The sequence below is a fragment of the Nelumbo lutea genome, chromosome 1 (assembly GCF_056320005.1).
Source record: "Nelumbo lutea isolate HS-2025 chromosome 1, American lotus-T2T, whole genome shotgun sequence".
NCBI classification, from domain to species: Eukaryota; Viridiplantae; Streptophyta; class Magnoliopsida; order Proteales; family Nelumbonaceae; genus Nelumbo; species Nelumbo lutea.
Genome location: NC_142684.1, coordinates 1,938,736 through 2,046,275, shown reverse-complemented (window position 1 = coordinate 2,046,275; position 107,540 = coordinate 1,938,736). Strand labels below are relative to the sequence as shown.

The window sequence follows — 107,540 nt, the reverse complement described above, 5'->3', positions numbered from 1 at the left end:
TAATGGATACACAATTAAGGCAGTAGACAGAGGAATTAAAGCCAAGACGATATCTACTTTATATGAGACACACATCTAAGGAAGAAAACCAGCACAGCCTCTTAATATATTTGTCCAAAATTTGACAAGAGAGTCAATCTCTGCTTTTGATTCCTAAAAGTGTAGCTCAACAATGACATCGGATTTTAAGAGATATAATTGTATTAAAGATTGGGGGCCATTACTTGGTCATCATCATCATCATCACCATCCAAGCCTTATTCCAACCATATGGGGTTGGCTACATGAATCCTGTTTTGCCATTTCATTCTGTTTGGTGCCATTACTTGGTGCAATGGTAAAATCTCAGTCTGACATGCTTGAGAATGTGGAGCCACTTTGTGCCAAAATATAAAATAAAAAAAAAGCCAAAGGTTAGGACTGTACCCAGTCTACCCCTTCCAAGACCCCAGAAAGCATGGACCAACATTGATAATGGCCTCTTTTTTTTATAATTTCCTTCAAGATGAGTTGCACTTGGACATTTCAACTGCAAATTAAATCAGGTGGAAATTACATGTGCACCAGGTGGCCTCACGTGGAAGCACCATTCACATGCACCGGTTGGATTTCATGTGTCTGGAAAAGTTCTGCACTCTCAATCTCGCAATTCTGCTAATACCAATTCCTTGGAAGAGCACTAAGTGTCCCTCAGATTAACATGGAGGATATCAATCACCTTATGCCTTCTTGTTTCCCCGAACCTACACCTCAATTACACTTCCACTCACTTCTGAAGTTCTCAAGATGATTCTTGACCTTGGTATGCTTCTACCCAGTTGTCAATATAATTTTGGCATTCACAAAATAAAGTAATTTAGAATCATTCTAATTCACTATGGATTTATGTTTTTACAAACATACATTTTCTTAGATATTTCATGCCCAACCTTTATTGGGGACAATCTGGAGATAATAAAGCTCAACTGTTAATTAATCTTGGGCTATCAAGTTCATATTACTGTTAGGAGCTAGCAAAGGCTGTTGTCCTATAATGGGAAGATTTATTACACTCCATCCTGTGAGCAGGTTGATTAGAAGTTGAATGAATTTTTGGTTTTTCAATTGGCTACTATGAGGGCTTGTGGGGTGGTACTGGTTATCCTTGAGAAAATCTTCATAATCTGGACTGAACTATACATCTAGGCTTTGTTAAATTGTTGCACCAGCCATATATACATTCTTAGTTAAGGCATCTCAACAGGAGTTAAGGTTAAGGCACTCTAATAGGGGTTAAGGGAAGACAATGGCTATTGAATACTTTTCCTAATCAATGAGTTGATGACGTTCCTTGGCATGAAATCACCACCAAGAGTAGGAGATCTAGCTGTTGCTTGCTGGTTGGTACACAACATAGAGCTCTAACTAGTAAAGTTGCATAATATCATTTTACACCCTATCTTCCCTGAGTCTCTTTATTGCTAGTACCATCATCTCTAATCCATAAATACTACCATACATGTTGGAAAATTGAAACCATCCAGAACAATTGGACTTTTCTTAGTCAAATAAAATCTCCCTTATATCGCAATTGTGTATCATCAGCGTTCTGCCTTTTCCTCAGGAGAGTGATTGATCTCCTGATTCTCACATTTAGGATACATTTGCATTATGTACTATGGATGGATGCTGAAAGGAAGTCTGCAGTGAAAGATTCAATTGATGAGTCATAGATGTAGTATGACAGGAAAGCCTTATAAACTCTCCATTATGTAGGCATTGTTTTACCTGTACAAGTGCCAGTGTTGCATGGACTCTACTTAATGAACGGCATGTCCATTTTAGACATGCATCGGAGTTGGGAACTCCATGGATTCTTGAGGGCATGTCCACGTAAGATTTCCTTTTTATCTCCTAACCTATTTGACATAAATAAACAGCTAATGTTCAAAGATGAATGCATTTTACCTATCAAATGTAGCAAAGACAACATTATTTGCAGGTATGTAATTTTTTTATCAGCAACACAGATAAGATTTCATTAAATTAGATAAAAGGGGTATAACAAGAACTTTTGAAGAGATATGACAGACCTAAAGGGACTGAGGCCCCGTTTAGTGCATCTTTCTGTGTGGTCAGTTGGCTATTTACAAGCCTGGCAGACCGCATCTGCATCTTTTCCCATTTGGTTCATAGTAGATCTAGCTGCCAAAAGCTGATGCATCGAAAAGACGCGAGAAGCCCATTTTGGGCGATTTTCAGGAAGCTCCAAATGGAGATTTTCAGTATTTTTCAATTCATCTTCGCATGGGAAGATATGTGGAAAGACAAGCCTGAACCAAACGGTCTTTAGGCTGTCAAGATCTTAATGCAAAAACTCACTGTCTCTTTTGACTGTCAGAGCTACCAGAAGATCTTCCCAAAAAGACTTGCCAAACGACCCCTAATTTATCCCAGAAAATTACAAATGAGCCCAATGCATAGACTGTCTCTAAACCCCTTACTTAGCTAGACCATCTGCCAAATTGTTTGCAGATCTCCTTACCCAATTGACTTGAATTATCATTTCTTTTGAAAGCCATTTGAACGATCTAGAGTCATTCCTTAAATTCCAAGTTATTTCTTCTCCCTTTTTCAGTTAGCTCACAACTGTTCTTGAGTCACCTTCAATTATCGATATTTCAATACCCAATTCCTTTGCTTTCTCCATCCCAAAAACTGATGCCAAGAATCTGATATGAGAAAATCACCTTGCTCAACCAGAATACAATGAGAGTATATTTCCTTTTTCATCCCTTATTACCCCACAAATGCCTAATAGTCTCAGATTTCCCACACAACTGCCATTAGAGTTCAGCTTCTTCCAACCACAACTTGGTCGTGACCATTTTGTAGAGGCTTTTTGTCTTCTAGAGGAAGAAACAACTATTGCACCCTAAAACTTGACAAAATCATCAACCTTGAACCCAAAGAAAAGCCTAGTGTGCCACTCTTGGGGTAATTACCTTTATCACATAGTTTTAGGTTTCCATCAGAGAGAGTGTTAATCGGGATATTTTCTTTGTCTGACAAAGTGGTTGATCTTATCACAATGATTACCCACTTAAGTGATATTTCAAACTACTCTAAAATACCTAGGTATTTGACCCCTCGAGGATCTCATTGTCACTGGTTGGGGTTAAGTGCAACTTTCTAGTTTTGTCCATCTATCTCCAAGGTTCAGGGCATAATTGGAAATGGTCCCTGTTCGGTGTTTCAAGAAACACTCACTAATTGTACCTTGGGTCTAACCCTGGCAGTTGAGACAAACTGCACCAATTTAGCAATATAATAGTGTTAGCCTTGGCAAGATGAACTCCCCAAGTTTATCCAATGGCTAGAAACATTCTAAACTAATATAAGTCTCATAAATGTCCAGTTTAAGGGGAACTTCATAGAAACATACCAAAGCACACATGAAATAATAATGATATGATTTTATTCAATAATAAATGTTAAAATATATCAGTGTGATTGAAGCTGAGGGCATACACTGTTTAACACCAACCCCATAACGAATCTCCACACAAAGTCTGCTATGATGTAATTACTATCAGATGACAACAAATAATACAATAGCTTGCTCAACAAACACCCCTACTTTCAGGTAGTCCAAAGTAAGAATGCTGTCAAGAGAAATTAGCTAAGAAAACACTTTAAGTCTTGGTGGAATTGGATATACTTTTTTCCACTTTGAGCACCACAAGCCATGACCATTTCTAGCCTAGCTTGGAATATGCATATATATTATATATAATATATGAATACATGTATGTGTATTATGTATTATATAAGTAAATGTTTAAATATGATACATTTAATATATGCTATATTAAAATTTTATGCCATATTAAATATAATATACTTAAAATTGTAGCCTGAAAGACCAGCCCAACGGCTCCAACCCGTGAGAGTGGATGAGCAGAAATAGTTAACATGTCTTTGCACTTGGGCAAATTTGTAGGCATCTATTCCACTACCTGTTGTCTTCTTCCACTTCCCTTCCTTGCTCTTCTTTTTTTTTTCCAAGATCTGCAACTCATCATATATGAGAATTAACGCAATTAATGTAGGGGAAATTAATATCAACCTCTAATCTTGAAATTTAGATCAGACAATAACTTCCTCACATAAAACTCTTGTTGTGTTTCTGTTGTGGTTGCAATTTGAGATCATTACAGAGAAAGCTTAATGCATACTTAGTGCTTCCCACAAGGTTTAGTCCCTTTGTTGTGCCAAGACATATTTTCCAAAGCTGATGCGTATCTTCGGTAGAATATATTTTGCAGCGCTACACTTGCTTGGCAGTATCAAGGATAATAATATCTATACTCGACTTCCTGAGCAAACAAATATTTGGTAATCATCCCTTAACCATCATAACTATTTGTTCATTTTGTATTTGGATCATCAAGAAACTATTATCTTTCCCGGAAGCAATACACACTCACAGATTGTGCTCAAAGGATATTAATTATCACTCTTTTGTCTCATTAGTTCATTTGAATGCCTGAATTTTCTGTTGTAGTCAAATTGGACTTTTAATCTCAGTAGTTCTTCCCATGCTACCATACCAACAGTTCAAGAACTTGTAGGAATGAAAACAAGGAACATACATGTTTTTAATAATAAGAAATTGCACTATGTATAAGCTGTGCATGATATTGCGAAGGACTAGATACCATCCTTATTAAAACGGAACCTTCTACATGGACTTCTCACTCAAATCCACAGAAAAAAATCCCACACTTGTATAGTTTTTCTGCTTAATGAAATTGCACTCGTATTACAGCCATTGATAGAGCACAATGATGTAACAAGATGTGTGTGGCCAATCCATAGGTTGAGTTGAACTATACATCACATTTTCTTTTGTCTATGTCTTTAAGAAGTATTTAGTACACATCTGCAGGCATGTGATCAATCCATAGTGGTTTATGCATACAATATAATTAGAATTATGGGGTCTAATAATAAAGAAATCATAACCTAGGATTTATATATTTATTTTGGAATGGTAGAATACTGATGTATTTCATTCTATTGCCAATCGGCATATTTATACAGTAAGCTGTTGCAATAAATAGAAAGAAGAAAAAAATAGAAAGAAAAGAGAATAAAAAGTAGAAAAATAGAAAGAAAAGAAAATAGAAAGTACAAGAATAGAAAGAAAGAAATAGAAAGAAAACTTTCTAAATCAATCCTTCCACAATCCTAGGAATATATACAATTCTATTTTTACACAACTACCAAATATAGATCTGCACTAGTAACCCCACGTTTTCCAACACTCCCCTTCAAGCTGGTGAATAGAAATCCTCCATTCCCAGCTTGGCTATAATTCTTCGAAAGTCTGTACTATTGAGCCCTTTAGTAAGTACATCAGCCAGTTATCCTTTTGTAGACACATAGGGAGTGCAAATCAACTTGTTGTCCAGTTTCTCTTTTATAAAGTGTCGGTCAATTTCGATGTGCTTCATCTTGACATGTTGAACAGGATTGTGAGCAATATTGATGGCTGACTTGTTATCACAATATAGTTTCATAGGCTCTTCTCGTGGAATCTTCAAGTCTTCTAAAATTATCTTCAACTAGAGTAATTCACACACTCCTTGTGCCATAGCCCTGAATTCTGCATCTGCACTTGACCGAGCCACTACATTTTTCTTCTTACTCCTCCAAGTGACTAAGTTTCCTCCCAAGAAGGTACAGTGACCGGAAGTGGACCGTCTATCTACTGGAGATCCTGCATAATCGGCATTTGTATATGCTTCAAGAGCCAGTCCCCCATTTCTTTTGAATAAAATTCCTTTTCCTGGATTGGCTTTCAAATAGTGCAGAATTTGATGAGCAGCCTGCAGATGAACTTCTTTAGGATTATGCATAAACTGCCTTATTACACTTATAGCGTATGCAATATCTGGCTGTGTATGTGCAAGATAAATGAGTTTTCCAACCAGTCTTTGGAACATCTCCTTGTCTACACTTTCATTCTCGCTGGCTTCTCCAAGTTTATGATTGTGATCTATAGGTGTGGAAGCTGGTTTACATGCCATATTTCCTATTTCTCTCAAAAGATCAACCTACTTTTGTTGAGAGATAAATATGCCTTGTTTAGAATGTGCAACTTCAATTCCGAGAAAATACTTTAGTCTCCCCAAGTCTTTTATCTCAAATTCTCTGGAAAGGCAGTTTTTCAATGCTTCCTTCTCCTTTTTATCATTCCCAGTAACGATTATATTGTCCACATAGACTAATAGTGCAGTAACTCCCCCTGAGGCTGTGTGTTTGATAAACAATGTGTGGTCACCTTGACTTTGCTTGTAACCTGTACTAAGCATCACCTTTGTAAACCTTTCAAACCATGCTCTCGGAGATTGTTTGAGGCCGTATAGTGCTTTCTTCAACCTACAAACTTTGTTCCCCTTAATGCCTTCTCCAAAACCCGGTGGAATGTCCATGTATATCTCCTCTTCTAGATCACCATGGAGAAAGGTATTCTTTATATCAAAATGTTGCAAATCCCAATTATAGTTGGCAGCCAAAGACAACAACACCCTTACTATATTCATTTTATCTACTGGGGCAAAAGTTTCCCGATAATCTACCCCAGAAGTCTATGTATATCCCTTGGCTACCAGTTGTGCTTTGTACCTTTCTAATGACCCATCAGATTTGTACTTAATTGTGAACACCCATTTACAACCTACAGTCTTCTTGTTTCTTGGTAGATCCACAACTTCCCATGTGTTGTTCTTTTTTAGTGCCTCCATTTCTACTCTCATGGCTTTTCTCCACTCCTTATTAGAAAGTGCCTCGGCTAGAGTATTAGGAATCGAAATGGTGTTAAGGCTGGCTAGAAAACTTTTATGGGGTTTAGAGAATCTTTGGAATGACACAGATTTGGTTGAAGGGTACAATGGACGTTTGGTACATTCTCTGGTTCCTTTTCTCAGTGCAATAGGTAGGTCATACTCAGACTGTGAAGGTGCAGGTTCAGGTTCTGCATATCCCTCAGTTCCAGGATTAGGAGTTGAATCTTGGACTTGCACAACTTGAGGATCTGGATTTCTTCTCCTAGAGTAAACCTGCATATATCTCACATCATCATGCACATCATTGGTGGTGTTAACAGTGTCTAAATTTGGTTCAATGGTCGGGTTGTTTGACTCTTGTTGAGACTCGGGAATATGGGGCTCAGAGGATTGTGACTCAGAGGGATGTGATTCTTGACGGTTGGATGACTGTGAGGAGGGTAATACATCTAAGGGGAGTAGATCCGAGGCCTTATCTTCCATTAAGAGGGCTCCCCCTGAAGATAAGGTTGAGTGAAAAAGGATTGTCCCTCCTCAAATGTGACATCAATGGAGGTGTAGAATTTTCTGGTGGCTGGATGATAACATTTATAACCTTTCTGAGTTGGGGAATATCCCAAGAAGACCCACCTGATTGCTCGTGGATCCAATTTTCCCTTATTATGGACATGAACAAAGGCAGTGCAGAAAAAAATTCTTGGTGTGAGATTATTTGAGGTTCGAATATTAGGGTAGAATTGAGAAATGACTTGTATTGAGCTTCGGTTGTCAAGAACTTTAGATGGTAGTCTATTTATGGTGTATGTAGCAGTAATGACAGCTTCCTCCCAATATTGTTTTGGCACCCGGTTTTGAAAGAGAAAGGCTCGGGTGGTTTGCAAAAGATGGCCATTTTTCCTCTCAGCTATCCCATTCTGTTGGGGAGTGTTAACGCGGGAGGATTCATGCACACTGCCTTCTTTTTGAAAAATTTGGGACAAATTCTGATTAAAATAATATGTAGCATTATCAGATCGAAACTTTTAATTCTCACACCAAACTGAGTTTGGACCATGTTATGAAAGTTGGGAAGAATGATACCCACGTCAGATTTAGACTTAAGAAGAAAGATCCATGTGACCCTAGTGCAATCGTCAATAAAGGTGACAAACCATCTAGAACCAGTAATGTTGGGAATTTGAGAAGGGCCCCATATATCCGAATGAATCAAATAAAAAGGAGTTGAAGATCTTTTATTGCTGATTGGGAAAGAAACTCTTTTGTGCTTAGCAAGTTCACAAACATCACAATGAAAGGTTTCAACATCAACTCCTTTAAACAAGGAAGGAGCATTGTTTTTAAAATAGGAAATGAAGGATGACCGAAACGGAAGTGATGACGCCAAATTAAATCTTTATTGGAGGTAGATAAGAATGACTCGTGTGTGACATGCATAACAGTGTGAGATGGTTTGTTGGTTGCTTCGAGGTAGTAGAGTCCATCCCCCCGAAACCTGGTCCTGAAATACACAGTAAGAAAGAAAGAACACAACATTGCAGTTCACATCCTGGGTGAGTTTATGTATAGAGATAAGGCTAGTGGATAACTTAGGAACATGAAGCACATTTTTAAGCAATAGGGATGGAGTAATTTGAATATTCCCAATCCCTGCCACTGTGGTGAAAGAACCATCAGCAACAGAAATTTTTCTATTACTAGGACAGGGTCTATAGGTGAGAAAATGTAGTGAAGAGGGTGTCATGTGATCAGTAGCTCCAGAATCAAGAATCCATGGAAAAACACTAGCCGAGGCATGTAATCCTAGAGATAAAGACTCACCTGAGAGAGCAAGAGAGGTAGAACCACTTCCTGGTTTCAAGGATTTCAGGAAGCTCCTTAACCTTTCAATTTCTTCATCATTAAATGGTCCCTGACTTGAGTGTTCTTGCTGCTGGATTGTGGAGACATTATGAGCCTGTTGAACTCCTTTTGAAACTCCTCGATTTCCCCATTCCTTGCTGGATGTGGGAGGTTTCCCATGAAGTTTCCAACACCGATCTTTTGTGTGTGTAGGCTTCTTGCAATAGGTTCACCAGAGGTTATCGTTAGAGTCACCGGTAGTTGTGTCACGAGCCAAGTTGTGATTGTTCTCACCCTTTGAACCACTGTAACTTCCTCCCCTTGCCACCATGGCTGAGCCTTCGGGATCTTTAGGCTCAAGCATGATTCCACGACGGCTTTTCTCAGCTCTGACAAGGGCTACGACTTCGTTCAATGGAGGCACTTCTTCTTTGCCAAGAATTTGTATTCGGACTTGATCAAATTCAGCATTCAGTCCGACCAAAAAATCATACACCCTATCTCTTTCAATAAAATTCTTCAAGATCACAACATCATTAGGGCACTTTGTCTCAAGAACCCGATAATGATCAAGCTCATGCCATAAATTTTGCAGCAGATTTGCATACTCTGTAACACTTCTACTCCCTTGTTTGGCCGCCATTGTCTTCACTTTGACCTCATAGACACGAGCAGCGTCATGGGCTTTGGGATAGGTTTGTCGGACAGCATCCCAAATAACCTTTGCAGAGGGAAGAAACATACAAGTATCACTGATCTCGGTTGTCATTGAACTCCACAACCATGACATAATCATGGAGTCCTCGTCCCAAGCATCAAAATTTGGCTCGCCCAACTTTGGCCCTGTTCCAAGAAGGTGACTAATTTTTCCTTTTCCCTTCAAATAGGTACGCACTAGTTGTGACCACTTCAAGTAGTTCTAGCCATTCAGTCTATATGTTGTCTGAATATTCTACAAATCACCAGTGTGAGGATGAGAATTTGTTGCTCCTTCATCGGTTTGGATGGGAGCACTTGTTGCAATCATGTTGGACATTGTTAATGGAGGAAAAATAAGGCCAGCAGGAAAGGAGAATAAAGGAGGGAAGAACTGACCGGAATAAAGGAGAATAAAGGAACACTTCTGGTTATAGATCAATACTGAAGCCAAAAGAGAAAAACACGAAAAACTGGCAATGAAGGCCGAAAAAAATCTCAAGGTTGACAAACCTAGAGCTCTGATACCATGTTTTGGAATGGTAGAATACTGATGTATTTCATTCTATTGCCAATCGGCATATTTATATAGTAAACTGCTGCAATAAATAGAAAGAAGAAAAAAATAGAAAGAAAAGAAAATAGAAAGTACAAGAATAGAAAGAAAACTTTCTAAATCAATCCTTCCACAATCCTAGGAATATATACAATTCTATTTTTACACAACTACCAAATATAGATCTGCACCAGTAACCCCACGTTTTCCAACAATATTCAACAAGAGAAATAGCTAGAAGATTAAAGACTCGAATAAGAAGATATTATGTTGAAACAATATTTATTGTAAGAAGATACAATGAAAGATGAGCAAAGAGACAAATTGAGAAGCTGCACACCTGCAGATTTTATATATATATATATATATATATTAACAAAAATAAAAAAATTGAATTGATACTTTATTATTATATAGTTTTCATTATATTAACATAAAGAAATGCCAAGGGTAGACTCATACATAACTAAATAATACTTAAATGAGAAAAAGAAAATTAAACATCTGTCTCAAAACATGGAAGTTCAATTTCAGTGGACTAAGAGGTGTGCCAATTCTTTTGCAGACTCTTTGGCCAAGCAAGGGGTGGGAAGAGATAATCCTTTCTGGGCAGTGTTGTGGTATGAAGTAAACTTACAGGGAGGGTTCAGAGATTTTACCCCTCCCTCCTGTTGTATCCTTCTCTTTTAATCTCATTCTTAATAAAAGTTTCTGTTATTTATCAAAAAAAATGATATAGATTTAGGCATTCCCACTATAAGATACCACCAAATCTTAATAGTAATTGTGTAAATCAAACAGGAAACTGTCGTTTCTGATTCATGATAAATCAGCTTGACCTGCTTAATTATGGTTATCATATGATTTAGCTTAACATCTAGAAAACTCAAATTGATATCAAGAAGAGGCATGTCTTAGCTACATTTATCCATCCTCTGAAATTCAAGTGAATGCAAGTGTAACACTTTTTCTCTTTATGCAGAATGTCTCAGAGGAAATAAGCATCACTGAGCCAGGGACACAGCAAGATGAAAGGACGTCCATAGGGTGCTTTGAGAAAGTCCCACACACTGATAACCTTGTCCTCAAATCCCTGGGACCACCACAACATGCAGGCCCTCTGGTTAGTGCACTAGAAACTTCTTCCAAACAAGATGCTGCTAGTTTTCACTTCCCTGGACACAATAGGGGGCGTGCTGCACCCCCTCTGTTAACTCGACTTATTGGTACCAGACCATTCCTGCATGACTTACCTGAGCTTCCAGAGCTTGACAATCTCTTTTCTCCAGAGGGCCCCATTTTATATGCACAGAGGCAAGCAGCCAAACTTTTTGGATCATCTGAAACATGGTTTCTTGTTGGTGGTACCACGTGTGGGATCCAGGCAGCTATCATGGCTACTTGTTCCCCTGGCAATGTCCTCATCCTCCCTCGTAATTCTCATATATCAGCCATATCTGCTATGGTATTATCTGGTGCACTACCAAAATACATCATTCCTGAGTACAATATGGAGTGGGACATCACTGGTGGGGTTACACCTTCACAGGTAGAGAAAGCAATAAAAGAATTGGAGGCGGAAGGTCTGAAAGCCAGTGCAGTTTTTGTTACTTCTCCTACTTACCATGGAATTTGCAGCAATTTGAGTGAAATCACACAGATCTGTCATTCCTGTGGAATCCCCATAATAGTTGATGAGGCACATGGGGCTCACTTTGGATTTCATCCTAAGCTGCCTGGTTCTGCCCTTAAGCAAGGTGTGGACCTTGCAGTGCAATCCACACATAAAGTTCTATGTTCTCTTACGCAGTCATCCATGTTACACATGGCAGGTGATATTGTAGATAGAGAGAGGATACGCAGCTGTCTTCAAACACTTCAAAGCACCAGTCCCAGTTATCTCCTTCTGGCATCATTAGATGCAGCTACAGCTCAATTAGCTGAAAACCCCAAAACTGTTTTTAATGAAGCAGTAGAAATAGCCATTGAAGCAACACAAATTATCAAGAGCATTCCTGGCATTTCAGTCCTTGACTTTTCAAGCTTCTCTAACATTCCTACCATTGATCCCTTGCGGATTACCATTGGTCTGTGGCAGCTTGGCCTATCTGGTTATGAAGCAGACAAGATCTTATGTAGCGACCATGGGATCATTGCTGAGCTTGCTGGGACTCGGTCTTTGACATTTGCTATCAACTTAGGGACCTGCAGACGGGACATTGAGAGGCTTGTATTTGGACTAAAGCAATTATCAACTACTTTCTTCAGGTATGGTGGCAGTGAGAGGAAGTTGCTAAACACTGATTGTGCACCTTTTGCTGATTTTGGCATGAGACTGAGTCCTAGAGAGGCTTTTTTTGCCAGTAAAAGAAGAGTAAGTGTAGCAGAGAGTCTTGGTGAGGTATCTGGGGAAATTATATGCCCATATCCACCGGGGATTCCAGTGGTGATCCCTGGTGAGGTTATTACAGCAAGAGCTTTAGATTATCTCCTGGGGGTTAAAAATAATGGTGCTGTTATTAGTGGAGCATCTGATTCTCAACTGTCTTCCATGCTAGTCTGCAATTTGTAATCGTTGAGCTTAAGAACATTGATACTTGTATGAGCAAGCATGTAAGAATGCTTCATGCCATTACATGGTAATATAATTGCAGGTTGTGGCAGCCTACTCTACCTTCTTTAGCTGCAATATACAACTTAGGTTACTAAAATAATTGTGAGGCGAAAAAATCCTAAACATGCAAATTTGTTATTTTTTTCTATGCCATACAAGTGTACTGTAAACAACGCATCTGGAATATTGTAAGGGACTCGACAGAAAATGGTATTAACAGAGCCACTTAAAATGACAATGTTTCAAATGGGTGCTTTATGGTGCATTTCTAGGGCGTTAAGGTCCAAAATACCGGTATCACATATCGCGATATCATTCGATATGCATGGATGTCCGGATATGGCGGAAAGATATGAATACATTTGGATACACCAGGGAAATTCTCACAACTATACTAATAAAAATTTTAGGTTAAAATAATAATGAATAAGGTATAAATAAATAAATAGATGCTTAATTTAATAGTTTATATGAAAAAATACACTACTACGGGTGCAAATTGGGCAGGTTGGGCCCGGTTTATGATCAATTCAGGGCCAATCTTAAAATTTGGGCTTAAGGCCTGAGCCCGACCGAGCCAGAGGTCAAGCCTGATCCTTCCAACTCCAGCTCAGCCCACATTGTAATTTGATGTATTCAGGTTGTATGTATGAATGTGTCAAGTGGGTTGGGCTCGGGTTGGATTTGGGTTATCTAAGGGCTAGGCTTGAGCTCAACCCGAGGACTGAAAATTTAAACCCAACCAATGTAAAATTTTGGGCTCAGGTTGGGCCTGCCCAAGTTACACCTGTATATATGGATAAAGTTCGATGAACTAGCAATCTGCTTCCTTGACATCCACTGTGTGCGATGGAGGTGGTAGAGAGGAGAGAGAATTGATTTCGAAGGGATTTAACGATGGAGGTGGTTTTGATAGATTGGATATTTAATTTTTTTCTTTATCAATTTCGTGAATAGTAGAGATAGCTTAAAAGATTTACCCATAAATATTAGTCTGACTATAAGAGTGTGGGAATGAAAAAGCCCACTACATAGCACGAAGGGGAGATGGAAACCATTAGAGTGGTCTCGAGAATGTATCAGATAGTGTGCATGAATGATGGACACGACTTCAAGAGCATGACACGATAAAACTAAGGACATAATGGTCTAGAATAAAGGACAATGAAAAGGGGGACAATAACTAACTCTCTCATGGGACACATGTCGGGAAAAGGGGGGGGTGCCCTAGGTGTCACAGTTCCTTTGAGAACACTCCTCGGTTCTGACATAATTGGTAATGAATCTCTTAGGTGAGTATAAGGAGTCTGGATCTCCTGCGCATATCGTTCTGTACATTTGTTTTCAAAATCGGATTGGATCGGGCGGTTGGACTGAAAAAATTGGGAATCGGTCATCTAATTGGTTTTATTTTTCTCAAAACCGTTGATTTTGATCAGCAAACCGTTGAATTGACTGATTAATTATTTGAATGGTTTTGACCATTTTTCAAAATTTTTAATTTTTTTAAATTGTTTTATTTTTTTGTTAGAACGGGTTAATCATTCCGATCGAATGGTTAAACCATTCGAACTGGTAACCGAACCCCTGATTGATTTGGTCACGGATTGGGTTTTAAAAACCATGCTGGTTGGATTGTGCCATGCCAGCATCATGTGAGTTGAAAAACTTATATGTGCGATTAAGTGGAAGTTCAAGAGACTCCATTTTTTACACTCAAAACAAAGCATAGACGGAGAGAAATTCCTCTAAGAAACTCTTCTGCAAAACTCCTATCCGGTGCCTTAATCGTGTCATCTTAGGTTTATACAATATTCAAAAAGGCATCGATATAGGAATGTTTCTGACCTAAGAGATTTTTTGCAAAGCTGAAATAGAAGTTGAGCAGATTAAACACGAGAATGTAACCTTCGGGAATTTTGATCTTGAAACTTTCTGTTTAATCTTGTTTTTCGAAATAGAAAATCAAAAGAAAATTGACTCATTTCTTGTACATAAAGATTGATCTAAGTGAAATTCAAGGGTTTTTTTTACTGCTTTGGTCGTAAAGTAGGAGTCTATAATAGTTCAAAAAATTACAAAATAAGTCTTAAAATATAGATAGAGATCTAGTTTCAACGATTTATTGATTTTGACTAAAGTTATTGATAAAAAATTATTGAACGAGGTATTCAACTCTAGGGATGAATCGAAGAAGAAATATTTATTATTTCTACCTCCTATTTTTTATGAAAAGAATGAATCTTTTTATCAAAAGATCAGAAAAAAAAAAAAAAAAAAGGTCTGAATCTCTTGCTGGAATAATTTGGAAGATGCAAAACCAAAAAGATTGGTATTTGCTAAAAGCAGTCAATCAATATACATTGATACGTAATCTTATTCAAATCCAATATAGAACCTATGTATACATAAGAAATGTATCAAATGAATTTTCACCAACTTCTTGTAACTTAGTTTATTAGCAAACTACTAATTCAAGCCTAAATTCGATGAAAAATCTTTTCAAAGACGTAATTCTGTTCCACCAAAGTTTCAAATGAGGACAAAGATGAAGAAACGAAGGTCTCTTATATATCTATTAAGCTACCCACACATATAAACCATTTAAACTGTGTAACACTGACGTGTCGCATTTTAAGGGGTAGCGGAGGAAGATGTTCAAGAGAATATGTGCAGGAGATCCGAACTCAGGTATAAGGGGTAGCAAATTGGTATGATTCCCAAACTCCCTAGCATAACTCTCGGATGTGATGGCCAAATAGGAACCTTCTAAGGACAAAAGATTCTATAGCCATCCAAGCACAGCAATGAGACTGTGCTATCCTTCTGTCCAGCAAACTTATTCCCTTAGTGCCATAACCTACCCACCCACACTTAGAATCTCTAGATGCTTGTTTGATCATAGAGATGCCACTTAGGAAGATGAGAGTCCCAACAAAAACCAACCTCTCTCCCATCATCAAGGAGACAATAGGAGAATACTCACAAGACACACTCTTATTATGAATATGAAGATGGTGGTGGTAACGTCAAGATCCTTGTTGACAAGGTTTATAGCCTCAAAGATCGAGTTACTTAGTTTCAGCTAGAAGATGTTGTCACGCTCTCCATAAAGTACAAAAGATGGACAAGCTCAAGCAACAACAACAAGAGATGATTCGTCAACTCTACCACCAGCAACGAGGCAAGAACCTTCTGCACCCAATACCTAATCATTGGAGAATGCGACCCAAAATAAAACGTCAACATCATTTCATAACTGGATTCAGTCATTGTAAAGCACATTCAAACAGTCATTATAGCCTTACATTCGGAATATCTCTCCATGAAATAAAGCATACAAGTACAGAGATAGAGATGTTCCGTTGTTCCATCATTTCCCCTGGCATACCTAATGCAACCACCCTCAATTCACACACCTCCTTTGAATTGCATGCCCTCTAGCCTCTACACTAGTCAACCGGGAAGAGTTGTATGTAGACCTGTTCATGGACTGGGCGGCACCCGACAGGCCGGCCCGGCCCCCGGACGGGCTTGAACGTGGTTATAGGCCCGTGGGCTTATATTCGGGCCAAAAACCTGGCCCACAATAAATTCAAGCCGGGCTCAGGTTTTGTCAAAATAGTCCGACCCGACCTAATATTAGACTTAAAGTGAATAATGTGAATATGTCCATTTGAATAAATTTTTTGATTTAAGAATGTAAAACTGTGTTTTAAAATACAAAAGAAAGGGGAAAAAAACTATCTTGTAGGCCCATTGTTTATTTAAATAGGAAAAAAAACTATCTGAATTTTTAATTCTATTTTGAATAGGGAAATTTGTTTTTTTTATTAGGTCGGGTTTCAGGCTTTTTATCAGGGTCAGGCTCGGACCCAAGTTATAGGCCCGTTGGTCGATCCAGGCCAGGCTCAGGCTCGGGCCTATCATATTTCCCTTAATGACAAATGAAAGCCCGGCCCGACCCGGCCCACAAACAGGTCTAGCTGTATGAATACATCCAAACTCTGGTTGAGTTGAGTCAGAGTAAGACATGAGTTGATGCGATGATGTAGCAAGCAACAATCAGGGTGCTAGTTGAAATTTTTAGAGACCCCAACAAATACCACACCATGCATTGGGGGACAATCGAATTCACTGAGGAAAACATACACGCTCGTCGATGACCCAGACCACAACAGATCTTTGCATATAGCTGCACACATGAAAGGATATGAGATGTGATGCACATTCATTGACCCCAAGTAGTTCAGTGATGATTATCTCGATACACACTCTTAAGTTGATGGCATCCCAGAGGAATTGATCATTGGGCTACCAATGGAGGTAATCATTTTCAATGGGAGCATGTCCGCTGCTGGGGGTTCGATTATTCTCACCACCAACATCGGACCATTCATAGAAGAGCAAGAGTAGTAGGTTGACTCAATAACGACATCCTCCTTGGTAGACCTTTCATTCACAGGTTACGGCTCATGCCCTCCACGTACCACCAAAGTTTTCATTTAATAGTGACTCCATATCACCCAAATGAGTTGTTCTTTGACGCTCACAACCAATGCCTCAAAGGGAGGCATCACAGTAGAGTTATATGCATACCCCCCACACACGAGTGCCCGTCGAGAGATTTGAGGTCCATTTCTGTGATGCTATTTACTACATAAAGTTGGAAGGATGCAAATTGACTATGGAGGGGGATAGTTATGTCACCCCTATTCTTGAGGCGTTGGAGAAGAACAAAAGAAACGATGCATTTGAAAGATTAACCCTTTATGGACCACATACTATACACTGGTTGAGGAAGAAGAGGAGGTAGACAAAAACTTCGCACCCAAGAAAGGCAAGCCAAATGGGGAGATAAGTACAACTAGTTGAAGGATTAGTGTTGCTTTTGATCTACTATCATTAATATTGTATGCATGCGAAATATATGTGATATTTCTTCTTTTTGTTTTTGCTTTTTGTTAAATAAGAAAATGTAGTGAATGCAATATTTTCCCTTTGACAAGTCTGATTAAGAAGTCTACTATTTTGAACAATGTTATTTTGGAATGTGAAAATGTAATCACTTGAACAAAGACCTAGAGAAAACAATGTGTACAAGTGACCCCTGACAGGCAACAAATCATAACCACCATCGACCCAATACAGATAGAACAAAAGGTAATGTAAAACATATCTGAACATTGGACCATGTAACATTAGGGGTGAGAGTAATAAATAATGTTTTAGGTGGGCGAACTAATGGAATATGTGGATGGGACATAACCCCCCTCCTAGACATTTACGAGAAACAAGCTCTACTATAGAGGGGTTGTTGGACGAAATCGATCTACGAGGGGTGGAGGCCCTAACATATATGCTAGATTGCAAGGGGAATTTAAAGATGATCTCATTACGTTATTAAAGGGTAGGGTAATGAAACCTTAACAAAAAAAACCCATAGTGTGAGTCGCTAGTGCCATATTAAGAAATTCCTTGTTTCATGTTTTTAAAATTCCAAGATGTCTTCGCTTAGTTGTACAAGTAGATGCCTAGTTTAGATCTGAACCTTGTGAAGTATTCTTTGTACATAGATCCTTTGGTGAAGCCTATCAAGCAACCGCAACAGGCTTTCAAGCCTAACATTTCCATGAAAATCAAGGAGGTAGAGAAGTTTTTGTGGGTAGGCTTCATCAGGCTGATTGTAGTGAACATTGCCCAGATTAAGAAGAAAATGGACAGTTAAGGTTGGGATCTTGAAGACCCTTAAAGATCGTTCTTAGCACTACAATTTGATTAGGATTAGGATTCATATTTAATCTCCCACTATGCAGGTGCTGCATGGATTTTCATGATCTAAATAGTGGCTATTTGAAAGATGAGTCCCCTTTACCAAATATGGAGATTTTCATTGACACTACTTCCAAGAACAAATCGTTCTCTTTCTTGGATGTGTATAGTGGATATAACTAGATCCTCATGGACTCCATCGATGCCCCCACATACAATCTTTATGACACTCATTGGAAATTTTAATTATAAGGTCATGCCTGTCGGCTTCAAGAACGTAGTAGAAATTTATCAGAGGGTGATGACTTGCATATTCCACGATATGATGCACGGACTTGGTTGACATCATAGTAAAATCTAGAAAGAGAATCGGCCATAGTAGTCCCATGCAAGATGTTTGTGAGGTGCAAGCAATACAACCTTAGGCTGAACCCCCTTAAATTAGCCTTTGGGGTAGAATCAGGGAAGTTCATAGGCTATCAAGTTGACAAAGAAGGGATATGTCCAGATGATGCAAAGGTCAAGGTGGTGCCAAAGTTACCTCATCGAAAAATGAATTATAGCTGAATACATTATTGAAAAGGTTTCCTACCTTTGAAGGTTCATCCCGGGGTTATCTCTCACCATAGCTCCATTGTTCAAATTAAACAAAAAGGTTGTCTCGTTCAAATGGACCGTTGAACATGAAAATCCCTTTGAATAGATTAGGTGATCCTTAGCAAGAGCACCTATCACGTTTCCACCACTAGAAGGGAAGGAGTTAAACATTTATATCATAGCCACCATATAATATACCCAACCTAGAGTATGGGTGATTATGGATAGGGCCTGCGCCAACCTTAGTGCCAACGATAAGGGCTTTAACTTTGGCCGGGGTCTAGCCTGACCTATACTCTAGGCCTAGATTTCAAGCCCAGGTCCAACACGGGCCTAATGACTAATAACTTTGGGCCCATTACATTGAATGAAAAAAAAAATTAATTATTTAGATTTTTTTAACTTAAATAACATGTGATTCATGTAAAAAAAAACATAAGTGAAAGTTAAATTGGGCTTGGCTAAGCTTTAGGCTTATGACACAAAAGAAAAAAGGCATGGGCCCCATTTTATTGCTATGCTTAATTTGGCTTGGGTTACTTATCACTCTATAGATGAAGGCAAGGCCTTCATTCATATTCTTAAGTAATGTTGACTTAAAACAACACTCAATAATTAGTGGAATCATTGAGTGTTTTCCAAAGTCCCACATTACTTAGGAAATGAGAATGAAGGCTTTACCTTCATGTATATAAGGCATTTCTTAGGAGGACAATTCTCATATTTGAATTGACTCAAGTGCTAACAAATGTGTTGACACATGTCAATTCATAAATATTTATTTATATGTTAAAGTAAAACCTAAATCTGCAATATAGCAAACCATCCTTCATGTAAAACCTTGTCGCACAAAACAACAATCTCTTCCTTGTGATCTTATCTGCCTGTAGGGCACCTATTATTAGATATGCAATGTAAAAATCCCTCCAGTCAGCTATATCCATTGCCAAACACTCAAATTTATCGACCTCAAATATACACATTCCATAGTCATTTTGTATTTTCATTGCATCTGCTTTTATATATGGCCAGCAATAACCCATGCATTATAATTTCCTATATAGTGTGGTAGTGATGTTCCCACTACATGCCTCATTTTTTTCCTTTAGCACTACTTTTCTCTCCTCAACACCCAAGCAATAAGTGCACATTCCGTTAGCCATTTTATAATTAAGGACCCCATTCACTAATTGATATCGGATGAAGATTTTATTTTCTTGGGGTGAGGAAGTAGGGTTTTGAGTTTTTGGGTGATGGGATATCTTTAATCTCCTTTATAAACCCAGTGTTCTGTCTCTACCCATTAGGATAATCTGTCAATGGATGGTTCCCTTTGCATCTAGATGCAAAGTAGTGTGTTTTCATCATAGGATTGGATTTTGGAACCTAGGGTGGCTAAGGCATTTGTATAAAGATTTTTTATCGGTTGCGATGTTAGTAGATAGTGGTGAAATCTTTGGTTAATTTCTGGATGAGGTTTCTATAAGGTAACAAGGAGATCTCCTTCACTCTTGTCATTCCATCTATCTATCCGATTACCAATTATGAATCACCCACCACTAAGATCTTCTTCGCACCTAGGTCTCTTACTATGGTCAATCCTAAGACAAGAACATCATGTTTTTGCGACATTATGTGAGCAAGGAAACTGGAGTTTAAAATAATAGGTTCTAGTTGCACCAAAGGGTAAAGTTAGGGTAACTTTTGCTCCTACAAAAGAATTTGCACAACTTCCACCAAAAGCTAATTCCCATTCTCCATCTTCCACCACTATGATTAGGGGTAGGTCTCTTGATATCTCTTTCAGAAGTCTCCAAGGGGTCACTTGTTGGCAAAGCTACCAAGAGGTCAGCTATTGCCTGACACTTTATGGATCTAGGTTAGGTATATTCCATGGTGTACTCATAGAGTTGCATCAACCACTTCACCAATCTACCTAATAGATGGTGTTTGCCTACAAAGTATTCGATCACTTGCACATGTTATGATACTTACTTGGGTTTCTAAAAATCTCAACCAATGCCCTTATTGTCGATTGTTGTATCACCGCATCTACTCCCTATTTCAAGAAGAACTTCAACTAGATCTTCACTCTATTGAAATTGCAACACTAGTGTGTTAAGAGACGCATACTAGTAATTGACTACCATGACTATGAAGGGATGAAAAATCCATCGAATGGACGCCCAAATCTTGCAAAATAAAAGGGCGAATTTCAAAAATTTCTCTCTCCCTTTCAACTGAGAATCGCATTTCCTATTTAAAAAAATCATATTTTCAAGGATCAATCTTGAACCATAAACTGAACCAAATCTAAACAAAAAAGAATATGAAAAGATTATACCTGATACAGAGAAAAAAGATCTCCCAACGAAGGTGTTCATGCACAAGGAATGATCCAAATACTGCTCCCACTGAAGATGGCACAGTGCAGGATGGAGCAGAATCAGCAGTATTCTTCTCCAAAAATTCTGTCCTTCGCAAGAAACAACAAGATGGCACGTGATACAGCTTTCTATCAATTCTTTCTCAAAGAACTGATGTCAAAATCGAATCTTGACTTCTCCCACAACTGGAGATCGAACTAGATGTCTGGCGGCTACAGGAAGGAGGCAACAAGAAAGATCTTTGCAGGGATAGCAGAAATCTTTCTTATGTAATTTCAACACTTAAGAGGATCTGATTATTTGATCATTCTAAAGGCTGCCGCCCCCTCATTCTTTCGTAAACCCAAAGGATCAGCTCCTAATCCAATTAGGAGTTGCTTATCCAAATCATATTTGGATCAGACCTCTCTTTAGGTGATAAGGATAAACCCTTATCTTATCTGTAGATTAGATCAGCCTTCTCCTAATCTCATTAAGACGTTTCCAGATCTGAATCATATTCAGATCTAGACTCTCTGAGTGGATATTGTTAAGACCCTATCCTATCTGTTGATGCATCTCAAAAGTCGCCCATATTTAACTTATTAAATAAGTCAAGTTTGAAATGGGCTTTAGGCCCATTAAGCTTATGTGCTCAGTTAACCTTCCTAACTGCTGCCCAATTGGGTTTTCTTGTATGGCGTGGGACCCAAGCATTGATCTACACATCAGTCACATGGGTTCGGCCTAGCCTTTGTTACAAGGCCTGACTGAATACACTATTATGGACAGTGCATCCCCTGAAACCCATCAAATGGGCTCTATGGGCCCAACACTTAACCTAAGTGGTCACTGGCCAAGCCACCTTATAACACCCAGAGACTGTGGGCAAATGCAAAATTAACCCATCAGGTATTATCCTCAATGGTCTTACACTTAACCTCTCAGCCCATAATAATCAAACACTGCCCAACAAGAGAGGACCTCTCCCTTGGCTACAAGGAATAGTGTTGCACTCTCTACTTATATGAATCCTGGGAATTAAAACATTTTGCAAACATTTTAAAAACCATAACATATAATATATATATATATATATATATATACTTTTTATATCTCATATAAAATATACTTTGCAAAACAAATCTCAACGATTGAAGGCAGTCTTGGTTTCCATAAGTGAGAGTGCATCCTCGATCATTACCTTTGTCTAACAAAGGGGCTGATCCTATCACTATGATCACCCACTCAGATGAATTCTCAGACTGTTCCAACATACCCAGGTTTTGACCCCCGCTAAGGATCTCACTGATTGGTACATCAAAGACAGCTTAATCCGACACCTAGTGCAGTATCATAATCAAGTCTAGGGGTCGGGTGTAACTTTTCAATTTTGTCCATTAATCTCCAAGGTTCAGGGCAATACTGGAAATCTGGTTCAGCTCAAAGATTTAATTAATCATACACTGTATGTGCATAGGGTCTCACCCTGGCGGCTGAGACAGGCCACCCCAACAGTGTCAGCCTTATCAGGATAGATCTCCCCTGACCGACCCACTAGCTGTGAACATTTTAAACTAACACGAGTCTCAATAAGTGTCCAGTTTAAGGGTATTACACAGAAACATACCAAGGGAACATGAATCAAATATGCACTTTTATTCATTTACAATAAACTCATAAAGTACATCATTCTGGTTAAAGCTAAGTGCATACAAAACTGTCCAACAACTCCCACTTGCACTTAGGTCCAATCAGGTACAAGTCGGAGTCCCATGCTTTCCACATGTTTCTCAAACACTTTCTGTGATAGTTGCTTCGTCAATGGGTCTACTACATTTTTCGCTGACGCTACCTTCTGAATCAGGACGTCCCCTCTACCAACAATCTCTCGCAGTACGTGGTACTTCCTCTCGATGTGCTTCGACTTCGAGTGGGCTTGTGGCTCCTTAGCCTGAGCAATGGCTCCATTGTTGTCACACAACAACGGGATGGGTGAAGTGCTAGACGGAACTACCCCCAACTTGTGAACGAACTTTTTAATTCACACGGCTTCTTTGGCAGCCTCATTTGCGGCAATGTACTTGGCCTCGGTCGTGGAGTCTGTAGTGGACCCCTGTTTGCTGCTTTTCCAGCAAACAACACACGATCCTATCGTGAAAACATATCCAGATGTAGACTTTCTATCATCTGGATCCGATTAAAAATCGGCATCTGTATACCCTTGGATCTGTAGTGAGCTACCGTCGAATACTAGACAAAAATCTTTTATCCTTCAAATGTATTTAAGTATGTTTTTCACAGTAGTCCAGTGCTCCTGCCCTGGGTTGGCCTGAAATTTGCTTATTACACTCACTGCCTGAGCAATGTCAGGACGAGTGCACATCATGGCATACATGATGCTCCCTACGGCAGAGGCATAGGGAAAGTCTTTCATGCCATCAATCTCCTCAGAAGTCTTGGGAGACATCTTCTTGGAGAGAGTGACTCCATGCCTGAAAAGAACATTTCCTTTCTTGGAGTTTTCCATGCTGTATCTTTTGACTATTTTGTCAATATAAGCAGATTGGGATAATCCTATTATCCGCTTCGATCTATCTCTATAGAGTCGAAGGCCCAATATATAAGACGCTTCTCCAAGGTCTTTCATGGAGAACTGCTGTGAAAGCCATACCTTCACCGTAGTTAACATTTCTACATCATTCCCAATGAGTAGAATGTCATCTACATACAAAACCAAGAAGGTAACCTTATTTCCACTGTACTTCCTGTAGACATAGGGTTCATCTGGATTGTGCTCGAAGTCAAACGATTTGACAGTAGAGTCAAAATGGATGTTCCAATTTCTATAAACTTGTTTAAGTCCATAAATGGATCTATTAAGTTTACATACCATGTTTTCCTGACATGCAACAATGAAGCCTTGCGGCTGCTGCATATCGATATCTTCAGTAAGATCTCCATTCAGGAATGCTGTTTTGACATCCATCTGCCAAATCTCATAATCATGGTATGCTTCTACAGCTAGCAGGATCCTAAGGGATTTAAGCATGGCCATAGGCGAAAATGTTTGCCCATAATCGATACCCTCTTTTTGAGTGTACCCTTTTGCCACCAAACGAGCTTTGAAGGTCTAAACCTTACCATCTAGGCCCTTCTTCCTCTTGTAAATCCATTTGCAACCGATTGCTTTTATCCCAGAGGGCGGATTTACTAGAGTTCAGACTCCATTGGTCTCCATTGAGTCCATCTCTGCTCTCATGGCCTCCACCCACTTCTGGGAATCTATGTCCAACATAGCTTCCGCGTAAGTCACGGGATCCTCCTCACTAGTCAAGGTTTCTACCAGGTAACTATCATTGTCATAACCATAACGGACTGGTGGCCTGGATACCCGAGTGGATCTTCTAGGTTGGTCACTACCTGGAACTTGTAGGACATCTCCCACTGCTCCTAAACTCTCCTCATCAAGAACTATTTCCTGGCGATGGGTGTCTAGGATATAATCGGTTTCCAAGAATTGTGCATTTCGGCTGCAGAACACCTTCTACTCACTTGGGTCATAGAATAGGTAACTCATAGAGCCTTTCGGGTAGCCTATAAATAGGCAACGGTTGGTCTTGGATTCCAATTTGTCTGCACTTGTTCTTTTAACATGTGCTGGACAACCCAAAATCTTCAAGTGTCTGACACTTGGTTTCTTTCTGGTCCAAAGTTCATATGGAGTATTCGGAACCGATTTGGTTGGAACCCGATTCAGCACGTAAATTGCAGTCTCCAATGCGTAACCCCAAAAGGATGTGGGCAACTCTGAGTGTATGAGAAGTGACCAGACCATATCCAATAAGGTCATATTCCTCCTCTCTGAAACACCATTAATTTGTCATATTAGCAGGAGGAGCTAACTGTGATACTATCCCATTGTCCTTTAAGTAGTCCTTGAATTCGTCAGAGAGATATTCGCCACATCGATCTGATCGAAGGGCTTTAATTTCTCTCCCTAACTGTTTCTCGACCTCTTGTCTGAACTCTTTGAACTTTTCAAAGGATTCAGACTTGTGTCTCATTAGGTACACATAACCATACCATGAAAAATCATCAGTGAAGGTGATGAAATGCACGTGTTGATTCCATGTCCTAACACTCAGGGGACCACATACATCAGTATGTATAAGGTCAAGTGTGCCTGTACATCTTTCAGGCTTACCGTTAAATGGCCGTTTCGTCATCTTGCCTTGTAGGCAAGGTTCACAGGTGGGAAGATCTTCTACAGTTAGAAAATCCAAAGGACCATCCTTTTCCAACCTTGTGATTCGGTCAACACCGATGTGGCCAAGTCGGTAATGCCACAGACACATGGGATTAACTGTATCACGGGCTCTCTTCTTGGGGATTTCAGTCAACGTAGTTTCGGTTATGTTAGTTTATAGAGAATGATGTAGAACATAGAAACCATTCTCCAATTCCCCGTATGCGATGAATCTGTTATTTCTTTTAATAGTAATCGTATTATTAAAAAGACAGAATAACCATCTGCACATAGTTTTGAAACAGAAATCAAATTTCTTCTTAAATTTTGTACATAAAGACAATCTTTTAGTATAATAGTTCATTCTCTAAAAAGCAACTCCATGGTTCCTATGGCCGCAGCTGCAACAGTTGCAGTAGTCTCCAAGTAGAGCGTGACTTCTCCTTCACTCAACCTTCTGCTTACCTTGAACCCCTGCAGTGAGTTACACACATGAGTTGAAGCCCTGGAGTCAATACACCAGGACGCAGAAGCCACCAATAGATTGGTTTCTATAACACATGTTTCGAAATTACCTTTCTTGGATTCCAGGTAGGTAGGACAGTTCCTTTTCCAGTGGCCAGTTTTCTTGCAAAAATGATAGGCATCTGATGCCTTGTCCTTCCTCTGTTTCTTGGGTTTGGCAGCCTTCTTCTGGGGCTATCTCTTTGCCTTCATTTTCTTGCCCAATTTGCCAGTTTCAACAAGCATGGCAATTGGCTCATCATTTTTAATCAATTCTTCGGCCCTCTGCAACATATTGCTGAGTTCCTACAAGTTAACGTTCAGCTTGTTCATGTTGTAATTCATGATGAATGGATTAAAGGATGGAGGCAGAGAGTTGAGAATAGCATCGATCTGTGTTATCATATCCTGCCCGGATCCAAGAGCCTCCAGTTCGTTGATATAACCCATCATCCGGAGACAATGGTCGTGAACTTGTTGGCCCTTGGACATCTGCGCGGTCATGAACTGTTTCAAGACCTTCTGCCGAGTAGAACGATTCTGTTCTTTGTACATTGTCTTGAGATTGTCCAACACGTCCTTAGCAAGTTCGATCTGATCGAACTACCTCTGAATTGGATTGTCCAAGGAGGCAATGATATAGCAGCGGGCAAGGGAGTTTTTCTCCTCCCATTCTTGGTATTCTCTTCTCCGGGCCTCAGAAGCCCTATCTCCCGAACGATCCGGGGAAGGATTCTTGGCTACCTTATCCAAATTTTTAGAGGTTAAGACCAACGTAAGGTTCCTGTACTAGTCGGCATAGTTTGGGCCCTTCAACTTGTTGTCATCAAGCAGCTTTGCGAATTGTCCGTTTGCCATTTTCTGATAAAAGAACAAACTTCAGTCCACAACCTAATTTGATTCATGTTCATTACATAAATATGGATTTTAATCTATGTTCCATTTCCATTTATTCATCTTTGAGATTTCCCTCCTTTCTCAGTGACGGAGACCACGAGTTGTCTCTAGAAATGTGGGAAATCACATAGGGTGCATGGAGTCAACTGTTTCAGCTGCAAAACCCCACCACCTTTCTGTGAAGGATCATATCCACTCACCATATGAGTTTTCCCTTTGGCCTCTATCAGACAAGGTTCAGAGCTGTTTTCAGGTAAACCTTTCTGTCCAGTGAGTGCTTACCCATCATGTTCGTGAACGCCAAGGTACCGTGATAGAGTTCCCATTTTCTAGTGAAGCCCCTCCCACATCGGTCCATGACGCCCCTATCATCTCATTTAACATTCAAACAAGCCCAACAGCAAATAGATAGCCCATTTTCTAGTGCGTTTCCTCGTTACTGAAGGACCCATCATCGTGCTAATGATGGAAGGCCTTTAGAGAATTCATCACATGAATCTTCCTATCACATGCACCCATATTAGCTGGAGGGAACAATCAATTACGCCCTAGTGTGATCTAGTCAAACCCAAGTGGCTCCCACTGACTTCCATAAAGTCAGATTTTGGTGGGCTCGAATCGACTAGGGTCCCACACGTAATCTCTCCATGAGGTGTGGGGCCCACCACTGAGAGAGGTCCAAACAATTCGAAGCAATCTTGGTTCGGATGGGTCTAGGGTTTGATCTTTAATTAAATCTTTAATTCAAGAAAATAATATGAAATTAAATACTGATAAAAGAAAAACAATAATCAGTCAACCAGGGCTGTTTGCACAAACCATCATACAAAACAGAGGTCAGATCACAGTTTGCAGTTTCATAAATTGCAAATCATAGATTGCGATTTTCCCATCTGCGAAATCTCCTTCTCTACGAAATCTCCTACTCTGCGCCACCTTCTTTGATCCAAAATAAAATAAATAGAAACCCTAATTTCTATTAATAATTACATTAGATTGAATACATATACATTCAGTCTAAAAATATATATTTTACAAACCAAATGCAACAAAATAATCCATAATCTGCAAAAATGCAGGTTCTCTACGCAAATCAAGAATTCAATCTCCCATTGTACGAACAACCCATAAATCAAGAAAATTATAAAGAACAATTCTAAATAATAATCAGATTTATATAAAATTAATTTTAGATTATTCGCCCTTAATTTTGGGAATAAATTTCCCAAAACCCATATCTGCGCAAATTGGGTAGAACGCCTTCTGCCCATTTGCGTAGGTTCAGATCTGAAACAAATTGGTTGAAGATTTGAACCTGGCTCTGATACCACTGAAGGTATGAGAGATCCATCAAATGGACGCCCAAATGTTGCGGAATAAAGGGGTAAATTTCAAAACTTTTTCTCTCCCTTTCAACTGGGAATTGCATTCCCTATTTAGAAAATCATATTTTCAAGGATCATTCTTGAACCACAAACTGAACCAGATCTGAACCAAAAGGAGTAGGAGAAGATTATACCTGATACAGAGAAAAAGGGTCTCCCAACGAATGTGTTCACGCACAAGGAAGGATCCAAAGACTGCTCCAACTGAAGATGGCGTAGTGTAGGATGGAGCAGAATCAGCAGTATTCTTCTCCAAAAATTTTGTCCTTCGCAAGAAATAGAAGGATGGCACGTGAGCACAGCTTCCTATCAATTCTTTCTCAAAGAACTAATGTCAAGATCGAATATTGACTTCTCCCACAACTGGAGATCGAACTGGATGTCTAGCTACTGCAGGAAGGAGGCGGTAAGAAAGATCTTTGCAGGGATAGCAGAAATCTTTCTTATGTAATTTCAGCACTTAAGAGGATCTGATTATCTGATCATTCTAAAGGCTGCCGCCCCCTCATTCTTTTGTAAACCCAAAGGATCAACTCCTAATCCAATTAGGAGTTGTTTATCCAAATCATATTTGGATCAAACCTCTCTTTAGGTGATAAGGATAAACCCTTATCTTATCTGTAGATTAGATCAGCCTTCTCCTAATCTCATTAGGAGGTTTCTAGATCTGAATATGATTCAGATCTGGATTCTTTGAGTGGATAGGGTTAAAACCCTATCCTATCTGTTGATTCATCTCGGAAGTCGCCCATATTTAACTTATTAAATAAGTCCGGTTCGAAATGGGCTTTAGGCCCATTAAGCTTATGTGCTCAGTTAACCTTCCTAACTGCTGCCCAATTGGGCTTCCTTGGATGGCGTGGGACCCAATCATTGATCTACACATCAGCCACATGGGTTCGGCCCAGCCTTTGTTACAAGGCCTGACCGAATACACTATTATGGATAGTGCACCCCTGAAACCCATCAAATGGGCTCTATGGGCCCAACACTTATAACACCCAAAAACTGTGGGCAGATGCAAGATTAGCCCATCAGGTAATAACCTCAATGGTCTTACACTTAACATCTCAGCCCATAATGATCAAACACTGCCTGATAAGAGAGGACCTCTCCCTTGGCTGCAAGGAATAGTATTCCACTCTCTACTTATATGGATCATGGGAATTAAAACCTTTTGCAAACATTTTAGAAACCATAATATATACTTTTATATCTCATATAAAATATACTTTGCAAAACAAATCTCAACAATTGAAGGTGGTCTTGGTTTCCATCAGTGAGAGTGCATCCTCGATCATTACCTTTGTCTAACAAAGGGGCTGATCCTATCACTATGATCACCCACTCAGATGAATTCTCAGACTGTTCCAACATACCCAGGTTTTGACCCCCGCTAAGGATCTCACTGATTGGTACATCAAAGACAGCTTAATCTGACACCTAGTGCAATATCATAATCGAGTCTAGGGGTCGGGTGTAACTTTCCAGTTTTGTCCATTAATCTCCAAGGTCCATGGCAATACTGAAAATCTGGTTCAGCTCAAAGATTCAATTAATCATACACTGTATGTGCGTAGGGTCTCACCCTGGCGGCTGAGACAGGCCACCCCAACCGACTTGGTGGCACAACAGTGTCAGCCTTATCAAGATATGTCTCTCTAGACCGACCCACTAGCAGTAAACATTCTAAATTACACGAGTCTCATTAAGTGTCCAATTTAAGGGTATTACACAGAAACATATCAAGGGAACATGAATCAAATATGCACTTTTATTCATTTACAATAAACTCATAAAGTACATCATTCTGATTGAAGCTAAGGTTATACAAAACTGTCCAACAGATTACGTTCACACTCCCCCCTTTAGTGTAGTTAGGCAACACGTTGTTCTCAACCCTTGTAGGCTTCCTATATATGTAGTCGTCAAGCTTGAACTTTGCTTGGAATATCGACATAAGGTAAAGCATTCCATGATGTTGTGGGTGGGTTCTTGATAGAACTCATACAAACTTCCTCAATGTTTGTCTACTTTAGATTGATGTAGGGTGGTGGTGGGGGAAGCACAATTACTCCATCCTTGACCAGCTTTTTCATGATTAGAATCACTTCTGCCTTGCTACACTTAAACAGTTGTGGTGGTGGTGGTGGAGCCTGATTGTCTCTTCTACCCTGTGTGGACGGTCTACTATATGGTGGCCTCAATCGGGTCAATTGTGATCCCCTATCGATGGCAAAAGATTCCTGGTCTTGCAATTTGCCTTATAACAACCACCTTTTATTGAGGTCCAGCTATTTGATTGTCTTTGTAGTTTGCATTTACGTATTCCCAAAGCCTGAAAAAGCTCTAGAGTCCCAAGTTCTCTAACATTCACCTATACTAGAGCCTTATCCCTCTATTCCATGTTTCAAAGGTTTGCCACCATCAATCTTCTCTCTATTACAAAACGCTTTCTCACTAACTTCTTGACTAGCTCATCCCATGAATTGATGCTTCTTGATGCGAGGTTAACAAACCGGGTATAAGATAAAGTGGTCAATGATTCATAAAATTCCCTCACCTTTAGGTCTCCATCAAGGGAAAATGGTCCGAGTAGGTCCTCAAACTTGCTAATGTATTCTTCCATTATATAGGTGCCACTTTGTGGTGGGTTGTAACTCATATGGCAAGGTTTGTGGGCTATCCTCATTGAGTAAGGCTTTTGAAATAAGACAAATCTTTGCCTACTCTTGCTTGCCTCGTATATAGTCTGGATGTACTTGTACAATTTCTCTTGGCTAATTGCTAGAAAGGGCAGTTGAACGTGATTCACCTAGTCCAAAGGGGGTGTGCAATTTGTTGCTAAAGGAACTTGTAACGGATCTGGCAATGGAGATGGTGTTGTTGCCATGTTTAACGTTGTCATCTTGGGTCTACTTGGGTGATTAGGGGTGGAGTGATGGAATGTCTCACCTTTCTACTATTGATAAAGTTGGTGGATTATCTCTTTCATCTCGTCTTGCTTTTCCTTGAGCTTTTCAATCTTCTTAATTTTTTGGAGGGTGGCGATGATGCCCTCTAGCTTGTTCTAAATGCAATTGACTCAGATGTTGATGCCATAAACCTTGTCGGTGAGGATTTGGACATTGCCCTATCCTTGTACTCGTATTGAGGTTTAGTATCTTGTAACGAATCCTCCATTGGATATTGGATGATTAGGGGAAGGTTGCTTTTCCATTGGAGCTCTCCATGTTCTAGATGTCATCTTTGTGATCAAATAGGGAACCAAAGATTCCGAATGTGGGTAGGTCGGTAGGTAGGTTACGACACTAAGGAGATATATTTGAAGGACGAAAGGATGATAATGTTCATCTCATCCTCCCTTCATATGGTTGGGTATTTATATATGGTTGTTTTTTGCACTTGAAAAACTACAAAATCTCTTATTCTTAGAAGGTTCCTGATGAGGGCGAATTTGGCCCTCCAATGACATTATGACACCTGGCACCCCATGACAACCAGGCAGCTCACCACTTACAGGCAGTTCGTCACCATGCAGCAATCGCAGGTAGTAAGCAGCTCGCCACCAAGGGCACTTACAGGCAGCTCATCATAGTCAGCCTAACACCTCACGGGCAACCCAACACCTGGTCAGCCCGACACCTCACAGGCAGCTTGCCACTCAAACAGCTCAGCGCTTATAGGTAGCTCGCCACTCAAACAACTCAACACTTATAGGTAGCTCGCCACTAGGCAGCTCGCCGCCATGCAACACTCACAGGCAACTCGCCACCATGCAGCCTAGCACCTTACAGACAGCTCGCTTCCTAGTCAGACTAACCACCGCATGACGACCCCGAGGAGCTCACCACCGTACCCCACATTTCACTGGATTATGACTTGTAACGGCTATATTAGCTCACCCACTCCCCGATTCAGGCGGAGATGGGCAATGTTACCGGTTAGTGGCTTTATCCCCACCTAACACGAAAGCAAGTCCCATCACAATGGGAATCCAAGAACTACTCCACCAAACCCACAAGGACTCTAGTATATAAATACCTCACCCCCCAGGGGCGAAGGTATGCTAAAAAGAGAAGGGTGATCTCTGCCCTCTAGCTCTCTCATTTTCTAATATCATTTTCATCTCACTATTGAGTGCTGACTTAGCCATCAGTGTCCCTGCTGGATAAGCCACCTTGGGTTCTCTGATTTAGTTCTTGCAGGCAACTAGTTCCTGTCGTCTACAAAGATGAATAGATCATCTCCTGTAGGGAGCAGCCGAGTTGCACTACACTAGGGAGCTCCACTTCAGCCTCTAAGTTACCGACCACTTGGGAGTAGATGGGATGGAGAGGTACTTAGCCAAAAAAAAAATGGTACGTGATTAGAAACCGTTATATCAATTGGCACCGTCTGTGGAAAATGCTACAAAAAGCTAAGTTCTCATTCTACAAAAGCTAAGTTCTCATCCTACAAAAAGCTAAGTCCTTTTCTCCTAGAAAATAAAACCTCATCAGTCCTCTTCACGACACCTCACAGGCAGCTTGGCACCTAGTCAGCTTGACACTTGGTCAGCCCGACACCTCATAGGCAGTTCAGCACCTGGTCAGCTCAACACCTCACAGGCAGCTTGACACCTCACAGTCAGCTCGACACCTCACAAGCAGCTCGACACCTAGTTAACCCAGCCCTTCACAGGCAGCTCGGCACCTGGTCAGCCCAGCCCCTCATAGGAAGCTCGGCACCTGGTCAACCCAGCATCTCAGGCAACTCGGCACCTGGTCAGCCCAACACCTCACATGCAACTCGGCACTTCATAAGACCCAGTCGCCTCTTCGACATGGGCAAAGTCCAGGAGTGGACTATGAGCCACTCACAAAGCCTAAGGGCTATAATACTGCATAAGACCTAGTTGCCTCTTCGACATGGGAAATGTCCAAGAGTGGACGATGAGTTGCTCACAAAGTCTAAGGGCCACAATACTGCACAAGACCCAGTTGTCTCTTCGGCATGTGCAAAGTTCAGGAGTGGACTATGAGTCGCTCCCAAAGCCTAAGGGCCACAATACTACATATGACCCAGTCGCCTCTTCGGCATGGACAAAATCAACAAGAGTGGACTATAAGTTGCTCCCAAAACCTAAGGTCTAAAGTACCGAACTGGTAGAGACCTCGACACCACTTAAGACACAACCGCCTCTTCGGCATGGGCAAAATCCAAGAGTGGACTACAGGTCGCTCCCAGAGCCTAAGAAACTGAATCAGCGCTTACGAGCTCATCGAATTACAGGCCAAAAGAAGAAATCTACTCCCTTCGCCGAGTTATCTTCAGCTCGGGAGTGGGGGGCAAATGATGAGGGCGGATTTGGCCCTCCAATGACATTATGGCACCTGACACCTGACACCTCATGACAACCAAGCAGCTCATCACCATGCAACACTCGCAGGTAGTAGGCAGCTCGCCACCAAGGGCACGTACAAGGCAACTCGTCATAGGCAACCCGACACCTGGTCAGCCCGACAGCTCACAATCAGCCTGACACCTCACAAGCAGCTCGCCACCCAAACAGCTCAGCACTTACAGGTAGCTCACCACCATGCAACACTCGCGGGCAGCTCGCCGCCATGCAGCACTCACAGGCAGTTTGCCACTAGGCAGCGTGCCACCATGCAACACTTACAGGCAGCTCATCACCATGCAGCCTGGCACCTTACAAACAACTTGCTTCCTAGTCAGATTGACCACCGCATGACGACCCCGAGGAGCTCACCATCGTAACTCGCATTTTACGGGATTATGACTTGTAACGACTATATTAGCTCACACACTCCTCGATTCAGGCGGAGATGGGCAACCTTACCTGTCGGTGGCTTTATCCCCACCTAACACGAAAGCAGGTCCCATCACAGTGGGAATCCAGGAACTGTTCCACCAAACCCACGAGGACTCCAGTTTATAAAGACCTCACCCCCTAGGGGCGAATGTATGCAAAAAAGAAAAGGGTGATCTTTGCCCTCTAGCTCTCTCATTCTCTAATATCATTTTCAGCTCACTATTGAGTGCTGACTTAGCCATCGGAGTGTCCCCACCGAGTAAGCCACCCCGAGTTCTCTGATTCAGTTCTTGCAGGCAACCAGTTCCCGTCGTCTACAAAGATGAGCAGATCATCTTCTGCAGGGAGCAGCCGGGTTGCACTACACTAGGGAGCTCCACTTTAGCCTCTGAGTCATTGGCCACTTAAGAACAGATAGGATGACGAGGTACTTAGCCAAAAAAAAAATGATACGTGACCAGAAACCATTACATCAGTTCCTCATTGCTTGTCTATCTAGCAATCATTCCTAGAAGTTTGGGATTGTGTTGATATTCTACTGGTTATGTCCATCATGATGATTTTTGTCACTTATGTTTGTGGGGATTCACCACGCTCCACAAGGAACTGTTGTACTTAGGCCTTCTCCCCTTTCCCGACACATGTCTCATGAGGGTGTTGGTTACACCCCCTTTTTCGTTATCCTCTTTTGTAGACAATTATGCCCCAAAACCATTTGTGATATGCATTCTATTTCCTATGCATCTTGTCTGATGTGGTCTCGAGGTCGTTGTGATAGTTTCCACTCCCTTCTCATGATGCATACTGGGTTTTCTCATTTCCATGCTCCTAAAGTTACGATGCACTATTATATCCATTGCACCTGTTGTGATGTGCAATTACTAATCACATACTCTCGGCCTTGTTTTCATTACCTAAGCTTTATTCCTCCTCCCTCCTTATCCCCTATTTCTATGTCTTTTGAAATTATCTCCTACAATCTTCTCCTTTTTTGGTTAACCCCATACCACTGGATACTCACCATAGGGTTGGTAGTATTATTAATACATTTTGGCTCAACAAAGGCCAAATCACCCCCGAATTAGACTTAAGAAAATCTACCCAAAGTAGTTCTTCAATCTCCATCTCTATACTTTCCTAGTTCAGCCTTTGGGTTAAGTCATTTCCTAAAATCTAGCTTTCCCCTCCTTTCTATTATATAATAATAAGTGGACCCCTTCTAGCTTGATTCAAGGATGATGCATTTCTGTCCCATGCATAATTGCTTCTGTGAACATGTGGCACAAGCTATTGATTGACTAGAGTTGATAGTCTTCTAGCACTATGGTTCCTCTAACCTTCACCTCTATCGTGCCACTTGTTCCATACCGGAGCACATTCTCCCTTGCGTGCATCCTCCATCACAGGATTCTGTGTCTTGCCTTCTTGCTCTCATATCAACCATACCAACGTCCACCTTTGCCTCACCTTCCTCCCTATCGTTCTCAAGTGTTGCTTCCTCCATTGGTTCTTCTACTCCCTCCTCCACCCTCCACAGGTGGCGGAACCCATCTTGAATGCTCTTCCTAGTTCTCAGCCCTTAGCTAGCTAGTGTTCATATCTTGACACCTCATAGATATATTTATATTATTATAAAGCGAATGCTTATTTTGGTTTGATGCATGTCTTAAAGATTAAATTTAATTATATGATATTAAATTATATCTTTACCTTATTTTCCATACATGTATAGTACGTGCCTCTACACTAATTAATATATTATAGTTTAAAATTTAATCATTATAATTTAAATTTTATAAATATTATCTTTTAAATTATTTATTATACATATTCAAATATTAAAAATTAAAGAAAAATAACCAAATTGATTAAGTGACTAAAACGTTAAGTGAGAAAGTGATCTTTTTATAACCATATATTTGATATTTATAACCATTTGTTTTTTGGGTTCAAATCTTCACATCTTTAAAATCTTTTTAAAATTTATTTTAAGGCAAAATTGATTTTAAGGCTATTTCCACTAAATCCAATCAAGGTCAGTTTGAGAATGATAAACCCTAGACCTTAAAAACTCGATTTAAGCCCAATTCAAAGACGCTGCCATCTGCTCATCTCTATTTGGGGTCTATTTTAAAAACCAAGGTATTTTATCAACGAGAAGCAATCCATTAGATAAGAATCATAGATTGCTCCATTCGTTACGTGGGGCTTGGATGGTTGTAATCGAACGATTACGGCCTATGCGACTTACACCGATCTGACAGCTTGTCCTGTTTGCACATCGGGAACATCTCCTGTTCTCAGTATATGGTGGGATGTAACTGTGAAACTGGTGTGAGGCGCGTTTTGTGAGGAGCATATCCCAATTCCGCTCAACATGCTTTCTCCGTGTTTCTGAAACCATTTTACCTTATAGATATTCTGATTCTGGTAAGCTATTTACTTGAATTTTTATTTTTTGGTCAAACAAGAAGCTCTGGCATCTTTTTCGTTGAATGCCAGAATGAACAATTGAATTGATAATCAAAATCAAATGGCTCTTTTATTGAGATATACACTCTTTATACCCCCGAAACCGAACTCGAAATCTGTAAGAATGTCTCAAAGCATTACAAGTTCATTGCCGTCTTCAGAGAAGAGAAAACTACCCATATTGCTGTTCGATGTCATGGACACAATTGTTCGGGATCCTTTCTACCAGGATGTACCAGCTTTTTTCAGGTATTTTTAATATTATTTTTCTTTCTTGGTTGAACGATTATTCATTCTTTGTTATTATCTTGTCGGATGAAGTTCCTGAGTACTTTGTCAGAAGACTTTTAGTTCCAGAGATGGGTTTCTAGAATTATGTGATTTTTTTTTTCCTATTGTTTAGTTTCCAAAAGCTGAGGTGAACTGAAAAGGATGTAGGAAATTCTTCTCGTATTGCAATGGGTTCTGGTTTTTATTATGTGGTGGTTCTGGTTTTTGTTTCGTGTGAAATGGGTTATGGATTTTGAAAGATATTTTTATAATGGTTAGTAGTACCAAGGAGAAACTGCTTTTCTATTTAACGTAAACCCGGCAACGAGTTCTTCACTTTTTTGTTATTAGCATTATCTTGGAGGGAGTTGTTGTAGAATTTTTTATTGGGACTTGAGCAGTAATATTCTGTTACGGTCCTAAATGGTTAAAGTGTTCATCAGTCTTAAGCTTTTGACGTATTAGTCAAGTCTCAAGTAAATAACATTTGGTACCAAAATCTACCATCATCGAATCACGGATAATGCTACTGGAAGGGCTACCTAGTAGAGTGAAAACTGTCATGTAAAGGGTTACCTAGTACAGTGAAAGCCATCACTGAAAGGGCTACTTGGAGCAGAGTGAAAGCCGCTGAAGGGAAAGGGCTACCTGCCGCCATAGTGTGAGATGTCGTGGAAAGAGCTACCCACTGCCAGAGTGAGAGTCATCATGAAGAGGGCTACCTACGGCTCGAGTGAGAGCTGCCTAGAGTGAAGCGCCGAGACATCGACTATGGAAGCGTGGTGGTATGTTATGGTTGGTTAAATGCTTGGCTTGATGTGTTCCATCAGTCTTAAGGCTTTTGGCATATTGGTCAAGCACATAGCACATTCTGTAGAAAGATTTGTAGGCTTTTATGAATCGAGAGGTTTTAGTTTTAAAAATTGAAGACAATGGAAAGTACTTGGAATGATCTAATGATCTTATTCTGGTGATAAATGAAATTGAATTAAAGAAGAGCAAAAATGCAGGAACATAAACATATAAAGGAAGATTCCCCTCACAACATCTAAAGGGGGATGAATCAACACTATTCTAAACTAATAACAGCTAAAGACAACCTTAAAACTCTGACAAGAAAGCCACAATTAAAGAAATCATTGTTTTGAAGAGATAAAGCAGTTACATGTTAGGGGGTTAGGGGATGAGAGAAGGAATTGAGTCACTTTTGAAGGTCTTAGCAAGAAATAAGAGATGGAATAGACCCCTTTTGAAGGTTTTTTTAATCTATGTTGCATCACCTTGCAATGATCTGATTTGATGAGAACCATGTGATAATTTGTTGCACTGTGATAAAATAATCACTTCCATGGTTTCCCGACTCATTGCCATCCCATGCATGGCCTTCTAAACAGATTCCATCCACTGTAAGTTCTATCCTAAAATGAGGTGCTGGAAGGTTGTAGTTTGTCACTTCTCAGGTAAATAAATTCATCAAGCCTTGATTAACTGCAAGACAAGGAAACAAGGACTCATGGGCACGTGTAAAAAAAAGTATAAACGGTTGACACTGTCCATATTCTATTTTGAGTTTTATCATAATAAACCTATAGAAAAAGGTTTAAATGACATTTTTATTACTAATAACATTTTGTAGGAAAAATGACATCCATGGATTGTTAGAGTCTGACACATGTTTGATACAGACACTTGATCCATTTAGGTGAGTCCATGTAACACTGGTTATACTTAGCTGCATGTATTCACCTCTTAACTTCCTTCTCATCCTAGATATGAGCCAACTATAGTGTTAAATGCAATTTTTAACCTTCATTACTTTGTTCATTGTCAACTATAAGGTTCACATATTCAATTTCAGGGGAAATTTTGATAATTTTGAACAAGGAAATTTCTGGGAAAATTTGCAGGAAATTTCTAAATGTTTTTTTATTTTTTTTTATTGAAGGAAATATTGGGCAAGACTGGAACTTAACAGTGAACTCCAGGAGTTTTCAAGATAGACCCCTGTACAACTATCGGCTGTACAACGGGAAAGTACAATAAAACACTAATTTGCCATTGCTCTGCTTCAGTATGTTTTTCTGTGGACTACTAAGTGCATAATGTAATGCCATTACCCAATGTTAGTCCCAGATAACTCTGGTCTTGGGAATGATAGACCGGATACATGCTTGAATTTTGGCCTTTTTTTTGCAGAAAGTGGCTACTTTTAGAAGAAGCCTGCATTCTAATGGTTGTTGGGCCGAGATTTTTCTATTACACCAAGCAATGTCCCCCTTACTAAATGCATAATATGCATTTATATAAATAAAGCATTAAAATCATTGTTTAAAAGGTATTCCTTGAGCATGCCTTGCTTGTTGCTAATTTTGATAAATTTATCTTGATTTAATGTTGAATAAATAATTTATATGCTGTTGGTTGTTCCTATAATGTTTAGACTTAAAAACAGTTTTGGTTATGTAGGATTTGGAAATACAAGGCTACTTTCGTGTTATAATATGATTACCTAACCAATTGAGCCTATAGACTTTTTGAAATATTCTATTTTAGAATTTATATTTGCTTGTAGTTGTATATTAAGTTATTTTTTGATAATTATTGTATATTAAGCTTTTCTTCTGATTTTCCTTCAAAAGTGGTTCCTCACTTTGTTAAGGTGTCTACACTTCACCTAGTGTCTTAGGGTCTATGAATCCCTTGTGCTTCTATTGTGTTTCTCTTTTTAAAATACTGATTAAAGTTCTTCAGCACCAAACATCAAATTGAAACCATATAATAGGATATGACATAAAGGCCTGCGTGGTGTTAAAAAATGAGTTTAACTCATCTAGCTGTTATGTGGTAGTTATTTCTTGTTTCTCATATCTTACCATAATGTGACTGATGGCTTAGTGTTAGTTCTTTTCGTGCAACTCTTCACACTATTCTGACTTTAAGTAGTTATAATCTTCTAACTTGAGTTTACCTTGTTCAGAATGCCTATGAAAGAACTAATAGAATGCAAGCACCCAACTGCATGGATTGATTTTGAATTAGGGCTGATTAATGAGGTATGCTTAGCAATGATGTGGCAAGGTTTTTTCAGTAAATTTTATTATTTAAGATGAAGTGTGAGAACATGGTTCCAGTAGAAAGCTTGCTGAATTGAAAAATATGAAATAAAAGAGTTTCTTGAAGAAAGAAGGAAGAGAGATGGAGAAGAAGAGAAGTTGAAAAGAAATGAGAGCAATGATCTGGCCGTCCCCCTTCACTTATTATTTATACTAAAAATAATAGAGCAGTACAAAGACAACTATGCCCTTATAGGGCGACAAGACATAAAACAGCATACATAAGACACAAAAACATAATAAAATTTGGACTCACATAACTACTGTGGTCCCCACCTCCTATCTAACAACTAACATAAAACATCTACTCATAAAAAACATCATAAAACTGATTAATCTTCAACACTCCCCCTCAAGTAGGGAGTAAATGTCACACATTCCCAACATGTTTAAACTTGTTTTTTGCCACCCCTTTAGTGACAACATAAGCCAGCTACAACTTTGAACAGACATAAGGCAAACACATTTCTCCGGTTGTTACCCTTTCTCTTATAAAGTGTCTATCAACTTCAATGTGTTTTGTCCTATCATGCTGAATTGGATTATGGGCAATATTGATTGTAGCCTGATTGTCACAGCATAACATCATAGGTTCCTCTACTTTCACCCCAATCTCACTCAAAAGAGATCTAACCCAAAGAAGTTCTGAGACACCATGAGCCATGGATCTATACTCAGCCTCCACATTTAACCTTGCCACAACCGCTTGCTTCTTACTCTTCCAGGAGATCAAGTTTCCACCTATAAAGGTACATACTCCTAATGTAGACCTCTTGTCATCTAAGCATCCTGCCCAGTCTGCTTCTGTATAGGACTCTAGCTTCAGATTCTCATGATTTGAGAAAAGAATGCCTCTATCAGGGTGCTTTTTTAGATATGCAAGTATCCTCTCAATAGCTTCCCAGTGTTGAACCCGAGGTGCATGCATATATTGACTCACAACACTAACAGCATAAGAAACGTGTCATACGCAAATACAGCAATCGGCCCACCATTCTTTGATATCTCCCCACATCCTTTACCAACTCACCATCCACACCATTAATTCTGTGATTTGGATCAATAGGAGTGTTTGCTGGTTTGGTCCCTAACTTCCCAGTCTCCCGCAAATACATACTTCCTCTATGAAATGAAGATCCCATGCTTGGACCTTGCAACTTCAATCCACAAGAAGTATTTGAGCTCACCAAGATCTTTGATCTCAAATTCTTGCTGCAATGATTTTTTGAGATCATCAATCTCCTCTAGATCATTTCCTATCACCACTATATCATCCACATATACAATCAGAATTGACACCAGAGCATCTATCCTCTTCACAAAGAGAGTGTGATCAGACTGTGTCTGCGTGTATCCAAAACGGATAAGTGCCCCTCTAAACCTGTCAAACCAAACCCTAAGTGACTGTTTCAGTCCATACAGAGATTTTTTGAGTCTGTACACCTTTCCCTTACCAACATTCTCATAAAAGCTTGCTGGAATGGCCATATATGTCTCTTCCTATAAATCACCGTTGAGGAAGACATTTTTGACATCAAGCTAGAACAAAGGCCATGAATAGGTGGCTACTAGAGATAAAAATGATACGAACTGAACTCATCTTAGCTATTGGTGCAAAGGTTTCCAGATAATCAACACCATAGGTCTGAGTATACCTTTTTGCTACCAACCTTGCCTTGTACATCTCTATCTTGCCATTAGCCCTATACTTCACTGTGAATACCCATCTACATCTGACTATCTCCTTGTTTGAGGGGAGATCAACTATTTCCCAAGTTTAATTTTTAACCAAAGCATCCATCTCATCTTGCATGGTTGTTTTCCACTCAGGTTTGGAGAGAGCCTCAGTAACATTCCTGGATATAGACATAGAATCTAGGGAATAAAGAAAAGCACGGTAGGAGGGTGATAAGGCACTGTAGGAAAGATGGTGTGAAATGCAATGGGCTGTACACTTTCTCTTCCCCTTACGAAGTGCAATGGGAAGATCAAGATCAGTGGGATCAGCTGCAACAATGGTGTTAGGGACAGGAACATTATCATCAGAAAGCATAACAGGCTTAGGCTTAAGAGGAATACGTAGAATTGTATCTGCCGAATCTGGAGTTTCAGAAGGACTGATAGAGAGCGGTGTGGGTTGAGGATGTGTGGAGTCAACCATCATCTGCTGGCGCTGATATTTCTGTGAAGCTGCCCATAGTGGCTCAGGTAATGAAACTGGAGGTGCAGGTGCTGGATGAACTGATGAAGGCAACAAAGAAACAAGAAGATGAACAGATTGTGAGTTCTCCTCCCCAAAGCTCTCCCCCTGAGGAGAACCACTCGAGAAGAAAAATGTGGATTCAAAGAAGGTAACATCCATTGTGACAAATTTACTCCTTGACATTGGGTTATAACAGTAATGCCCCTTTTGGTTCTAAGCATACCCAAGAAAAACACATTTCTTAGCCTTAGGATCCAATTTCTTGTGGTGAGGGCCAAGAATGTGAACAAAGGAAACACACCCCAAAACCCTCAGAGGTATATGAAATATCTCCCCATTTGGAAAAAGCAGACTAAATGGCACCTTAAACCCCAAAGTTCATGAAGGAACACGGTTAATCAAATGCATAGCTGTAAGAACTGCATCTCCCCATAACTGCACAGGAACTGAAGCACACACCATTTAACTCCTTGCTATCTCCACGATGTGTCTGTTTTTTCTCTCAGCAACTCCATTCTGTTGTGGTGTATATGCACAACTGCTCTGATGAATTATCCCATGTTTTAGGAGATATATGGTTAGGTTCTTCTTAAAGTACTCTCTGGCATTATTTGATCTAAAAACCTTCATTCTCACTCCAAATTGCGTGAGAACCATCTGGTGGAACTGTCGTACCACGTTAGGAACCTCATCACGTGATCTCATCAAATATATCCAAGAATATCGTGTACAATTATCCACAAACAAGAGAAAGTAACGGAATCCTCCCATGGAAGGGATATGATATGGCCCCCATACATCATTGTGAACAATATTAAAAGCAAAAGTACTTCTTTTATTACTTGGTTTAAAAGACTGTCTACAATGTTTTCCTAACTGACAACTCTCACACTCCAAAGTAGACAACTGAACAGACTCAAACAACTTTGGGAAAAGAGATTTCAAGGAACTATAAGAAAGGTGTCCCAAGCGATTGTGCTAGAGCATAATCTGGTTTACTGACTTTGATCCACTACTACTACTACTGCTAACATGATGGGCCCTGATGTCTCGGAATCTCATCCAGAAGGTAGACTCCATTCACCTTACGACCACTTCCAATCATCTTCTTTGACTCCAGATCCTGCAAAACACAATTACCAGGAAGAAAGGTCATTAAACAATTCAAATTTTTTGTCAAAGAACTAACTGACAGTAGGTTGGTATAAAGTCTAGGGACATGTAAAACAGAAGACAGTGTTATATCATTGGTGACTCTAACTGTCCCCTTTCCAGCAATGGGCATATGTGAACCATCTGTTGTAGAGACTTTGTCTCTACTAGAGAACAACCGATAGGAACTAAAAAGGGTAGGGGCATTAGTCATGTGCTCAAATGCTCCTGAGTCTATAATACAAGGAAGTCCCTCCTTACCTGAAGTGGATGCAAGACTTGTAGTTGCATATGAACTACCTGCATGTGCAAAGGAAGAGGTGTAGTTGGCTCTTGCATTCTGCTGTCCATTTGGAAGGCTAGTGCTAGGTGAATCTTTCTTACTCATAAGCTGTTCAAACCTCTCCAATTCTATCATCACTGCTGCTACTGCAATGGATTCCTAATCAGTTTGGGAAAGAGGGGCCGAAGAGTCTCCTGTAGTGGCTACATTTGCATTTCCCTTCTTGTTCCTTATTTGGGCAGGCATAAGATTTGGATGAAGCTTTCAACAAGTGTCCTTGGTATGCTTAGGCTTCTTGCAATAATTACACACCAAGTCCTTATCTTCCCTTCTAGTCTCACTACTACTATCTCCATTCAGCTTAGGTTTTGTTGTACCAACCATAGTCGACTGGTCAATCCTAGGCTGTTTCTGCATTAAATTTCTCCTACTCTGCTCTCTAGAGACAAAGGCATAGGCTTGAGAGAGTGTCACACCCTCCCTAGAAAGAATATGCTACCTAGCAATGTCGAATTCAGGGTTCAGCCCTGCCAAGAACTCAAAAACCCTATTCCTCTCTACTAGTCTGTGATAGGTTGTTGCATCATTTACACTTTCCCATACCACAGTTTCTAAGTGATCTATTTCCTGCCATAGGGTTTTCAACATGGAGAAATACACAACAAGAGGTTTTTCTCCCTGTTTCATACTCATCACCTGATTCCTTAATTGATAGGCTTTGGCTTCATTTTGTTTCTGAGAGTAGGTTTCAGTCACTCCATCCCAAATCTCCTTAGTAGTATTAGCCCATAGGAAATTTTCTGCAATATGAGGTAACATTAGAATTACGCAGCCAGGACATTACCATGCAATTCTCCTACACCCATCGGGAAGAGTCTGTATCAGATTTCTTCTCCTCCCCAGTGAGATACCCTAATTTTCCACGGGCACCAATAGCCATCTTAGTTGATTGTGCCCACTCCAAATAATTTGTACCATCAAGTTTTACTGTAGTAATGATCCCAAACCCAAAAATATCATTACTACCTCCAACACCTAGTCCCACAGTACCGATAGATTTCATCTCGGTATTCCAACTCTCCATCTTACTTCAAACAGTTCAACAGTAAGAAAAAATAGATTGGAAACCTTCCAAAAACAATTTAATATCACACACACAGAAACAAACCCTTCTGGAAGAAGAAAACCCTAGCTGGAGAGAAATCTCTCTCCTCCCCATGCCTCCCAACAGAGAGAAGAGTGAATTGATCACTCCAGGAGGCTCAGAAAAATCCAAAAACCAAACTGCACTCTTCAGAAAATCAAAAGAAAGCTAACAATACCTGGCCACCCAAGATCATATAAAAAACAAAGAGTCCAACTTTTATAGGATTCTTCCCCGTACTCCAGTTCTTCCTGATTTTGATGCCGAACAGTAGATCACCTTCCTGATGACTAGATCCCACAAAAAAATCCAAGAATTGGGCAATCTACAACAGATCGATCAGCCCTTTATTACTTCATGCAGTTGGCTGATCTAGGGCTGCATGAGAATGCTTTTAGAAACCCTAGCTGCCGCTCTGATACCAAGTAGAAAGCTTGCTGAATTGAAAAATATGAAATAAAAGAGTTTCTTTAAGAAAAAAGGAAGAGAGAAGGAGAAGAAGAGAAGAAGAGAAGTTGAAAAGAAAGGAGAGCAATAATCTGCTGCCCCCTTCACTTATTATTTATACTAAAAATAATATAGCAGTACAAAGACAACTATGCCCTTATAGGGCGGCAAGACATAAAACAGCATATATAAGACAAAAAACATAATAAAATTTGGACTCACATAACTACTGTGGTCCCCACCTCCTATCTAACAACTAACATAAAACATCTACTCATAAGAAACATCATAAAACTGATTAATCTTCAACAGTTCCAATCTGAGAGTGGCCAGTTTGTGCAAAAAATGCCAAAATTTAGGTCCGTATCTGGTCCATCCCTCCCATTATCCCATCTGTCTCAAACCAACATTGGATAATGGTCCTTTTTTCTTAATCTTGGTAGCAAGCTATGATAATACAATAAATAGAAAATTTTGATCAAATTCTTGAGTCTCCTAAGTCCAATTAGATCCTGTTTTTTTTAGAGAAGTCTAAGTAGTAATTCATTCAAAAAAGAGAAGCCCTTGTACAAGTGGCTGTACAAAGGGGAGTTGCAAAAACCATCTCCCCCATTTTCTATAACAATACACATCCCTGATTGTTTACAAAAAGAGAATCAATCATATACAAAAATTGAGTTATTGCTACTTCCTTTGTAATGCTTGTTAACAGCTAACCACGAATACAATCTTCCAACAATTTTCTGCCCCACCCTTTTTTGGAAAATCCTCCTATTTCTTTCCTGCCAAATATCCCAGAACACAACAGATGGCAGTATGTTCCATGCTGCCTGCCTTTCTTGCTCAAACCATCCACCCTCAACCCCTTTGAAACATCCACCACCGAAACTTGCCCATATATCTACATATCAAGTTATCAACATATCAAGCTAGCTCAAATTGGTAATCATGTCTATTAGGTGGGCAATAACATTACTATTCCACATATCTACAATATTGTCACCAATTTGTGTTAGAATACTATATCTTGTACTTGTAGTGATGCAACATACCTATTGGAAGAAGGAGGAAGAAATAGGAGGAAGAAGAAGAGAGTTCGAAAATTTCTACTCTTCAAAACATAACATAATACAACCTTAACATAATGCAAGTTTATAAGAAACCTAGAAACTACAAATTATAACTAAATCCCTACCAAATATGAAAATTAAAAATAACCCCCTACTAAGAAGAAATTTTACAATTAAACCCGAATTTTGCATTAATCAAAGTAAACTCTAAACTAATGTCATCTATGCTTAAAATAAGTATGAATTCTATGTGGCGCTTCAATCTCAAAGTGATCTCCATCAATTCTCCCTGACTGAAAAGAACTCTCCTCAGGAGAGGCGATTGTTCCATTTCACAAGAACTAAATTCCATCTAGTCTGGAAGTGACAATTTCATCTTGGAGAATACTCTTGATCTGGAAGCAAATCCTCCACATTGAAAGTTGAGATAATTCCCATGTTCGAAGGTAAGTCAAGTTCATATGCATTAGGTTCTATCTTTCAGATGATGCGAAATGAGCGATTGGCTCGGGCCTACAACTTTTTAAAGAAGTGCTTTGGGTAACACTCAAGATGCACACAAATCGTGACATAAGCTCCTTCATTGAATTCTTGGTTTCCGCTATGTGCATTTGTAGCAAGTCTATAGTTTTTATTACCTAAAGCAATTTTTTGTCTTATACTTGCATGCAAGTCACAAATATGTTAGGCAAAAGAATGAGCAAAAGTAGAAGTATGGGCATTAGGAGGTAAGGGAACGAGGTCAACAGGTGTATGGGGGGTAAAGCCATGGACAATCTCAAAAGGTGTTTTGTCGGTTGACCGACTGAATTGTTATAAGCAAATTCTGCAATGGCAACATCGAGTCCCAACTACTAAGTGCTCATGAACTACAACATCTAAGCAAATCTCCTAACCTTCGGTTAACAACCTCAGTTTGACCATCAGTTTATGGGTGACAAAGCTGTTGAGAATTTCAACTCGGTACTCGAGAGTCTGTGGGCGACACGTCCAGATATCTCCTATGTAGTTAGTGTGGTGAGCCAGTACATGCATACCCCACGAGCTCAACACTGGGAAGCCATTGATTGGATACTTGCCTATTTGAAAAGGCACCTAGGTAGAGGGATATTGTTTGTTGATCATGGACACATGAAGTTGGGAGCTTATATAGATGCAGATTGGGGTGCCTAGATGACAGGAGATCTACATTAGGAGTTTGCACTCTTGTTGGAGGTAATCTGGTTTCATTGAAGAGTAAAAAACAACTGGATGTAACTACTAGCTAGGTCAAGTGAAGAAGTAGAATATAGAGCTATGGCACATGGTGTTTTAGAGCTTCTCTGGGTTCAGTCCTAAAGTCCAAAGATGTTGCAGCCAAAAAAAGGCAACTGTAACCGGATGCCACCCAAGGAAGAAGATCAGAGCTCCTTCAAAACTTCACCAAGCCCGATGCTGTTTGTAGGGTAAATAGATCAGGTCTAGGTGAAACTAGATCTGAGGTTTGGCCTTGATTTAATGTCTTCCAAGAGAGATCTAATAAAATCTCTCCTTCTGGTTACACAAAACAGACTGGACAGAAATTAGGGTTAATCAAAGTAGACCTAATCCCTTTCACTGAATAACGAGGGTAGTAAATCCTAATAGATAGAGTTCCTGCTTTCATCAAGGACCAAAAGAGGAGAAAATGGATCAGAGAGCAACCTGCTCTAATACCATGTCAGTTCTAGGCGAGAAAGAGAAAAAAGGAGAGAAACAGAATTGTGTGGTGTGGTTTGAGTGGGAACCACACCCAAACAGAGATATTTATATTAATATGTGAGCAGACATTTCTATCCCTACAATAATAAGAGAAATACAATAATGTACATGAGCTGTGATATACAGAAATTATGATAGAAAAGAGAAGATAAAATTACAATATTAACCCCCATCTTCTCTACAATAATAGTGTTGTGTACAAAATACCTTGGCAATTAAGCGAGGTGACCCTCCATAGTGCCTTGTTGGCTGTTGCCTAGGCATCACCTTGACAATTATGTTAGTATTTTGGTTTTCTCTATCTGATTTTGAGCTTCCAACTAAAAAATGTTCCATGTAAAATGAGGGAACTCCATCTTACATTGTGTTGTATGACTTCTGTCTGGGAAATATAATTCTTGATAGATATTATTGTGCGGTCACAAGATCCTGGTTTTACATGACAAGGTGGATTTTGAAGGTATTTGTGTTGGTTGAGATGTCATTTACAAAACTTCTTGGCTTTTGATAGTTCAGGAATAGCACTTCAGTTTAATGTGGGATTTCTCCCCTTATCTGCCTTGAGCTCTATGTAATCGATACAATTCTATTTCTATATGTTAGTGTTGTGATGTGATCATTGGCCATTCAAATATGTTTGGTGTTCGGTGTTCCATATAAATTATTGGTTTTTTTTCTTCATCTCTTGTTCGTCCATTATAATATTTGTATCTTTTTCATTTTTTGCCCTTCAGACAGACCTAGCTAGAAAGTTTTTCAAAGATGGAAGAACTTTTGATTTGGAAGGTAATACTTGATCCTCGAGCATCATATTTTCAAAGATAATTAAAAATTTTATATGACAAAAATTATTTGGATTTTAGAACATTGGCTTGTTAGGTTATCATTTGTTTACTAGTATCATGCTATATCAATAATGATTACTGTTTCAACAATATCTGCAGGAACTTGTGAAAATTTGTTATCTTATTTTGTCATGTGGTTGGAAATCAATCTGAAGCCTTTTCAGTGTTAAATGTTTATTGTGTGTTGGTGTCTAATACATCTTTTACTTGGAGTGTTGTTGCTTGGACACATTTTTTGTTTTGACATAATTGTTTATTCTTGATTTTGATCTTTGTGCATGTAATAAGAAATTGAAGGAGAGAAAAAAAAAAGAATGGAAGGATGAGAAGAAGAGAAGAGTGAAGTTCTGCTTTTAGGAGAAGCAAAAACATGAGACATGAATGTGGTGAATACAATAAACTAACATTTACCAAGCTGCCAACCTCCATTTATAACCTAACAAGAAAACAAAAGCAACACATCTGCACAAAATATAAATAAATTACATAAAATCAAGCTCCTACTTTAACCCAAACACCTCAAATAGATGGACAACTCATTTTTCAGGATTCCCCGTCAAGTTGACTTTAGATGTTAGTTATGCCCAGCTTGCCAATAGGGGTGGATTCGAGCCAAGCCAAATAGCTAGCTATTCGATCTCGGCTCGCCAAGGTAGTACGAGGCTCGAGCTTGAGCTCGAGCTCGGTTTGAGCTAGAACCTTGAGCTCGAGCTCGGTTTGAGAAAAATGTTTTATAAAAATAAAAATAAAAATATTATATGTATAATATTTTTATTATATATATTATTTTCTATAATTTTATATTATTATTATTATATGTAGCTATTCGAACTGGCTCACAAGCCGAGCTTTATTAGGCTCGAGCTCGGCTTGATTAATAAATGAGCCTGTAAATTGGGCTTGAGCTCGACTCGAAGCTCGATTGAAACTGAGCTGAGCTGAGCTTTTCACGAGCCAAGCTCTTCTCTTGGCCACTCCTACTTGCCAAGAACACCATTCGGCTTGGATTTCTGAATTCTTTTTGTAAACATGTTTTCCAACTTCCATTCTTTCATCAAAAAAGGAAGGCAAACGTCACCAGGCAGGACCCTTTCCTAAAATGTGACCATCAACCTTAATATGCTTAGTCCTATCATGTTGAATTGGGTTACTAGTGATATTGATTACTACCTAATTATCACAGTACAACACCAATGGCTTATCAACCTGTACTCTTAACACTTCAAGACTTGATTGTAACCATAGAACCTTAGATACACCATGTACCATGGTTGTATACTCTGCTTTGCACTAGATTGATCTAGTGATTGAAAAAGTGCGTCTGAGGCTGCATGCCTAGGTGCACAGACAAAGGTGCATTTCAAGATCTGTGCCTTACCTAGGATCAGGTGCAGCCCCTTTAGAAAGGGGCATGCCTAGTGTGCCTAGGAGTGCACTTGTGCCTCAGCCTAGGCACATGCCTTTGTTAATTTTTTTTTTTTGCTTTTTGTAGTTTCTTAAGCATGGTGGCTCGGCTAGGGGCTTTGCCCTTGGACCCTAACTAAGTCCCTTGGGGTAAGTCCAAATAAGTCTATGCTAGGGGTTTTAAATTCTTAATCCCTACTTAAAAAATTGGTTTCTAATTTAATTTTAATCCCTTGTATTTTAAAGAATGTCTTATATTAGGAATAGGGGTGGCAAATGGGTTGGTTGGGTGAGGGTTGAGTACTGACCCACCCATATTGACCTTCTAACCCATTTGCCACCCATATTTATTGATGTTAGAGGGTCATAATCCACCCATATGACCCGTACTGACCCACCCTAACGGCTTGGCCCAAACTAAACTTTTTCCTTTTTACTTTTTTTTTTTCTATTTCAAGTTCATAAATGCAGTAATAAAAGATATTAAAAAGTTGAAAAATATTTTTTCAAATAAAAATGAAAATGCATAAAAACAATAAAATTGATAAATATATTTCATACAAAATAATAATAAAAAATATGAAAGTGATAAATATATTTCATGCAAAACATCAGAAATTATAAAAAATAAAATAAAAATAACAATAATAATTTAATCGAACGTACCATTTCACATAAAAACTGCAAAATTGTAGAAAATGCAAAAAATTACAATAAATGCATAATTTCAGAAAAATATAAAGAATGAACAACAGAAATTTCAGAAACAAAATGAAGCAAATATAATTATAAAAACACAAAAAAAGTTGAAAATAAATAACAAAAAATACAAGAAAATTATTAAAAACTGAAAATTACAGGAAAACATGAAAACACAAAAAAGGAAAATTAAAAAAATACATAAAAAGTGCAAGACAACGAAAAATGGTAAAGCAAAAGCAACTACATTCAAACAACCATAGTAGATTAAAAACAAAAATAAAATAAAATAAAAGAAAAATTAATATCAAATTTTTATACATGTTCAATTGCTGAAAGTTTAAATTGGTGTTGCATATGCTGGTTTGGGTAAGAATTTGATGGACGAAACCATAATCACCAATCACCGTCAAAATGGTGAAACCAATGCAGCGGCAAGAAGAGCCCTTAATGGAGATACAACTAGCCTTGGGACCCAGGATCCAATTGATGTCGTTGCGGTTGTACAATTTGTAGTCAAAGTCATCAGGCACGTGGATGGTTTTGGTTGGATCTCCGTCTTGGATGATGATCAAGTGGTAGGGCTGGAAAAATGGCCTCCACATGCATCACCATGAAATCCAGGTTTCTGATGGTCGGGATCACAATGTCCAACTCCAAGCTATAACAAACAATAGACGAAAAAAAATAAGAAAAAAGAAGCGGGAGCAGAAGACACAAGCGGCGAGAGAGCTCTTGGTGGCAATGAGCGTCGTTGCATCGACATATGAAAGTGACAAACGGTGAAAATGATAGAGAGACGACTGATGCAAGAGACAAAAATAAAGGCCGGTGACTACTCGTTCCTATTTCATATTTGGTAGACAACAGACAATTTGGGAAATCTCCATCTAGTAATCACGACCGTGCTCAATGTCGGCTGTCAGGAAGAAACAATGGTGTTGAAGCTTCAACAACAAAACAAAGAAACCCTAACTTCAATGACCGAACAAAGAAATACTTCCATATATGATTCCATTTGATTGTTTTAACCCTCCCTTTGACCCAACTAATCCTGACCCTTAATGACCCATTGGGTACCCTCGACCCAATTAGGAAGAATGAGGTGAACAATATTAGCAAAAAGGGTGTTCTACTTTGCTCTAGCTAACCTCACTTTGTGCACAAAAAAAAGCCCTTTGTGATGCTAGATTGAGTTACAACTATCTACTCATCCATGAAACCAGATTTCTACCCATTGAAGTGCAGTAACCAAAAGTAGACCTCTTATAATCTTCAAGCATTGTGCAACCAACATTTGTATACACCTTTACCTTCAAATGATCATGTCTTGAGTATAGTATCCTTTTATTTGGATTACCTTCTAGCTGTGCTTGGTTTGAAAGAAAAGGTAGGGAATGAAGGGATAGGATATCCATCGCGTGGACGCCCAAATCTTGCGGAATGGATTGGGCGAATTTCAAAATTTCTCCCATCTTTGCAGGGAATCGAATTCCCTATTTTAGAAAAACATATTTTTCAAGGATCAATCTTGAACCATTAACCAAACCAGATATGAACCAAAAGGAGTAGGAGGGAGAATGTACCTGATACGGAGAAATAATATCTCCCAATGGAGGTGTTCACGCCCAAGGAAGGATCCAAAGACCGCTCCCACTGAAAATGGAGCAGAATCAGCAATGTTCTTAAAAAGAACTTGACCCTTCGCAAGAATCAACTAGATGGCTTATGAGTACAACTCCAATCAATCTTTTCCCAAAAGATTGATATCAAGATCAGATCTTGATTTCTCCCAAGAACTGGAGATTGAACTGGAGATAATGGCGGCGACAGGAAGGAGGCAGCAAGAGAGATTTCGCAGGGTGCAGAATTCTCTCTTCTTGTGATTTCAGCTCTAAAGACGAGAGTTTTTGGGTTGCATATCTAAAGGTTGCCGCCCCCTCCTCCTTTTATAGATTTAAAGGGATCAGCTCCTAATCCTATTAGGAGCTGCTGATCCATATTATATTTGGATTAGAAGTCCCTTTAAGTGATAAGGAAGAACCCTTATCTTATCTGTAGATCAGATCAGCCATCTCCTAATCTAATTAGGAGGCTTCCAGATCTAAATCTTATTTAGATCTTGGACTCTCTAAGTGGATAGGGTCTAGGCCCAATCCTATGAGTTGATCCGCCTTAGAATTCGCCTCTTTTAATTGACTGATCAAATCAGCCCAGTTCGAAATGAAGGCCCAATTAAGGTTATGTACTCACTTAGTCTTCCAAACTGCTGCCCAGTTGGGCTTCCTTGTATGGCGTGGGACCCAAACATTGATCTACACATCAGCCACATGGGTTCAACCTAGCCTTTGTTACAAGGCCTGGCCGAATACACTGTTATGGACAGTGCACCCCCTGAAACTCATCAAATGGGCTCTATGGGCCCAACACTTACCCTAAGTGGTCCTTGGGCCAAGCCACCTTGTAACACCCAGGGACTGTGAGCAGATGCAAGATTAGCCCATCAGGTATTATCCTCAATGGTCTTACACTTAACCTCTCAGCCCATAATGATCATACACTGCCCGACAAGAGAGGACCTCTCCCTCGGCTGCAAGGAACAGTGTTGCACTCTCTGCTTACATGGATCCCAGGAATTAAAACCTTTTGCAAATCATTTCGAAACCATAATATATATACTTTATATCTCATATAAAATATATTTTGCAAAACAAATCTCAACGATTGAAATCGGCTACCAGTAGTCTTGGTTTCCATCAGTGAAAGTGCATCCCCGATCATTACCTTTGTCCGACAAAGGGGCTGATCCTGTCACTATGATCACCCACTCAGATGAATTCTCAGACTGTCCCAACATACCCAGGTTTTGACCCCCGCTAAGGATCTCACTGATTGGTATATCAAAGACAGCCCAATCCGACACCTAGTGCAGTATCATAATCGAGTCTAGGGATCGGGTGTAACTTTCCAGTTTTGCCCATCAATCTCCAAGGTCCAGGGAAATACTGAAAATCTGGTCCAGTTCATAGATTCAACTAATCCTACACTGTATGTGCCTAGGGTCTCACCCTGGCAGCTGAGACAGGTCACCCCAACCGACTTGGTGGCATCACAGTGTCAGCCTTGTCAGGATAGGTCTCCCCAGACCGACCCACTGGCTGTGAACATTCTAAACTAACACGAGTCTCATTAAGTGTCTAGTTTAAGGGTATTACACAGAAACATACCAAGGGAACATGGATCAAATATGCACTTTTATTCATTTACAATAAACTCATAAAGTACATCATTCTGATTGAAGCTAAGGGCATACAAAATTGTCTAACAGGGAAACCTATACAAACACAGCCTTTCCCTTCCTTTTAGCTATGCTTGTATAGGTTTCCCTAGTGTTTTCAAGGCACAAGGCGCAACGGCCTAAATGTGATTGAGGCCGCAAGGTGCAAAGCGAACACTATTTGCTTAGATAGAGAAATAGCCTTGTAGGCTTTGGTATCCTTCACACTTCCAAGTAATCAATTGATAATGATCTAATTCCTTCCACATAGTTGTAAAATGAAACAAAAGTAGAGAGATTCCATTCTTCTTTACACACAATAGACTCTCCAATAACTGATAAACTTGAACATGGCGCCTTTGTTTGGCATGGGTGGCCTTGTCTTGTTCCTGAATCTCCTTAGCCATGTTTTCCAACATAAATTTTTTCCTCAAGGAATACTGAATTGTGGAAAGGAGCCATGACATAATCATATAGTTCTCCTAGACCCGCTTGGTATGGGTTGGACCCTTGTCCTTGGGTTCTCAATTTCTCCATCTAGGTGTCTTAACTTCTGTCTCCATCCTATGAACAACTTTACTCCCTTTGACCACACTATATAGTTGAATTTGTGATCTGCCCCGAAGCAAAGAGAAGAGCAAGAGAAAAATAGGGAGGTGTAGAATTGTTCTAGTGTGAGATTAGAAGAGAAGAGAACAAGAGGGAAGAAAATAGGGCTGCGGTAGAGAGGAATAGAAAAACTAACTTCCTCTAACTGTCACCCCACTTTTATTATAATCATAAATAAGAGTACAATGTCTAAAATAGGCTTCTTTCAAGCAACCTAACTTAGTGCATTTGTGAAGACAATGTAATTATTTCACAACCACTTCCTTCATCAGCACCTAATGCTTTTGCCTGTTTGAAATCATATTATGGGGAACTGACCATCCTGTTTCTGAGTGTAGCTACTAGTCAGAACCATTTGTAGATCACATTCTGACTAGTAAATGCTAGAGATCATTGGAACCATCTGTATAAAATCATTGCAAAGGTGCTGTCTCGAAGAATCAGAGTTGTGCTTCCTTTTATCATCTCCCCAAATTAAGGAGCTTTTGTAAAAGACGGACGGATCATTGATCAGATTTTAATTGCAAATGGGAGTGTGGAGGATTTCAAGAGGGGTAGGAAGAAAGGAATATTGTGTAAACTTGATTTGGAAAATGCCTATGATTTGGTGGATTGGTCCCTTTTGATGGAAGTCATGAAACATTTTGGATTTGGAGAGAAATGGTGTAAATGGATTCGAGGTTGTCAGAAAATTTTCCACTACTCAATTCTAGTGAATGAGACTGTAGTTGATCACTTTCCATCCATTAAAGTGATTAAACAGGGTGACCCTCTATCCCCCTTTCTTTTAACCTTGGTAGCTGATGTGTTGGGAAGATTAATAAAAAAAATCAGATTCTAGGGAATTGGTTAGAGGTTGGAGAGTGGCAAGGGATAGAGTGCCTATTACACCTTTGCAGTTTGCGAATGACACAATCTTATTTTGTAAAGGTGGTGATCTTAGTTGGATGAGAAATTTGAAACTAGCGGTCCAACTCTTTGAGCAAATGTCAAATTTGAAAATCAATTTTGATAAGAGTTGTGTAGTGGGAGTGAATATGGATGAAAGGGAGATTTCAGATTGTGCAACTATCTTGGGTTGTGTAGTATTGCATTGGCCTATGACTTATTTGGGCCTTCCGTTGGGAGACAATCCGAGAAATGCCAATTTCTGGAATTCAGTGGTGGTGAGAGTCACAAAGAGGATAGCCTCTTGGAAGAGAAACTACCTGTCCTTAGGAGGGAGGATAACCCTAATTTAGTCAACCTTGGCTAATCTACCTGTTTATTATCTTTCAGTTCTCAAAATGCCAATTGGGGTTTCCAAAAACCTAGAAAAAATATTTAGGGATTTCTTGTGGAAACTTGGGGAGGAAAGGAAAGATCACAGGGTCAATTGGGAAACTGTAACTAAGAGTTTGAATCATGGGGGCTTAGGAATTGGTAATCTTCAAAAAAGAAATACGGCTCTTTTAGGGAAATGGTTGTGGAGGCTGCTAGTTGAGAAGGATAGCTTATGGGCTAAGGTGATTTTGAGTATTCATGGGCTGATGGCTGAAGGCTGAAGGCTGAAGGCTGGGATGCCGGAGTGTTGACTCGAGCTACCAGTGCTTCTCCTTGGAAGTCAATACATGCCACCTTACCTTCCTTATCCTTCCTTCCTTTTATCAGTTATAATCTTTTCTCTGGGAACTTGGTAAAATTCTGGGAACATTTGTAGATGGGAGAATTACCCTTGAAAGAGTGATTTCCTTCTTTGTTTGCCTTGTTTGACTACAAAAGTGAACCAGTTTCCACCTTCCTTTCGTCGCCTGTTGAGGATCTTGAGATTGATTGGGATTTGGGTTTCAGAAGGGGAACCAGGGATTCAGACCTAAATAGCCTTCTGTCTCTTCTTCATATCCTTTGCTTGGACCTTTCAAAGTTGGAATCAAGAATATGGATTCCTTCTCCCTCTGGTATTTTTTCCTGTGCTTCATTCTTTAAAGCTTTAACAGTGCCTTCTCATAGTGTTGGGGCAAACCTTTCCAGTTAAAGAAGTATGGGGTAAATCTATTCCACCTAGGGTTGGGGCTTTCTGTTGGGAAGCTTTCTTGGGAAGGATCAACACTAGTGACCTCCTTCAAAGAAAGAAGCCTTTTTGGTGCTTATCTCCTAGCTGGTGTGTTTTTTGTAAAGCTGATGGTGAGTCCTGCTTCCATTTATTAATTTCCTGTCCTTTTGTTTCTTCTATTTGGGAATGGTTTTCTCTTTGTTTGGTTGCAGGTGGGCTCCTCCACCAGATGTTCGAAGTCTCTTTGGTCCTACTGCCGGTAACTGTACAAAGAAAAGGGGGAGGGCTTTATGGGGATGTACAAGGGCTGCTGTATGCTGGACAATCTAGGAGGAAAGGAATCAAAGAACATTTGCTGATAAGATCTAGAGAGGCAATTATTGAAAGTAATTATGACAAGGGTAATACAATGGGTGAAGTCCTTGAAGTTATTTGAAGATATTCCCACTTCAGCTTTGTTGAACAATTGGAAGGAAGTTGCTTGTTCAGCCCCTAACAAGGCTGTTCCTCATCTCGTGCAGACTCTTCCAGTCCCCAGCTTTATAAAGCTGAATTTTGATGGTAGCAGTGAAAGTAACCCTGGCCCCTCACCCTCAGGCACTGGAGGGGTCTTTGGGAATGAGGTGGGTGTGATTGTTGCCATGTTCTCAGGCCCAATTGGGGAAGGAGACTCCCTCCGAGCTGAAGTCTTGGCAATCTTGGAAGGTGCCAAAAAGGCTAAGGAGCTTAACTTAAGACGGTTGATTATTGAGGGAGATTTGAAGTTGGTAATAGACTGGTTGCAAAAGGAGAGCAGCATGTGGAGCTACCTGAATGAAAAGAGAGTATTTAAATGGCTAACTCGGGATATGACAGTGAGGGTACAGTGGGTTAAGTGATGTGCCAATTCCTTTGCAGATGCGCTAGCCAAACAAGGGGTGGGAAGAAATCATTTGTTCTGGGCTTGTTTGTAATCTCTTAATTTTAGGGGAGTTAAGAGAGTTTATCTCCCCCTGCTTTTGTGCGTATCCCTTATTTCTCATTAATGAACTGTTTCTGTTATTGATTAAAAAAAAAAAAACATTGGAGCCATCTCCCTCTTAACAAGATGATGACTTGTCAGAATTTGGTTTCGATAAAAGCAAAACGAGAAATCTCAGTGACACAAGGATCCATGTTGTAGAGAAAATGACAACAATTGCAATCAGAATTGCTAGTTCAGGTGGATACCAAAATCAGCAATCAGCATATGTGACTCAGATCCCCTTTTCACTGCCTGCTATAGCCAAAATCTTTTTCATTTTCTTTTCTTCGAGAAAAGGTAAGTATAACATTCATTGATCAAAATGTTGACTTGAATCTGTCTCTAAGAGTGGCACCGATAAGCGAAGGCAGGGGTTGATGAGACCTGAGAGCAGGCCTAAAGGAAGGGGGCGGTAAGAAGTAAGGAGGGGCTTGATCTCGATTGACGATGGAAAAAAAAAACCTGAAATGGAGGGGAGGGGGAAAAAGAGGGGGGGGGGGATGTGGTACAACCTAGGCCAACTTAAAGCTTGGTTAAGAAGGAACCTCTCTTTCAAGAAAGTGGTGATGGCAGGTGTCTGGCCAAGCTTTGGGGTGTCAAAACCCAGGAAAGTTGCAGAGAGATTAATTTTAGAAACCTTGGAAGGAGTACGTGCAAGAGTTTCCTTCCTGTAGAGATGTCTGGTGGACTGCTTTGACAGAAGAGTTACGGTAGAGGAAGCGGAGTACTAGGCGGCAGGGTGTTGGAGTGAAGTGGGAGGGGTGAGGATAAATAAGCTAATTGAAAATCTGTATTTATTTATTTTTCCATCCAAGGATGAGGTGGAGTGGGTTCTACCAAATGAACCTTGGTGTCTTGGTTAGAACAGACTAGCGCTAGACTGGTGTGAAGAGATGGTGGTGAGCTTTACACCGGAGAAAATGGGGGCACCCAATGAGCCAAAGGAAGTTTGGATTAAAGTCTTTGGACTTCCGCTGCCTCTTAAGTGTCTGAGTATAATGGAGGGGATTGGAAACCTCTGTCGGGGCTTCCTAGGGGCTGATGACTCAGTTGAAGAACAAAAGACCTGTGAGTGGGTAAGAATCAAGGTGAAGGCAGGGAGAGAGATCCCAGATAAGGTGGAGAGTCTCAGGGGATCTTTCTTTTGGGGTCTGGGTGTGGATATGGCAGGAAAAAAAGGTTGTAGGTGGGTTGAAGGGAGATGAGAGGGTTGGGATTAGGAGAAAGGGGTCTAGGGAGAGAGGGGGATAAGGAGGAGTTGGCGGTGAGTAGGACAGTAGTTCTGGTAGATGATGAAGAAGAAAGCTGTGGGGAGGGGAATCGTCAGAGACGGGGGAGACGAAGGGAGAAACAGGGGTGCGAAGCTTCAACCCATGCTGCGGACGGGTCCCATTGAACCCTCTCCAAAGTTGTGGGGAGGGGGGGATTGACTCCTGATCACTCTCCTGATGGCTGTACGATGGAGTTTCAGGAGTTGGGCAGTAAAAAGAAAGAGCTTCAAAATTCAAATATCAGTCAAGAGGGGACACCTTGTCGTTCAAGGAGAAACCCTAGTAACCCCTTGAGAGCCTTACCCCATACGATAAAAGTCTTCCCTGACACTACAGGCCAACTATCTGTCCTCTAGACAGGTGGATTTAACTTAGCATGTTCAAGGGATTTGTCATCCTTCTTTCATTCCACAACTTTGCTTCTTCATGGCATCTGCATCTTTCTCTATGAAGCCCAACTTCAATTGTCAATTATTAAATGTGATAGTCTTTTAGGTTTTCTTTTAATTGTAATGGGTTGGTTATCGAGTGCTTTTGATTGATTTTTTGTGTTTTAGGTTTGGGGCAAGGCAGGCCATGTCCTCCCTTGTTGTTCATCTATTTCCTTTTGATACTAGTTAATAAAATTGCTAGGAGACTGCCTCTCCACTTAGGTTAAACTTTGGGGTCAGAAAAAAATCATGTAAAAGAAAAACAAATAAAGGAAACACGATAAAGTGGTAGGGGTGCAACTTGGGTGGGCTTGGGTTGGGATTTTGTTAAATTTGAATGGCTGGCCTAAAAGTCTAGGCCCAACATAATGTAAACTCTTGAAATTGGGTAATTGATTTGCACAGCTATGTAGTGGTGGATATATTACCTTTCAACCTAAAGACCTAGCTTTAAATTATCCTATTTGTGGTTTATTTCAATATTTTCAACCTGCGGTTGAATTGGGCAATTTGATTGATTACCTGTCACCCAACCAGATTTCTGGGTTAGTTTAACCCCAAAACACTTTTTTTTTTCACAAAAAATTGTTAACTTGGTTAGAAACCTGATAACCTGACTCATGGAATTGTTTGACCTGGTTAGTGAGTCATAGGGTAAACATTAATTATCATTTGTATTATTATTATTTTGTTCTATTTTTAGCCATTCCTTCATTAGTAACAATAATTATTTTTTTTCAATACTTATTTTTGTTTAATACGATGAATATGTAATATTAAAGACATACCTAAATTTTCTATAAATTTTATGAATTTTTTATTTATATTTTATTAATTAATTTATGATATTACAAGTTGACTTGTTTGACCAAGATAGTTGAACTGCTGATTGACCAAGTCAGAGGGAAATATTCTTCCAATCAGTTTTTAGAACATTAGCTTTTTTTCTTTCTTTATTTATTAGTGTTTTTTAACCTATAGTTGAATTGGTTGATTAGATAGATCGATCATCCACCTGAGTAGGATTAAAGGTTCATTTCACCCATCAAACTGCTTGCTTACAAAAAGCTATGTCGATGACCCGGTGACCAACTGGTTGAACTATTTGATAAGGCCAATGGGATCATGGGTTAGATATTATTATTTTTTAATTATTTTATATTCCATTTTGATCATTAAGAAAAATAAATTTTATTTATCACACTTATTTTTGTTTAATATGATGAATATAATATTAGTGGGTTTCCTTTATTTTTCTATGAAGTTTCTGTATTTTTGTATTTCATTCTTTTTTTTTTTTAATTTGTATTATTTGGCTTTGATGTCATGGGTTGACCCATTGGACTTGGATGATTGAACTGATGACGTGCTTACCTAGATGGAAAAGCACTTTTGTTTCTGGGTTGGTCTTAAAAATATTGGTTTTTATACCATTTCATTATTATGTATAAGTTAATTAGAGGAATTTAAGGGTAAGAAACAAAAATGCCTTAAATATATGAGTTAATGAGAACCAATACCTTAAATATTGTAGTTAATTCAATGTTTTAAAATTTTCAGGCATGACACAAAACATTCCACTACCAGAGGCATGACGTTTAGTTTTTTTTTTTTTTTTTTATTGGAAAACAATAAGTTTCATTAGAGATAAGTTAAACTGAAATACAGAAGTCAATCCTTATTAGAAAAGGTTGATCCTTACAGTCCCTTGTTTTGCTAGGGCGTCAGCAAAACCATTTGCTGATCTCCTTACCCACTTGAAACAAACACCCACCTCCCTTGTTATGCTAAGTATTTCCCTTATCAGCTGTCTATACTGCCAAATTCCCAGCTTCCCTGATTGCATCCACCCAATTACCAATTTGGAGTCCCCCTCTATCTCAATCTGCTGTAGCCCCAATTGTTTGGCCAGTTTTACAGAGCCATTATCTTGCCTTCATTATCTCCCAAAAACACCTCCTATTACAAGATGGGCCCGGATTACCTATAGAGGCATGAAGTTTAGTTCTAGAATGGAATAAGCATAAGCCTCTTAAGCACAAGGAAGCATAAGTAGGGGTGAGCATTCGGTTTGTCTGGTTAAAAACTGAACTGAATAAACCGAACTTTTAAAAACCGATTAACATTTTCGAAAACCAAACAATCCAAACTGAATTTTTTTTTTGGTTATTTCAGTTTGTTTGGTTAAAATCGAAATCCATTAATTGTGATACTTTACTAGTCTTAGAGAGAGAGAATTTTCTGCCAGTAAACTGATACCTTAGCTATAGTGTGCAAAAACTATAGCAACTTTGGTTTTGTAAGATTTGAGCTGGCTTAAGCTCCCTTTTGGAATACCACTCCTATTCGAGGAGGGGAAAAAGAAACTAAGAAAGAAAACTCTTCTTTGTTAAACTAGCTAGTGAATAGTTTTGAAGTGGGTGCCTATTTAATCACTTGATAGATGGGATTGAATATTTGATCTATCAAAGATAAAAGAAAAAAAAAAAAAAACGATGGATGTAAGTACTTGAGTGATGTGGTTTAGACATCATACTTGAACCAAATTCAGAGATTTTGTTTCACCGGTGCTGAATAAGATAGGTCACAGTCACAGTTGCAGGCTGGGCTCTGGAGCAGTTGAACTGGAACTCGCCGCTGCCGCAAGGCTAACCAATGTTGCCGGTGGTAGGAATGTAGGATAACGGAAGACGAAACTCAAAGGTGAAGGTCACCGACAGCCTAACGCTAGAGTTTTAGTTTTACGGAGGGAACTGGGAGTCTAGGAAGACGAAGGTTGAACAAGGCGAACTTGAAGGCTGAAGTGAAGCAGGGGTTTTGCCGCCATATTGGTTTTGGCCGCCTAAGGAACAAGGATCGAGTAAGTATTAGAGAGAGTAGGGTATTTGTAATTTTACCTATTTACCCTAGAAGTTTGGTTTAATCGGTTAACCGAACCACTAAGTGCCCTAACCGAACACCGAACTCTTACAAACCGATATTTACACCCGAAACAGAACCAATTCCCTGAAATAACCGAACCAAAAACACTGAACCCGAAATTTCGGTTTTAACCGAACTATGCTCACCCCTAAGCATAAGCCTCCTCAAGAGGATGGGTTTCTTTCTGTCTTGAGGCATACCACAATTATATTCCTCATGCAAAGGGCATTTGATGCGTATTGCTTCAAAGGCATCCACACCTTCAACATATGCTTCCAGGTGTTTTGAGCGTGCCTTGCTTGGAGGTGCACCTTAAAGGGTACACCTCAAATGCCTTTTAAAATATTTAGTTAGAGAGAATAGGATGAACTGAAAAGCAGTAGTTCAAATTTTGTTTTCTGACCGTACAATATGGGGGGCTGCAAATTCAGAAATAGAGGTATTTTAAGTCAAGGAAAATTCTGGAAACACTCAAGATCAATTCCAACTTTTTATAGTAATAAATATAGATATGTATATATATATGTGTGTGTGTGTGTGTGTGTGTGTATCCATATGGAGAGAGAGTAGGTTTGCAACACTCTTGCTTGAAAGTATAAAACAAAAATCACAAAATTGCCATTCTCTGACTTCAGCTTGAAAGAACTGAAATAAGTAGTAAGTTACTCAAGCTAGGAACCAACTATTACAACACTAATCAGACTCTTAGGATGAGTCCACATAAAACATGTAAACTGACCAAGGTACCCCTATAGTCCAAAAAAAATACAAAAATAAATAAATAAATAGATAGATAGATAGATAGATAAAAGCCCAGTTTTTGGGCTTCGGTATCATGGAATAGGGATCAAGAGAGTTAATATGGTGAGTATTGGGAGATGGGTGTCCCACTCAACATAGATGAGAGAGCTACTTAAAAGATGAGTAAGATTTCCTCGTTGAGTGAATCTGCACCAAGGATTCATGTTGTGCTTTGTATCCTTTTGTATTCTTATTGTCACGACTTGATTGTTCCCATTGGCTAAGTTGTGTAGCACTCACTTGGCCCTCCAAGCAAGTCAGCCAAACTGCACGCCCAAGACCCTTCTTGTCCTTCTTTGAGTTGTAAGCTTTCTTCTAGTGTAGTACAATCTCTTCCTCTTACAATACTTGGTGTGCTCTTGTGTGCCTTGGTGTGTGTCATCATCACTTAATCAACCTAGCAAGAAGAGTCTTGGATGTGCAGTTTGGCTGACTTGCTTGGAGGGCCAAGTGAGTGCCACATGACTTAACCAGCGGGAACAATCGGGTCGTGACATTATGGTGTGGTTCTGTGGCTTGTGTTCTTTGCAGATGAGGTAGCTTAATGGAAAAATGTTTTTTGTTTCCAGGTTAGTTTTAAAAATATTGATTTTTTATACCATTGAATTGTGGTATAAAGAGTTAATTAGTGGAATTTAACTTATTTGCAAAGAAAATACCATATTAAAAGAAGACCCATAATTTTTGCTTGAAAAGAAATTTTTGTTTCCTAAATAAAGTATAACGGTGGAGCAGGATCAGATTAGCCGAATCTTAGCAGTTAGGTGATTGCTCTGGCAATGATGATAAAGTTTCACTGATAAAACTTTTAGTTTATCTTGAACATATATATTTTTGGAATGGAGATTTATTCTTCAATTCCTTTATGAAAATTGATAGTTATGATGTACTTGAATGACAATCTATGATGCCTTGAGAACTCTACATGCCTAGTGTATTGGTATTTGACATAATAATTATTGGATATGATCATATGATATTTGGATACTGCATGGACACTTCTAGATGTACCTCTAGCATAAAGACTCCTTGGTAGGTCTTAAGAAATTATATTAAAAGAAGAATCTTTACATGTTAGAAATTTAATTAAATTTGGCAAGAAATGAGTCCTGTGGAATGATATTCAGATTAAAAAATCTAGATATAGAAGAATGATATAAGCATATTACATGGAATACGTTGTTTTCATATCCTAGATTTTAGGAAGATTGCAAAGGAGGTTGAGGCTGAATTTAAATGGGTCCGAAGAAGTGCAAATGGGCTAGCTGATGGTTTAGCAAAACAGGGGGCATTGAGACAGCAATTGTTTTGGGCTGCACTGTAATGGGGGATAGAATAGAGTGATTAAAGTGGATCAACAGTCCCATCACCAAGTTGTATAAACTGTTTACAATCTGAATTTTAATAAAATATGTTTACTGATAAAAAAAATGTCCTAGATTTTAGGAAATGGAGAGTTGTATCCCTGTTTTCCATATTCGAGTCTGTGTCCATATCCATATTGGTATCTAGTCATCATTGATCATAATCTGTTTGGATGACTATTTGCCAGTTCTTGCTTACAGGAACAGGGTAGATGATTGTAATTGTGTAGCATTCAACAAGTTCTTTTTTTTTTTATGATTATCTACAATTTTCTTACCTTATGTTACCTTTGATAGAGGCAATGAATTCAGCTATTGTTTATGCAGGCCTTAAAGAATGCATGAGAAGAGGATATTCCTACACAGACGGTGTTGAAGCATTACTTCATAGGTTGAAGCAAAACAACTATGAAATGCATGCTTTTACAAACTATCCTTCCTGGTATGATGATTATAGTTTAATGATTTTTTACTGCAAAGAGTTCCAATAATTTTCTTTTAATTGTTTTTGCAGGTACACAATTATTGAAGACAAGTTAAAGATCTCAAAATATTTATCTTGGACCTTCTGTTCGTGCATAATTGGTAAGACTTCTAGTTTGTTTTGGTCTTGATATTTTGTTTTTTTTTTTTCATTTATCTTTCATTAATTTTTTATACATAAAATATCCCTTAATATCATGTCAACTATTTTTCATGCTCGATCATCAACAAATAACTGTTTTATATGCCACAAGTCTGTTTAGCTTCTCTTATTCAAACTGCACTGACACCAGGGACATCTTCCATTATTGTAACTTAGTGGATCATCATGATTAATTTTCGCAGTCATTGTGTCTATTTGTTTTGATGTAATCACTTTTGGATCATATCAACAAAGCAGTGATTTTTATTTTCCATATGAACATCTTTGGGCTGGAGTAATCAATATATGGGGATGGGATGTATCTGGACTCCTTGAAGAAGACAGCATGCTAGCTTTGTAATATTAACCAAATATTTGGCTTTATCCAAATATTGGGCTGGATGGGACTTAGTTTGGTTCAGATTTTGTTTATAATTCTTTTGTCTTAATGGGCCTTAGCTCTTGTGGGCCTGTTAAGTTTTCTTCTTTAAGCTATAGGCAGCCAACCAATTAAGAGTATGGATGTAACTATCCATTGTTTAATCAGAATTAATAAAGATCTTTAGGAGCAGGAGAGAGTGTGATTGACTCATCTCCTTCCTTTCTCTTATTTTTCTCCTTCTTCCTCCTATTCTGAATTCATATTCTCTTTCTTCTTTCTTTCTCGGTTATTTCTACAATTGGTTTTATACTTGGTATCAGAGTAGTTCAAACTTGTTTTTCTTTTTTTCTCTAATCCCATACGCAGTTTGTGTGGAGAACTAAGTTGGTGATTGATTGAAGATTCGTGTGGCCTAGTTGGTAGAGGTTTTCTGGAGAAATACTCTCTCAAATTGGTACCCATGAGAAGTTTTGGAGATTTTTACCCGAAACCCTTGCCAATTAGAGAAAACCAGTTAAGGGTCCAACCTAGCGCTCAAGGCTTAAAATGAAGCTTGTGCATCACCTTAGAGATTGATCCAAGTTTCCTGGAGTTCTGGAATTCCTACAAGGAGTGATTATAGTTTTCACTTTTCCCTCAGGTCCCAGGTTTTGTGCATCCCTAGTTCTAAGACATATTAAGCTCAATATTTGGTTGTTTTGTGTTCCTATCATCCCTATTGGTTATTTGAAAACACTTTCTCTAAGTTTTAGAGTAATGGAGAACTTAGAAGTAGAGATTAAGCAAACCTCAGTCCAGACTGGGTCCAAGATCTTCTATAGACCCTCTTTTGACAGTGACCACTGTGAAGTAGAGGAAAGTGGGGTTACAGCTCTGGTAGCAAGAAGAAGACTAAGGAGGATTATCCCTCCTATGAGAAATGGATGAAGGAGAACTACAATGTCATAGGTTGGCTTGTGAATTCTATGTAGTCCCATATCAACCAACATTACTTGTGGGTGGACTCTGCAAAGGAGATTTCAGATAGTGTTGCAGAGACATACTCTCTAAAACTGCATAGATTTGGGTTAGAGACTACTTTATGCTGAAATCTATTTGGCAAGAAATAGACTTAATGGAGATAGTTGTTTGAGAGAGTACTAAAGATGCTGAGAAGGCTTGTGGAAAGAAATAGGACATTTGAATTTTTGATAGGGCTAAATCTAGAATATGATATTATCAGGCAGAACACCTTGGCCTAGGATGATGTGACCTTGTCTCAGGCTTATGCTATGGAATGCGGATGGTAGCAAGGAAAATAGAAGGCAGTTCAGGTTCAGGGAACAGTTCCAGTAGATCATTTTGCTAATGTGATGGTGAAACTTAAGATGACAGCAGGTGGGGAGAAGAATACATCATTTGCTAGTATTGCAAGAAACCGAAACATACAAGACACTTATTGGAAGTTACACCCGCACCTTTTGCAAGCTCGATTTATAAATTCCAACAATAATAATGCTGGAAGTGGAAAGAGTGGGACTGCTAATGCAGCCATTGCTCCAGATGGTGAAAAGGGTCCTTGTGATGGGAAGATAACTATTGAGCAGTTGGCAATAGTGAAATCTGAATTTGAGAACTATGGGAGGTTGATTAATCATCTTGAGAATACAATTGCAGCTTCAAACTCTTCAGGGAATTCGACTTCCATTGCCTTTGCACACTCAGGTACTCATGCTATTGTCAACCATGCAACTCTCAAGTAATCCTAGGATCCATTGGATTATTGATTCCTGAGCTTTTGATCACATGACTAGTGTTTCTACCCTTTTTGGTTCTTACAACTTGCTTTCTAAATGACATGAAATAACTCTAGTCGATGGCTCTCTTGCCCCCATCTCAGGCAAGGGAGACATCAAGACCTCAAATAACTTTACCCTCATCTATGTCCTTTATGCCCCTAAACTTAACACCATCCTTTTATCTATTAGTAGCCTAACCAAATTCTTAAATTGTTGTATTACTTTTTTCCTTGCATATTCTGTTTTTTAGGATCTGCAATCACAAAAAGTGATTGGGAGTGGTGATGAGGCAAATGGGATATACTTGTTTGATGTTCTTGAGCGAATTCAAGAACCACCTCTAAAAGTTGCTTTTGGTTCCATTACCTTAAAATCCATTAGTCATATTATGTTACGTCACTTTTGTTTGGGTAATTTGTCCTTGTGAGCCTTGAGTCATTTGTTTCCAAGTTTATTTAAAGAAATAAGTCTATCAAGTCTACATTTGTGAGTCTTGAAAATTCTCAAAGTGTAAGTACATGGATTTAGACATGATGGGAATTGAGATTGAAGTCATGCAAACACAACACGATGCGACCACACTGTAGTCTAGCCCCATCCTCTCATTGCAACTTGTATTTAACTCTGCAATGCGAAATAAAACCTCATGATTGCATCACAAGGCCACCATTAGCTCTGGCCAGAAGACCTTGTCACTACGACTCTACTCCATGGATTGACCTTGCATCACACGGGCCTCTTGGCTGTAATGGCATCCTGCCTTAGCGCCACATCACAACAATACAATAGTACGGTCCTTCCATACTCATCTTGTAATGCCACACCAACATTAAGGTTAGAGAAAGAATTCTTACAATGTAACCGGCCTAGCTTTTAGAAGGGGGTAGTAGTTACACTAGTGCTCATGTGCAAACACTGAGGAGAAGGATAGGAACCCAAGCCCCGAGATCTCCACATGGACACGTGACGACACCCCAATTGTCTTGCCTGTTTTAGATCTAACATGATAACAAGCTTTCTTGCTTGGGAAAGTTTCCTTCCTTTAAACGTCTCATGTCTATAAATAGGAGACATTTGAGGCTCTCCTTACCTTCTCCAGAGCTCTTGTGTAAGCCCTGCCAAACTAAAACCATATCATTCCCAAAGCCTACAACTACCTCCCTCCTTTACCCTTATCAGAGCCATCTACCGTTCTTCAAGTAGACCTCTACAGCCTTACCCTCCTTGCTTACATTAGAATCATTGGTTCTTTTCCTAATCACAGAGATGACAGCAAGGAGAATCAATCTGACCCCCATCCCTGAGAACTTCACTAGAGGATCTAGAGCAAAACAATGCATCGAGACCCAATTCGACTTTGGAGATGGCGGCAAACTTGAGATCCAAGCCAACAAGGTCTACAACCTCATGGATCGGGTGCCATTATTGAGAATCGACTGGACATCATCCATGCCAACCGTTCATAAGGTAGATCAGATCGATACCTTGGAATGCCAATAGGCTGAAATCAAGGAGTTGCTCATGGAGGTGCTCCAACACCCTCAGGTTCATCCTTGCTTACATTAGAATCTTCGGTTCCTTTCCTAATCATGGAGATGGCAGCAAGGAGAATCAATTTGACCCCCATCCCTAAGAACTTCACTAGAGGATCTAGAGCAGAACAATACATCGAGACCCAATTTGACTTTGGAGATGGCGGCAAACTCGAGATCTAAGCCAACTGTTAGACAGTTATGCCCTTAACTCCAATCAAATTGATGTATCTTTTGACATTTATTGTAAATGAATAAAGTACATAATTGATTCATGTCATTGCGGTGTGTTTCTGTATAATACCCTTAAACTAGACACTTATGAGACTCGTGTTAGTTTAGAATCTTCACAGCCGTTGGATAGTTCTGGGGAGATTTATCCTGCCAAGGCTAACACTGATGTACCGCCAAGTTGGTTGGGGTGGCTTGTCTCGGCTACCAAGGTGAGACCTGAGGTACATGTAGTGTGGGTTTTCTTGAAAGCCTGAACCGGACCAAATTCTAGTATTGCCCTGGACCTTGGAGATAAATGGGAAAAACTGCAATGTTACACCTGACCCCTAGACTCGATTATGGTACTACACTAGGTGTCGGATCGGGTTGTCTTTGATATGCCAATCAGTGAGATCCTTAGAGGGGGTCAAAACCTGGGTATGTTGGGATAGTCCGAGAATTCATCTCAGTGGGTGATCATAGTGACAAGATCAGCCCCTTTGTCGGACAAAGTGAATGATCGGGGAATGCACTCTCTCTGATGGAAACCTAAACTGCCAACAATTGATTTCAAACGTTAAAGTTTGTTTTTTGCAAAATATGTTTATATAGAGATATACATATATATTATGGTTTCAAAATATTTGCAAAAGGTTTTAATTCCCAGGATCCATGTGAGTAGAGAGTGCAGCACTGTTCCTTGCAACCGAGGGAGAGGTCCTCTCTTGTCGGGCAGTGTTTGATCATTATGGGCTGAGAGGTTAAGTGTAAGACCATTGAGGGTAATACCTGACGGACTAATCTTGCATCTGCCCATAGTCCTTGGGTTTTCATAAGGTGGTTGGATCCAAGGACCATTTAGTGTAAATGTTGGGCCCATTAAGAGCCCATGGTGATGGACTCAGGGGTTCACTGTCTCCTACAGTGAATTCGTCCAGGCCTTGTAACAAAGGCTAGGCTGAACCCATGTGGCTGATGTGTAGATCAATGTTTGGGTCCCACACCATACAAAGAGAGCCAACTGGGCAGCAGGTTAAAGGATAAGTGAGCACATAAGCTTAATGGGTCTAAATCCCAATTCGAACTAGGCTTAAGTTAGTTAATTAAAAGGAGGCAAGATAGGATTTATAATCTGATTAGGATTAGGTGAAGGATAAGATAAGTCTTATCCATTCAAGAGCCCAGACCCAAATATCAGATTTGGATTAAGGAACTCTCTCCTAATTAGATTAGGAGGCTGATCCTGAGAAGGCTATAAATAAGGGGGGGAATTCCTTGGTTACATAACACAACCACCTATAGAATTCTTTCCTATTCTTGCCATCTCTACCCAGTTCAATCTCTTCTTGTGGAATTGATCAAGAAAGGTTCTTGATATTGTTTCTTGGTTGAAGAAACAATCTGAAGTCGTGCTCACCAGCCCCTGATCGATTCTTGTTGAAGAATCCTAGTTCTTGCTAAAGAGCCATCTTGCTGATCCTACTTCATCACACACTGTGTCATCTTCAGTGGAAGCGGATTTTGGTCTTCTCCTTGGGCGTGAACACCTTCATTGGGAGTTACTACTACTTTGTATCAAGTATATCCCTCTCCCTTTTGGTTTCAAATCTGGTCCGGTTTTGGGTTCAAGATTGATTCTTGAAAATGCAGTTTTCTAAAATAGGGAATGTGATTCCTAGATGGGAGAGAGAGATTTTTGAAATTTCGCCCAACCTTCCTACAGGGTTCAGCCATCCATATGATGGATCTCTCATCCCTTCACCAACAAGGTCTACAACCTCATGGATTGGGTGCCGGTATTAAGAATCGACTAGACATCATCCATGCCAACCATTCATAAGGTAGATCGGGTCGATACCCAGCAAGATGAAATCAAGGAGTTGCTCATGTAGGTGCTCCAAGCCTCCAACACCCTCAGGTCATCCTCTATTGTAGACTCATCCTCAGCACCAGGCTAAAGCTCAGTTCCTTGCTCAAACTCAGCCGTGGAACCAGAATACATAAGCTCTATAGAGCTTTGCATTAGAGATGCTCGATCTGGTGTTTAAGACGCCAACCCCTTTTAGGCCCATGTATGCAACTAAAGATGTTGCCTGTACTTCCACTTTCCTGGCACTTTTAGGCGTCTGTAAGCCAACGCTCCCTCAGAGTCACCTGTTAGTTGTGCAGAGCTACACAAATATGTGCAAAATCTCATTGAATCAAGACAAAACTAGAATTGGGTTGTTACCACTCTTTAGAAATCATATTTGAACTGGATACAATAGTGTCGCCTACGCGGCCCAACACTATTATATGGGCCATGTTGGGCTTGGGGTTTTAGGCCCGGGGCATGACCCATATATATTTATATATAATATAATATATTATATTATATAAATTATAATTATATAATAATATATAGTATATAATATATTAATAAAATAAACAATTGTTTTCAATTTTATTATACTATTTTATTTAATTATTGTATATATAAACAATTGTATACATCAAAATTCGTATAAAATAAAAATTTTAAGATTTTTTTTCAATTTTTTAAATAAATAGCTTTGGCCCAGTCCACGGCCCGGCTTGGCCCAAGGCTCGCCCCACGGATCAGTTTGGCCCGTGGCACGGCACGAGCCCATGTGGGCTCAGGCCGTGGGTCGTGGGCCGTGCCAGGCCGACCCCCTAAAGTATCCCAAGGGAGGGAGGGACGGCCCGCAGTCCGTGCCATGTAGACCTGTTCATGGGCCAAGTCGGGCCAGGCTCGGGCCGGGCTTTTACTCATCATTAATGGAAATACGCTAGGCCCGAGCCCGAGCCCAACCCTAATAAAAATCCCGAGCCTGAGCCCGAAGCCCGACCTAATAAAAAAATTACAATTTTCCCTATTCAAATTAGAATTAAAAATTCATATGGTTTTTTTTTTTTCCTATTTAAATGAACAATGGGCCTACAAGATGGTTTTTTTCCCTTTCTTTTACGTTTTAAAACAGTTTTACATTCTTAAATCAAAAAATTTATTCAAATGGACATAATCACATAACCCTTTGTAAGTCTAATTTTAGGTCAGGTCGAGCCGGGCTATTTTGACAAAACCTGAGCCCGGCTCGAATTTATTATGGGCCGGGATTTTTGGCCCGAGTTTAAGCCCGCGGGCCTATAAACATGTTCAAGCCCGTTCGAGGGCCAGGCCAGGGCGGCCCGTCGGGCCACCCGGCCCATGAACAGGTCTAGTGCCATGTGCCCCAGCACGACCCGTTTTACAGCTCTATCCAATAGGCTATCACCCTCCCCAATAGTGGTCCTTGTACAACAGCTAGCATGGCAGCCCTTAGGAACTAATTAGCAAGTTCGAGGACTCCATGGGTCCCTTTGCCTTGGATGGAGCTCAAGGTACGTGAGTTTTCTAAGTCACTAACAAGGTCCGATACTCTTGGTTTGTGAACTTTGACAACAGGCAGTATAAACTCTTGTGACGAGTTAGTGAAGAAATTCGTCACCAAATGGTTTACCTTAGAGAGGCGCATGACCATGGCAGACCTGTGCAACATTCAACAAAGACCCAAAGAAGACTTGCTCAACTATGTGTAGCAATTTCGGAAGCCACACATTCAATATTGGGCGAGTGTGTGACCGAGAAAGTGTTTGTAGAGCAGTGTTTCAGGGGCATGTGGTGCATTAGGATCAGGATAAAAAATCATGAGATACCCAGATCCGAGGTATGAAATGCCCTCTGCAACCTCTCTCAACGTTCCCCAACCTCCTTTACAATGCCATATGACATCTTCCAAACAGACCTTCAATTGCCAAACTCCACCCATCCATAGTACCATTTGTAGGGTGGTTGGACCAGATTTGGCATCCCATCTTATTGGGTTAGGCTCAGATTTTGAACCCAACCTAAAAGCATCCCTATCTATGACTGAAACTTCACATAATAAATGAAATATATCTAGACAAATCAGATGATAAGGCTGAATACTATAGATATCTAAACTCCACCCACCCATAGTACCATTTGTGGGGTTGGTTGGACCAGATTTGGCATCCATCTTATTTATCTAGGTTGGGTTAGGCTCAGATTGGAGCAGCTTGGGCTTTTTTTGTTTTTTGTTCTTGTTTTTTTTTTTGTTTTTTTTTTTTTTGTGGGTGGGTGGGATGAGACGAACCCATGTTGAACCCAACCTGATGACATCCCTATCTTTGACTATGAAAACTTTACATATAAATGGAATATATCTAGACAAATCAGATGATAAGGCTGAATACTATGGATATCTTGTAAAATAAACAAACGACCCTTACTTCCAATAAATACAAAAAGACACGAGATTTAAAACTTTCATTTTGACATTTTTGCTCTTGTGTTATGCATTCTCTCATTTTCCAGTTGAAGTTCAAGAAAATGTACTTACCATGCAGCTTATGATGCTAAGCACTTCCTGTTTTTAACAAGTTCCAGTGTGGATTAATCATCAATATTTGGTAATATGGGAATTCCATTATAAGAATGACATTCCCTCCCTCCCCCATTTTCTATCTATATAATCACAATACTACATCAATGACATATATTTTTTCTTCCCTACCTTTGAATTGATATTCACTCAACATAAATATTTAGATTATATGTAAGCTGAGAGCATAAAATCGACCTTTGAAGCTCATCAGGAAACTTATCAACAATGCTGCCCTCTTTCGTGAGAACCTTAACTTTCAAATATTATTTATTTATTTATTCCTTTTGATTCAACGCATAATCTGTTGGTAGACCTAAACAAATTAACAGGTGGTCTTCTGAATGCAAATTTTAGTTTTTGGAATAGGAAATCTGCCATATAGATTATCTATAGGTTGTTCCTATGTATAGGATAAGCTATCTTCTTTTTATTACAGGGAAACGGAAGCCTGCAGTTGATTCTTACTTGGAAGTACTGAGGCGTCTCAAAGTAGAGCCATCAAACTGTATTTTCATTGATGACAGGTCTTCTAAATTACATCATTAAAAAACCATAGATTACTTTTTATTTGGGGGGTTGGGGGTTTGGAAGCAGGTCGGTGTCACTGTTTAACGACCAAAAAGTGGTTGCTCCTTTCTAGAATATAGTTGTCTCAGACAGGATCAAGGATTATCTAATTTATTCTGGGGTGATCATTGCCAGAATGCCAAATGTTGAGGCAGCAATGAATGCTGGGATTGTTGGTCTACATTTCAAGGATGCAGCTTCACTTGAACAAGATCTCTCTTCACTGGGAATTGAGACCAGTTTATCAACAGATGACTACAAAGATGAGGATCTTCCCAACCTCACATGAAATTTTGTCTTAATTTGTCCGTCACCACATGATCTGTAAAGCTATCTATCCCAAAATTTTGATTTTGATATATTCTTCATGCTTGAGTGATTATAATTCTTGGTTAAACACTTAATATATAATGTATTTTACATCTCAGCTCTTGGGTTAGAATACTAGAGCAAGAAACACACACACAGAGATTTAGAGAAGAGAGAGAAGGTGGCTGGAGAGAGAGAGAGAGAGAGGAAGGAAAGAAGAAGAAGAAGAAGAAGAAGAGGGGTATGTGGCGGCAATAGTGACTAGCAATGGCGATGGAGATGGCAACAATGATTTTGTTCACCATCACCGGTGTTGCAACTAGAGGTCAAGTGGGTCATGCCGTACCAACATGCAGGCCTAAGTGGATCCTACATGCCTTGCCTAGAACCCCAGAAGGTCGGTACTAGCATGGCTCACAGCACGAGCCTAGGTGGGCCCATGTACGGCAAGGTTGTGCCACATGCCTGGTCTGGGTTGAGCTATAGACTGAGCCATGGGCCTAGGCCGAACCCGGGCTAGGTCTTTTTTTGTTTTTTGTTATTTTTATTTTTTTTCATTTTTTGTAAAGTCTAAAAAAGACACAAATTTTGGGAAAATAAAAAATTAACAAAAAAAACACTTAACAAAATACAAAGTAAACAACAAATTGTAAAAAAATCAGAAATTTTATTTCATTTTAATTTAATGAATACAAAGTAAAAATAAATAAATTGAAAAAATACAACAGAATATTGGATTTGGGATAAAAGACAAAATAATAATGAAATTGAAAATGAAAATTTACAATGGTATTGAAAAAAATATAAATAAGTAATAACTATTAAATAAAATTGAAAACAAAATTTACAATAGTTTTTAAAAATGCAAATACAATTATTGAGTATACAAAAAAATATTGACTTTAGTATTTTCTTCAACCCACCTCTATCTTCTTGACCTTGATCTACATCATCTGCTTTTGGGGAACATTAGGTGAAGTATCATGTCCTTGATCTTGTAGTATATCCTCAATATCCAACCATTTCTTCAAGCATATACATATCTCCTAACTTTCATCATCCATGCAACTTCTCTGTTGTCTAGTGCTAAGTAACTATATTAAAACAAGACTCCGATGGAACTATAGACACCAAAGGGGTTATTAAATCATGTGCCATGACAATAAGAATTAAATAAGTTATTTTTTTTTTCCATGTTCACTCCATTAGGCTAAAATATCAAAATTATTTAATTCCTTTGAATTGAGGGAAATTGTTAAATTAGTAAAATTAGCTTATAAATAAAAATTAAGTTCAACAAATGAACTTGATGATGGAGTGATAACTCATTTTTGCCTTCTTATTTGCACATGTACAAGTTCTCCTATGCCTTAATAATGAGATTCATATAAATTGTACATTTCAAATAAGAAATTATTAATTTCATCTTTTTTTATTCCAATTTTAGTTTTTATATTTTCACTAGGATTTAAATTAAACATCTAAACTATCTTTTGAATACCAATATTTTTTAAATTTAACTTTCGTTACATCAATTATATTTTAAAATTTTAAATTACTTTTATATTTTGAAAACTAATCATAAATAAATGATTAAGTAAAATACAAGAAGTTGGGAAATAAGCATCCAAAAATTGATTAGTTGTATCATAAAAAATTCTAAAAAAAATCTTTTGTACAAACTGCAATTTCCCAATCATCAACGATTATAAAAGTATGGGGCATTTTCTCATTATATAAATTAGTAAGAATAACTTTATATAAAATACAACTCTCTAACATAAAATAGGCGAAATTCTACCTATGTTGAACATCTAATACAAAATTTCTATATTTTAGACCATATTTTTTACATAAATATTTAAATTCTTGTTTTCTTGTATTGGAATTTTTAATATACATAATACAATTTTTTATTTTAAAAATATAATGAAAAATAATATTTAAAGCATGTTGAATATATAAATTCAAGATGTGACATGGACATCTATCATTTAAATATAGCTTTAGATGAGATTTTAAAATATTTATTGTTGAATCATTATTACTAGTATTATTTATTTCATAAATTGGTAAAGTATTTTATAACTTAATTTTTTTTTTTTTTTTTTTTTGTAAAAGGCAATGTTCATCAATAAAATGTCCTGTAACAGAAATATAGTTTATATTATATTTGGAAAGTCAAATATCAGATGTAAGTATAATTTTAGAATTAAGAGTTGACAAAATAGAAATTAATTTTTATTTATATGACTAAAAAAAATTAAAACATTTGCTCTAATTATATTTACCTTTGTGATGCGATGCGGTGCCATCTTTTCTCTAACCTCACCTCTTGCCCGGCAATTCTTTCCTCATCACTAACAAAGGAGATAACCTCCACCCTTTTGTACCCTTCACCCCTCGTCACAATTCTAACATCTTTCATGGCCATGGTTTTTAAAACCGATTCGGCGACCGAACCGGTCAGGGGTCCCCATTCTGACCAAAAAATAAAAAAAATTGAAATGCGGTCAAAACTGTTCAAACAGTTTGAACAGTTAACCAGTCAATTCAGTGGTTTTCTGACCAAAATCAATGGTTTTGGGGAAAAATGGAATCAGTCCTGATTTTTCCGGTCCAACCGTTCGGTCTGATCCAGTTTTGAAAACCATGTTCATGGCTTCTCCAACGCTAGCCTCCGCACCAACAACACTTTCAATCACGTTTGCAGGTACTATAGCTAAGGCCTCCTCAATAACACGTGCATTGATCGTCTTTGTGGTGGGCATTTTCATTGTCGTGGGGCTGCTTTGTATTTCCTTTATCAATAACAACAAACTTTATTGAAACTATGAAACTTTTATTACAAGAGAGGGATGCTTTGTATGCTATGAGACTTCTTACTCGGGTTTCCTTTTCCTCTACGTTGGGGGCTACTTTCTCCCCTAGGTTTAGCTTCAAAAGCTGCTTGAGGAGGCCCTCTTCTTCTTTTGTGTTGGGGCCTACTACTCCATCCCCCATATTTAGCCTCCCAAGTCTCCTTTTCCCACAACTCAATCATCTTCTTCACAAGGTGCTCTATGCCCACCTGCTCCAAATAAGTCATGAGCCCATGAATGGGAGAATTGAGGGAACAATAACAAGAAGTCAACAACAAACGATGAAGAGTTGCTTTCTGACATTGTTCTTGGATGATTGTAAAACCAAGAAATGACAATGGTGAAGAAGGGTGAACAATTTAATAGCTTTTCCCAATCTTAACTCCCCCCCTCCCACCAGTAGTAATAAGGGGTTTTCAGTTTTTCTAAATTACAGAACAGACCCTTTACTTCACATGATTATGCTAACAACCATTTAATGCTCATGCAATCAACGAATCGTCACAATAGCCCTTAATCAAGCACTTAATCATTTCAAATGCATTAAGGACTGCGACTGCTACTTCAACGCTTCGCATCAAAATATTCGTTGCCCTCTCATAGGCAAGGGGGTTTCTCAGTTCTCAGTACAAAGTACAAACCAAATACAACTTATAGTTTCTCTCATAAACGCAACACTCCCTTTGCTTACTAACAGAAATACTTCTATTAATAAGTAGTGGGTTGTATTGGGATAGATAAACTACAAAATAATCAAATTCATTTTTTCCTAGCGAAATGTTAGACAATTCTTATAATAAAATCACTTCCATTTTAACATTATAAGAATCGGAATGAAGGTCATGCAAATACATCACTACAGATGAGTGAATTCTAGCTGAATCGAGTTGAATATTTGGCTATTGGAACTAGGTTCACAGAAATACTGTTAGACTTGGGCTTGAGGTCAAACTCGAGCTCAATTCAAGCTAGAGACTTGAGTTTGAGCTCAGCTTAGTTTAAAAGCTTGCAAATTCGAGGTCAGCTCGGCTCAAGCTCAACTATAAATCAAAATTTTTCTAAAAAATAAAAATCTTATATATAAAAATATATATTTTTTATTTTACATATAAAAAATTAAGAATTATAAAATTATTTATTATTATACATAAAAAATAAAATTATTAGTATATATAATAAAATTATTTATTTATTATACTATACTTGATTAAATTCGTAAACCTCGCAAGTAGAATTTCACCCGAACTCGAACGAACTCATCTCAATTAACAAATAAGCATGTATATCATACTCAAATTCAAACTCAAAACTCAGTTTAAATCAAGAAACCCATCTTGTGGTCGTAGCCGCATCACAACATAAGACCCAAATTCACTCCAATGCAATTTCGTCTAGTAGCAACTCACTTCCTGTCCTTCGATGTGAAGTGGCATCTTATCATCACATTGCAAGCACGCTAGCCTTGACTTAAGAGCCTCGTCACTACAATCTGACCTCATGATTTGTCCGCCACATTGCAACTCCTCTACATTTACATTCATAGGGCAGTACCTACACACAAATCCCGACACCTCCCCATTGATGATACATGGGGACAATCTATTCGGCTTGCCTATTTTAGGTCTAACAAACAGAATGGCAAACTTTTATGCTTGGAAAATTTTTCCTCTTTTACACACCTTGAATTTATAAATAGGAGCTGGAGGCCAGTTTTCAAAACCAGATTGGGTTGGACGATCGATTAGGTGATCGGTTCTATTTCACTCCAAAACTATTATTTTGCTAAAAATGGTTGATTTGGTCAATAAACTGTTGATTCAGGCATTTGAATCGTTTAAATCATCAAATAAATAAGTTATCCTTTCGATTCAAATGATCGGACCGTTCGACCCAAAAACCAGGCCCCTGACCAATTCGTTGTCCAATTCAATTTTAAAAACCTTATTCAAGGCCCTCCTCACCTTAGTCTTCGATTCGAGAACTCTTGTGAAAGTTCTACCAGACTGAAACCCTAACCTCCCCAAGCCTACAACTAACTACTCCCATTCCTCCAAGAGCCATGCATCTACGTCTTTCAAGTAGACCATTCTTCTGTTGCCTACCTACAGATAGTATCCATATATCCTTCCTAATGCGATCATGGTAATAGCCGCTGCAACATGTCTTTGTCGGATGTAATGGCCACCAATAGATCATTCTTAGTTTTATTTTTTGTAGGCATTTGATTGGATTCATGCCCAAGAAGAGAACGAAAACAACAAAAATTATTCATGCCCAAGAAAAGAAAGGAGTTGAAATGGGACCTCCTCAGTCCTCCCATTGAGGATCTGCAATTAATATTAACAGAGATTTCGATCCTAATCGTAGCAAAGCGAGCCATATGAGCTTCCCAGTTTCCGAGCCATCTTGGTAATTGATGAAAGCATTAATTCAGATAATTTAAGGGAATCCAAAACATAATCGTTAGGAGAGTATCAGGGACACCTTTACCAAAAACATGATTTCTATCAAAACCAAATTCTTGCACGGTTATCATCTCTGAGTCCACGGTACACAGTGAAAATCTTCAATCGTGGCCTACACAAAGCTGGATTCCTTCGCTAGGAGCGAAGAAAAGCGTCAAACTAAGTCATCATCAGCCCTTTGAAGCAAAAGGAGGAGGAAGACATGATTCCCGGTGGGGACAAAAAGAAATGAAAACTTGCACTAAGCCAAGAGAGACTACTACATATGGCATGCTCATCCTAACGTTTACAAAAAGAAGCAAATTAATAGTCTTGATTGGATTTTCATTGTATATTAGAATGACTGATGCTCAGAATTCTTAGCCCCACACCATACAGGAAGAAGAATTCTGACCAAGGATTGATGCCAAACTCATGGGTAGGATGCAATTTATAAGGGGGCTATTAATAGACTATGGGAGGCTGTAATTTCAAAATTCTGCATTGGTCTGCAGTGCACTCCCTATTACTTATTGTGCATTGGGCTACTAGTAGACTATTTGAATGATGAGTTTGAGCCAAAAACAATCCTTAAAATATAAGATTTTTAGCTCCACAAAATCACTTTGAGAATGAATTTTGAGCCAAGAAAAGTAAAACAACTGTGGTTGTTTTTACATATTTGAATTTATAAATGATTCTTAAAAGCACAAAAAATCACCCAGCTTGCTTTTTTAGAAGCACGCCAGAACTATGTGGTTTTAGGGGTCTGTTTTTTTCCTTTTAATTGGTGGTTGTATAGATGTTTTTGTTAGACAATGTGTATATTCTCGGCTCTAATTCATGTATTATATATATTTTGTTATGAATAAAAGAACATTGATCTTATATTTCATTGCATTGTTTTGCTAAATTTCTCCTTACCTCATTTTAGTATTATGTACGAGACTACATAATTGTCTATCTTTGATAAGGTTGGGGTGTATATCTTGATAAGGTTGTCATTCTCACACTGCCCAAGGTAATGGAACAATGGATCATAATTGCTTAGGATATGACTTAAGTGTGATAATTAGTGTTTACTAGAAACATTGAACTAGACCAAATCTAATGTGTTCTTAGACTTTGTGGCAAGTGGAATAAATGAGAATTGATTTTAATCCTTAGACTTAATATTGATATTAGATTAAGTATCAAACTTGTCTATCTTTGATATACTAATTAGTAAAATCCTTTTGAGGTCAATTACTTGGGTATGTTGGAGTATTCAAGGATGTTATATCAATTGACTATCAATATGATAGGATATGTTACTATGTTCCTCTTTGGATTCTTAAATCTTCCAACAGTAGGATTATCTGAATCCTCGATAAAGAATCTATTACCATTGGAAGTTGGAAATCATATCATAACGACAAAGAAGGAAAAAGTCTTTCCCCCAATATGGTGTCAAGTTGTCAAGTGTTATTCGCAAAGAGAATAATTGCAAGTAATAAATCAAGTTGTATTGACTTGATTATCCTATAATGGGCTATACTTAATGGACCTAATCACTTAAGCATATAATATGTATGGTCAAATTATCCTATTAGGCTAATTAAAAGATTGAGTGATCACGGCCCCACTAGATTATGTAAACTATGTGATATGTTGGTTCTTTCATTAAATTGTGGGTTCCATACCATACATATTAGGACCTCCCAATTGAAAAATGTTTTTTTTTTTCCATAATTTATAAGGTGCTAATGGTCATTTAAAACCTCACATAAAAATCCTAGTCAAACTATCAAATAGATAGTCTAATGTTATTAGGATTTGACTGAGATGTATAGTTAGAAAGGTTCTAGTATTTGGACTCGATTAGAAGAGCAAGATTCTCTCCAACTCTTCATTGTTGAATTTAACCTAACCTTGTGAGACTAATCTTGCTAGGGTTTTTAACCCCATTCAACAAGATCTATTAGCCAATATATCTATCATTATTCCAGACTTATTTTGGGTGGAAATCATCACCCAAATTCGTGACAAAGGTCAAACCTTGTTGTTAAAAATTTTGGAGAATTTTCTAAGACTACACAATCATAGTTGAAAGATCAAAACTTAAGTATAAACACCACTTCGATTTTTGCATTTGTGGACATCATAATCAGGCACTACACTCATTCACCCACTATATTTCAATATTTCTTGAAATGGGGTACAAAACTCATCTAGGCTAAGAGGGTGCACCTTTTAGATCTCCATTTTTTTGAAGCTTTTTTAGACCTCAAATTGGAACCTTTGTATATTGGAATTACTTCCAAACTGACACCTATGATAAATTATATATCACATTGTATGTTTTTAATAAATTATACTATAAAGACATCTCCACATGCTAGAAATTTAGTTTAATTTGGCAATACATGTCTTAAGTAATGGTACTGAGCTTCAAATTAAACCATAAACACGTGATATAATTGAGCATATTACATGGGATATCCGTATCCAAAATTTTCGGAAATGGAGAGTCGTATACCTGTATTCCTTTTCCATGTTTGTGTAATAATTATGTTTATTTGTATCTGGGCTTTATAGTCTGATACCAATCTACTGAGTTGAAAGCTCCTACTCTTGTGAAGGAGCACTTTTCTGAATCTTAACAAAAACATGCCTAATTATAATTTCCAGCCAACTAACTTGACACCAAAATGATAAAGCAATTTGTATAAAAAAGATAATGAAGGAAGACTAAAAGAAAAGGAGAATAAAGATAACAAGTTCACTTAATGTTTCAACGATTTTGGTTTTAGTTCAATTTTTAAATTTTAATATTATCTTTCTTCATCAGGCTTTCAATATATGTCAATATTTTATTTAGAATCCTTGTATTTAATTAGTTCTAAATGAGAAATTAAGTGAAGAGAGAATAGAAGATGATTTTCCCACATTTTCAAGCATAGTATTTGACCAAAATGTGGCTTAAGTAATAACAAGGTACTACAATGCAAGCAATACATGTGTGCACATAAACTCCAAACTTACAAATTACACATGAAATCCACTGATTATCATAAAATAATGGTTTTATTGCCATATCCTTGTTAATAAAGTTCTAGGGGCCAGTACTAGTGTAATGGTAAAATCTTAGGTTGACAAACATGAGAGCACTGGTTCAAGTATGAGAATGGTCACTTTGTGCAAAAATAAAATGCCAAAGATTGGGACTTGTTCAGTCTAACCCTCCCAAGACCCCAGATAGCTGGGACCAACATTGGGTAATAGCCTTATTAATGAAGTTCTCTTAAGACATCACAGAAAATGGAAATAGAAGTGGAAAGCTAGGGACTAGTGCACTGCCCCCCCCCCCCCCCCCAAAAAAAAAAAAAAAAAAAAAAAAAATCAAAAATGAATTTTTTTTCACAGTTTCTTTCATATTGTTTCTCCTTCCAACCAACGGCTATAAAAGGCTAATGCTTCTTGTGGCTTGTACTCAGGGACAGTATGTCCAGATCCCTGCACCAATAGAAAGGAATTTAATCACAACATTGGACGATAAAGGCTCAAAATTGGACAAGAGACTGAATTACTTTAGCATTTCTAAATAATGATATATTTATTCATTTCTTTATTGTGAACATGCAGAAATCTACTTTTCAGTTCTTTAAAATGTTCGGTCAGTGGTATTGCTTATAAATATGCCAATAATTCCAAAATATTTCCTTATTTTCAGTAGAAATTTGTGAAGGAGTCATTGTTTGGTGCAATGATAAAATTTTGGGCTAACAAGCATGAGAACATGGGTTTTAGTTAAAGAGTGGCCACTTAGTGGATAGCAGGTATCAATATTGTAAACTTATCTGAGAGTGATCCCTTAAATCTTTGGCCATTAACCCCTACTAAGACCCCAGATAGCAGGGACCAATATTGGATAATAATCCTTTATCTGCCGAATTTGTAACCTAATCTGAAAACGGGAAGTCCACAGTTCTCTCCAAATTTCCACATAAAGTACATTGACCCCAACTCTAAAAGAGAAGATAATACCTATATCTAGTAATATCAATCAGAAAAAAAGATATCCATATTCAATGAAGACACTAAATGCTAGAATTTAATTCTTCTATGCTTAAGGAGAATCATATAAGGGGCCTATGCTTGATGTAATGGCAAAACCTCAATGCTAGAAATGCCAGAGGATAGGCCTGTCTTCAGTGATTGCTGGGACAAGCACTGAGAAATGGCCTTTTTTATGGAGAATCAATATAAGATAATGAATCAGGCAGTTTGCATGTACAGACCTTTATTGTGAGAAATGTAAGGTTTTTATCATAGCCTTGGATATACCTGCAAAAGATCAAATATTCTAATTGTTAGAGAACCTAATCATATGAATTATCATAGGCAATTAGCATAATTTCTTATGAGCATACATTGATTTGGTGATCAAATTTAAACTACAAGCACAATTTGACAGTTTTGATATGATACAAAGTGGTTTAATATGAAAGCTATTGTGCACCATTTTCATCTTTCATAATTAAAGAATGAACAACTCAATTTTTTATAAAGAGGAAGTGATAAAACATACCCAGCAACTTGTTCATTAAAAGTCCAAGGTCGCCATTCATCCACAATCTCATATCCTAGTGATTTGGTCCATGCTTCTGTCCCAGTGAATGGAATACACATATCATGGTCACCACTGCCAATTGCACAAACAGAGACGATCTCAATTTGATATATTAGCACAGAAGAATACAAGCCAAAATAAAAGGCACTACACACATGAAAAAAGGCTTTTATCATCATGCTCTCAATAACAATAGGACAAGTATGGGATTCTTGATAATAAACACTTCCAAAGGTGCACTGCAATGAAGCATAACAATCACATAAGCAGTAAAGCATGCCCAAAGGTCCCAAACCAGAGGAAAGGTTCAAATAGAATAATATAAAAACTCTGATGCTAGGTGCATATCTAAAATAGCAATCACAAAAAGGTATTGGCGTGGAGTACATTCTCTAGAAAATTTTCTCTCAGCATGTTTCAGAACTAAAATGAATTAAATAAGGTAACTTGATCTATACTTGAAGATTAGTGTTGGCAAGTGTTTACATAATAAAAATAGATAAACTAGTCCTCTGAAATCAACAAGGATGGGGTATTTATAAGCAGAAGCACATGAACATGTCCAGTACAATTTTAAATATTTAATCTCACCATCTCACCAAGGAACATTAACTGAAAGATCAAACTTCTGTATTGAAGCCTTTATCTCCACAAATAGAAGACACATTATTCTCTTCCCTTGTGGTCAAGTGGTCAAGTACTTCTCTAATAAAAGAAAAATTAATCCTCTGAAATCAACAAGGATAGAATATGTATAACTAGAAGCACATTAACATGTAAGTATAATTTTAAATATATAATCTCTCCAAGAAGAATTAACTGTGAGATCAAAATTCTGTATTGAAGCCTTTGCCTCAACAAATAGAAGACAAACTCTTCTCTTCCCCTATATTCAAATCTTCAAGTACTTGTCTAAAAGTATGAGTCACTTTATGTCAATTCTTTGGAGCCGTTGGTCTGTCTTTTTTCATTTTCTCAGTGTTTTTGACAGTTGTTCTGTTCATATTTATTGGATTTCTAAACATCTAGACCCATATACCAGTTAAATTAATATAGGCTCTGCTCACCATTTAACATAAGGAGGTTCATTCATGGTATTTTAACCCAATTTACAGTAGTAGTGGTATAGCTAAGAAAAGTTAATAGTATGTGCCTTGTGTGTAACTCCATATAGGATTTATCTTCCTGTTATCAGGCTTTATTTTTTATCATCACATTTAAAATATAACAAAAAATTCAATTGATTTTGATGATGAACAATGAAGGAATTATCATAAATAGCAACTGTCTATGTAAACATGCAATATGGATCCTTCTTCCCAAAATATGGTGTGGCATCTGGCATGGATGCTGTTTAATTCATCATTAACTAGTAATATGCTAATTCAATTAACTAAACTAAGCTTTGTCCCAACTATATGGACATGAATCCTGTTCCACCATTCCACTCTGTTCAATAGGATGAAAATAGTTATATATTCTAATTGGTTCATTCTTCAGCTGTGCTATCATCTAAATCACTTAGGATAAGTAAATTGGCTTTCATGGGTATGACCATAGCAGTATAACAATTCAAAGATGGAACACCTTGTCGATGGTGAAAGAGAAACTGACATTGTGTACAGAATTAAACAAATTGGCATCAGGAATTCTGCTATGGATCTTCTTTACAAGATACCTGAATATAAGAGACCAATATCCCCCAGCAGTGAGGCTTTTATGATACTTGATCATGCTTCCAGCATCATGAAAATATTCAATCTTCCCTGTACATAATTCCCATGTGACCACTGATACCTGAAATAAACAGAAAATCACTAGATATAATAACTGCTTTCAAAATTGATGTGTAGATGATGAAACGGAGACGAATTACTATTTAATATTTAACTCTACCTCTTCAGCATGAATTGCTTTTCTGACTTCTTCATTGTTTAACCATGAAGTTGCTACTTCATCGTCCTACATTTTAACAATTCTTGATGAAAATTTATAATGTTAAGAAAATATAGAGAGAGAATAAACAAATTCAAGAACCATTTATTCATAATCCAGTTGACTAAAAACAAATTCATCATAGATTTCAAGAATGTAATATGGAGCTAGGGTTATTTTGTTAATCGGCAATCCCTATTATCAATAAATGGGGCATTTCTAAGTTGGGTTAATAGCCAAGTCTTTTCACATATACACTTGCATGCCTAGTTGGAAAGGTGTCGAGAAAACACTTGAAACCCAATTCTGGAACAAGGAAATGAAAATTTAAGTGGTTAATATACTTAAATCTGTCTAGTCCAGCTTAATTTTCACTAATACTAACTGCAACCCAGAAATTATGTTTATGCCATCACAAATAATCTAAAGCAGCCAATAAAATGAAGTGGTTTCATGGAAACAAAACAAACACCAGTAAGCAACTACTCATGGAAGACCAAAGGTTCACAACTCTAATCCAATAAATGGATGAGTCTAGGCCTTGCAAATATATATAGAAGAAAAAAGATGCCAATGTTTCTAGTATGGTAGAAGGATAACAATAAAATGCACCTAAAGGTGTTCTAGTGTCATAAATGAAAAAGGATCTCAACTTAGAAAAGGTTTATTGTAAAAGCAATTGGTAGTACATAATATGGATGCTTGATATATGAGACTAAGATTTGAAGCATTAAATAATGACATGGGGAAGATTCCTGGAGATAGAATAAGAGCATCTATATCAAGTTTTCTCCAACAACAAAAAATACAAAGAAAAGGTACACAACTCATGATTTGATTCACCATGCTAATCAGATAAAGATTGCAGAATAACCTATAAACTGTGCATGGTGTCAGTTTTTCTATTTGGTTTAGCACTTTCTGGGTTCTTAATCCTCTTTTAGGAAAATTAGACATCAAGGCTCAGTTTGGAAGGAGTACAAATACAAATTTGTAGAGTGCAGAACCTTATATTTTGTATTATTTTCTATGTATTTGCATAGTACATATTTGTATTTGTACTCCTTCCAAACTAAGCCCAAAGGAAACTCTTGTTTACTTTCTTTTAGAAAAAAAGATTGAACCCACTGTCTTGAGTTTGAGTTCTTTCTTGTGACATTGAAAGACTATAGAATTCCATTAATATTTTAAGCAACCAAAAGATATTAAATATAAGAAACTTACAGTGCATGGAACATTTCCACTGTCCATTAGCTGTGGCCACGTTGGAACATATCCATCTCTTATGGGAGCTCTAAGTGGCCAAGCACGGCCAAACATCCTTTTTCTCACAGCAAGAGGCTTCTCAGTCTCACCTAACTTCCGGAAGCTATATGGCAACCTGATGTTGCCAGCTGCTTCATCTGCTGCCTCTGGACTGTGGTAGCAGGGTTCAAGGATGTTATAGATATTCAGATCAGCAATAGCCTGGATATAAATCAGATATTAACAGTCTGTACCTCAATGAAAGATAAAGTTGTTTTGAGCTCATGGAAAATTTTTGACAATTTAAAAAGAAGTCACCTTATCAATTTTTTCAAGCTTTTCTTCACAGATTGCAGTGGCCGAATTCCAATAGCTTCCATTACAGGCATTTTTGGCCTCCTGCACAATTGTACCGTCAATTTGTTCATGACTCTCAGAGCAACAGTCATAGTTCTTTAGTAGGTTACATATAGTTATTATGGTGAACTAAGAAGTATATAATAAAAACTGTCATAATGATTGCTCTACCCACCTCATAAAATTCATCTGAGATAAGGCCCATCCCATGTGCAAATGGTACAAGAGCATTACCATCAAATTCATTATCACAGACCCCATTTCCCACCATGTAACCCTGTATCAAATGAATGTCATTCAAGCTGACTAAGCAATAACCAGATTTGATACTACAGATGTGTAGTAGACAAAAGGTCATACCTTGAAGTTTAGGATCGGCTTTGATCCTTTTTTTATTCCTGCAAGAGTGCTAAAGTTATGCATGAAGTTTTAATTCAAACAAATAAATAAATAAAATAGAGTGGTTCATAAAATCAGCTTAAAGAATAAGATACCTTTCACAACTTCAGAAGCAAGAGTAGGCACATACACTCCAGCATATGACTCACCAGCAATAAAAAATGGGTTTGAAAGGAACTCAGGGTATTGCTCAAACCACTATATAGAAAGTCACGGAAATATATCCATTTCAGGTATGCATTATGTTAGTAAGCAGGGCATAAGTGTTAAAATGCAATGTATAGAGCTGTCCAACATGTTCAACCCACAGATCAGAGAATACAAAGGCATGGCTATGTATAATTTTAATACCAATTTCCAAATTTGTAATAATTGTTTAATCAAAATGCATATCTTAACAGTATCTGTCTCAAATTAACCACCCTAAATAATGTTTCATCAACTATGCACTGAAAGAATTGAAGGATATGGACAGGGTCCAGCCCCCCCCCCCCCCCCAAGAGCATAAAACTTCACCATTTTGTTAGAAGAGTACCTTGAGGAGAAATGTGTGTGTATCAGATGCAGTTTTTAAGTCTCCTGTCCGGTAGTCAGTCTTATTTCTGGAGTAAGACAATCCAACTCCAGCAGGTGAATCCAAATAGATAATATTGGAAACCTGAAATGCAAACATCCATGAGGAGAGATTGGAAATTCTTTAGATTGTTCTAGTATAGAAACAACAGTTTCCTAAAACATGAACTCTTTTTTATCATCAAGATCAAACACAGATAGTTCATGAAGTCTGACACTCATATTTAATGGAGCAAACAAAATGAGGTTATTAAACAAAAATAAAATTTTAACCTTTGACCAGCTATATGGATTAAGATGCAATTTTGGAAGGCTTGTAGGTGTACTTCCTGCTTCAAAATTGAATGGGCCTGCAAAATTAGAGCAGACACTATGACAAGTTAGTCTGATCTTTTGACAGAAAACAACCTCAATTCTCCAAATAAAGGATTGGGACATAAAATGATGTGGAAAGAAAGGTCCTTGCTAACAGATAGGTCAAAACCAGCAGGGTAAACCAAAGCGGCCCAATGGTTTCTCAGTTCCAGTTTAAGGAAATCCCAGCATGTCTCAACTATGCTGAATTGCAGCACTGAATTGTACAACCCAGATGCAAAACCAACTCAAGTTTAATCATAAATGAACAGTACCGTCATGGATTCATTTTCACCATGTTATCGTCAATCTAAGAAGACTTGTAAGATTAAAAGGGATCTTCACCAATTCTCCCGAATCAGATTAACAACCCTTAAACAACTAAGAAAGCATACATTACTTGATGGACAGAGGAATGGTAAATTTGAGCATTAAGGACCTTCAGACTACAAATAAAACAAAATTCTAGTCCAGTTTCAAAAATTACTAGGAAACAAGAAAATTGTCAAAGAATGATTACCATGCTCATACACAAATCCATCGAAGCTAGAGCATCCCGGTCCACCATTAAGCCAGAGAACAACAGGGTCATTCGACGCATTCCGTTCCGAAACAACAAAATAGTAGAACAGCTTTTTACCATGACTCTCTTCTATGGTTATATACCTTCAAAACAAGAATTAGAAAAAAAAAAAAAAAACACAAATTTCACATCAACAATTTAAAACCCAAATAAAGCAAAAGAACAAATGAAATTCATCTTACCCCGAGTAGTGCTGGGAAGGAAAAGTGCCCTCAAAACCAGGAAGTTCTGTGATGAGAGCACCTTCAGGAGCTGCTCCAATGAGTTCAAATCTCAGGAATACGCAAACTAATACAAGACAGAGAAAGACTTTATCCGTGGCCATGGCCAGAGTCCAAAAGATGAAGAGACAGAGTCAACTGGACAATTGGTGGGGTTCAGGGCTGAAACAGTATATATAGATAAAAATCGATGATGGGTTCAGTGGATTGTTGCTTAAGGGTGCAAAAGGTGAGTCAAGAACACGCAATTTGATGTGAAAGAATGGAAGCACGAGGGTCCCTAAAGGACCTTTTGAGGCAATTTCTAACGAAAGAAACTTGAAGATTTACTCTGAAGTTTGAAGCAACAGGAACAGCACCATCACTGCAGATGGTTGGGTCGTAACTTAATTACTCCAATTAATTAGTAATGCGTGCAAGGTAACACAGTGCGATAAGTACCCACATGGCCATATCATGCTTGGATTAAATTGCAACAGAATGAAACAGAAGAAAGGAATGTCGAGTTGTTCTGACCTATATGAATATTACAGAGTACAGACAGACCTTTCTCTTTCTCAACATCATCCTTCCCTTCAAGGAAGGTGAGAATTTCCTGTCTTCATTGCGGAACAGACAATCACGTTTTGGATTGGGGCTGCATCTCTCATCCATTGACCACCCGTGGCTCGTGGCCACATGCCTGGATGATGAGTACTCGGGTCATAGACTCAGAGGACCACCATTGTATTGAGCTTGAGTGACAGAATGAGTCCTTCAGCTAAGAGATGCCATTTGTGATTTGTCTGAAGATCAGTAATTCAGTATCTTATCGTGAATTCGTGATTCGTGGAGCCTTTTAAGCCTTAAGACACGTTCAGGACTTTTTGATGCAATTTATGATAAAAGGCGTACATGTTTTTTCATTCATTTGGACCAAAACCCACAATTTTAATGTTAAAAAGTATGTATGGTTCAAAATATCATATACCCACCAACTGCCACTCCGGACCTGCTACTCAGAGACATTTCCTACATTTCTGTCCACAGAACACCATCATCATTTATTGGGAACATCTCCCGTGTTACGGCAAGGGAGATATTGTTTTGTCGGTAGCAGATCTGAGCCCAGGTGGTCTAGTTGATACCTTTGTTGTTGGAAGATTCTTGAGCGAAAGGATCAGGTCTCTGTTTATGGTCCATAACTCAGTATTGTCACTAAAGAAATCTATCAATTTTAAAACAAAAAAAAAATCCATTTCCTGATCCTCGTATTAATAAATATAAAACAAACCATATCACAATTCCGAGTGGTCATCTTTCTACATCAACAAACTCAAGAATTCGGAAGGATTTAATGTATTGGAAGGAAATTAAATACACATGGATTTAGAATTTGGTTAACCTTATGTGTAATACCTAAGACCAAGGTTTCAACAAGGAGTAAAACAAAACCTCATTTTCCACCTAAGTGAGGAATTTATAATTTTCCTGTTCATCATTCAATAATATACCGATAAAGAAAGAAATGAAATCACCCATTCAAGTAAACTGGGCACTACAATCAGATATACTCCAAAGACTAGCAAATAAAACAGCCCCCCTGCAAAAGAGGCAGTAAAAAAAGAAATGACACAGATTGATTCACATTCCGCACCACATAACACATAATACTAGTTTTTATATACAATTCCAAATCTAAACAAACTTGTCTCTAGTTCCTACAAAATCTCTACATAACCTCCAAAGAAAAAGTTTAAAACTAGGGTGAATTTTAAGCTTCAAAACACAATGGATAATATTCAAGAAGAGAGAGGCATCCGGTCTAAGAAACGTATGCCCACTTGAGTTCCAATAAGAAACTTCGCTTTCTTCTTCTTCTGTTTTTCTTCCTTTTTTTTTTTTTTTTCTTTTGAAGCACTAAGACAAAATCCATTCATCAAAAGGCACTTCACATCTCATTCAAAAGTAATGTTTTAAAAAATGACCCGAAACCTGAATCATCCGGTTCTAATGAACGGCCCATTCTAACAAAAAATAATTAAAAATAAAAAATAACTAAAACCGCTGAGTGGGTCAAACAAGTGGATGGTTCAATCACTTGGGTCAATGAATCATTGACCAATTCAACAGTTTTTTACTAAAGACCAAATTTAGGATAAAATGGAACCAGTTGCCTGATGGTTCCCAGACTAAACAGTCCTACCATCTAAGTCGGCAGCGGTTCAAAAGCATTGTTCAAAAGCAAAGATCCAATGCAGTTAGACACATCAGACCAGATCATAGAGGGATCCCTTCGAACTCGGGTTCAGTCATCGCAAAATGGTGCCCACACTGTTCTCACAGCCATTGTCCTCACACTGTCCTCATCAATTTCTAATTGAGTTTCAAGTAAAAGTTGAGAGAACCTGCAGTTTTTGTTGTCTCTCCAGTCTCCATATTAGCCTATCATTATCTTCCTCCAAAACTATAGATTGAGTTCATTTTCTTCTGGTTTGCCCACTTCAGGAAGTCCTCCACAACATATTCTACATTGACATCTCAAGCTTCAGACATCCTTCGATCAAACTTAGTTCTTTCATTTTTTTTCATCTTTTCTTGTCTTGTTTGCTAGGTTTATGGTAACAAATAGAAATTATTATTTCTAGGTAATGATTCAAAAGATTTCAACATTAATGAAAATATTAATTTCTTACAAAAAACGTCATATGTTTCTATTTAGAATTATTATTTCTTTGATAATGTTTTTATTTAAAACATGGTTTTGAAAATCAGATCAGACCGGATGGTCAGACCAATTGACCCAAGAACCGGTCAGGCAACCGGTTTTGTTTCACCCTAAAACTGTTTCTAAGCTAAAAAAACGTTGACTTGTTCAATGACCCACTGACCAAAGTTGTCAGACCATCGACCTGTTGACTCAAACAATAGTTTTTGGCTATTTTATTTTAATTCTTTTTTAAATCAGAATGGATTATCCACTCAAACCAGAGGATCAGACTATTTAACCCAAAAACTGGTGGCTAAAACGGTTCCATGTCCAGTCCGATTTTTAAATTACGATTGCGTTTTGTATTTGGCCCATTGAGGCTTGGGTGAATTGCTATTTGATAAGATGGGCCTGGGCTTATTTATTTGGCTATTTCCTATTTGTATTTTAGCTGGCTGTTGTTTTGTTTGGCCCGTGGATTTTGTATTCTTTTCTTTTTAATTAATAAATTTTTTATTTTATAAAATGGAAAATACCTGTAATATTATCAAAATAATACTCAACGGGAATGCCTAATGTTAAATTTTGGGTTTTGAACACAAGAAGAAATTAGGCTGTAATTTTTTTTATTATACTTGAGGCTGTTGATGTGATATTGTATTATTCAATTAATAGAGTAACGACCCCTCCCCTATAGGGTGTTAGACATTGATTAATACCAAAAAAAAAATTTAAAAAGAATATAAATACAGATGTATAATACAAATGCATACAAAATACAAGGTTTTACACTATAGATATTTGTATTTGTACTCCTTCCAAACTGAGAACATTTTAGAGGTTGAGTACGTTTCATTCTATAAGAGATCAGCCAGTTTCTCGACAAGCTAAAACAAACAACAATTGAATAAACCAGTAAATATGTTTTTTTAATTGTTAAAAGAAATTACAACATAACATTTAAAACAATGTTTTGTTCAAAAAGTTTGTGTGTTTTGCTGTAATTAGGCTTCATTTGTTTGTAGTGCAAATCTGAATTGGCTATAATTTTGTACCTGGTTCAGTTTTGCATTTTTTTAACTATGGTTGGCACTCCTATTTGATAATTTTGTATTTTTCATCTCATTTCTATTAACTAGAAGTGCAAATTAACAATATTCTATTTCACTTCTTACAAACAAATATGACAAAGGCAAATATGAAGCAAAAGTTACCTGAATTTATATTCAGCCTGATGCTGCTTGATCTGAGGTAGTTCTTGAACCAAACTCATAGTCAGATAATCTTGCCAACTGAGACGAGCCAAGGTGGAAGGACGAAGCCGCGCTCCAAGATCTGAAACCAAGAAATCGGTCAAAGGCCCGAGGAGTTATCCTCGGGTAGGTATTCCAATGCTCAAGTTAGTCAAGAAAAGTGGACGATCAGGCCGAGTAGTTAGAGAACGGTGCTGGTCCGAGTAGAGTAACAGTATGGAAGTAGAAAGTTGGATCCCTTACCTTGAGTGGGAGGTACCTTTTTTATATCCGAAGATCTGTGTTCTGGTCAAATGAGGCTTCCGGGGTTGTCGGGATGAGGTTGCATGCCGAGGTTTTCGGGATAAGACCTAATCCCCAATGGAGTTGTCCTCATCCGTATGACGTTCTCTTCTCTTAGCCGCGCTTATCCATATGACGTGGTGCCAACGTGGCCGAGGTGATAAGGTGACCGCAAAGGTGACACGTGTCACCTGGGGCCAACTCAACCATAACCGAAACATAGTCTATTTGCACTCTCATGCATTTGATAAAAGTGCAAACTCAAATATGTTTAGTGTAGATACAAATTACTTAGGGTTCATAAAAAGGCAAAGTTTGTTTAGTTTTGCATTGATAAATTTTGTATTCTAATCAAATTTATTTGGTTGTAATGGGAACAAATACAAACAAAGATTGGAATCTAGATTTTTTATATTGCCCAACTTTAAGTGCAAAGTTTGCATCCGTTTTTTTGAAGCAGCAGAATTTGCACCTATTTTTGTACAAAAATGTATTCTTGCAAAATACCTGTAAAACTGAACCAGGTGCAAATTCGTTTCAATCCGGCATTTGCACTCTTACCCATGGTTTTTAAAACCAAACTGATCAGGTGTCTGGTTACCGGTTCGAACTGTCCGACCGTTCAATCCAAACGGTTGGCCCGTTCTAACAAAAAATAAATAAATAATTTTAAGAAATTGAAAAACAGTCAAAACCGTTCAAACGGTTTGAACGATTAACCGGTCGGTTCAGCGGTTTGCTGACCAAAATTATCCATTTTGGGAAAAAAACAGAACCAGTCAAATGACCGGTTCCCGATTTTTCGGTCCGGTCCAATTTTGAAAACCATGCTCTTACTAAATACAGGCTAAAGATCTAAAGGCTCAATTTGAAAAAGTACAAATACATACAAAATACAAGATTTTATACTCTACGTATTTATATTTGTACTCATTCCAAATTGAGCCAAAGTAAATGCAAATTTTACAACATGGTGGTAAGATTTGCATTCAGTAATCCTGGACACTCCGACTCATTACTTGCCCCATTTTACAAAGGAATAATCTGGCTGCATATCAACCTTAATCCTATGAATCAAAACAAATATCTCAAGTTGTTCATAGAAAAATATCAAAGTGTTCCAAGTCAAATGCATCAAATTTCTTAGACAAATATTCTATTTTGAGCTGGACAATTATGAAATTATAGGAGACAGCTCACAAGCAATTGCTTGTAATTTGAACAAAGCATGAATCATGCCACATAAACAATTGAAAAAGTAATTTATTTTTCTTCATTTTCAATTGGGTTTGATTTCGCTTTTTTTGGGTCATTTTGAAATCATGACTTGTTCTCAGCTTTAACATTATTAATTTAGCTTTGAAGGCAATTCATCATATTTTAAATTACAAAATTATAAGATACCTCACAGCTACAGGATTACAAAATTATAATGGTTGCCTCACAATTCAATAGATTCGTCACTTTAAACAAAATGTCAACCACATCACAAAAATAATTTTTCAAATTGATCATTTTTTAATCTTATGTCTTCAACTAAATATATATCTCTGCTTTTTTTTGGGTCTTCTTCAAGTCATGACTTGTTTTCAGCTTTAACTGATTTTATTTAATTTGAGGCAATGCATCACAATCACATTTACAAAATTATATGATACACCTCACAATCACACAACTACAAAATTATAATGCACACCTCACAATTCATAAAATCTGTTACTTTAAGCAAAATATACATCATAAAAATAATCATTAAATATAAATTTTTAATATAAGTTGGGTTTCTTTCAATACTTTTGTCTTCAACTGCAAGATATTCCATTGAATCTCCTATTCTGGATCACAAGGAGAATGATAGATTTTGACTAAACTTGTGAAATAACATTTTTTAAAGAAAAAAAAATCAGCATGAAATAGGGTTGCTACTCTTATATGGCTATCTATTAATTGCTTAATGAAATTTTCAATTGATGCTTTTATAAGTAATGGTTGTCACATCCAAATTCCAGAAACAGATTAATGGCGTATCAGATGGGTTGGCTTTGCGTATTACAATGTTACAGTGTTTACTGTAGGGAATAAGAGATGATGTTGGATGTTATCAGAATATTTTGACCACAATATTCATGCATTGAACCACTTGAGTTTGAAGAAAGATGATTTTATAATGTGATAATTTAGGCATACCCCATTTCTGAGAAATGGGAACCCTCAATCAATAGTCAAAGACTGTATTCTACAAACACAAAATGCCCTTGATTAATTTTGTTAATTATCATAAATGGAGGACCTTTTGGTTGTTTCACAAACCATTGTTAAGAGTTGAATATGGGGTGATTCTAAATTCAGCCCCCATTTTGTAGAGCTGCCTATTTTTGACTATTGCCCTGTTTTGAGCGATTCTGGTATTAACCAGTGAATCAAGATTTTTAACTAAAGAAAATAAATAGCAGATAGTTCAAAATCAGTGGGCCGGTATACAAATATACTAAGCTCATTTTCAAGTATCATGTGCACGCATTTGATGAGGAAAGGGAGAAAAAACGGAAGTTTTAAGTAAATATGTTTGGCATCGAAGTTACATATACAGCACTGTTTTCTGAGAAAATGAAGAAAATGGTGCTGCTGATGTATGAGTTGGAAGCATAGTTTTTTGAGAAAATTGTATTTTTTTTTCTATTTGGAAATGTTGCTGCCATGACAGTTCTTGGAACAACAACAACACTTTCTGTTTAGTACTAGTGCTTCATATCTGTCTTCAGCACTGGTACCCATTATAGGAAGTCCACACCATGTCCTCGTTGGTAGCAACGAGCTGCAATCTAAAAAAATGTCAAATTCAGCATTGCTCCAAACCACGCCTTCTCAATTTTCAAGACATGGCTTGGAGCACTGTTTTTTATGAAAAAACGGTTTCAAACATATTGGCATTTCCTGAAGCATCATTTTTTCCGACGTGGCATTGATGTGTCATCATTTTCTGGAGCAATGGCATCGATGCCAAACAGACGCTAAGATTGCAAGTAACAAGAAAACATACAACGAAAAGGGTTAAATTCATTTGGACCTATATGCTATATGGTCAATGCAATTGTCTGGGTTGAACGGGTTGACAATTCAACCACCCAGATCAGTGGGTCATTTACCAAATTAACAATTTTTGGCAAAAGACCAGGTCAGGGGTGAAACAGAACCGGTTGTCTGAATGGTTTTTCTGGTCCTACCATCTGGATTAACAATAGCTCAAAAACCATGGTTGATATAGTATTTTATAAAAATCGACTCAGAAGCTGACCTGTTTTTTTACTTCTAAGTGGCAGGTCAGCGGTTTAACCATCTGGGTCGAATGTATTGATTCGTGTGCTACCCACAAGTTTTTCCCACATCCCTAACCATAGAGCATCACCATCATGTATTGGGAACATCTCCCTATGAATAACAAGGGAGATATTCCCAATGCGCAGCTGTAATGTCTCGTCGGTGGAGATGTGGGAACAGCTCATGGGTAGCAGATCCACGCCCCAATTCAATCACCCGGGTCAGTGGGATGCTGACCAATTCAATGAGTTTCAACAAAACTTCGGGTTTAAGGTTAACCCGGACCGGAATTATTATTGGATCTGCTATCGAAATTTCAATAAATTCAACCCAACCCAAATTCTATACTACATACAACAGTACAATGACAGAGCAGCTGATTTAACAAGCTACCTTCAACGTCATATGAAGAAACTTTGGCTTGTATAGTCATACCTGATCTAGGTTTTAAACATCAATATACCAAATGTAACTACGCAATTTTTTATCTACCCAAAAAAAAATGTAACTAACATAATGCATTTATGTTATCATCCCTGTAGCATAATCTTCCATCTTTTTTTTTTCTCTATTTCATTGAGTAAGCCAAAATGGAACTTCACTGATAAGTAATCATCATGATGGGAAGGGATTTTATAATTTAGAAGCAACCTACTTTTCTTTCCATTTTGGAGAGGTATATATTCTTTGTAGCCACTTTTAGAGCTGGGTGGAGAACATGTATAAGAGAATGAGGCACCAGAAATTGCATCGGAGAATGAAGAGGGGATAACGTATCAGAGAATGAAAGGGAAGGGGAAGGGGAAGGGGTTGTCTGCTAAGAGAAGAGCTTGGAGATGGTGGTTGATTCCAAAAAATTAATATTGGAATTTAAAAAATTCTATACATCACGTCGACCAGATTGTAATGGAAGGTTAACAGATGCTTCCAGCAGAGAGGATTTAATCAATTGTCAAAACAAAACTAGGAAATACATTTTTTAAGTCAATTTCCTAAAATCTTAGGGGGCATTTAAAAGATTTACATTTTACTACTAATTATTATCTTTTTCTAAAGCATTTTTAGGATACTTATGGATGTAGTGTTTGTTTGAAACTTTGAACGAAAATACTTTTATCGGCGGCTAGAATTCCTCTTAATAGAATCCTCCTACAGCTACGGAATTTGCAGTTGTCTTCAACTACCACCACCGGCGTCATTATCATCAGCTACCCACCAATTGACACCATGCGCCAGCATAGTTTTGTCCGACCCCACTTAACGTAAACTTCATGCTGTTTCATTCAGTGACCATGCTGAGCAGGGTAACCACAATTTCAATTTCCATATCTCACATCAATTATTGTGGTTCAACTTCAACATAAGCAGGAAATATCAAAAGGTCTGCCCTGTGTTAAGTGTGTTTGTCCGTTCGTCTGTTTGAGAGAGAGAGAGAGAGAGACTGAAAGGGGGCCACGGTATCATAAAATCATTAACATAATGGTAAAACCAACAATTCGCACTAACTAGAGAAGGAAAGGGGAAAAGAAAAAATGGAGAGTTGGATTTCACAAAAATTCCAATTCAACCCACAGTAGAGAGAAAACGGATTACCCAGACACGCTAATAAAGCCCGGCCCACCTCTCCATAATCTGACCCATCACAAACAAATAACGAACGCCCCCTACATACCAATTTCTTTCTTCTTTTCAGTTGAAGACAAAAAAAATAAATACTCCCATAAATTGAGAAAAAATAATGAAGATTATAATGATAGAGCAAATATTATTAATATAATTGAAAGAAAACCACAGCCAACTTAACCCCTTCTCTTCCCCTCGTCACTTTCAGGTCTTCCCGATTTCCGGTGGCCTCCTCTCTTATTCTCCAGGAACAAACCTCGGCAGTGTCACCAGTGTATTCACGCGTGAGACACCTTCAAGCGCAGACCATTCCTCTAGTAGTTGTGTATCCTCTGTTGCCTCCATTAAACCACCTTCCTCCTCCCCTTCCTCTGGTAGGATCTCAGCGCAGGTTTTCACTGTTCCTGATCGATCCAGCCTAGTTGGGGATGACGGCTTGTGGTTCTCATTGCCATCATCATGTTGGTCCAACGAGGACGGCTGCTCTTTAGTTTTTAGATAGGCAGTGGCTGAACTGCTTGATTCATTGTCAAGGAAGAGACAGACTACTGCACAATCATCAATCTTGGACGTTGGATATTTGAATCTCCATGCTCGAACTGCTGATTCCACCAAGGTTCGAGCTGCTGAGGACCGTGCTGAAGCCGAAGCTACTATTTCTACTACTTCCTTGTTTGAGAGTACATCCCAAACCTGGCCAAAGAAAGGAACCATGCAAATTATACATTTAAAGTGTGATCACCCAATCAAACCTGATCATTCCAACACACATACATTTAGACTACTAGTTTTCATGTTCAACAGTGATTAAATTGATGCCTTTAACTGAATGAATGGTTTGGTGTTGATAGAATTTCACAATGGACTGATGTGCAGGATATGAACTTGCACTGTAACAATACTCCACAAGTGACCAGAATAGCAAGTGAATACATCTAAAATTTACATTTTTAGTCTTAAAATATAAAAGCAATTCAGAGAGGGATGGTTCGATTTATTTCTTGGGCAGTTTCACTTTTACAACATGGGAGTTAGAATCAGACATGTTTAAGAATCTAACTATGCAAGATGAGGAAAAATGGATTCACTAACACATTTATGGAAAAGCATATACTATTAAAATAGTTCTTACATTTTGAATTCTAACATTGTATATACTTCCGGAAAAAGGGTCTAAAATGTTGCCTCATGTACATATAAGCTGTTCATTTATGTCAAACAAGCTAGGAGAAGGGAAATGTTCCGTAGAAGTATCCCTCAAGAATATGTAGAGTGTTGGAATCTGGAGCATGGCTGACACAAACATGATGTACATTTAGGACAGTCCATGCAACATTCCTTTGGTTTACCTAAGAAAAGGGGGAAGGCTTAGGAAAAAGTAATCTCAGTGTGAAAGCCCCATATGGAAGCACTTGTCAAATTGAATTTTGATGGCCATCTTTGCGGGCCTAGTAGAAGAATCTACTAGAGCTGAATTGTTTGAGGTACTACAGGGAATACAGATTGCAAATGAGATGAATTTGGAAAATGTGGTAATAGAAGGTGATCCTAAAGTGGTGGTGAGATGGTTGAAAGAGCTGGAATCTGTAATTTGGGGCTACCTAATTGAGATGAAGAAATTTAAATGGTTGATAAGAATCATGAATTTGAAAATACAATTGGTGAGGAGGACATCCAATGCTTTCATTGATACTCTCTAAGCAAGGGGTGAATAGGGAACAATTGTATTGGGCACGGTTGTAATTGATGTAATTGTTTTTTCACTATGATGGGAGAGGTCACACCTCACACCTCGCACCTCTCTGGAATGCTTGTACTGATGTCCACTTGTAATGCCGTTACTCACTGATTTAAGAAAAACATAGTCCATGCAACATTGTTCATAGGTTACTATGTATGAATGGCAATTCAAAGAGAGTTATTCTGCTTAATGGACATTAGTCTCAAAGATGGAATTCAAGCTTTTGTTTCAAATTCTCAACTTAAAACACCACCACAGTTAAAAGTCCCACAACTTAAAACACCTCACAACTCTCTTAAAAATATGTAATACAATTTTGTCCATTAGTAACTTCTTTCTTAATTTCTAGTTTAAGGTGGCACTTTTTCAAGAATGTCTAGTGAAAGATTAAAAAATTGTGAATTTTTTTTCTAGTACTTGAGTCAAAAACAGTAAGGAATAAGAAATCAATTATTTCGGTGTATCTTCTTACCCCATCTGTAGCCAGAACTATAAACTCATCCTTCTCAGTGAGATGTCGATAAAAAATCTCAGGTACAGATATCAGACCAAAATCCTTGAGGCAGAAATCCCCAAAAGCTCGTGCCATTGCTAACCCAGGGGAATCATAATTTGGCAGCCAGACTCGAGCAACCTCAGGCTCATCCCTAAGGGCAAATACCCTCCCTTTACATTTCCGGATCCTCTCTGCTTCCCCTATAAGGAATATAAGAAAAAATAGTTAACACATTCTCTTTTCATAAGTCCAAATCCATTTAATTACTTACATGGCTCTAGTGATGAATATAAGCATAGCAAGAATACCAATGGAAACATGCCTAAAATAATAGCTCATACTTTTGCATTTATGAAAAGCCTAATTTTATCAAACATCTCAATAATTTATTACTTATCTATTCTAACAATAAAAATTTATATCAACATGGTTAAATATATTGTATTGTTAAATGCTAACAAAAGTGAGAAAGGATTTGGCCTTGATAACAAATGATAATAACATTAACTACACAAATGTTTGTCTTACACTGGCAGTCCCAAGCCCAGATAAAGAATGGTTGCATCAGGTTGGAAGCTGGCATCAAAACTTAGCCAAACTTTTATCAACATGGTTCCTAAGCTGTCTTTTCATGCAAATGAATAGAATGAAATGGCAAAACAGGATTCATGCAGTTGATCCCATATGGTTGGAACAAGGGTTGGTGCTAGGTTCTGGCTGGCCGAATTTCATTACTTACTTTTGCTTTAAAATAAAATGTTTTCATTTCCTAGATTTTGGGATTAGTCAGTTAGGGTTAATCATCTTTAGCATTAGAACATTTATGGGGCAAAGTTATGATGCTTTAGGAGTACTATACTTAAAGTTACACTGAAAAAATCTTAGGATTAGCCTTTAAACTTTAAGATTGTTGATGCACATACATGCATAAATGCATACATACAATATTTACATTTCTATGCAAATATGAATACACATGTGGGTTTTGGGTCAGTCAGTTAGCCCAAGGCCTCAACCCTAACCCAACCCCAAGTTAAGTCAGGTTCATATTTTTCAACCAAACCCAACATAACCCAACTTTTTCAGGTGCAGTGAGGACTAACCCAGCCAAAGTTGCAGCATTAGCTGGCTTACATAAAAAATGCATCTGTCTAGGTGACAAGGCATCCTCCTAGGCCACAAAAATCACATAGCAGGAGCTATATTGTATAATATTATTACAGCATAGATACATATTATTGCTATATTTGTTAATAATTATATTTTTATGCTTTCTTTAAAGGTTTTACCATTAAATCTTCTCTCCCTCCAAACCCTAGCCTGAATGCCAAGGTTTACATAAAAAGGCGTCAGTCTAGGTGACTAGGCACTAGGCCGCAAAAATCACATAGCAGGAGCTATATTGTATAATATTATTACAGCATGGCTAAATTTTTTTATTCAGTAAAAGTTGGGGTGCAACACGAGTACTTGAACAGGAGGTCACAGCATGGCTAAATATTATTGTTATATTTGTGAATACATATTATTTTTTATCCTCCCTCCACCCTACCTCTGAATAAATATATTTTTATCCTCTTGTAATTTTTTCATTTTCGTTATTGTCTTCTCTTAAAAATTGTGTATTAGTATAAAATTATAGCCTTCTATAGTTGATAATAATTAACCTAGAATTTAGTTTGCCTTTGTAAAATTCTATCACATAGGTGACTAGGCACTCCACTATCACCTAAAATCAACTAGATGCATTGACAAGTATGGCTTGATTTATAATGGACATCATCCCATTATCCTTTTATGGTCCTCATCAATTAGCGTTCGTCACATAAAATATCTTTTAAAATGTTAAACTTAATCCTGATATCCCACAATGAAGGGGAATAACTGGTTAGAAACAATATTGAAGTTTAAGAAGTGACTAAAGGAGAAATATTGATATTTGACATTATACTTTCAACATGAAGAAATTTTGTATTCATAAAATAGAAAAACATGTAAATGGAATTCCATAGTGGCTCCTTTAAATGCTTGAAATTGCCTTTTTGTCTCCGATTTTGATCCAAATTTTCAGTTTGAATTCTTACTTTAGAGAGCATTTGGTTTTAAAATGGCATTATAGAAGTGGCATAAGCAACACAGAACTGCAAAATGCACTTGGTATTCTTTTTTTTTTTTTTTTTTTGGTGTTGGCTAAGACTCAATCTTGAAGAATCTTAACCTGATTAAGGAAGTTACCTAGTTATTATCTTCAGCATACAAAGGCAGTTAGAACTTTGGGTAATAATAAAACAGATATAGTTCCAAATTAAATAGGATAGAGATGTACTTGGCAGATTTGGTTTGAGATCCACGGTCAACTGAACTGCAATAAGAGAGTTCTCCTGATTTCTTGTACCCAATACAGCTCTAGAATCTCCAACATTTCCAATGACAAGATCTTGACCCTGTAATGAACAATGAAGGCATTGAGAATATTGTAAGAATAGTCATTAAAATTTATTAGGATCAGGATTGTGATGCATATTACCTGCTTGACCAATGTGACGGCGGTTGTGCCACTGCAGAAACAATCAATATTTGGGTGAAGTCTCAGTTCCTTGTCCATAACTTTGAAAGCTTTCAGGAATGACTCTTTCAAGGTATGATAGATTTCTGGGTGCTTCTCTTTTTCTTCAAGATCCACAGATACCCTAGATTCACCACCTGTATGCATATAGGCATTTTCTTCAGAGCTCATACTTCCCATGATGCTGCTGCTGATTTCTCTATACCCATCTTCGCTACCTCTGGTTACTTCCCAGTGGGCACTTAGCTTCAAAGGAAGAGAATCCCTCACTCTTCTTGCAACCATGTGACCATTGGGACCATGGCCATCAAAAACACCACAGAAAACAGTGTCTGTTCGTGAACCAAAATTCTGGACATACAGATGAATTCTTTTAGGAATATATTTAATATGGAATTTAAATTTCCTGTCTAGCTTGCACATGCTAGTTATATTAGGAAACTAAGAAACTAGATGATGTGCTAGAAGAGAAGTTGGATATTCTCCATAAACAAGGAAGCAAAGGGTAGAACTAATTTCCATATGATCAAATGCATCATTGACAGATTCATCCACTACAACATTGGCAAAAATAAATGCACTGGGAAATATACTCTGTTTCAACTTTATAAATATATACATATTTTTCTTTTTTACACTAAAGGAGTATTGATATCAAGTGAAATAATAGGGCTAAAGTAACATAACTCACTAACTGAGGCTGATTGCAACACACAAAAACAACAAAATCAACTCCATCTTTCCAAAGGAAAGAGTGACCTGATCATCAAAACAGTTGAACAGATTAACTTGGACTAGTGGTAGCATAATTAGAGAAAAACCTTGCATCATAAGATGAAGGAAGAGAACCAGAATTTTAAATTGGAAATAATATTCTAATGCCAAGCGAATGCATAACTGTACAAGAAAAGTAAAAAAGAAAATATGAAATTAACAACAAGAAAGAGATGAAGTGTTAGAACAGATGGGAAATAAAATCCAAATATAGAGATTAGAGAGTAATTAAAATTACAAGTTGATATACATGAAAAAGTACAGTATCTGGGCATCAACCCAAATCCAAATAAAGCATTATTAATTGAGTGAATATTCTTCCATGTTCCAATTAAAAAGGAAATAAATCCAAACATACAGCATGATCACGGACCATATAAAGTAGAAAATTGGTTCCAACAAAATGATAGCATAGCATATTGAGAATCTAAGATTCGTACCTCCCATACAATCATGGCATCTTGATTAGTCCCTTTCTTCCCTTGTTGGGTAAACAGTGAAGCAACTTCGCTACCTCCATTCAGGAACATTCTCCCAGGAATCCTATGCAGCTGCTCTTCCCTCCTCGAGTCAAAGGAAGAACTCCGCATCCCAGGCTTTTTCCGCATATTCTTCCTCTTCTTAGGAGTGGATGTCGGAGAAGAAGGGAGCGAGCTCCCCCCATCCAATGATAAGCAGGACCCCATCCTGAGGGCCCTGATTATATTCAGTAAGCACTCCAGACCAGCGTAACACCCACAGCCTCTATTTTCAATTGAAGGCTCCGTTAGAAATAAATCGGATTTCCCCTTTCTGCTTTCAACTCCTTGATCGTGTGCAAAGCCACAAACCAGATGATTCACCTTTCGAATCTCAGCAAGGCAAAACTGTCACTAATCTGATCCAATCGGAAGAACTTCAACGCCCTGAGAAAAGACGAAATTTCTACTAAAAATCCTGAAAGGCCGGATTTTTTGTGGGATGCCCCTCAACTGGCTTAAAGTGCAAAGCCTGAAATCCTTGATGCCTCTTTTATATTTATCTTCCCAACAATTACTAATGGTTGAAAAGGTACGGCTAAAAAGTAGACGGTAGAAGACGATACAATACCCGAGAAGTAATTCCAACACGATCAAGGTACTGTAGAACGAAAACGAACTCCAATATCCACAGCAACTCCCTTTTTCTTACTGATTCAATCACAAACGCAATATCCCAACAACACCAATTATATTGTCTGCGGCATAGAGATCAATATACGAAGTTTACGATCCCTTTGCATGCACACTGAACGCAAAAACAATTTCTCTTCCTTGATCTCAAACTTATCCCTAACCTTTCCCCTTATTGAAACAATCTAGATTCAATAGCTTCCGCCAGAACAAGAGATCAAACCACAAACAGAGCCCAAAGACAGAGAACTTTCCCCGATCTTGTAACTGACCTTCTTCTTTCTTTAAGAGATCGAGCGCAACTTCATTGCTAAACGAAGAAAAAACTTACCGAAATTAGCCAATACTACTGACAAAAAAGCAGAAAAAAGGAAATCCCGAATCCTTAGGAAGAAGATGTGCTCGCAGATCAGCAACCTACCATCCGGGCCAGATCGAATTCAATGAAAGTAATCCGTCCGAAAACAAAGTACCCCCATGCAGAGATAGCACAGTTATATCGAATCCACTAAAAGTTAGAAGAAACCGCGCTAGATCACTCGAGTAGGACGTGATATCTCTTCAGAGCGATCAAAGAGAAGACATTATTAAACCAGAAGACCAACTCGATGAAATCCTCTTGTCTGCAAATCACCCACCCCGTTCGTCGCTTTCAGCTCGAAACAAGAACCGACGAGACGAATAAACCAATCGATCAATAGCTCTCGTCGTACAAATTGACACGAATAAAAACAATAATAAAAGCAAGGCAAAGACGGGTCAAACAGAGAGAGAAACCCTAAAACTCTGAACGAAGATCAAGAGAAGGTAGGAATAAGCAGTAGCAGCCATTGACGAGATCTCTGAACAAAACAAGAGAACTTCTCTTTCCAGCTTCTCGATGCTTGACCCGATCGAGATTCCAATTCCAATTCCATGGCGTCTGTTTCTCGTCTTCTCTAAATTTTTATTTCTTTTTTATTTAATTTTCATTCATCTTTCTTATATTTTTCCAATTTTCTTTATTTTTCCTAAAATCTTATCCGAAAACCACGAACTGTAGATTTGGCGGGACTGATTCATTAGTTATTTATATTCTTCTTATTTTACCCTCACTATCCTAAGTAATTAACTTAATGCCATTACCTTCCCTCTCTTTTGAGAGACTAACCTAACGGTAATCCACATGACGAAACATCGAACTTGCAAATCAGAACCGTATACTCTCACTAAATCTGGTCTTTGTGCCACTCATCAACGGTTCTGATTTTCGGTAATTAATCTGTCAAACTGGAATAGTTGGTTGGATTAGGATGAGAGTTTGTTGGATTTACGAGTTTGCCCTATTGGCTTTGGATAAGAAGAAAGCATCTGATTGACAGACACGGCGTTCTCTAGTTGTTTAATTGGGTCCCACACGAAGAATCAACATTGAACAGCGTGGCACCCACCGGCCATCAGACATGTTCCGACTTCCGAGATTAATTTAATATGGTGTCTCGGGTTTACCGGATAATATGTGAAGACACGTCTCTGTTGCAAGCAATTTTTG

The 107,540-nt window shown here is 38.2% G+C and overlaps 4 protein-coding genes across 10 annotated transcripts in view; 2 read left to right on the top strand and 2 right to left on the bottom strand.

Moving 5' to 3' along the window:
• The window catches only part of LOC148873185 (uncharacterized), a 13,895-nt gene extending 1,303 nt beyond the window's left edge, over positions 1 to 12,592 (top strand). The window contains exon 3 of the mRNA XM_088941884.1: positions 10,907 to 12,592. Coding sequence (XP_088798010.1) covers positions 10,907 to 12,496 — 1,590 coding nt within the window. The 3' untranslated portion in view covers positions 12,497 to 12,592. The remainder of the gene's footprint in view (positions 1 to 10,906) is intronic.
• A 23,689-nt stretch (positions 12,593 to 36,281) lies between these two features.
• FHY1 (Haloacid dehalogenase-like hydrolase (HAD) superfamily protein) lies at positions 36,282 to 74,650 on the top strand. 4 transcript variants are annotated; one of them, XM_088966536.1, is made up of 8 exons: positions 36,552 to 36,847; positions 38,505 to 38,570; positions 39,846 to 39,921; positions 48,755 to 48,806; positions 65,006 to 65,069; positions 65,193 to 65,263; positions 74,093 to 74,180; positions 74,359 to 74,650. In XM_088966536.1, the coding sequence occupies exons 1-8, from the start codon at positions 36,660 to 36,662 to the stop codon at positions 74,510 to 74,512; spliced, it is 759 nt and encodes a 252-aa protein (XP_088822662.1). In that variant the 5' UTR covers positions 36,552 to 36,659; the 3' UTR covers positions 74,513 to 74,650. The 4 variants fall into 4 exon arrangements, with proteins under 4 accessions (XP_088822663.1, XP_088822664.1, XP_088822662.1 ...); XM_088966535.1 differs by having other exon boundaries at positions 36,557 to 36,847; positions 65,006 to 65,120; XM_088966537.1 differs by lacking the exon at positions 38,505 to 38,570 and having other exon boundaries at positions 36,282 to 36,847; positions 65,006 to 65,120.
• Positions 74,651 to 82,884: 8,234 nt separating this feature from the next.
• LOC148873183 (serine carboxypeptidase 1-like) lies at positions 82,885 to 91,024 on the bottom strand. The gene is made up of 14 exons (XM_088979040.1): positions 90,078 to 91,024; positions 89,833 to 89,978; positions 89,232 to 89,308; positions 88,921 to 89,043; positions 88,481 to 88,583; positions 88,347 to 88,384; positions 88,162 to 88,263; positions 87,948 to 88,028; positions 87,609 to 87,851; positions 86,346 to 86,411; positions 86,128 to 86,246; positions 84,408 to 84,521; positions 84,118 to 84,163; positions 82,885 to 83,332 (listed from the first exon to the last, which is right to left on the bottom strand). The coding sequence occupies exons 1-14, from the start codon at positions 90,218 to 90,220 to the stop codon at positions 83,249 to 83,251; spliced, it is 1,485 nt and encodes a 494-aa protein (XP_088835166.1). The 5' UTR covers positions 90,221 to 91,024; the 3' UTR covers positions 82,885 to 83,248.
• Positions 91,025 to 99,118: 8,094 nt separating this feature from the next.
• Positions 99,119 to 107,003, bottom strand: LOC148873182 (putative protein phosphatase 2C 33). Of its 4 annotated transcripts, none has more exons than XM_088964407.1 (6): positions 106,431 to 106,981; positions 105,299 to 106,319; positions 104,046 to 104,435; positions 103,845 to 103,962; positions 101,495 to 101,718; positions 99,119 to 99,974 (listed from the first exon to the last, which is right to left on the bottom strand). In XM_088964407.1, exons 2-6 carry the CDS (start codon positions 105,542 to 105,544, stop codon positions 99,519 to 99,521), a joined length of 1,434 nt encoding a protein of 477 aa, XP_088820533.1. In that variant the 5' UTR covers positions 105,545 to 106,319; positions 106,431 to 106,981; the 3' UTR covers positions 99,119 to 99,518. The 4 variants fall into 4 exon arrangements, with proteins under 4 accessions (XP_088820533.1, XP_088820535.1, XP_088820532.1 ...); XM_088964409.1 differs by having other exon boundaries at positions 104,046 to 104,843; positions 106,431 to 106,940; XM_088964406.1 differs by having other exon boundaries at positions 105,299 to 107,003.
• Positions 107,004 to 107,540: the final 537 nt, after the last annotated feature.

Excerpts from the sequence above, each read along its gene's own strand:
- FHY1 (XM_088966535.1), top strand. The coding sequence starts at position 36,660 with ATGGCTCTTTTATTGAGATATACACTCTTTATACCCCCGAAACCGAAC. Across the intron at positions 38,571-39,845 it reads CAGACACTTGATCCATTTAG|AATGCCTATGAAAGAACTAA; the intron begins GTGAGTCCATGT and ends TACCTTGTTCAG. Across the intron at positions 74,181-74,358 it reads TGTATTTTCATTGATGACAG|AATGCCAAATGTTGAGGCAG; the intron begins GTCTTCTAAATT and ends GATCATTGCCAG.
- LOC148873183 (XM_088979040.1), bottom strand. The coding sequence starts at position 90,220 with ATGGCCACGGATAAAGTCTTTCTCTGTCTTGTATTAGTTTGCGTATTC. Across the intron at positions 88,385-88,480 it reads TGCTTCTGAAGTTGTGAAAG|GAATAAAAAAAGGATCAAAG; the intron begins GTATCTTATTCT and ends GCACTCTTGCAG. Across the intron at positions 84,522-86,127 it reads TATTGGTCTCTTATATTCAG|TGGTGACCATGATATGTGTA; the intron begins GTATCTTGTAAA and ends TGCAATTGGCAG.
- LOC148873182 (XM_088964406.1), bottom strand. The coding sequence starts at position 105,544 with ATGGGGTCCTGCTTATCATTGGATGGGGGGAGCTCGCTCCCTTCTTCT. Across the intron at positions 103,963-104,045 it reads CCGTCACATTGGTCAAGCAG|GGTCAAGATCTTGTCATTGG; the intron begins GTAATATGCATC and ends TGTTCATTACAG. Across the intron at positions 101,719-103,844 it reads TCTCAAACCAAATCTGCCAA|GGGAAGCAGAGAGGATCCGG; the intron begins GTACATCTCTAT and ends TATTCCTTATAG.